The following is a 128,475-nucleotide window of genomic DNA, read 5'->3' on the forward strand; positions in this document are numbered from 1 at the left end:
ACTTATGAGAACTTAGGAAAGGGATGTGATGGAGACTTTCTATTTAGGGCTGAGTATTCCAAGGTATCTCGCTCTCTGCGTAATGTCTGTTTTGAATCTGTGTATTTGTTCCCGTCTGCTTCAGGAGGAAGTCTCTCTGATGAGGCTGAGCAAAAAGATGGATCTATGAGCACATCAGAATGTCAATACGAGTCATCTTATTGCTCTGCTCCTTAAGCAGAACAGCAGTATTTGGGTTTTCGCCTAGGTCCATGGGCTACTTAGTCTCAGGTGCATGGAATGGGCCTTAACTCAAACCAGATATGAATTAGTTACACCCGCAAGCTTTGTGCCACTATTGTATCAGCCTATCTTGCAGGCAGGTCAATTTTGTAGATCAAAGAGTTTGTAGCTGAGCTGGTGTCTACATTTCTCCTTTGGTAGCATGCAGAATACTTTCCAGAAACTCTATTCCACAGAGGTAAAGACTCTAGCTAGACATGAGCTCAGCTTCTCCGTTCTCAGTGAGTTGTGTAGAGGAGAGACAGCTAAAACTAAGGACTATTTAAGGGGTCTTGTGGAAACCTAACACAGTAGAATCTTCCTATAATATATACATATATAAAGTCCATCTAAATGAAATCACCAAGTACAGGGGACACAGAGCCCCAACTGGACATCTCTTGTCACCAAATGAAGCCATCAGTAATGAGAATGGGTTACGTCTAATGAAGTCCTTGGTCAATGGGGTCCCTTGGAAAACCCCAAACAGCCCAGGCTACTGCCAAGGGTAGTGAAAGCTCTCTGCAAACTGATGGTAAAGCCCTATTGCTAAATTTCATTTTAAGATCACAAACATGAAAAGGAAAAAATAAATGTCAGGCAGATGACATAGTTGTTTGTACAGAATATTCTGTATAAATAAATCCACAAGTACCTCACCAAAACTACAGAGTGACGGGAGATGCAAGGTAAATATTTTTTTTTAGTCGGTTGTGATTTGTGCAACAAGAAATAGCAAACAAAATTTAAAAGATAGTTACACTTAAACTATCACCCAAACATCTTGGCAATATATTTAAATAAACACAGGAAAGACTCTCATATAAGAACCAATAAAGATGGCAAACTGCATGGGGGAAAGCTGAGGCCTCAAGCCTAAGCAAAGAACTGTAGTTTACAACTCTATCCTCCAGTTAAGCTGACAGACCATTTTCTGAACATTTGTCCTGTAGAGAGCCGTAAACAGTTACACATTATAACCACTGAGGACCCTAACCCAGTCACCTTTCCTCATACCTGAGGTCACCCTGACTAGCCCACCGTTAGCCCTAACCCTATTATTAAGGAGGTAGAGCTGCAGCTGGCAATCTGCCTCCGTGCCTGGCTGCTCATTAACACATTCTTTCTTTCCCTTTAACTACTCTCTTGTTTTAGGAGTTCCGTGCTGCACAGTGGGCCTCATGAAGGAACAGCCATGAGCCTTCATAGGTTTCTGTTAAAAGATAAACATACAAAGATCAAGAAATGGAACTAGGATGGATTTTATCACCAAAAGCCCAGTAGGTGGAATACTGTATCATCCCATTTAAATCAGTCTTCTTTCATGAATTATATTAGGGTGTACACACACACACACACACACACACACACGTAATAAATCATTGAATTATATAATGTCTCAGGTTATTATCCCAAAGTGAGCTTGCACAGTTTAGGCTGGAGAAGGTTCCTTTTGTAGAGAGCTTGGCCAGCACACGTAGAGCCCAGGGTTCAGTCTTAGTGACAAATAAGTTGACCCGAACACTTGAGAAGTGGAGGCTGGAACATCCAAAGTTCAAAGGTGTCCGTGGATAATGAGCAAGTTCTGTGACAGCCTGCTCTATACCAGACCTTGTCGGAAAACAAAGAAAATAAAAAACTAAGTTGATTATTTTTTACTATTCTGTGATGAAAAAAGGTGCTGGGATTATATAGCTAATTATTAGGAAAGCCAGAATTTAGAACTACATAGTTACCAGTGGAGATACTGTTCTTTTCCTAGGTCGAGATAAAATTTGTTTTGTACAAATATATTATTTTTGTGAAGCCACATTTTATTGGACAACTTTCATTATTTTGTCTAATTAGGTATGGAATAAATTTGTTGATTGTTTTAAAACTTGTATTTGAGTGCAAAATACACATACAGAGATTAGGTATGGAATAAATTTGTTGATTGTTTTAAAACTTGTATTTGAGTGCAAAATACACATACAGAGATGCTCCATCAGCCTGAAGGAAAACATATTCACATGAGCCATAAAATAGCTGTTTCTTATTCCTGCTCATTATTTTGAGCCTTCCAGCACTTTCTGGAGCATTTTTGTGTATCTTGGGGCATGTCCCATATGTACTCGCAGATAGGACATTTGTCCCTTTTCATGTTAGGGATCTCCTGGACTGTGTGTGGCAGTAGAGTCCGCTGCTGGGTATGGTGTGAGTCATTTCACCATGGCCACAGTTCTCTCTGTTGGCTGGTGTCAGCAGCCCAGAAAACCACGCCCACCGAACTGTCCTCCAACATCACTAGTGTTAGTGTGCTGTGTCTCAGATTCCGGGAACTGCCTACCTCTGCTCTGCAGCCAGGAAAACTGTGGTCCTTCAGCATCTGGTATAAGCCTCTGTCTGAGCTAAGGTAAGTAGAGCCATCTTACCCTAAATCCAGAGTGTGCTTTGCCTAAATACTCTCTTTCCATGCACACTAACCACTGCCCAGTTCCTCGACTTCCCTGACACTAGAATTCCCTGGAGCACATGGGAAAATATATATTGCATCCTTTTTCTATCTCCAAAGAGGATGTGCAGACCTGAAATTTCATAAGCTGAAACTCTGTCCTCATGTAGTGATTTTATATATTATCAACTCAATATACTAGGAACACAGGATGACAGCTTTAGGGGCTGTAAATGCTTAAGGTAAGTCACTGGCTTCCCTCTCTCTCTCTCTCTCTCTCTCTCTCTCTCTCTCTCTCTCTCTCTCTCTCTCTCTCTCTCTGGCTTTAGGAACAAAGTGTCAGGTGTCACACAAAAGCACATTTTTCATAGAAAGAAAAAGATCCTTTCACATATCTGATGTGACCTTATAGGCAAGACTATTAGGGCAGCTTTTAAATGCCCTGTTTCCAAACTTTGCTATACTCCAGTTTCATCAAGTTCAGCTCCACTTACATAAATTGGTGTCAAGTTGGCATCTTCCATTATTCTCATTAAGAACAAAACCAACACAATGTCCAATTAGTGGAAATAGTAACTTGAACCATATTCCCCACTCCATTTTAACCACACTGACATATTGAACTGAAGAAAACAGTTTCTGTGTCAGAATTCCCTTCAATTATCTTTCCAGATGCCAGTGGTTATGAGTGGCTATAAAGCTTATACAGAACATTAGTTAAAAGTACATTTGAGTTCAACTGAACACCTCCGTGCTCATTTCTTTTTAAAACATAACCCCTCCACAACTGTATATTGCCCAGTAAAAATTAAGAATTAGGACAGTAACCTAGGTCTCCATGGTTGTACCAAATCACATGAGGATAGGCACTGTAAGGCCACCTCAACACCTGATGCCCACACAACTTTGAACCTTTATAAGACAGTAGAACATCATGTGCTGAGATCTGTCACATGTTAGGGATTGTTTCCTGAGTCAGAGCTTAACTCAAACAAAAGTAAAATTCATTTTCCTAAAGTTTGAATCTCACCTAGATTTGAAGCAGATACGTCCACAGCACCAACAAAGATCCAAAAAGTGATCTGAATTAACCTATTGCATATCTGGTTCAATCTAGTACACTTGGCCAGAAAGAAAATTCTCTTTCCATCAGCTTGTTGGAGAACATCAAAGGCAGCTTTCTGTTCATCCCAATGTACCAAGTCTTCCCATCCGTGCACTGCATAAGCATATGAGAGAATGACTCTGGTTGTGTGGCTGTGCACTTCGTGCAGTTGTGTGGCTGTGCAGTTGTGTGGCTGTGCACTTCATGCAGTTGTGTGGCTGTGCAGTTGTACTCGAGAAGGAAGATAAACTCCCATGCAGAGTCTCAAGACACAAACCATCCGGTTTCATTCAGGTGGGAAGAATTCTAACAGATCAGACTGGATAGAAAAGGATTTGGATAGGACAGGTCTTCCACTAGATGGCCATTCTAAAAGCAGTTTTATTTATACAGATGTCCCCAACCTGGGAAGAGCAAGGAACGGTTTCATGAATGGTGAAAATATCATAGCCTTGAAGATTTACCCCTTGATAAGAGAAATGTTGCCATGGTGATGGTCCATCCCCATCGGCTCCCTCTCTCTATCAACAAGGCCCTTGATTGCAGATAATATGGACAAGGAAAATTAAGTGTACCTAACGTGACCCATTTTTTTTTTTAGAATTTAAAGTGACTCTCATGTTTTATCTATCTGTGATAATGTCTAAAGACTTTCAAATTTTGAAGACTGCTAAAGATACCATATTTAGAGTTGCTACGTTATTTTTCAAACCCATTGCTAACCTTTAGTGTTTCAGAGCTTTGCATTTAAAAAAAAAAGAAAGCAGTGGCTTATAGTTTTTTTCTTTCATAAGTAATATACACATATGTCCCATATGCAATGATACACTTATGGGGATATGAGGAATAGGACCTAAGTATTTCATTAATTATATCATTGGTGGCTTATGTTTTAAAATAATCCCTATTTTGAGGTCTGTGCTACTCTGCTGCAGGGGTGTCAAATCTCAATCTCCCTGGCCTTGGATTTGAGGCCCATCTAGGCATAGAGTAGGAACTCCATATTGGTCTGAGAGGGGCCTCTCGTAGGCTTACATCCTTGGCACTGATACATTCTAGAGGTCATACACAGAAACACCTAGAAAGACCAATAGTAAATATGGCTGCAGATATTTGGGAAATTTTTTCATATTGTTTTTTAAAAATCATCTGTATGAGTCGTCACCATCCAGCTCAGCATTTAGAAACAGTCCTTATTTACATTTTCATTTATGTCCCACATTGTATTTTTTTCATTTATACTTATTTTGGCCAAATAAAATATTTTCACTCTCAGTGTTAAATTTAATATGACATATCTAGTTTAATAAGTACTGGCCAGATTATATGATAGAAATAATCCCCAACCCTGGTGACATGTGACCACAAATCATCATTTCTCCATCCCACTAGGCGTACCGTGTAGGCCAGCAGAGGGGAAAGGGATCTTTTCTCCAAGTGTCTCCAGAGACGGAGGCTGAAGGAAGCCTCATCCGCCTAAACCCTGACACCTGGGGTAAAAGGCCACAGCAGCTGTCACTACAGGGATGGTAAAAATAGGCTTGTTAGTACAGGCTTAGGACAAAACCCATTCGGCTTTATGCAGAAGGACTTCAGGAAAGTCCAGACTGACCAGACTACGCATGCTCAGGTGATGGAAAGTGTCGTGAATACGCTGGTCACTGGCTCGGTCTGCAGAAGGGTCTATCCTTTCTGCTTCTGTGTGCACAGCCTGGAATTCTCCCGGCCCCAGGAGAGGGTTGGGTGCTTGGTGGACAGCAGTGCTTTTTTTAAATTTGTTTTTTGGGGTTTTGTTTGTTTGTTTGTTTGTTTGTCTGTTACCCATAGGCATTTTCTCACATTAGTAGACAGTTTTTAAGAACATAGTGCTCAGTCCTAGAGAGCGTTCTGTCTCTTCTAGTTGATTTATTAAGTTAAAGTGCACAATGAAGCATCTATCATTCCTAACTGCAAGCAAAATCAGAGCAACAGAAGACACAAATCATCCTATATCTCATTTAAAAAAAAAAGAAATCAGTGTTTAAGAAAAATCGCATCTTTTACGGTAATACAAGGACTGGGGCAAAATGAAGAAGGCACATTTTTCCTCCACACATACCATATTAATAAATTTTTATTGGCTTGAAATTACACACATTTTCTTGATTTTCCCCCCTTTTGGTCAAAAGCCTGGACTCAGAGCTTAGTAAGTGGAATCAAGGTATCGGTGCAGGATGTATTTTCCTCCAGACTCCACACAGATCCACTCTCCGGCTCCCTGGATTATGAGTGGAACCTATTTCTTTACAGCTGGAGGACTGAGGTTTCACCATAATTGCACCAGAAACTCTCTCAGCCCCAAGCAGCCTCTAGTGGTCCGTTGCTACACAGAAGCCCTCAGACCACGACAGCTTAATTTCTTCAAAAGCAGCAAAAGATACCTCTCCTCTCCTGAGAGAAAGTATTGCATAACGTGAGCTATTCCAAGTAGCAAAGGCCGAATGCTTCTCCAAACTGTATTGTGTATAAGCAAGGCTAAGTATGCCCTGCTCACTGGCGAGCAGAGGGAGCCGCACAGGGCTGTGACCCACTGGGTGTCTCCTGACCAAAGGACATACTGATCCTGGAGGAAGTCAACAGAATCCCAGCCTGGAGGGACAGAGATCAGGCAACCCTTTGCTTTCATAGCACACACTCCAGACATGATTCCTCAGATGCAAAACCTCTCTAAACGTCCACGTGCACAGTCTCCTGATTGCTCTAAAGAGCATCCATCAACTCAAAGCTTAGCTGTAGACTAATTGTACCGGACGGCAGGTGTTGTCTGCTACCCATTGCTGTGGCAATCCCAAACACCCAGCTGCAGTGTGAGAAAACATTTAATTACACGCTAAATGTGGCTCGTTTGGAGCTTCAGGAAATTCCTGCACCCAGCACTATACTCACTCTCAACAAGATTTTTATTTTTAAAGAATTGAGGACTTCCAAATACGTATAGGAGACCAAAAGCCACAATTTTAAGAAAAAAAAATATTTCTTTATCTTGCACGCTTGTTATACAGCATTGATATTCTAACCAAATGTGTTATTGATCCCTGGAAAGGGATGTAAACTTTCTTTGTAGCGCAGCCTGAAAAGACTACTTTATATCATTTGGTTTTGTCAGACATTTTCTGCTCTGTTTGCCACCATTGTAGCCTCATTGCCTACAAAGTCAATAACCATCTCTGTGACCCTATCAATCCAATATAGTAAAGTCCTTTGGTGGATTCTGAGAGGTAATTTTAATTTTCCTGGATTTAAATGCAATTTCTGACTATCAAGAGAGTACATTTGTATCTTTGAGGTGCTTAAAATAATTTAAAAGTTGAAAAAAAATTGGAGAATCTTACCCTGCAGCTCTAGGAGAGTGATGCTTGTAAGTTTGGCTTGAGCCTTTCAACGTGGGTGTTCCCCCAATATGCTGAAGTTTACATCCATCATTAGTTATAATGTATGGAAACAATTCAATTATGGAGTTTAGAGGTCGGGACTTTAGGAGATGACTGCGATTAGATAGTCAATAGCATGGGGCCTCTATGGGTGACTACTGTTAGCGTCACGAAAGGGAAAAAGCAGAAAATACGTAAGAGTGTTCCCTGACTCTCATCCTGTGGCACCCTCAAAAGCCCACCAAGTCAGACTGTGCCAGCAGAAGGACCATCACTAGCTAAGGTGCTTGACTTTGGACCAAGACAGTGTGTCAAAATACACAGCTCTTATTTGTAACTTAGTATATGGTACTGTGTTATTAGTATGAAAAAAACAAATATATTATGAGTATACTAGAAGAACCCATAGGACAATTTGAACTTATTATTCCATGTAAATTTCCAAAGACCCAATTAATAAAGATACAAATAAGTATAATTGGTGAAAGTCATACATTCATTCCTCCATATTCACAAAACTATGATTACACTAAACCAGTCCTGTGCCAAGCTGTGGAGTGGGCTACATGGTAACATCTGCCGGCTTTATAAAAATGAGTTTTAAAGTTTGACATCAGTCTAGGCCATGTGATCCAACAACTACATCCACATGAAAGTTTTCACTAGATTGACTAAAAAGAAATTTATGGCTGGATGTAGTGGTGCACACCTGTTATCCCAGCACCTAGGAGGCAGAGACAAGCAGATTTCTGTGAGTTCAAGGTCAGCCTAGTCTACAAAACAAGTTGAAGACATCAAAGGTATACAGAGAAATTCTGATTGAAAAACCACAAAAAAAGAAAATAAAAAGGAAAAAAAAGAAAAAAAAGGAAGGAAGAAAGAAAGAAAGAAAGAAAGAAAGAAAGAAAGAAAGAAAAAGAAAGAAGGTGGTTGAATCCAGGCAGTGGTGCATGCCTTTAACCCCAATGCTCCTGAGGGCAGAGACAGGAGGATCTCTGAGTTCCTGGACAGCCTGGTCTACAGAGTGAGTTCCAGGACAGCCAGGACTATAAAGAGAAATCCTGTCTCAACGCATGTGCATGCACGCGTATACGCGCGCGCGCACACGCACGCGCACACACACACACACGCACACACACACACACACACACACACGGCTTATGAGTTTATGTTTACTGATTTTTCTATACTTGCTCTCTTATTTTTCACTTTTATCGTCTTGATTATTGCTTTCAATGCACACATATACTATATTGTTAGAGTTCAGGAATAGCCACACACTGACCACTTGGACACCAGACTCAGGTTGAAAGATATTTATTGAATGCTTAACTAAGAACTAACCGGCCAAGGGCACAATCTGAACTTGGGAGTTAGACCATGCAATTAGTAACAAGATCTGACTGGTCAGAGCCACAGTCTGAATTTGTTTCTAAGTCAGGCTGTTTATAACCAGGTAACCAGGTGGGAAGCAAGGGAGGAGGGCAATATTTTATCACTTTGATTAACTAAACATAAAAAGAATTGATCTTGTTCTGATAATAATGTACCCAGTGGCTAGGCAAAGCATTTTGAGCTGATTGACTAGGGCATCACTGGCTTGGGGACTTTTCAGTTCCCCATCATTCCAGAAGAAAGGATCATTGCAGGGTACTGCAGTTTTGTCTAAGTAGAACATAAATCATTAACTCAAGCAGAATGTCCAACAAATATTGTAAGTAAAGGGATAGTCAAGCTTCCAGGCAGGCAGAGCCGGAGAAGCTGAACTCAACCTCACCTTATGATCAAAATGGAGACCTGGAGGCAAAATGGCCTCTAATGTGCCGAAAGCAATAGCTGGTGTTAGCAGAGGAACCACAGCCATGCTTGGAACTGAGGCAGGTCTCAACGGAGGAGCCACCGAGCACGAGCAGGCCAAGCAGGTTACAACAGAATGCCTCTTAGCTTAAAAAAAAAAATGAAACTTTTCCTTGCCAGCCATAGCCCCTCCCAACCAGACTCCTGCCCACTTCTCTGTTCCATTTGAAGCAACAGCAAGAAAACCCTCCAGTGCTTTTTCTCTACTTGCTCTTTATCCTATTCCAGCCCGAGATTCTTCCAGGTTTTTCTTCCCTCCTTGTCAACAGCATCTTCATTTTTCCAGCAGCTCAAGCCAAAAGCCTTAGGTCATCTCTAACTATCCTCTTTCTTTACCCTAGAACCAATTTCTTGGCTCTATGTTCCAAGTACACTCAGAGTTCAACACTTTCCTCCACCTGCTCTGCTGCCTCCTGGATCTCAGCCATCACCTCTTACAGGTTAACTCTGGCAGAACCCGTTAACCAAATCTGCCTGTTTCCACTCACTCTCCCACAGGCTGATGCTAGGACAGAAGACCACTCTCTGTAAACTGACAGTAAGGACCCATTGCTGAAGACAGCATCCACAGAGCCCATTGAGTGTTGAGAGGTGGTGCCTGTGTGGAGCCTTTACCCCTCTATTCTAGTCTCTTTGCTGTGGGAATGTACTCTGCAGGCTATGGACATCAACCCAACCACAAAGACTTTGATAGAAAAATCTGTCCTGCCTGCCAGATGTGCTGGGTCAGTGGTAAACCAATGTTTGGTTTAACTTGAAGCCCACACCACAAAGGAGATGCCATGCCCTACACTGCCTAGATGGCCAGGAATCACAGACTGGATAAACTAGAGGGTAGAACCAAACACGATGGGCTGTATATATATATATATCTGAAGTAGATGAGAGAACTGAGTGGGAGAAGGCGTGGTGGGAAGAACATAGCTGGAGAGAGCCTGGGGGGAAGACTAGGAGCAAGAACCAAAATCATTGGGGGGGGGGTATCTCTGGGATGGAGAAGGTTCCAAGGAGTCTATGGGGGGGTCCCTAGCTGAGACTCCTAGCATCAGGGGAGTCTCCTGTAAGAAGTCGCCACCTTCTGTAGTCAGGTAGAACCTCCAGTGGAGGGAGGGGGACACCAAGCCACCCATAAAACCTTCAACCCACAAGAAGTGTAGAGATAAAGGTGGAGCAGAAGAAATTTGAAGGAGTGGCCAACCAATGACTGGCTCAACGTGAGACCTACCTCATGGGGGAGAGGCAGCTTCTGGCACTCTTAATGAAAGTCTGCTGTGCTTGCAAACAGGAGCCCGACATCACTGTCCTCAGAGAGGCTTCATCCAGCAGCTGATGGGAACAGATACAGAGACCCACAGCCAAACAATAGGCAGGGCTGGGGGAGTCATGTGGAAGAGTGAAGTGAAAGATTAAGGGAGCCAGAGGAGTCAAGGACACCACCAGAAGACTTACAGAGTAAATTAACCTGAGCCCTTGGTGGCTCACTGAGACTGAACCACCAACCAAAGAGCTTACATGTACAGACCCTAGACCCCCTAACATATGTAGCAGACATGCCACTTGGTCGTCATGTGAGTCTTCTAACAATTGGAATGGGGGCTGTCTCTAACTCTGTTGCCTGCCTTTGGATCCTTGTCCTCTAGCTGGGCTGCCTTGTCTGGCCTCAGTGGGAGAGAATGTGCTTAGTCCTGCTGCAACTTGATGTGCCAGGGCAGTTTGTTGACCATGGAGGGGAGGGGCTGCCCTTCTCTGAGGAGATAGGGAAATGAAGAGAGGGGTGTGAGGGTGGAACTGGGAGGAGAGGAGACAGGGGCTGTGATTAGGCTGTAAAGTGAATAAACAAACAACTAAATAAATGGAGAAAAAAATATTTGCATAGAATAGAAAAGCTGCAATGAAGTGAACCTTGCTGTCTGCTGGGGGCAAAAAAAAAAAATCAATGAAATGATTCTTTTTTTTTTTTTTTTTTTTGTTGTTGTTGTTGACTGAAATCAGATCAATTGATTGATTTTAATAATAATTGAGTATATTGTATTGAAGCAGAGTACTAAAAAGAAAATAAATGAAAATAGGATTATCAAACTGAACTTTCAATTCCATTTAAACAGAAATTGGACTTTCATTTTGTTTTTATGTGAACATATAAGGCATCTCCCTTCTGTTTTATTATAGATCACTTCATCAAAGTGTTCAGATGATTAATAAATGACTGTCAACATTAAAAGCAAATTACTGATTCTTCAAAGTCAAGCTAAAAGACATATAAGCCCTACCAATGTCAATGCTTTTCTTTTTTTTTTTTTTTTTTTTTTTTTTTTTGATTTTTAACATTTTTTTTTTTTATTAATTTATTCTTGTTACATCTCAATGGTTATCCCGTCCCTTGTATCCTCCCATTCTTCCCTCCCTCCCATTTTCCCCTTATTCCCCTCCCCTATGACAGTTCCTGAGGGGGATTACCTCCCCCTCTATATGATCATAGGGTATCAAGTCTCTTCTTGGTAACCTGCTGTCCTTCCTCTGAGTGCCATCAGGTCTCCCCATCCAGGGGACATGGTCAGAGGTGTGGCACCAGAGTGTGTGAGAACGTGATATCCCACTCTCCACTTTACTGTGGAGAGTGTTCTGTCCATTGTCTAGATCTGGGTAGGGGTTTAAGGTTTACCGCCTGTATTGTCCTTGTCTGGTGCCTAGTTTGAGTGGGACCCCTGTGCCCAAATCTGCCTATCATAATGTTCTACTTGTAGGCTCCTAGGACCCTCTGGGTCCTTCTACTTTGCCTTTCTCTCATGAATCTCACATCTAGAGTCCCACTAGAATGTCCTCTCCTCTGTCTCTGTTTCCTGGTAAGTGAAGGCTTTCGTGGGACATGCCCGTTGGGCTAATATGCAGATATAAGTGAGTATATACCATTTGAGTCTTTCTGCTTCTGAGTTAACTCACTCATTATGATCATTTCTAGCTCAATCCATTTATCCACAAATTTTGGGAATTCCTTGTTTTTAATAGCTGAATAGTATTCCATAGTGTATATGTACCACAGTTTCTTTATCCATTCTTCTACTGAGGGACACTTAGGCTGTTTCCATGTTCTGGCTATTATGAATAGGGCTGCTATGAACATGGTTGAGCAAATTTTCTTGCTGTGTGCTGGAGCATCTTCTGGGTATATTCCAAGGAGTGGAATAGCTGGGTCCTGAGGAAGCCCTATTCCCATTTTTCTGAATGAAATGATTCTTAATGATACTCTTCTGTACTTGTAGATTTGTGCCCTGTCCCACTGTCGTCAGAGTGGCTTCTTCCAGCAGCTCATGGGAGCGGGTGCAGAGAGCAAGCGCGATGTATTGTATGAGCTAAGAACCTATTTTCAGTTTACAAAAAGAAAACACCCTAAGTTTCTAGTAACTTATTAGAAAGCAATCATAAATATAACCCATCAAATTTAAATCCTGACTTTGGGTGTGTGCTGCAGCTCAGTGGGGAAATTGAAAGCCTGAATGGGCTTTCCATAGCAGGCAACAGAACTAATGTGGAGAAAAGTAAATTTAACATTTAAGTCAGTCATTAATAAAGTCACATATATTTTCTGCCCATTGATTCGACAAAAATGAAAACACCAACATCTTTCCATTTTGAGTTTTAACTTTTCAAATTCTTACAGCCAATAACATACTTTAAAACTCAGAGACTAAGTCCCAGGGAATGCCTCTGGTAAGTCAGTATAGCAATAAGCTCATTTCTACGGATTCAAACCCATTACAGACTCTAAGGAAAACTGAATAACTACATAGAGTTCACACAACAGTTTTATGAAAGAGAACATCACGGGAGATGCATTGTTTCAGCTGACTTTAACTGATAGCCATTCTGTTTTCTTCGTGGAATTTATTTATATTCCACTTGACAGAAGGCCAACACAAACTGGCAGGCTTGCCAAATGAATGAATTGTAAGATTATAACTTTTGACTGTTCTTGCCGCTGGCACAGTCAGTTTTAGATCATGTGACTGTGCATACTATAAAGCAGGTGGCAGACATTCTGATATGAAGGCCTTTACCCTCTGAAGGGCTGGAGTTGATTAAAGCTCAACCAGGTAGCTAAATCTGACAGCCTGCCCAGATACCAGCTCATGACCTAATCATGGGTGTTATTTATTAACAGATCTCAGGCCTTTTCAAGTGGTTCTAAGGAATAACTCCTGCTGTTCTATTTAAGATAGGCTGGCTATTTAAAATGGCACAAAAACATCCTAGAAGAGACACTTGTTAATAAAAATAGAACTGACCCTCTAACTCCGATTTGGATTTTCTCTTCATACTTTGGCCAGTTTTCTGCCTGGCTGGTCACAGCTTCACAAGTGCAGTGGGTCTCTAGTTTTACGTCTAGGTGAGGCAGAGCTATGTAGTGTGATATAGTCTCAAATAAAACAAAATGAAATAAGATAAAATTTCAATGCCTTGGGCATGGAGATGTAGCTCAGTGGTAGAACAGGTTCCTGCACTTGCACTTTGCAGCATTTTCCATGGCGTGATTACATCATTAATCTTAAGGAAGCACTTGCTTATCTTCCATCTTCTCAAGGACATGGCTAAGCCTATATCCCTAAAACCTCTCATAATTTCTCTAGCGCCGAACACATAAGACACTACATAAAAACTTGTCTATAGACGGGTTTTAAAAGGCTTCTTTTCTATTATTTGGTGTCTGTCCTTTTCCCCATCTCACCTTTATTTAAAACAAACAAACAAAAAAAAACCTACCAAAAGAAAAGCAGCCCACTAGTCCACTTGTGTCTCAGAGTCTGTTTTCGGTCGCTAAAACACTCAAGCTGAATAACTTACATGGAGCCGAGGTTCATTCAGTTCAGTGGTCTAGTACCAGGGTAATCCAAGAGCACAGTCCTGGGATCTGCTGAGGACCTGCACGCTGCATCATCCACGGCAGATGACAGAAAAGAAAGACACTGAGCTAGCAACAGTATGTTCCTTATACGCAATCTATTCTCATAAGAAGCAATCTGCCACCACCCCACCCCTGCCCCACAAGGACATTTAATCCATTTCTAGGGCCTCTACATTCATGACCCAATCAACTCCCATTTGGTCCCCACCTCCCGGTACTGTTACCCTGGGCATTCTGTTCTCATACATATACTTTGGGAGACACATTCAAAGCACTACTATATAACAAGCCCTAAACTCTGTTCAAACTATCTGAGGAATTAGTGTTTAAGACTTGGTTTGTTGATGGTGTGTGGTGCTGAGTATCGATGCTAGGTACTTGTGAGTCCTACGCAAGTGTTCTGCCACTAAGCTACATATATATGCCCAAGACATTGAAATTTTATCTTATTTCGTTTTGTTTTATTTGAGACTATACCACACTACATAGCTCTGCCTCACCTAGAACTCACTATATAGACCAGGCTGTCCTTGAACTAACAGAAATCTGTCCGTCTCTTGCTTTGTAGATTTTAAGCCCCTGCTTGAGAATCACAGCTGTAAACTCATAGCTGTCATATTTCTTGTACTTAGAATAACACGGGTTAACTGTAGTAAAATCCTATTCTATAGCATGGGGCAGACTACTTAAATATTTCAACTCTTTTCAGCCTTTACACTTTTGTCACTAAGGATGGAGAATACCTTTCTGATTTCTGACATCTGCCGAGCCATGCCAGTTGCTTTGACCAACAGGATGACAGTGGGTGTCACAGAAGCAGAGACTCGCATGCAAAGCATTTGCAAGATCAGGCCTGCATGCTAACCCCTTGGCCTTCCTCTGCTGTGAGAACATAACTGACAAAACCCTCTAATCTCAGGAGGAGACTGCAAGATGCATGAAATAAAACCAACTTAACCCAGCCAAGTAGCTGAGTATCCAATGAGTAACCCCAGCCAAGCTCCTTAGAGCAGCCAGTAACTCTCCAGGAGATCAGAGGCTTCACCCCCCAGCCAACCTTTAGGCATGTGACTAAAACATTCACTGAAAGGCTATAGCCAATACACCAACAGTACCTGGTAAAGCCTTCAAAGAAGCTCACAGAGTGATTACATTGCTCAAGACTCTTGTTTAGAACTAATAAAAAGCTGTTCCAAGGTCTTTCAATTTTCTTCATGTTCTGGGTTACAAAATGATTAGTGCAGAAGTCAGCTAAGCTCCATGAATGGCACAGTGTAAGCATTTAATTAGTAAATACAATTGCAGGAGGGGGGGTCTCTGGCCCCCCCCACCCTGCATGCTGGCTTCCTTCCCTTGGCAGACTCTGCACCTCCACATGCACACTCTATCAGCAGCACCAGGTTAGCAGAAAGAAAAGGTCTGCTCGAGAGAAGTCTCAGTGATTTCATGGGTTCTTAATGATCTTCTCATCGGTTTCAAAACTCCTCTGACTCTGATGGATAGGGGTGTACTGTGCCAGTCTCGTGAGCTGGAGGTGGCATTATTCAAGACAATCTCCCAGTTGGGAGTAATACATAAGCCAGTTCTTTGTGGATTCCTGAAACCACATCAAACAAAGAAACAAACAAAAAGCCCCACCACCAACAACAAACATCATTTAGTTTTAGGAAGACATTGAATACCGTGAACAGTCTTTTATATACAAGGTGTGTGATGATTCCTGGCCAGTCATGATTATTCCAGTGAGATCTCTGGGATTTTGCATTATTACAATTAACTCTTCACTTCACAGGCTTTAGAGAATTTATGGGTTTGAGGCAGCGGCTGGTTGTTCAGTTTAGGTCGTTTTGTATTTGATTGGATGCTTGGGTTTTGTCTTTGTGTGTGGCGCTGATCAGCCCTCTCTTCTAATATAAAGTTTTGTTCTTTTGGGAAACTTATTATTACCCATCGCTTGACTCAGAAGTATTAACAAGTGAGCCGCAAGCATTGATGCCACTCAGAGCGGAATTCCTATCTCCGGACCCTGGGGAAGAAATCCTGGCCATGACAAGCGGACCTGATGCATGCACACATTAAGAACTTGTCTTCTCATTTCAATAAAAGAATGAAAGGAACAGGGAACTAGGAACATAAGCCACAGATCAGATTTAAACCATGGAATGAATGATATCTCTGAGGCAGGCTTATGTTTTCAGGAAGATGACTCACTTCCAAGTGTTTTCCGTTTCAACTCAGAGTCTAACAGTGTTTTAGCTGTTTGTTGTTGACCCAAGTGAAGCTCTTGAGTCATAACTTCTACATACTAACTCCCTTAGGACTCAGCAAGCTATGGAACTTTCAACTAACTTTTACAATGCTTTGGGAAACAAAAATAAGGAAGATGAATATAAAATTATTATTCCTTAAAGAACTGACAACACTTCTTCACACACAATGGAGTGCAGCTACTCAACAGCCCGTTCATTGTCACTGATTATCAGGTGGACCGTAAAGGAGGAGACACACTACACCTCGTCACACTGCTGCCTACTTGTGGTCAACAGGGAATCACAGGTCAACCTTGAAGAAAGGGGATTGCATAATAACACAGATGTGTCCCTGTATGTGAAATCCAAAATGTAGATAAGATGAGACATTCCAGTAGTGAAAGTAGCCATACCAGACCTGACAGGGAAATCTGAGGAACCCTCTCACCAACATAGTAAAAGATAATTACGAAGAAAACAACCAGGTCCAAGCTTTTCTCTGAGAAAGGAGCTAGTCCATACATCAGACGCAGCAACTTTTCTGTGGGCTATTCAGAAGTCAGGCCCCCTGCCTTGGAGGACAGTGGGATGAAGCATATCCGAGCCACTGGAGGCCAATGACACCAGTTTCACTTGAAAGTAACCATAATCTATCTCCACAGGCAGTAGATCAAAAGCCACTGTTCCCAGATTTTTTCCTGGGGAGAGAAAAGATGCAATCACTCATCCACTGCCACAAATGTCCCAGCACCTGCACAAAGAGCTGACCTCTGTATTGTTAGCCTCTGTGGGGACAAGACCCAGGCTACCCTAGACACGTGAATTCCAATGAGATCAGAAACGGTAGATCAGGTGGTCAGTCACAAAAGTCCTTCTTGACAACACAGGCTGAGTAGATGAAAATTCTGAACTTCTAGAGTCTTCCTGAGGGGGGAAAAAAAGAGATAGGCCACGTACCTAAGACCTCAGCAGCTCTCCAAAGACTTACAGAAAGGCAGCTCCAACCCCACTTGGCCTGGTACACTGATAGGATCCAAATACTTTGGTTCAAAAGCAAGTTGGTACAGCATGGAAGTTGCGACAGGTCTTAGGCTGGCTTGACTGGCGTTGGTCTTCTACCTTACAAATCCAGGTGGAGGAAGACTTCCAGGGTCCACTGTCTTCTGTTGTGCACAAAGGGCACATGCATTGACATCAAGGAAAATGAACAAAGAAGCTGTCAAAACCACCTGACTGAGATACAAAGTTATCGTTATAAAGATGCTTAGGAGCCAGTCTCAGTGGTGACCACCTGTAAGCCCAGCCCTCAGGGAGGCAGAGGCAGGCAGACCTCTGTGAATTCAAGGCCAACCTGGTCTGTAAATTTAGTCCAGGACAGCCAAGGATACATCGAGAAACCCTGTATTGGGAGTAAGGGGAGGTGTTTAGGGAGATTGGTAGAAAACAGAATACATGAAATTAATTTCGAAAAAGAAATACAATAGCTCGTATTTGTTTGCTTTGTGATAAAACACTGACTAAAAGCAATTTGGACAGAAGGTTATAGTTGCAGTCAGCATTTTTGAGCAAAGTGGGGAAAGAAGCTCAAGGCAGGAGCCTGGAGTCAGTAACTGAAGCAGAGGCCACAGAGGAACACTGCACACTGGCTCGCTCACATGGCTTTCTCGTACTCCCCCAGGACAACTGCCCAGTGATGGTACAACAATCAATCAAACACCCACAGACATATGAGTACGGGCCAATCTGATAGAGGGATTTTTCTCCCCTGAGGTTCCCATTTCCCACATGACTCGGGTTAGGTCACGTTACAAACTCAAACCAGCACGCAGCTTATGAAAAAACTCACTAGTGGGTTTCAACAAAAGGCCACATTAAATGGAAGACAAAGTAAGTGAACCTGAAGATACAACATTAAAAATCACAACCATAAGAAAAAAAAGAGAAGAACAAAATTTCAAGGAACAATTAAAGTACAGTGAATTGACAGTACACAGTTAAATGGGTTCGTATTCGAGACGCACAGAAAGAAAAGAGAGGTGAGGGGATCAGAAATCTAATGAAAGAAATATTGTTAAGAGCTCAAACTCTAAGGAAGGAAGTAGATACCCAGGTCTTGGGAGCCAAATTAAACCTCCCCCCCCCCAAAAAAAGAGCCCAGAGAAAGTATCAGTGAGACACACTGTTTCAGGTTGTCAAAAAACAAAAGGATAGCTGGGCATGGTGGCGCATGCCTTTAATCCCAGCCTTGGGAGGCAGAGGTAGGTGGATCTCCGTGAGTTCGAGGCCAGCCTGGTCTACAAAGTGAGTTCAGGACAGCCAAGGCTACACAGAGAAACCCTGTCTTGAAAAACAAAACAAAACAAAAAAGGATATTTGAAAACAGCAAGAGAAAATGGCTCTCAGTGTACAAAGAAATCTCCATGAGCTCATAGTGGATTTCTCAGCAGACACCTTTGTAAGTGTGAGTGAAGCATTTTTAAAATGGTGAAAGACAAGACTATCTCCCATGAAAATGACATCTGCGAAAAAAAGCTACACACATACACAGAGCGGGGGGAAGAGAGAGAGAGAGAGAAGAGAGAGAGAGAGAGAGAGAGAGAGAGAGAGAGAGAGAGAGAGAGAGAGGAGAGAGAGAATTAAATAAACAAATGTTATAAAAACTTTCTTTTAAAAAAAAAAGCACTCTACATTTTTTGTCTATTTGAACACTTCCTCAGAATGTACCTGAGGACTGTGTTGAGGTACTTGAAGATGTGTCCAGTATGTCCTCATATGGGCATGACTGCCTGTGTGAAGCATTGTGTTCACACTCACCTCCTTTCAATGTCTTCTAGAGATCCTTGTACAGGCCTTTTATTTTCTACTGTTGCTTTTGAGGCAACTGCTGTAACCTGATTCTTGCTTCCTTGTTTAGGTAAGTGTCTTATTCTGTAAGTTTTTAAAAATTATCATTTTATAGTTTCATATCTATCTATATAAAATACTTTGCATTCATTTAACATCACTTCTCCTGCCTTCCGCTCTTGCTGGGCACCTTCTTCCCAAGAACTTCCTTTCCTGAGTTAATGCCTTTTCTCTCTTTTAAATTATTTTCTTAAATTTTCAGAGAAGCCCTTTGGAATGGGAAAATAAGGCAAAAGGTAAGTGACCTGTCCTTTGGGTGTCACACTGAGACCCTGAAAAAACCGAACAGTATTTGACTTCCATAATTCTTATCAATTAGCATTCAGACATTTTAATGTATAAACCATGGGGGCTGGAGAGACACATCAGGGGTTAAGAGTGCATATTGGTTTTCCAAAGGACCCAGTTTCATTCCCAGCACCCACATAGGGTGCTTATACTGTAAGTCAAGGTCCAAGGGATCTAATATCCTTTTCTGAATTCTACAGACACCTACATATGTATGTGCCCATACACACATGGAGGCACACACATATATTAGTAATCTTTAGAAGATAAAATAAATCTTTAAGAAATAAGGAGTGTTATACTACAAAGAAATCTATAGCTAACATGTTATTAAATGGGAAAAACAACAACAACAAAAAAGCAAAACACAAAAATGCTTTCTCTTATGCCAGAAATAAGACAAGAGTTTCCACTCTCTCCAATATCTTGCTTGAATTCCTAGACAAGGCAATAAAACAAAATAAAAGGGGATACAAATAAGAAAGGAAGAAGTTAACCTATCCCTATATAGAGGTGGTATGGTCCTATACCTAAGGGATTCGAAATATTCTAACAGAAGACTCTCAGCTCTGACAAACACTTTTAGCAAGACAGCAGGATGCAAAATCAAAATGGCAAATGAGACAGGGGGCTCATGCCTCTGTTCTCAACATGGCAAGGCTGAGGGAGGAGGATTATCAATAGTTTCATCAATAGTTTCAGGCCAACTTGTGATACGTTGTAAGTCCCACATCAGCCTAGGCTACAAAGTAAGACCCTCTCTATACATTTTTTTCTAAATACCAATAATGAGTTTGATGTTTTTTTTTAACTGGGAAAATGGTCCCAGTTACAATCATCTCAGAGAACAGTCTCGTAATAAACCTAACGGTAAAGATCTGTACAATGAAAACTTTAAAACACTAAAGAAAGATATTGAAGAAGACACTAAATGATAGAACACTCCTGCTTTTGGATCATCACAATTAAGCTTGTGGGGAAATCTGTAGGACAAAAATCAAGCCATACAATCAACATGATCCACACCAAAATTCCAGAAAAAAAAAAAAACACTGAACGTCATATAGAAGCCAAAGTGCCCTTGAGTTGCCCAAGTAAACCTAAGTAGGAGCAGTGCGGGAGTTACCATCGTTCCTGATCTCACGGTGTACAACAAAGCCGTAGTAACAAAGTTAGCACGATGGTGGTAGAAAACAAGTCAATGGAGTGGAATGGTAGGCCCATAAATAAACTACAGCCACATGATTGTTTGCTAAGATGCCAAAATGATACACTGGAGGAAAGATAACGTCTTTGATGAAGGGCTCTGGGGAGACTGATCGTCTACGTGTAGAATAAAACAAGATCCCTGCACAAAAATATCAGTTCAGAATAGATCAAAGAACCAAATAGGAGATGGAAACATTAAAACTACTAGAGGAAAATGTATGCAGAACACTTCAAGACATCAGCATATTAAGGACATTCTAACCACAGCCATAATAACTCAGGAAATAACAGCAAACATTAACAACGGGCTCTACAGATATTAAAAAGCCTCTCCACAGCTAAGAAAGTGATCAGCAAAGTAAAGAGCCAGCTTATAGAATGGGGCAAAATCTTTGCTAACTATGTACCTGACAGAGTGCAATCACTAGGAGGACAAATGAGGGCCTGTGTCGTGGCTCAGTGATTAAAGGTTGCCAAGCCTGGTTATCTTAGTTTGAATAAACCCACAAGGCGAAAGGAAAGAGCCTCTGAGCTCCACACACATGCTGTGGCACACGTGCATGTACATGCACTCATGTGTGCATACACACATGAATAAATGGAGCATAAAATATAATAATTTTTAAAAAACACTTTGCCTTTCCAATTTTATATAATTTTGATTACACATAAGCTGAAAATAATTACAGAGGAAAAACAGCAAAACAAGTAGACAGGAATATTCCATAACATCACATTTTGAAGTGGTCTGACAAAAAAAATGTGTTTGATCAACATAAAGTAAACTAAATAACAGGGTTTATTAATTATCCTAGCTGCAAAGTATATAATTAATGGCAATGTATGGTTGCCATTTATCGGCTGCCAACAGCAGCTGTAACATGGAAGCTCTTTATTAGTGACTGATGTCGAGGGTAGCAGTGGCACAGAGAAGGATTTTGATTTAAAGAAGCCCAGAAAGATCAAAGGCCGGGAAAACTTCTAATAACTTTAAATTCCAAGAAGATAACACTTTTTGATACTTCAGTTGCTGGTAGGAACTTTTAAAGTGTTTGTTTAGTAATTTGGAGTGGGGGATGGAGGTAGGGGATGGGGGTGGGGGATGGGGGTGGGGGATGGGGGTGGGGTGGGGGATGGGAGTGGGGGATGGGGGTGGGGGATGGGAGTGGGGGATGGGGGTGGGGGATGGGGGTGGGGGATGGGGGTGGGGGATGGGGGTGGGGGATGGGGGTGGGGGATGAGGGTGGGGGATGGGGGTGGGGGATGGGAGTGGGGGATGGGAGTGGGGGATGGGGGTGGGGGTGGGGGATGGGAGTGGGGGATGGTCAGAGGACCCCAGTCAGGAATCAATTACCTCCTCCCAGATTGGTTCTTTCTTCAGCCATGGTCCTAGAGATTGAAACTGAGTCAGCAGGTATGTGCAGCAAGCATTTTACCTGGTGAAGTCTCTTGTCATGCCTGGTTTAAAAAACAGAAAAAGAAAAAAAAACACTTAAAAAAAAAAAAGAAAACAATAATACCCGGACCCTCTAAACCCTCTCTAGCCCTGCAATAAGACTGAGTTCAAATTCCCACAACCCATAGATCACTCATCAACAGACCTGGGTGGGCATTTTCCTCCTGGCTTAGATACGTGCAAGATGTATGTTCTTGGGTTATTAAATTAAGTTCCTCTGGTATCAAACCCCGAGGAAAAATATTTGAAATGAGGAGTACCAAGGTAACCCTGACATGTGGAGAAATGTGAATAAAAGGGTAAGAAAGCCACCAAAGGGATGTCAGTGAGTAGGCTGCTGCTTTGAGCAACTAAAACCATCCCGGGAAGCACTCCAGGACACTGGGGGGCAGGGGGGAGGGCTCATTCTACCAGAGAGACGAAGGTGCAGAGTGGATATCCACTAGTGCCTGGCCATCTTGTATAAGTGCGGCTCCCTGGAGGACTTTACTCCCACGCACTTCCAGCTTGCGGGAAGTCTGTAGCAAGCCATTGAATGTGCTTCCACATAGACGCCGCTCCACGGGAGTCCAGGGAGGAGTAATCTCAGCTTACTCATCTATAAAATTATGATGCCATTGCAGTGTATAAGGGAGAAATATCTGTGAAACTTTCTCTTATGTAACATAAAAAAAAATCAGGGCAAATAACTCCTATCTCTTTCACATTTCTATTGCATCAGTTGTTACATTCCTATAAACTCTGTTCATCTAGGATGGTTCAGCACTCAGGATAACACAAGGTAAATTGAAAAGATGGGTGTGTGATTCTTTCCCCCACGGTCTTGCAACTTTTATTGATTATTTGAGAATTTCATATAGTATATAGGATGTGTAATTTTTACTGATGAGACTTTTAAGTTTTAAATTAGTTGTCACATCTTTACATATAGCTGAAATAGCTAACTAATGTGCCAGTCAGATCAAGCAGATAAATGTTTTGTGATTTACTACTTATCATTTTACAGTCAAAGAGCAAAATAAAATGATTTACAAATGAGGCAGCTGTCTTGAGTTGTTTCCATTGCTTGTGTGACTGATACATTTGCCTTTACTTTGAAGTATGTTATTTATTATCAGAGAACCCCAGTCTTGGTCAAACTTTTGCTGTCTCCCCCATATCTTGTGACAGTTTCTACTATGTACTCTGTTTTGTAGTGTGCTTGTAATGCCAGTAGTTGGTGAAGATCCTAATTCAGAAGCTTAAGGCAAGCCCCCTGAAAATTAGCATTTAATTAAGGCAAAAATGGGGCTAGAGAGATGGCTCAGTGGTTAAGAGCACTCACTCCTCTTCCAAAGGTCCTAAGTTCAATTCCCAGCACCCACACGGCAGCTCACAACTGTCAGATGCCATTTTCAAGTGTGTAGACATAATGGAGACAAAGTATCCATATACATTAAATAAATCTTTTTAAAAAACATTATGGCAACAATAGTTTCTTCTCCATTAAAATAGACCATTTTTCTTTAACAACTAGAGAATTAGGTTATACGTTGTTTTATACTTGTCTTTCCTTTTTGACTCCAAGCACAAGCCACTGAGGCAGTCAGTGAGGTTGACAGTCCTACTGCACTCAAGTATCAAACTGGCCCCACAATGGCACATTGTTTCTGTGTAATTGCAGCTGATGCAGTGAGGGCTCCAGGTGAGGTCTTTTGGAAACAGTGACTTCTCTATTAGAAGTAAAAGTAACATCTCCTCCCATTTCAAGCTGCATCTTTATCATTAGCTTACCTATCTATTGAAGCATCCTTTTGTCTTCCAATATTACGGAAAATACAAAACTAACTATAGATATTAGTTGTTTTAATATCAGTTACAAATATCCATTTTTCTACTTTTTCATGAATTCTGTAGTACAGACTTTTTAAAAATCAAATCATCTTATTTTTGAGGCATTCTGGCTTTGTGGTTAGAGAGTTAGAATGTCCCGTTTATGCTCAAGTAATACAGGAATTTTCTCATGTATTTCTACTACTTTTATATTTTAGGTTTTTTTCTATACCTATGTAACTTATTCTGAATTTATTCTGTGACACATGAGACAGGAGCCCAAGTTCTGTGTGCTACAGAGGGGTCAGTGATGGTTGAAAGAATTTCGGGGTTCTGTTTTCTTGTACTTACAGTCAATTTCCAGTAATTTATTATCTCTTTTACACTGCTACAAAGTCGTGTCATGTTATAAATAACATTATTTTACATAATGTTTTTACATGTGCTTGTGCTTATGTTTGGATAAGTATAACTTGAAATATCATACAATGTTTTTTCTTTGCTGTAGAGACAATTTTATTGCATGTTCTTGAATATACATTTCATACTATATACTTCATAGTATGTTTACCAAAGAATAATTCAACATGGTAGAACCACAGTACTGTTACGGCAATGGGTGTGATTGACTTAATCCATTTTACTGTTAGCACTTAGTGAAAACGACTGACTAAAAATGCTAGGAGATGACTGTATAAATAATAGCGATTAACTATATCGACCTCACAACAGGATTAAGACAAAGTGAGAAATCTTGATGCTTGTTGTAGTCCCATGAAGAAAATAAACAAATTAGAAAACTATGAGTTTAGAAAATAATAAAAGCCTATGATCTCTTCCACCTGATGGACTGAGCAAAGAACCTCATGTCTTCACAGAGCAGAAAGAAGACAGGGGAATTCTGACATTTAACTGGATTTATTTTCTCTCTCTCCTTTAACCCTTTCTAGGTCCATGAGATGGTGACACCCACATGCAAGATGGCTCTTCACCCCTCATTGAATCGTGTCTAGAAATGTCATTATGGACACAACCACAGGTGTGTGCCACTAATCTCCTAGCTGACTCTAAGTCCAGCCAATGTGGCAGTGAAGATGAACCTCCCAGGTGGCTTCGCCTTTCCTTCACCCAGAGATCCCCGTCCCCTGGGTCTTATGTCCGGGTACAGGTTCTGGTTGGTTCTTCTCAATGATGCTTCTGGGCTAACAGTCCTCCTATCTAGCTTCGGGTTAGAAACTCATATTACTTCATTTCCACAGAGATATAATTTGCCATTCCTCCTCTAACTCTGCAAAAGTGGTTAATGTGGACTTTAACCCTTTTTAGCTTAGGTGACAAGGGGCCAAGTTGCTAAATCCTTGTCAGGTCGAAAAGAGAGAAGATCTAGTCTGTCACCTTCTAACTAGTGGGGCTCCCGTGCTGGTTGAACTTTTTCTACAAAACTTAGCTTTTCTAAAACTGACCTCTCCGGCTTCCACCCCCCCCTCCTGCCCCCCCCCCTGCCCTCTCTCTCTTTATCTCGCTCTCTTTTTCCTTCCTTTTTTAAATAGGCCCATGAAAAGAAAAATAAGAAGCGTAAGTTATTTAATTAGTAACAGACGTTTCGCATTTCTAAGTCTTTAAAAGAGAGCGTTGAACCTATTTAAGAGCTGTGAATGAGTAAGTGAGAGCTATGCTCACCTGCCAGTATAAGAGTAAATACTTAGACTACAGTGAGGGATGGTGCTGCTTTAGTGACGTAGAGGTATGCCGGGAGCAGGTAATGGGGGGTGGGGGAAAGGGTATCACTTTATTCAGTGGTGTAATTACTACTTAGTTTTAGTCTTCATTAACCAACTTCTTCTCCCCATATCTATGCACCAGCCCTGTCTACCCTCAGGGAGTCTCTCACACATGACGTGAAAGTAGGAAAAAGAACTGGGAACACCAAACAACTTTTTTTTTTCAATTTTTCCAGTTATAACCATCAATATTTCCATTAGAAATTAATACTGTAACACTTATAAGTACTAAGTATTTATAAATTTCTGAAAAATATCAATAGTATACTTCTTGTGAATAATACATAGGACATTAGACTTCTGTAAAAAAAAATTGTATTTTTTTTAAGCATAAATGTATAGTGAGACATCATTGTCTTCCAGTTTTGAAAAAGCTATATAATGTCTTCCCAGAAGACAGCTGGGTTTTTCAAACTGATTATGTGATCAATTTATTGTAGTGTGCTATTCTGATCAAAGTATCTGAAGGAATCCTGGCCTCACCCAGAATTATAGTCTTGGGATGCCCCGGCATCCTAGGAACTCTATGGGGACATCTGCTCTTCAGTAGAGCAGCTGTGATGAAGGACCTGCTCCTTACTGTCTGATGTCTCCTGCCCCTCTACTTCTACCTAACCATTTAAATGGACTATGTTAGCTACAGCAAAAAATAGGTGGTACCAATTTTTTATATTCTTATTAGTAAAAATGCCCACTAACGGAGAACTTGAATGCACTTTCATATTTCACCAAGTTTCATAGGGACAAAAGGCAATGTTGCCATGCATATACAAAGATAAATTGAATAAATGTGCACAGAAACAAAAAAAAAATCCATGGAGCAAGAAAATGCAACCTATAAGTTGAGTTATCTTGTTAGTGAACGTGTACTTTGGAGCATGGTGAAAGGCTGCAGTGGGCTTGTGCTATGGTACAAGCAGCCCTATTATCACCATGACCTCTCAATGAAGTGACTTAGGCTGACAGCGATGTGATGAATTACACCAGTCCTAAGAGGTCTGCGACTGACTCAGAGTAAGAAAAGTCAAAACACTGGCACACACTTAGACAAATGAGCGCTAAAAGCCTCTGCCCTCACATCTTATTTCCAAGGCACTTTGCATTTGTCTTCTCGTTTTGAAATCACTTCTGTCTTTAACTTACCCAAGAAAATGGATCTGCTTCATTTAGAGTAGCAAGAATACATGTGGGCTTCCTTTGCTTTTTATAATAAAACATTACTTAGGAAAGCAACATCAAAATACAGACTTATTTACAGTATATATGGTTCTGTGACATGTAACAATTCTTTGGGCACCAGTGGGCCATAGATCCAATAGGGCTCCCCTAAGACTATCATCAAGCTGAAATTTTCCTACTGTCTAGTGACTTTGTAGCAATCATGCTGTCAAAGCACAGTGAATTAGTCATGGTTCTGTGGAGTGATACTTCCGGTCACAGAAAACTATGTAGTTATGTATGGTACAAAATCAATGATAATTCTTAGTGGCCTATAGATGCGTATAGTGTGCTTCTTACTGTGTATGACGTATCATTCAATTTATCAAAAGAAGGCCTTTATTATTTGGGGATTGGAATACAATGGTCCCCAGAGGATCAAAGATTTGAATTCTTGGTCACCAGGGAATGGCACTACTTGAGGATTAGGAGGTATGGCCATGTGGGAGTAGGTGTGGCCTTTCTAGAGCCCATGCCAGGCCCAGTCTTTCTCTGCCTCTCTGTCTACAGGTGAGGATGTAGCTCTTGGCTACTGCTATAACACCTATCTGCATGCTGCCATCGCCATGCCATGGCAGTAATGGACTAAGCCTCTGAAACTATTTAGCAAATCCCCAAATACATGCTTCCTTTCATAAAAGTTTCCTCGGTCATGGTGTCTCTTCACAGCAATAAAACCGTGACTGAGACAATTGTGAGGCTGTGGCTGTGTCCCATCGACAATAGTCTTCTCTGTCTCAGATTCACCAACTACGAAATTCTGAGCTCTTGTTGAGAAGCCAGTTAAATGGTGACTGGGATCTCATTCAAACTGATCAACAACCAAAAGAAACCAAAACTCTGTCCACTCCTTTGTTTCAAAATGGTACTCGGATGGCCCTATAGACTATGACTTGGTGTCAGAGGGATTAAAGGTTTTTCAAAGAAAAATCAGTTTTCTACTTATGGGTAATAAAATAGATTCACTATTTTTCAGAAATTTTGTTAGCTGTATATATAATGATGTTATGCCCAAATTGCAAGAGACTCCCCGAACAGACCACCCAAGAGCTGAGTCCCAAGTGCAATCCTAAGGAAGTCTTTAATGCAGGTTAGAGGCCAGGCCACACCTTCTATGTACTGACACATAGGAGTGGCCCCAAGTCTCAATTGAGAGGAGTTTTTATGGGTTTTAAACAAAGAAATGGGTTTTACAGTATATGATTGGATGATATTTGGGCAGAAAAGCTGCAAGCAAGGAGTTACATGCCTTGGTGTTTCATGGTTGGGTAATAGATGTAGGGGCAAGTTGACCTATAGAAAAGATTGGTTGAAGCAGTCATGGGGGCGTTAGGAACTTTGGTCTGGCTTCTCCTAATTGGTTGTTGCTATGTGCCAGACCACCTGCTAGTCAGCTTGACCAGCAGAGAGTATATTTGGACTTTTCCAAGCTGAGCTAATTGTGTTGCTAGGAAAATTTTTTCTGTTTAGACAAGTTTGTGATTTTCCTTGGTTCAGCCCTTAGCCAGGTTTAACACAAAATGGAATTTCTATTTCAAAATGGAGTTTGTCTGGTCCTTACAATGACATCACATTTGTAGCCCAAAAACATTACGGCTTTTTTTCCTATTTCAAATGTCCTAGTTAAATGTATAGGTTATAACTTTTTGATCTAAGGAAACCAAGTATTTTGACAACGTGTTCAATTGTTACCTATCAATGTTTTAACATAAGCCAATTACTACTTGATGAAATTCAGTTGTCAGTCCTCCAGTGCTGTTGTGTGAGGACTAACCAAGGCAGAATGCTCCGGGTTGATCACTAGGAGTGTAGACAGCTACAATGCCTAGATGTGCAGCGGAAGTTGCTGGGGAGCTTTTATTCTATTCAGTATCCCCTCACTGTGGTAAATGTTAGAGAAAATAAAGACAAGAGGTAAGATAGTGATCCACCTGAGAGAGCATGACTATTAGCAGCTTCACGAGGCTGTCCTCAGGCTGCCTAGCAACCTATGATGTCATCACAAGCCACCTACCACCAGGTGTGTGCCCCTGCCCAGGATATAAAACGGCAAACCCACCTCGTCTCTCTCTTTTACTCTATTACCTTCTCTCTTGTTCTCTCTCTCTCTCTCTCTCTCTCTCTCTCTCTCTCTCTCTCTCTCTCTCTCTCTCTCCCCCTAAGGGGCCCCTCCCCATTCCCTCTCTCCCTTCTCCCTTCCTACAATTTTATATCATACATGTTGGGTGGCATCTTATTTAACATTGTTGGCCCATAGGGAGAGACCAGGCTGAGACAGACAGAGACAGCAAGAGAGGGAGAGAACAAAAGAGCAGGAGAACAATAGAGAAAGAGAGACAACGTGTGTTTGCCCTTTTATATCCTGGGAACCCAGCACAGCTAGTGACAGGCAGGTGATGACACCATGGGTTGCTAGGCATCATGGATGCAGGTATGCTTACACTGACAACAAAAAAGACTTAGAATATCCATTGCTAAATTTTTATATCTTCTCAACTTTTTCCACATGGAAAGTGTAAATACAGCCCAACATGTTTTAGACATGAAGGCACATAGAAAACTGGTGCAAGGATTCTCTTATCTTATAAAGGAATGCTTTGGAAGCTTATTGAAGCTTGCCTTAAAGCTAGGAGCAAAACAAGGCCTCTGGCTCCCTGCCCTATCCAGATTCCACATTTCATGTGGATAGTTGCTTCAATTTCTAGTTTGACTTTTACAAAACAGGTGACAGGAAACTACAGCAACTTGAAAATTGTTCCAATTAGAGTTAATATTGCTGTGATAAAATACCATAGCCAACCATTACCAAAAGCAACTTGGGGAGGAAGGGGTTTATTTGATTTATCCTTCCATATTACTGTTTTTCATCAAAGTCAGGACAGGAAACTCAAACAGGGCAGGAAGCTGGAGGCAGGAGCTGATGCAGAAACCATGGAGGGATGCTGCTTACTGGCTTGCTCCTCACGACTTGTTCATTCTGCTTTCTTACAGAACCTAGGACCACCAGCCCATGTCTGACATCATGAGGCCCTCCACCATCAATCACTAATTAAGAAAATGCTCTACAGGCTTGCCTACAGTGTGATCTCGTGCAGGCATTTTCTTATTGATATTCCCTTCCCTCAAATGGTTTCAGATTGTGTCAGGTTGACCTAAAACTATCTAGCACAATTGACTCCTTGTCAGTCTGGCACACAAATTCGTCATTGGTAAGCCACAGCCTTTCCTTCCTTTTTCATCCTCAAAATCACATATTAATATCAACACAACAGTATAAAACATTTTAGAAACTTCAAAAGCCCCACAGTCTTTACGAATCCAAACATTCAATCTCCATAAAATCCAAAGTCTCTTAAAATATAAAATCTTGCTGGGCGCTGTGGTGCACAGCTGTAATCCCAGCATTTGGGGAAACAGAGGCAAGCAGATCTTTATGACTTTGAGGCCAGCCTGGTCTACAAAGTAAGTCCAGGACAGCCAAACAACCAAGGCTACACAGAGAAAAAAAATTAAAATCTCTAAAGTTTTAGCCTCTCAGCTCTGGGTTCTTATAAAATCAAAAGTTAAATAGTTCTGTTGCTCTAGAACAACTTCTGGTACCAAAATCTGTATTAGTCAGGGTTCTCTACAGTACCACAACTTATATAATGAATATATGGCTATTCTATCTTTCTTTCTTTCTTTCTTTCTTTCTTTCTCTTTCTCCTCTTTTTCTGTTATAGGCTGTGGTCCAGCTAATACAAAAATGGCTAGAACAGAAGGTCTGTGAATCCAATAGTTGTTCCGTTCAAGGCTGGATGTCTCAGCTGGTCTTCGGTTTACAGCCAGAATCCTGAAGAAGTGTGCTCTAATGCTAGCAAGGGTGAGAGAAATCAGGCAAAAGGAGAGAGCTTCCTTCATCTGTGTCCTCTATATAGGCTGACAGCAAAAGGTATGGTCCAGGTAAAGCTGGACCTTCCCTTCTCAAAAGATCTGGATTAGGGTAGCTCTCCTCCCCTTCCTCTGTGTGCCCTCAAGGCAGCTTCTCCAAGGTATGTTGCAAATGAGCAGTCCGTGGAGGGAGAGGAACCCCCCACCACCACCCACCACGCACTTCTGTCAGAGATCTAGGGGAGGGGAATAGGGTGGAGGAGGGAGGGGTCATAGGAATCGGAACATAAGAGCAAGGGGACCACAATTGGGGTGTAATAATGTGAATAAATTACAATAAGTAAGTTAATTTTAAAATAGAATTTTTTTATTTTTAATAAAACTTTAAAAAATGATCTGGATTAAAAGTTTGTCTTTCTACTGCAAAGATGGGGATTAGAAGTTGGTCTTTCCACTTCAAATGATTTAATTAAGGGAAAAAATCCCTCACAAATGTGCTCAATCATTTAGGTTATAGTTAATTTGAGGTGTAGTCAAGCTGATAACTAAAAATAGCTATGTTAATAATCAATATGAATTATCAATACAAACATTAGACATTAACTCTAACAGACAATGAGCTTCCAATAGTGCTATTTCATCGCAGGCAGAAATCCATTGTGGTAAAGTAGGGGAGATGGCCACAATGCATGTTAAGGCTTGAGTAGTTTGCTCCTACACAGTTTCCAATAAGTAATTCTATAGTTCATAAAACATATATATTTCATCCAATGGCATTTATTAGAAACAGTAATGATGCAATATTTTCTGTATCTGATGCGAATCCTTTAAGCTTCCATGTTTATGCATAATATAGATCTGAACTGTGAACTCACAGAGAACTCACTAGAATTGGTTAAGTTCCCCAAGATGAAAATGGCATTTTGCCTTTCCACGGGACACCTGATTTAGGCATACATCTGGTACGTATTCACTGCTTACATAGTTTTCCTTAATTTATTTTTTATTAACTTGCTGAGAATTTGTTTCTATTATGGCACCTCTCAAGTATATTTCCTATTTTACTCCCATCTGGCTTACACCTGCTCATCACACCAAGGCCTGATCATGTTCTTGAGTGAGGGATCAAAACAAGGAATGGTTACCTACAGCTCTCCTCATGTCTTCATTCTTCTGAAATGCTAAGCTAAATACCCCATCTCTGACTCAGGGACAATAGCTATCTTTTATTTGATTCTTAACACCACTATATGTGAACATGAATACATATTAGAACATTTTGTTTCTATACTTAAACAGTGTCTTTCAAAAGATATTAATTTAAACTTATGCACATCTATCTGATAAGGACATATTATTTTACAATGAATGTTGTTATTATTATATGCCATCTGCTTCAAATATTTAAATCTATGAAGAATTTTCTATTCTTATCATTATACCATTTTTATTCTTATAACTACACCATTTCCTTCTTCCCTTTCCTCCATACACACCCACCTATCTACCCCTACTTGCTCTTTTTCAAACTCATAGCCTCTTTTTTATTAATTTTTATTGCACAAGCACCACATATTTCTATAAGCATAAGTACACCTTCCCAGTCTATATAATGTTGCTTATCTATCTGTTTTCAGGGCAATTTGCTATTGGATAACCAGTTAATGTGCTATTCCCTAGAAAAAGCTATTTCTCCTGCTTTCAGCATTCCTTGGTTTCCTGTAGTTCTTTATGTAGGGTTGAGGTCTTTTGGGCTTTCCCTAATCCATGTCAGCAAGTCTATTGTTCGTGTTCAGCTCATGTGTAGGCACCTTGTGCTGGTGAGACTTTATGGGTGTAGCTTCTGACATTCTGAAGAGACACTGTCTCACAGCAACCATTCTGTTCCTCTGACATTTATAATCTTTCTGCCTCTTCTTCCACAATATTTTCTAGGCCTTGGGTACAAAAGTTGCATTGTGGACGGGGCCACTGGAACTGTAAATACTTTAAAAACTAATCAAAGTCACAATGGAAGTTCAGACTGGAGAAATGACAGCTGTTTGTTTGTTTGTTTGTTCGAGGGTATTGAGACAGGGTTTCTCTGTGTAACCTTGGCTGTCCTAGACTTGCTTTATAGACCAGCCTGGCCTGCAACTCACAGAGATTTCTGCCTGTCTCTGCCTCCCTTAAAGCTGGGATTACAGGTGTGCACCACCAGGCCCAGCAACGACAGCTCTTTAATGAGACTATATTCCTACATTAATTCAACTTCTTGGTTCAACTATCAACTAATGTACTATATTATAATCTTTTTTCTCATTAGCATTGAAAATATGTGCAGTTATATCATCTCTTTCCACAATATCTTAGAGTCCTTGGCCATCCTTCCAGACAAAGCTGCATCATCTCTATCCATGACTCCTACCAACTTCATTTATAAACAAATAAAATACATATACACACACTCCTAAGACCTACACATGTGCATGCATACACTTTACACAAACAGTGTGAAATTGGAAAGAAGGAAAGGATTGTGCTTTTTTCCTTTGTATCTGCCTTAAGTTCTCACGGGTTTAGGGTCCATTACTACAATGCTTACAGGCTCCTAAGCAGTTACATGGGCTTTAAGTGAGAGAAGCACTTTGTCATGTGGGACAACACTTCTCTACCTCCTGTGCTGACTTTTGCTATCAGTCACCATGCTGAGAAGCTGCTGGCAGAATAAGGACTCACAAGGAGCTTAGACTGGGCATGTAGGTGTCATAGCTTGCTATGCTTTTTTCCTTTTATTTATTCTTGAGATTGTAATTTAATTACATTTCTTCCTTTTCCTCTCTTTCTCTAAGCCCTCCCATATATTGTTCCCTACTCTCTTTTAAATTCATTGAATTCATGGTCTTTTTGTTGTTATTATTATTGTTGTTATCATATGCATATATGTATTTGTATATACATCTCTATTTCTAAACATAACCTGTTGAGTCCAAATAATGTTACTTGGTTTTACGGTTGACCATTTGGCCTGGACAGTAAATCAGTGTGCCCTTCCGTGGGGAGGACTACCTCTCCTGCTCCCATCTGTCCTTGGTTCCCTGTAGTTCTTTGTGTAGGATCGAGACTTTGTAGACTTTTCCTTGATCAGTTTGGCATGTTCATGGTGTCATCCTTGTTGAATTTAGCATTTTATCAGACATGTCGGTAAGGTTTTACAGGTGTAGCTTCTGATTTTACTAGGAGTCACAATCTCTCACAGCAAACTCCCTGCTCTTCTGCCTTTTACAGCCTTTCTGGCCTCTCTTCCACAATGTTCCCTGAGCCTTAGGTACTGGGGGCGGGGGGAGGAGGTTTGTAAATGTATCCATTAAGACTGGGCTTCACCACTCTGCATTTTGATTGGAGGTGGTTTTTTGTAATGGTCTCTGTTGTAAAGAGAAGTTTTCTTGTCTGTGGGGTTAGAAGGATAAATGTTACAAGTGTTTATAGATTGATGTTAAGGATTGTGCTGGTTTCGTAAATTAGTGTTTATTAATTAATTTATTCTCCTCTGTGATTTCACTAGCACTGAGTGTCTTAGGTATCCCTGTTGTTGAGAGGGTTTTTAGTGCAACTAGAGATCTATTGGTTATTGACAAGACATGTGTGCCACTACTATACCCATAGGGTCATGGTGCCATGCTGTTTGTTGGTGTGATTCATACACATAATAGCCAGGTAGGACTTTTGGTCATCTCCCTCCTTTGGAAACTTGCATGGTGCTTTCTGGCACCAAGAAAGCTACTCCCCAGGAAGAGGGCATTCAGGCCATTTCCAGCTCAGGAGTCCCTGGACGCTGTTTCTGGTTTATATGAGGTCTTCAGCAATAGAGACTTAGCTCCTGCCTCTTGGGAGTAACCATAGGCAACAGCCACATGCTGTCTGTCTTGAAAGTCTCTTAGATAGCTCTAGACAAGACCCCAAAAGAGGACTTCACATCTCTGGCACTTGGGGGAGGGGGTTGTTAGATAGTCTCTTGCTCTTGGAGCTATGCTTTTGGGCAGTTGGTGACAATACAGCAGCACTCGGGGTTTCAAGTGTCTAATTACAGCATAAAGTGATGGTGTTTGACATTTCCCACAACCTGTCACCCACAATTGTGCCTGACACTGCAATTACCTTTCAGGTTTTAGCACAGGACATACCTGTTCCAAAAGTAACTGCATAGGACATACCTACTCCAAAGTTAATTACACATTTGACCTGGTTTCTGCTCATACTAGCATTCTAAATGCATTGATACAAATTCAGCCCATCATTTTACAGTAGCTTAGACTGTCTTCTGACTTACATATCACTGTAAGTGACAGTGTCTTTTCAGAAACAGAAGAAACACACCCTATCCTGTCTGTTATCCCTACATGAAAGTTGTGGGACAAAATATAGCAGGACACGTAGTTAGATCTTCCTTGGGTTGTGATAACATGCCTTGAAAAATTCAATTCCTCTCTTCAAATAACCTTCATTTGGGTGTTAAAAGTATTTTTGGTTATGTAGTCAGTTTTGCTATTTTTCTCTTCAAGAGAATGAATTCTTTTGAAGATTACCATAACCACACATGTGTCAATATCCCTTATTTAACTTGCTAAGCACCAAATAATGATTTGGACAAAATTTCCAAATTTTCCAAGATCCTTACATCCTGGAAGTTTTAGGTCAGTGCACATTTCTCTACAGAGTGAGTGTCGCTGTATGCTGGTTATTTAGCCCTAGCAGAAGTTTCTACTTCTTTCTCCGGTGCCAGAACTGAAACCAGTGTCTTGACACATTAGGCAGCCACTCTACAAGTGAGCTACACCTGAGCCCCTGGAGTCTTTACTCAACGGTGCTTATCCTGAGTCTTTAGTCTTTGAGAAAGTCTTTCCCGATGGTCAGAACCCTAACATGCCTGGTGTGACTCTTTTGGCTCATTATTTCTTAAGAGCGGATATTAACTAAAGGGTCCTCATAGGAAGCACCTGGAAATGGATGTGGCATAAGCAAGTTCCTAAGCTTTAACCCAGACCTGACTTATCAGTGGATAGTCTTTTGGTCAATAAGAATCTGCTGAATACCCTGACAGAACCAGAATGCTGAAGTCCATGCTGCCCATCACCACAGACACAAATGAGTAGAAACAAGAAGTGGACCTTTTGTTTGTTTTTGATTTATTTAAAGAGCTTGCAGTATAACAACAACAACAAAAGCCAGTTTAACCCCTAAGGGAAAACAAAGACACGCCTGAGATCTCACCTCTAGGCAGCAGGCCATACAGGGAGGTAGGACAATGGCAGCCAAGCATTCTGGTGCCGAGTCCCTCCAGTCAGGCAGCCAGTCACGTGTCTGGACTTGTGCTGCCTATGACTTTTTGTTATCATGCTTTGAACTCTTCCCCCCATTCTTACCATGTTGGGACTCAGGCATTCCTTGAAATCCCTAATCTAGATCGTGCCTGCCAAAAATCCACTTTTATACCCCACCAGGGCCAACTGGGCTGGAGAATTAACTCAGAACCAGATGAGCCATTAACAGTATTTCCATGCTAAGCTATTACTAACATGTCCATGCAGGCCCCATAGTGCAATATAGAGCACAAAGTGCTCCCAGCACTTAGATATAAAGGTGCCTCTGTCTATCCCCCTTCCTCTGTCAGTAAAGATGTGAGGAAATGTAATAAGAACTCACATCCTCCAATACTCCATCTGTTTTCCTTCTTTCCTATTTAAATCATTAATCGAATGATCCACATACGCTCTCAAAGTCAGATGTGGGTTTGAAGGAGATTAGGCCTAAGAAGAGCTGGGCTTAAATGTTAATGTTAAATTAAGAGTCGGTGAAGGGTGCGACGCTTACCCACTGCGCCTAGCTTCTGCCACTTACAGATAGCCACCCACATCGAGTAGCTTTTATAACAGTGAATGAGTAGAAGCCAATGTAAACATTATCTTTCCATGTCACAGGGGTGAGTAATCAAAAGATAAAATGGTTCAAAGCCATTTTACAACAATACAATGGGCAAATTTTTGGGGCTTTCATGTGGTAGTCTATGAACAAGATGTATATGTTTATATCTAATTACATATTCTGGGTGGGATTCAAGAGAACTTAAATTCAAAAGTTATTTTTTTTTTAATCCTCACAGTCATGAGATACTGTGACATTTTTAAAAAAGCTTTTATATAAAACTATAGTCCCATTATTACTGATTTTTCCAAAGTCTTAAAATGATTAGTATTTCTACCATCAGAATGGCTTGATTCTCACTTATTTTTATTCACTATTGATTTGGGTTACTATTAAAGTCTGCTAAAGTAAGTTCTAAAAGACCTTAATAGTGAAAGAACAATCAAGGAGGTGAATTACAACTGATTCTTCCCGTTGATCTGCAGCAAAGTATAAAGTGTCTATAACTGCTTCTGAGTCCTTGAAGTGGGGATAATAACGCCATAGTGTGTAACAATGAGCACAAATGGTCCCCAACTTGATGGATAGGATTTTGCCAACCTTCTGACTATAGTTTGGCATTTCTGTGGAGCCATTCTAGGGTTGTTGCTGTTTTGTTTTGTTTCTCATTTTCAGTATGATATTTTAAGGAAATGCATGATATATTCAATACTCTCTTGTAAAGTAGGTTTGCTGTTAGATGTAATCTGGATAGTTTTAGGTCAAATTGACACAAGGTAGAGTCATTTGGGAAGAGCGAGCCTCCAGTGAGAACGTATTTCTACAAGATTGGTCTGTGGTGCATTTTCTTGATTGATGATTGATGTGAGAGGGCCAAGCTCACAGTTGGTGGTGCCACTCCCAGGCCAGTGGTTCTGGGTACTGGAAGGAAGTGGGCTGAGCAAGCCATGTGAAGCAGACCAGTAAGTAACATTCCTCTATGGTCTCTGTATCAATTCCTGGCCCCAGATTCCTGTCTTGAGTTCCTGCCTTGACTTACTTCAATTATGAACCACAAGCTATAAGCTGAAGTAAGCCCTCTCTTCCTAAGTTCCTTTTGATCATGCTGTTTTACCACAGCAATAGAAAACCTAGGACTGATGGTTCCACCCAAATAATGGGCTAAGGTTACGTGTTCTAAATACTTTTGTTATCTGTTAAGTGTCTCAAAAGCATTTTTGAATCGTGATGATTTATCAGTGTAGAGAAGCCGTCCTTTTGACTAAGACCCTCTCTGGATGCATAGATAAGACTGAGCACTGGAGTTCACAGTTCTTAGAGAAGCTAGCTGTCAGAGCAAATCTAATAAGAAAAAAAGATGGATATTTATATATCTTATAAAATCAGATGCTTACAATTATTTTTTAACTTTCAATTAATGTACAAAATAGTGAGTTTTATTGTGACATCATTGAATTCTTATGTACCTTCCATTGCCTTCTCCATCCTAATGCACAGTTTCCCCACCCACATAGCCTTCTGCTTTCTTGTCACAACATATGTATTTGTATTTGTGTGTGTGTTTTTAAATCTAGATTCTGTGTGTGGAAGAAAATAGGATATTTTTAGTCTTTCTCACCCTATCCTCTTTTATTCTCCCTACCTCTCACTTTAAAATCTCTCCTCCCATAAAGTCCCTCTCCATCTTTCAAATCATATATGTGACAATGAAAGGATAGCTGGATAGATAGATAGATAGATAGATAGACAGATAGATAGACAGACAGACAGACATAAGAGAAATTTTCTGTGTATGAGCAAAAACACACAATGTCTTTCTGATCTGTATTATCTGTCATGTTGTCTAGTTCCACTTATTGTCATGAAAATGACATAATTTCATTCTTTTTTATGTCTAAATAAGGTTCCGTTATGTGTGTGTGTGTGTGTGTGTGTGTGTGTGTGTGTGTGTGTGTGTGTGTGTACACTGTCATCCATGGACAGACACCAGGGCTGGCTCCACATCTTGCCTGTTGTAAATAGTGCAACAACAAACACAGCTGTGCAGGTGTCTCTGTAGTATGCTAACTTAGATCCCATTAGACATAAACCCAGGAGTGGTATCGCTGAGTCAAATGGTAATTCTACTTTCAGATTTCTGAGGAACCGTCATAGTGATCTCTGCAGTTTACATTCCCACCAGCCAGACAAATATTTCTTATCATTTGTTTTCTTGATAACAGCCTTTCTGACTGGAGTGAGAGGAACTCAAAAAGCAGCTTAAAGCTGAATTTCCCAGGTGGCTGAGGATGGTGAACAGCTTTTTAAGTAATTGTTGCTAGTGTGTTTCTTCTGCTAGCCTCTTATCAGGTACGTAATGTGGAGAGATTTTCTCCCATCCCCTCGTTCATCTCTTCCCTGTGCTGCTTCCATCAGTCCACAGAAGATTTTAACTTCATACGATCCTGCTTGTCAGTTCTTGGCACAATTTCCTGTGCTGCTTTTCAGAAAGCCCTGGCCTCTGTTTCTGTCCTGAAATGCCTCCCTTATGTTTTTGTTTTACCAGGGTTGGGTTTTAGACCTTACAGTGAAGCGTTTGACCCATTTTGAGCTGGCTGGTATTACAGGGTAAGAAATAGAGATAAAACTTTATTCTTCTACATGTGGATATGCAGTTTCCCCAGCATTATTGTCTGAAGAAAATGGTTTTTTCTTCCATTTTCTTTTGAAACTCTTCAAAACTCAGTCGGCTGTACGTACCTGTGTGGTCTTTGTCCTGAACCGCTATCCTCATCTGGTCTACACTGCATTTAGCACCATGCTGGTTTTGTAACTGTGACTCAGGGCTATTATTTGAGATCAATATTATGACACCCTCAGCATTGTCCTTTCTGTTTAGGACTACGCTGGCTGTTCAGGGTCTTTTATGGCTCCGTATGAGTTTCAGGATTGTTTTTCTAGTTCTGTGCAGAACGACATTGGAATTGCCCTGAATCTATAGATCATTTCCAGTAATACAGCCACATTTACTATCTCAATTCTAATAATCCCTGAGTATTGGGGATCTTTTTGTCACGTAATATACTCACTTCTTTCTTTAATGTTTTCAAACATTCCTTGCAGAGCTCCGTGATCTCCTTGGTTAGATTTTTTTCTTATGTTTTTGTGGGTTTTGGTTGGTTTGTTTGCTGGCTTCAGGACACTGTAAGTAGGGTTTTGTTTTGGTTTGTCTTTGGGGTTTTTTGTTTGTTTTTGTTTTTGTTTGTTTGTTTGTTTTTTGTCAGTCTGATTTCTTTCTCAGCAAGTTTGGTTTTAGTGTATAGAAAAGCTGCTGACTTTTCTGTGTTGATTTTGTATTCTGCCATTTTAATGAAAGTCTATCAAAATGCTGAGTTTGTGGTGCAGTCTTTTTGGTCTTTAAGTACATGAATGGGTTACCTAGATATAGTATAAACATCTTGTTCAACAACATTATCATTGAATTTCCAGGATAAAACAATTGCTGAAACATGTATGCTACAGTAAGATGGAAAATAAGAAAAATGTCTTCGTTGTAAGTGTAACATATGAAATACAGTTTTTAAAAACTGGCACGAAAATTGATTCCCAAGACACAATATAAGTGATTTCAATTCTTATTAGAAATCTACATAAATATCTGTAATATTTTTCTATGGTCACCATTATAAGTTACCGCAAAGCCAACATACGAAAACAACCCATTTTCTTCTACACTTCTATAGGTGGGAAGCCAGCAGAGGTCTGGCTGGCATCATTGGAGCTGCCTTCCCTCTTGGAAGCTCTGCAGGGGAAGCTGGCACTCAGCCATTTCCAGACACTCTAAGCTCTGAGCATCTCCTGGCTCAGAGCTCCTCCCCTCACAGCCAAAGCTGGGAAGGAGAGGTCAGGTCCTCACATCACATCGCTCTGCCTCTCTCCTCAGCCTTCACGTTCATTCCACTTTTAAGGACCACTGTGATTAAGTAGATTCTGCCAAGATGGTCTAAGAGAACTCCTCCAGGCTTGACATCAGCTGATCAGCAAATCTTAATTATGCTTGTAACCATTGTTTGATTTCACCATGGAACCAACATAATCATCAGTTGTGTGAATTGTGGTGTGAACATCTTTAGTGTCATTTGTATGCCCGCATAATGCAAGATTCATTCTAAACCATTTAATATTAATCTGTGGGTGCAAGCAATATACAAACACTCACACATATTACTAATCTTCCTAAGATTCAAAATCAAGGTTGTTGGGTACTTAGACATGTTTACAACATTTCCTGCCGTAAAACAAATGTATTTTTTAATGTTACTTAACAAGTGTAATAAACACTGATGTGGTCCAAACCATCCATGTTTACTTTGGGCCATAAGTATTATTTCCAATGTCAGACTCTTATTTGACTACAAGAAAAATATAGTATTAATGTTCATTTCAGTAAGTCATATCCCACCATTTAAACCTCTTGCATCTGGAGCTTCTTGTATTTCCAGATTGACAAGCGTCTGGAGCATAAGCATGCGTCGCCTTCTGGTGATGAATTTAGAAAGTGAAGCATGGCAGCAGGTGCTGGGGACCGGAAGTGTAAAGACGGGCTTTCCTATTCTCATACCTGATATATAAAGAAGCTGTGGTCCAGCCTTAGGATTTGGAGCAGGCTGGAAAGTCATTATTTTCCATGTTCCTTTAAATATATATATATATATATATATATATATATATATATATATATATATATATATATATATATATTCTAAAAATCCCTAATGGTATCACAGTGACCACTAAAGGCCATTTATAAGAAGGCAAATTTTTTTTTAAAAAATGCTACTTAAAGTAATGATAAGAATGACACAAACCAAGCATTTCTGTAGAATATTTATGTCACAAAATACTTTTAATGTGTGCCTTTTCTTATCTATCATAGCGTCTCTTTTAAGTAGACTAATGGTTCCTACATTTTTAGTGGCCTAAATGAATTATAAAAGTGCCTTCATTTTTAACATGGATCAATTGAATTATCAAAGAAGCTAAGACATAAAAGTCTAGATAAAGTTAGCCATAGAACTGAACCTCATCTCTGAGTCAACCTATGATGGTTCTCTCACAGGCAGGCAGCTCAGGGAGGCAACAATATAGGATTGGGTGGGTTGAATAAGCACAGTGGCATCTTCATAAGCTGAATGGAAAGGAAATGACTCCACTATATGACCCAGAAAAGGAAAAAAGGACAGGTGAGCCATAAGTATCAGATTACCTAAGTCAGGATAACACTGTTGAAACCATTCAGGAGATGGTTTTGCTTTAGCTCAGAATGCACTGTTCTGATGCCTCCTGCATAGATCTGTCTTTTACATGAGTGGAAACTTCATAAGAGTCTTTATAACTTTATAACACTAAGATACATTATAGTACAAGGTCTTGAAGCATTCTCTACCCAGAAGGAATTCATTAAATTATCTCATTGGTTAATGGTGTGTGTGTGTGTGTGTGTGTGTGTGTGTGTGTGTGTGTGTCAGAAAGAGAGAGAGAGAGAATGCTTATGAGTGCATGAGACTGCAAGTCAATAGATTACATCTGAAACCATACTCATTCAATGACTTTGGGTAAGTTGATCCACCTTGTGAGTCATTGTAAAAAAACAGTGAAAATGGAAAAAGTACTTACTCCAGATTTCACAGTGAGTCAGTACTTGTAAAGCCCCAGCGGAATGCCTGCTCAGTAGTATATGTACTCAATAAATGTTTTCCTGACTGAAACATCAGATTTGGCAAAGCATGGAAGCCATGTGCCCAGAGCTGCTGCAGACTTGCGGGGAGAACAGTTGGTTGCTTCACAAGAATAATGTGCGATGACGAAAGGGCATTTTTGTAATGACCAAACATGAGTCTTTAAAACACAGTTTTAATTTAACCCACACACCATCTGTAGCATAGCAAACATCAGAACAAAGGAAAAGACGAAGATGGAGCGTGGGTTTGCATCAGTGTAAACGAGGCCACACAGGATCAGCTCTCAAACAGGAGGTCACTGACTGAGAAAATTCTAGACTTGTCGTGGTTTACAAAGAAAAGCAACGTGCACATCTTGGCTCATCACACAAGGGACACTCAATGGAAGAATAGAGTGGTTTTCCTTGTTCCTAGAATCAATCATGGCTGTCAGAAATGCATCACTTTATTAACGTCCAGTCAACTGATTTCCCAGTGTAGTTGGTCTTAGACTTTTAGTCTTCCAATGTACATTCATCGATTGCTCCAGAACATAGACAAAATGAATGTGACAGCAGAAAATCAACAAAATAAGAAAGATAAAGATTAGTGATTTCCTAAAAGAAAAATGATGCAAACTAAACGATCTTTATCATATTTAGGGCGATATTTATGAGAGAAAGGTAGAACCAAGCGTTTGAAACCTTTTCTATCCAAAAGAACCAAAATAATAATAACCACTGAGAAAGTATTAATTTGGGGGAAAGTGCCGACACATTAATAAACTACCCCAATCATACCCTTTTTGCATTACTATTTATAGGAGCCAACTGGTAGAAACTGAAAACATTTAAACAACGCCTTATTCCAGAACTCCAGCCTTCCATCTTAGGTCCTCCCGTACTGCCAGATCCGCCAATCCACAGGTGCTGCAAATGGTGATTTAGATACACTCAGTTTCTCTCTTGCGTCCTTCGGTGTCTAGGGTCAACGCCACTGGCCTGGAACATTCCCCGACTGGAATATCATCTTGCTGCCTCCCGTGATCTTCTTTAGTCTCCTCGGGGGTGGAGTGTGGCTGGCAGTCCTGCTCCGAACTACTCCAGACATAGCCAGGCAGAGTCACATGGCTGTCGATCTGTCTGCTGGCATTCTTGGTGGGTTTGCCAGAGATGAGCACCAGGCGCGTGCTTGCCCCCATCTGTGACTGACTGCTGATGCTATGCGTGACGGTGGTGAGCACCGAGCCGTACCTGTGGCCGCCACAAGGTGGCGTTCGTTCCCAGTCGATGGACAGATTCCATCTTGTCCACATCTTCTTCACCTCAGCCTGCACCTACAGCGCAAGAAACAAACATCGTATCAGAAAACCATAAAGGAGCCCTGAACTCGTGTTATGAAAAGCTTAGATTTCATTGATAATAATAATAGCCATTTGTTGAGGTCTCTCTCTATCTTCTGTACACCTCAAAAAGACTTTCCCGATCAGTGTTACTTTTAGTATTTCGGTGAGAACTAAAGTGCCACTGATACAAACAACAGTCCTATCCAAAGGAAGAAAGAGAATTCCAGGTTGGAGGAGAAATAAGAGATGGACAGATGGACGGTGGCACTGGGGAACCCAGGACTCTGCATAGGACATGTCTATCTGAACCTTGTACTGAAGAGGCCAACGCTTCAGAGCTGTCTGCAACACAAAGTCTCACTGCACCGCCTGGGACAACCTCAATCATCCTGCATGTACACCCCGGAAATAACCTCAGTCCTCCTGAACATCCCAGGGATAACCTCAGGCCTCCTGAACATCCCAGGGATAACCTCAGGCTTCCTGAACATCCCAGGGATAACCTCAGTCCTCCTGAACATTCCAGGGATAACCTCAGGCCTCCTGCACATCCCGAGGATAGCCTCAACCCTTCTAAAGAGCATTTGTCTGAGAAAACTTAAAGCTGCGGGGAAATTCCACTGGTCGGTCTAGCCATCATACCTCATAAAAAAATCTCCTGCCTCCTTTCTTCAAACATTTACCGCAAAGGACCCTCAAGTTGTCCTAACATTCAGAATTCCCTCCTTGCCTCCCTCCATCTCGGGCTCCTGGGCCCTATATCTTTTTTGGTTTTGTTTTCTTTTGTTTTGTTTACCTTTTGAGACACGGTTTCTGTCCTGGACTCACTTTTATAGACCAGGCTGGCCTTGAACTCACTGAGATCTGCCTGCCTCTGCCTCCCGAATGGTGGGATTAAAGGAGTGCACCACCACCATGCTCCTTTGTGTTGAAGCCTTAAAGAGGCTGAGGCTTTTGCTTCCCTGTCACTGTTGGAGGATGGAGGCTTAATGAGCTGGCACAGCTGCAGCTGCCACCCCTGCAGCCAGACTAGCTCTTATCTATGCTTTTCTGCCTTGGTCTCTGAGCCTCCAAACTTCCAAGTTCCCCTTCTAAAACTCCCTCTGCCCAGATGAGAACAGAGCTCAGCTCCCTACTCTTAAGCTGCTACAGAACAAACTCTGTTCTCAGCACTTGGTGTCTGATGTCTGACAGCACCCCCAGGCAGAGCAATGGCAAGGAAGGTACTTGGCTTGCCAGGAAACTGCCACGCTGTAAAGCTGCACCAGCAAACAGGAGGGAGGGATGGAAGACAGATAGAAAAACAGGCACTGCGGCTGCACCCAACTAGCTGGGGCTCTGTCCTCCATGCCTGCTACCAAAGTATGCTTTCTCCTGATTCTTTCCCGAGAGCGCCAGGGGAAGAAAAAGCTGTAAGTTAATGTCACCTGAAACAACATACTCTCATCTGTTCATCTGGGAAGAAAGATGGAAGGAGAGAGAGAGAGAGAGAGAGAGAGAGAGAGAGAGAGAGAGAGAGCGCCGATGCACTTAGCCCAGCAAATTAAGGCCAAAACAATACAGCAGTAAATCAGAGAGTTCACAAGTTGCCACTCAAGCTCCTTATGTAGAGGCCAACATCCCACAGACACCAATTTGCTCAGAAGCATCTGGTGATCTACTGCTGTGACAAGTGTCCTTGTCCTCCTGGGACTTGGAGCAAGTTGGAAATCTGAGAGAGAGAAAGAAGACCATACACACACAACAGCAGGGCAGGGCATGCTGACAGCCCCAGGATTGCATGCATCATCCGCTTGCTGATGTACGGTGTAGTTACTTCTCTCTGAGGACCTCCAAATGGACTGAGATGGCCCCATCCTCAGCCTGTCTTAATTGTCTGTCTTAATTAAATTTAACTTAGTTTCATTTAGATTCTTCCTTGGGAGAGTTGTTGACTATTTACAGAACTTGGTGTGGACCAAAAGTTGTAGTATTAAACCAGAATTGATTTAGAAATAACTAGAATAAGAACCACCCTGCCTGTTAGGAAAGAGTTGACGGTTGGAGGTTTGGTCTCTTGCTCTTAGAGATGTGAGTTCACTTGCTTCTGCCCTCCGTCATGAGATGATGTAACAAGAAGACCCTGGTCAGATATGGCCTCCTTGACATTGGGCAGCTCCACTTTTAAAACTGTAAAGAGCACACCTCTACTCTTTATAAATTACAAGTTTCTTGTGCTCTGCCATAAAGGCACAAAAATGGGTTAAAAACAAAATTTAATTTGGAGCTTCTCTTCAGAGGCCCCTGGCGTCTTCGGACTTACCTCCCCATTGCAGTAGCAGTACACAATCGACACGAAGAACCCCTGTGGAGAAAAAGAGGATTATGAGGCCGCCCCAGCAAGTCACGAAGCCGAAAGCAAGGAAGTGCCCTGTGTCAAAATTCACCAACCGAAAAGCTGGCTTTTAATGGTTTCTTCAGAAATTTACACAAACTTATTTTCTCCTAATATTTCCAAATGTGTGCGTTTCTATTACATTTGTTTGCGGCCTCCCCCATGGTCTCAGCGAAGCAAACAAATAACTGAGTAAAATAATCGGTAGTGCAGGGAGAACTGATTCCTACTGTGTGGTTTTGTTTATCTTGCTGCTCAAGGATCACATAAAGCTCCTCCCCTGCTTGGTAAAATATGCCTTAAATGCCAGGAGCCACCAACATAGAATATTATATGGTAAGAACGCAGAGAACCTTTTCTTTCACTCCGAAGTATCTGTTAGGCTCAAACTCTGTGCTAAGAGCGACTCGGCGTGACAGGGGGTGAGAGTGTTTGTTAAACAAGACAGTTCTGGAAGAGACGAGACCAGGATAAAATGTAAGCCAATGAATGACCACAAGAGAAAGGCAAGGTGATAGGGGGTCTTATGGGTAAAATCGATGTTACGGGGAACAACAGGATGGGTGCATTAGATTAGCAACTCAGCTAAGACTTCTATGTGGGGACATATAAGCTGGTCAGAGTGGCAAAAGCAAGATGTCAAATGGATGAAGGGGAGGGGTGATGCAGGGAAAAGAGAGCATAGTGTAACACCCTTGCCTCTCACCCTAGACAGGTCCCACGGGCTCCGTGGAAGATTTGATGAATGTTGACAGGCTTCAGCCCATGCAGGGCCATATGTGGCAGAAAATGACACTTACTCGAGACTGAATGCAACAGGAAACCTTTGGCTATTTTGACAAGTAAGTAATCCCATCAAGTGGAAAATGCCCAGTTATTCGGGCTGTTGTGAACTGAAGGCCCCTGTGTTACAGATTCTGTAGCCTTATTAGAACTTTGTGGCTGTGGGAGTTAGAATGTTGCCGATTAGGAGCCCAGATCATCTCAGGCTGTCCTCAACTCCCTGAAGAGCCATTCATCAGCCACCTTGTAGCACACCTGCATCATTTCAACCATCATCAGGTAAAACCTCTAGAATGTACTGATTTAGCAAACCATTTGCTCCCGGTAGCCAAGAGCTAAGAACACCATCAGGTTTCATCTGAAGTCCAGAGTGGAGAGCTTTCGTCTTTGTCATAACTCACCTAAGTGATGTCCCCACCAACATGTTTGATGAGCACATTGATTTGTGACTTCCTTCCATTGTGTGATTACAAAACATTCGTGGGATCACTTCCATCTCAGGCCATGGTGACTAATATTTGTCTCAAACTCTGTTACTCCCTCTGAAGTGAATATGTCACCAGGGTCAAGGTGGGAGGGGGGGCAGAGGGGGCGGGATGGTGAAGACTGGTCCATCTGAGAGGTTACAGCCGTCTTCTTTACAAGGAGACAAAGCGAGTGACTGCAACCTTGTCTCTTTACCTTCCTTTCCTAGTCTCCCTGTCCTGTCTTTGTCTTCTTTTAATTTCCTTCACCTCGCGCACACACCGAAATGCCTGACTCTGCGCTGCAGCAGTGGTGTGCTCTCCAACAATGTACCCTCTCAATCTTGCTGCCCAGGCTTGTCCCTGTGCCAAACAGTTCCACGCTGGCTCTTTCTGAGGTCCTAGAATTTACCTGAACCCCTAGGAGGGAACACAGTAAAAACCAGAAAATGGGTGTCCTCTCCTGGCTCTCGGAAGACAGGTGCGCCAAGCCAAAGAGAAGGGCGGAGAAAGGGGTCAAGGGAACGGAGGAAGCGAGACCACAAGCACCACCCCGGAGGCACTGCTGGTCACCTGGAAGGAGTTGAAGAAGAGCTCACAGTGCATGCGGATCTCCCACCAGCGCCCTGAGAAGGAGTGCGGCTGGCAGATGAACACGATGTAATGCACGCCAAACACCAGCACCAGGACCAGCGTTGACTTAGCCAGTTTCCTGGAAGAAAACACAAGGTTTCCTATTAACCGACCTCAGATGCCTTCAGGAAAAGCCGCTTACTCGAGAACTGAGCATTAGCGATGCTCAGAGGAGCAGAGTCCTCGGCGGCTGTTGTCTGTTCTCCTTCTCCTTCCTCCACTTCTGGGGGTGTTTTCTATGGATTGGGGCGTGTGCGTGCGTGCGTGCGTGCGTGTGTGCGTGTGTGAGTGCGTGCGTGCGTGTGTATTGGCAGACGCCATACAGAAAGAACTGTGGTGGGCAAGCAAGCTTCCCGGAGATGGGTCCAGCTGCAACAGACGTACCTCGGAGAGGCACAGCCCCCACGGGGTTCGTCCCTGGATTGCGTCATGCTGCTGCTGCTGTGCCTTCTCATATCTGCCATTGTTATATTCCTCCTATATGTGGCATGGTGCGAGTAGACGCGGGGGGGGGGGGGGCGGGGGGAGACCCTCACTGCCTATAGTCTGGTGTGATTGCTTCATGGGCAATTTTCCTGCAGACCAACATGAAGGGAAACTGTTCATAGAATAATGCTGTTTAGATGAATGATGGTTGGATGTTTTGCAGAATTTCTGGTTTGATTTACATAGTTTTAGGAAGTTAGGATAGTTGATAAGAAAGATTTAAAAAGATGGTTTGGTGTTTTGTTTTGTTTTTTTAACCAGGAAGATACAGCAAAGATAGAGCAGAGAGGGCTGTAGAGGCTAGAAAAGGAACACAGTGAGATCTCACGCATTACAGCAGCACAGTTGCACTTGTGGGAAGGAAAAGAGGCTGGAGACAAGTTAATGAGCAAAGAAAACATTCACTCTAGCGTGGGTCTGAGTTCCTGGATCTTGTGGTCTAGGGCTGTGGTCATGGGTTTCGCTGTGCACCATGAAACGGCAGGGTTATGAACAAAGAGTAAATGACCCTGTTATGATTATGAGAGTAGAGAATAGATGATTGGCTGGGTTAGCAAAATAAGGCTTCAAAAAAAAAATAAGACATAAGATAAAGTGTTGCTTGGTAAATACAAACTGTCCCCAGCTAGCATAGAGAAAGACTTGCTACTATAGGCTTGGCTTGCTTAAACTGTTAGTCCACGGCAAAAAAATTATTGCTTTTCAGGTTAGGGTGAGTTTGTGAAAAGAAAGATAGATGGGAAATGTTCAGTTAGGCATGGGTTTCAAAAGAAGAATATATAATTATTAATCTTGCAGTTTCCCTTTGTGTAATGACTTTAATCTGTTTTTGAATAATATATTTTTGTGGGGATTGTTTTTGGAGAATGTGTAAGTTGTGGCTATGGGGTGGTCTTTTTTCTTACATAGAGAATTTTTTTGTCTTAAGTGCTACAAAAAGAATAAGAGAAAAATAAAGTATGAAGATTTCAAGCATACAATAAGACGTGTGTGTGTGTGTGTGTGTGTGTGTGTGTGTACACAATCTATGAAATGCATGCACATGAGTGTGCAGGTGCACAGGCCCTGACACTAGCATACAGAAACCCAAATAGAACGTTTAGTGTCTTCCTCTCATTCTCTCACATTATTTTTGTTCTGTTTTATTTTGTTTTCTTTGTTTATTTGTTTGCTTTGAGACAGAGTCTCTCACGGAATGTAAAACTCACCATTAAAGCAAAGCTGGCTAGCTAGTGAGTTCTCAAGCATCTGTCTGTGTCTACTTCCTAATGCTGTGGTTACAGGTTTGTACAGCCATGCCCAGCTTCACACGAGTGCTGGGGATTCACACCCGGGTCCTCATGCTTGCAAATGTCCCCAGTGAGCCATCTCCTCAGCAACACTTTTTATCACTGCCTACAGAAAGTCAGGTTGTCGCTTCTCACTTCCTGTCACCAGTGCCCGCCTTAAGTTCTCTAGTCTCCTGTCTCTTCTTCATGATGACAGGATGCTGTGTTTATAAGGTTGTTAAATGGCCTTTGTCACTGTCCTAAGTCATATTTAACTTTGTGTCTGAGACTTAACAAGCATTTACCTGAGGCTCAGGGAACATCAGGGAAGAGGGGACAGAAGATTGTAAGGACTGGAAGACCAGGAAGTCGGCTGCAAGGCTGTGCCTGCCCTATATGACAGGGAAGCTTGCCCATGAAATCTCAACAACATGCCTGCCCAAACAAGGCCTGAATAAGTCCAACACCAGTTAACATCCCAATGTGGATGGGGAGAAAACCCATGGGGCCCTACCCCTGGATGAAGAGCTACAGGCAATTAATGGCTGCTAAGAGAGAGAGAAAAATCATTCTGCCCAGGGATGAGCCCTCTGATTGGTTCTCCAATACCAAGGGGTCAATCCTAAAAACATATGCACATGAGCAACAATAAAACGATTTAGCAGGTTATATTTATATATTTATTGCTCATATGCAATAATAATTAAGAAATATTAATGATAATTATCAACAATAATTAAGGAAAAGGCTATGATTTGAGATAGAGTGAGAGGAACATAAGAAGGAGAGGAAGGGAAGAATGATGTAAATGCAGTACATATATATAATTTAAAATTTTAGCTTAATTTTTTTAATCAACTACTCTTTGAGATATTTCACAATTCCTTATGAGCTACATGTGGTCAGTCCTTCCTCTTGTTCTGAGTATTTACTGTCAAATACTTTTTTTCAAACTATCTGTAGTACTATTTAACTATCTATCTCTCTCCCTTTTGAGAAAGGATCTCACCGTTTATCACTGGCTGGCCTGGAACTCATTATGTAGAGCATGCTGGCCTCAAACTCACAGGGATCTCACTTCCTGCCTCTGCCTCTGCCTCTGCCTCTGCCTCTGCCTCTGCCTCTGCCTCTGCCTCAATGCTGTCTCAATGCTGTCTCAATGCTGCCTCAATGCTGCCTCTGCCCCTGTCTCAATGCTGCCTCAATGCTGCCTCTGCCCCTGTCTCAATGCTGCCTCAATGCTACAATAAAAGGCATGAGCCATCCTTGCCCTTCCCTGGCCTCATCCTAATGATTTTGTATATTTGAAGCAATCTTGGGTTTTCCAATGTGATGGCACGATGTTCATTTCTAGGTATCAGCTTGCCTAAGGATGGCATTACTTTGATGTGTAATGTGCGAAGGTGCTTCCAAAGGAGATGGGCACATGAGTGACTGTACTCAATGTGGAAGGTCTACCCTCGGTGGGTCAGTCACTACCAACCACCAGAGGCCCACCACTTAGTACTGAGAAGCTGAACACGCACCGGCAGGCTCCGAGAGTGTAGAGCACCAGTCAGGTCCAGCAGGCCCACTGTTTATCAGTGGTGCTGTCTTGAGTGCACTGTACTAATGTGGAATTCTAAGACTGAAGGAACTGTAGGCAAAGCATGTGATGAGAACTCAGACCAATGGCCAAAAAGCACCAACCCCCCCCCCCCCAGCTGTAGTGTGGGTGAAAGGCAGGTAGCTGCACCAAAGGAACAGACAGCTCTGACAGGTCTGTGTCATTTTTCTCTTCTGCAGCTGGAATAGTGCTCTGCTTTCAGCTTTCCAGGCTCTGCAGCCTTTGCATCTGGGACTTACACCAACAGGCTGCTGAGCTGTCGAGTATCCTTCCGGGGCGGGGGGTTGCACCGTTTGCTTCCTCGGTTGTAAGAATTTGGACTTAAATAGAGTCCTAGGACTGTGGCTTGTTGATGGCTTGCCACAGGCTTTCTCAGACTCCAGACTCATGTGGACCAGTTTCCCAAGTGCTGTCTCGTATACACACTTCTCGGTAGCCACCTACCCACCCAAGAGTCTGTCTGTACACCTGTGAACCTTTGGACAGCCCTATTGATTCTGTCCCAAGAGAACCCTGTCCAGTACAGACAGGTTTGGTCTAAAATGGCCCCCACTGACGCTATCTCTTGCTACTTGCGCCTTTGTCAGTCCTCACCCAGAACATGGTCAGGCTGAGGAGTTTCCTCTAGCAGGTTATGTTAATGATGTTAGAATGCTGTTCTGTGACTGCATTGCCTAAAATTCTAACTGCCATCTTCCTGGCTTTCTATAGAGAGGCTCGCTGCCATGAGCCGTGAGCCGTTCCACTGAACGGCTCATGTGGCAAGAAGCAGTTGATCTTGACATCAGCCAATGAGCACCCAAACCTACCAGTATCTCATGCATTTAGATATTTTCCCCAGTAAAACTTTCCCATGGCGTCACTGCCCTGACTGATGTTTCAATTGCAGCCAGGTGTCAGCCAGAAACAGAGGAGCGGCACCCAGATAGATTCCTGACTTACAGAAGATGAAGTGCAAAGTGTGCTGTTTAAAGCCACTAAGTTTGTAGAACTTCACCTGTCACCAGGACACCAAGTGCACCATTTTCCAGTTTTGTGGTTACTTTTGCTTTGTTTGTATTTTCAATCCAAGAAATTGCCAAACATGATCTACTTCTCATTTCTCAAATTCCCACCCTTTGTGAGTAATTCACACCCAAGAATCTTGAAAAAGTTAGCCTTCTGTCCTGACCAGTCTCTCCTCTAGTTGCATTATTTATTTATTTATTCTCTTTCTTCTTGGAAACAAGCTGTGTGTGTGAGCCAAGATCTCACTAGCTGAGACTGAAGAGAACTAGATTCAGAATCTAGGCTTGATGTTCACCACCTATGGACTTCTGATCCATTTGCCTGGTCTTAGAAATAAGTAAGGTGGGGGTCCATCAGCCTGGAAAGGCTCTTATTCCAGGGCTTTCTTGGGAATCATCATTCCTTACCAATACACTTTCCATCGTGGCCTGGAGTGGCCACAGGTTCTCATGGAAGTGTCTGCCTAGCTCATGTGTCTGGAGTTTGTCTAGCTCCCTCGTTGCCTGTGGTGTCCCAGTCAGTAGTGCTCAGCTACCTGGCTCTCAGTTTCCCCTGTATCCGTGATCTTGTCATCCACTGATCTGAGTCCTCACTGTCTTTGCCTGCAATTCCTTCCTTCAGTATTAGAATTCTGCCTTAGGCCATTTTGTTCAAGACATCACTGTGATATGCAGTGGGTCTCTTGGACCTGACTAACACTCTCAGCTCTCAGAAGCTGCCTGAACTTGTCCTCCTTCTGCAGGCTGAGCAGTGAGCCCCAAGTTCCTGTGACTATTATAAGACTAGGAGTGATGCTGTGAACACCTAAGGCATTTTAATACGGTCTGGTTAGATTCAGGAATCGCATTAACTGCACTTGTACAGCCTTAAAACTCTTGTCTAACATCTCCCTGAAAAGAAAATTGCATTCTCTCCTTAAGATGCAGTGTAAATCCCCCTGGAGAGTGCTTTCAAAATCAAGCTAACTTGATTGCTCCTACCTTTGTAGCTGGGAACCAAAAACTAGGTTCAAACATAAAATTAAATCAGAGCAATATATCATAAAATGCAAAAGTCTTGTCACCATTCAGTTTAATACAGACCCGAGAAAAACTGCTAGGCAGTGAAATCCATTTGGTACCCCGTTAGCTCTGTCCGAGTTCTCTCCTTCTGACTATGACTAAGCTATTTTATAGCTCTGTAGGGATAAAGGATTGTCTGTAAAAAAAAAAAACAGTAATTGGATTCATCTTCAGTTTATTAAAGTACAACAAAGTTACTGCCATAAGTGATATCCATTCAGTCTATTGCTATGCAGTCGTAAAAGTACAGATCAACATAACCGGGTCTTACATTCCAGGCTCTAGAAACTGAACTCAAGGTTACAGCAACAGCTGGACAAGGTTCTTTTGTAAACACCTACAAATTTCTAAAGACCTCCACTGAATTTGTAGATTTCTTCTCTGGCTCTTGGCCAAAGATCGCTTGACTCCCACAGGCTGCCTGTAGGTTCAAAGCCCAGGCCCTCTCAGGCTTCCAGGATGGAGTCTGTGGAAAATATCATCGGAGTGACTGCCCACTTTCTTTGGCATATAGCATAGCCTAATCAAGCAGAGATCAACAAAGTCATCATTCATCTTGCCCACACTCAAGGTCCAGGTAACAGGTGTTGCACATAACTCATCTAAGGATACCCAAAACTAGGGATCCCAGGACCCATCCTAGGAATCTCCCACAGTCCAACCACTGAGATGCAAGTTGTATCCAGCGTAGTGTAGATGCCACTGACTGGAGCCCTGTAGGCATTGACAAGTTTTGCAGTTTGGATCCATTTGTAACGTCAGAATGCATATTTTCTCTTTTGAACTGGGTGAAATGTTTTATCACCTCCTTCATTAATTGTAGGATTAAATAAAATGTTAGGACAGTGTTTCCTTTTACATATGAGCTATGATCGCATCCTCTTTTAGAATTTATCCTGCAGAGCATATGATGAGCAAATGCACACCTGGGTCGTTATCTGTCTATTCATAGCAGATTGGGCACTAGCAGCTCTGGGCACTGATGTTTATTAGTGTCTTTACAGTCAAACACACACACACACACACACACACACACACACACACACAAACTGATCACTTGGCTTTCTACAAAGACACTGCCGGGTAATGAGATGATCCAAGCATGTAGCAACTGATACGGGTTTTCTGGCTTGCTGGCAGTGTGGTGATGGTTCTGTGTACAGGAGAAATGCAAACAGGTCAAGTGATTTGAAGACACAGTGCCCTATTTCGAAAATAGATGCCCAGTCCTCACAATGTCTGGCCCTCATCACTCTCCAGGTAAATGAGTATGGAAAAAAATCTCTAGTTTTCTTCAGTGAATCATGTTTAGCTTAAACAAAAGAGGACAGGCTGAGGGACCCAGTGTAGCCTACGCCTTTATTGATGCCCCCTGGCCTGAAATGAAGCTTTTTCTCCCATCTCTGTGAATAGAGTTTTCTATATGCATTTCTGCATGTACTTTCCTTACTTCAAAAAAAAAAAAGATTCTACAAGATCTCAGTCATTTTCTCCCGTTTCCTTACTTTCCCACTCTTGTCTTCTAAGAGTGAAATGTAGCAAACGGAACTGTTAGAAATGTCGCACCATGACACTGGAGCATCCTGTAGCTGCCTCACTCCTTGAAGCACGTGATTCACTTCCAGCTGTGGATGGAAGAAGCTCAAAGAAGTAAAAGAACCATCCAAAATCATCCCATAGGTGATTATCCACCTTTAAATCTGCTGGCTTCGTTGTCGTTCTGTATTGGCTTTATCCTAAATGTTAATTATTATATTTGTTTAGCACTGAATGACAAGGCCAGTTAGAGGAAACATCCAAGTGTTCTCTTCAGTGAACTCTTTCACACTTTGTGTTCCCCAGCTTCTGACAACTCCTCTTACTTTTCAAAGTAAATCAGAATAAGGTATAAAAGACCAATCATTGGAAATTGATTTATTTAGTGACTTACTTAAAGCACTTGCATGCATTGCCTATTTGCCAAGCAGGCCTTCACTTACTACCTGGAACAGAAGGACCTGAAAGAATTAGCTGAGACACCAGGATAGTAGCCCACACCTGTAAACTCAGCATTCAGGAGGCAGAGCAGGTGGATCTCTGTGGGTTCAAGGCCAGCATGGTCTACAAAGCAATTCCAGGATAGCCAAGGCTACACAGAGAAAACTTGTCTCAAAAAACCAAAAGAAGAAGAAGAAAAAGAAGAAGAAGAAGAAGAAGAAGAAGAAGAAGAAGAAGAAGAAGAAGAAGAAGAAGAAAGACAAGAGGCCATAGCCCTTAACAACCTGCTGACTGCCACATACACTACTGTAAAATCTTGCATACTTGCCTGCCCTGCCTTGTGGTTTTAGAGTAGAAAATGAGACTATAAATTAGGCTTAAGCTCAAAGCCTTTCAGGAGTTGTCCTGCCTTTGGTCCACTGCTGACATTTTCCCTCCACCACTCTCATTGGCATCAGAGTGCCTTTTCAAGATAGATTCAGTCAACATCTCTGGAGGCCCAATGAGAGCTCCTTCACCAAAACCACAGTTATCCCAGAGATGCTGCCTCCCCTAGGCCTCTCAACCCACTAAAATTAGGAACTAGGAAGCATGCAGCCCTGGGAGGATTCTGGGGATTTTGAAAGACTTGGCTAACACTACACAGAAAACTGCTTGAAGTTGCAGATAGGTGTCAAGCTGTGAGTAAGCTCCACACCCACACCAAGGCTTATGTGACCTGGGAGAGCGGACCCAGACCAGCTTCTGAAATTAACTATCTTAAAACAACCTCAGAATGAAGACAACAGCTCAGCTCCTATCTGGCCTCCCGATGTCCTTCCTGAGCCTGGGGATGCACATCCACTGATCACCCTTTGGATCTCATACTGTGATGAAACTGGCCACACTGGTGAAATAGGCTGTGTTTTCTTTTGGAGATGGCCCTTGCTAGTGACAGACTATGGATGAGTGGCCAGAGGACAAAAGAATGATTATGGATTTGGGGGAACATATTGGTCTTATCTTGACACTGGTAATACATGGACATTGTCATGAAAAGTTCCTGGAAGGGACTCTCACAGTGACAAGGAGTTAAAGCTATAACGTGCCTTTAGAGGTGGGAAAACAAGGATAAATATTATGAGAACTGGCCCTATAAAGCCCTTCATCTGAAAAGATATGTCTTAAAATGTTGGCTTTAGTAAATGCCAGCCGTATGCTCCTTTATGTATATTGGAATTGATGCACATGCTTAATGCAAGCCAGGTTACTTACACCGAAGTAGGAACAAATAACCAAAACCTGACTAACAACAGGAAAGGGTCATGTATGCTAAGTAGAGTAAAGGGAGTGATGACCTCAAAGCAAGACCCTACTCAAGTAAGTTTCCAACTTATAAAAAGGAATTAAAGAAACACTTAGTGCTAGGCACAGTAGTGCACACCTTTAATCCCAGCACTGGGGAAGCAGAGGCAGGCAGATTTCAGAGTTCAAGGCCAACCTGGTCTACAGAGCAAGTTCCAGGGCAGCCAAGCTTAGACGGTGAAGAAAACCATCGAAAGGGGTTTATGGAATCTCCCTTCTCTACAGAGGAAAGCCACTGAGACCAGACATTTGTCAGGGTACCCGCCCTTGCATGGAGACCTAGAGAGGCCATTGCATGAAGCTCTAACTGTGAAGCCTGGATTGCCTGGGAGACCCCAAGATATTGGAGATGCCAGACTCATGGGATACCTGCCAAGGAGAGCTGCTAACAGGGAGTGGAACTAGCCCAAGAGAAAGAAGTGTGTCGCAGTCAACACAGATGAAAGGAGTTAGAGAGCAGAAGAGCACTTTGACATCAGACATAGAGATGCAGAGTTTGGAGTTTGTCTAGCAGATTTTTGGTCTTACTTTGGTCCAGTATTTCCTTACTATGCTCCTCTTCTGCCCTTCTGGAATGATAATGTATATTCTGTGCCATTATATGTTGGAAGTGTGTGTTCTGTTTTTTTCCATTTTTATTTTATAGGGGTACAGTTGAGAGATTGTCAGGATTCTCTGAAGAGACTTTAAACTTTGGACTTTTATACATAGTTGAGACTGTTAAAGACTACAGGGACTTTGAAGTTGGACTAAATGCAGTTTGCACTATGATATGGTTACAAGCTTATGGGGACCCATGGAGCAGTGGTTTGACTGATATGGTGCCAACAGGCTCCCAGGGAGTGGCGTTATTGGAGGTGTGGCCTTGTTAGAGTGGATGTGGCATTATCAGAGAAAGTATGTCACTGGGGAGGGTGGTTGTGAGATTTTGGAAGCTTAAGCCAGGACCAGTGGCTCACTGTCTCTTCCTGCTGCCTGTGAGTGGAGATGTAGAACTCTCATATACTTTCCAGCATCGTGTCTGCCTGTGTGCCGCCATGCTTCCCACCATGATAACAGGCTAAACCTCTGAGCTGTAAACGAGCCCCAATTAAATACTTTTGTTCATAAGAGTTGCAGTGGTCATGGTGTCTTTTTACAGTGACAGAAGCCCTGTATAAGACATAGACAATTAAGTAGTCTACTCTCAAGTTAGGACTAACACTGAGAGAAGAACACAAATTTCACCTTTCCAAATCTGCTTTGGAAGTAAGGCTTAGTAATCTAAGCTCTCAGAAACAAGAGTACCGGCCTGAACTTCCAACTTGCTGCTGAGGAGTTCTCAATTCTGCATTGCATATTTATATGTGGCTTAACTCTGGGCCCTATTAGGAATGCCAAACACGTTTCAGCTATGGAAAAATAGCCAGTTAGCCGAAAAACCACTTTCCCTGAGTCCTATGGGTCAAGACCTGCTCTAATTAACAACTTTAAAGTTTAAAATATTTCTGGACACCGGACTATTTAAAAGTTATTCTGCATTCTGGATAGCAGCTTATTTAAATTCTTAACAAATTTGTCTCTTCAATTATCCTGAGAAACAATCCCTAAGGAGTTTTTTTTAGATGTTATTCATCATCGCTGCCCCCCCCACCCCCGCTCACCCAAGTTTCTCAAAACTCTGGGGCAACTTTTTCAAAGGACTCCAACCTCGTGTCATTCACAATTACATAAGTAAGCACCCTGTATGCAGAACTGGAAAACTACACCATTTACAAACACAATCACACCTTTTCACTTAATGGGGAAGAATGAAAGGCCATTTATATCCCGCCCTCCACCCGCCCACTGTGCCATCATTCTTGGCCTATGTCTTCCTTGGTGGACTATAACAGGAGACAAGCTATACTAGTACAGCATAGGCCTCTGTCCGCAGATGCTTAGGCAGAATGCATATCCCAGTGCTACCACTGTAACTCACTGAGCATAGCTGGAGTTGGAAGCTGCAGGTTTGCTTGCACAGCATCCTATAGAGTCCCAGCCAACGCTATAGACTTTGCTGCTGGACAGCGCAGAAGGAATCAGAAAAGAACTTGGAGAATGTTTGTGAAAAAAAAAATCAAAATGCTGAACATGATTTGTTCCTTCCTGTGTTTGGCACAGCACTCCACAGCAAACTGAGGGAGAAGCTGTTGCCCGTCTGAGGTTTTTGAAATCTAGTCCGCATCTACCTGGTTACTAGACAGGTCACATCAGTTGGATAGAGGCCATTATTACTCAGAATTATCAATGATCACAAAAAGAAACGGGCACCCCCCCTTAAAACAGATTGATAGATTATATGATAATTTATATTTATGAGCACTCAATTTGTCCTTTTCTTCATGAAAGACAAAGTAATGAAACTCCTCCAACCAGTGAGTTTGAAAAGTTCTTAAAATTTGTATTTGGTAAGTATCAATTTACCAAAAGATCGAATGCAGCACAAGAAATACACCTGCCTAAATTATTTTCAGGAAGGACATATATTTAAATATAGATAACCATTTAAGATACTCACCCAGACATTTTTCTGTAAATTCATATAATGTATAAAAAATTAACAACCTGCTGAGAACAGACAAAATATTCCGAGAATTCAGGCACAGTAAAGGGCTTGGGAATATTTACATCTTGATTAGAGATATTACAACAAATGTACATGAACAAAACAAAAACACATCCCCTAATGAAAATTTCAGAATAACTGGTGTTTCCTCTGATGGACATTTCTCTGGATTACCTGTACTGCTTTCTCATGTCATGTCCAACTGCATTGGTCTCCCATATTTTGGTAGCAAGAACTCTAACTGTATTCAGGAACAGGATAAAATTCAGCTGAAAGACAAAAAAAAAAATGTAATGTCACAAAAAATTAAACTACTCTTTAAGACATTTATAGAAATTTAAATAATTTGAACTATTTTGTATTCAGACAAAAACTGTCCATACCATAAATTTGAATGTGGAGTCTGATATAAGACAGTAAAAGCTACTGACTCATGGTTTGGCTTCATAAAAATTTTTAAACTGCATTTTTTAATAGCATTAGAAACCAGAAATATCAGAGAACAATCTAACAAGATCCAATTTCTTAAGTTCAGATGAAACTCCATGGCAGGTTGGCAGGACAAAAATAGGTATTGTATAAATGGAACTAGCTTTTAAAAACTGAATTAATCCCCAGCTTCTGCCTCTGTGTTCATGACGAGGAATAATAGAATTCTTCAGAGAGTAACATTCTTTCCTATGATGTGTAAAATGTACTGGAAGATGCACATTTAGAATATTTTATAGGCGAGATGCTGTATAAGAAAGGGGCCCTGGTGCAGAAGGTTATAGGTGAGGGAACAACTAGAGAGGACCAAGTTCTGCCTTCAAACAAGTGAGATGGCAGAGAGTGCCGAGATGTGGCCTGAGTACAAGAGGAAGGTGCCTCTAAACTAAGCATGCATGGCTGCCATCTCTTAAACACATGAATATGAGATTTTTTTGTTGTGTCCGGTTATTAAGGACCTAAATTTTTCAAAGAGATTTGACCCAGGGTACCCCACTATTAGCTGGGATTTGAAGCTGTCTGCATGGTTCCATGATGTTTTTAATAATCACACTCTCCCACTATCTCTTCAGATGGATTAAAACAATACAATACATGAGAGTTGAGGCTCTCCATGGAGGGTCGCTTTCTAAACAGCTGTATTTATTGCACACCCCAGAATTTCCTCTCCACCTAAGACAACAATTCCTGCTAATGCAGTATGTCTGGGGTGGAGATCAGGGGAAAGGCAGAGTCATGGCAACTGTGCAAGAGACTGAGTGTTGGGAATTGAACCAACAAGTGCTACGGGAGCACGGACAGCTGTGGACTGTCACTTATGACTGCTTCTTCGTTGTAATGGGAGTGCACCCTTAGCTATACCATATTAAAATGCCCAGAACTAAATTCTGACACTGCCGCCAAATTTGATTGGAAGTGATACACATCAGTTAAACCAACAGTTTAGTAAAGAAAAAAGATATATTTAAGAATGGCCAAATTGATTGTTTAAAAAATTAAGAATTATGGAGAAAGGGGAATACTCCTTCATTACTGGTGGGAATGCAAACTTATACAACCACTTTGGAAATCGATCTGGCGCTATCTCAGAAAACTGGGAATAGGGCTTCCTCAAGACCCAGCTATTCCACTCCTTGGAATATACCCAGAAGATGCGCCACCACACAAGGACATATGCTCAATCATGTTCATAGTGGCCTTATTTATAATAGCCAGAACCTGGAAACAACCTAAATGTCTCTCAGTCAAAGAATGGATAAAGAAACTGTGGTACATTTACACTATGGAATACTACTCAGCTATAAAAAAACAAAAAAAAAAACAAACAAACAAACAAAAAAAACAAAAAAACAACAACAACAAAAAAAACCCAAGGAAATCCTGAAATTTGTGGACAAATGGATGGAACTAGAAATGATCATATTGAGTGAGTTAACCCAGAAGCAGAAAGACTCACATGGTATATACTCACTTATCATTGGACATTAGCCCAAGAGACATGTTACATGATAGTCTTCACTTACGAGGAGGTTGGGACTCTAAGTGAGAGAAATATGGCAGAATGGGGTAACAGAAGGATCCAGAGGGTCCTAGAAACCTACAAGAAGAACATCATGATGGGCAGAAATGGGCCCTGGGGTTCTGCTCAAACTGCTGCACCAAGGACAACACTTGCAGTAAACATAGAACCCCTCTCAGATCTAGCCAATGGACAAGACGTTCTCCACGGTTGAGTGGAGAGCGGAGACTGACTTAGATGTGAACTCTGGTGCCCCATATTTGACCACTTCCCATCATGGGGAGGCCTGTTGCACTCAGAGAAAGAATAAGCAGGCTACCAAGATGAGACTTGATAACCTATAACCATTTAGTGGGGGAGGAGGTCCCCCTCGGGACCTAGGGCAGGGATATAGGGTGAAAGCAGGAGGGAGGGAGGAATGGGAGGATACAAGGGATGGGATAACAATTTAGATGTAATTTGAATAAATTAATTAAATTTTTAAAAACAAAATTAAGAATTAGGAAAAACTAAGACTGAGCACAATTTGTTAATTTCAAAAAAAAATAGTAAATACATGTATATTCACATAATGATACATGTAAAAATAGTGGAATGAGATCCTACACATTGCCCTAAATAATTTAGGAAAATATAGACTATAGGGTAACTAGAAATGTTATTGACTATTTAGTATTTTGAACTGTTCTACATAAAAGAGCTCTTTAGTTTTCACAATGATTCTAGAAGATGGTATCCTCTTCCTCACCATTAGCATCACTTCACAGATGCAGAACAGGTGACATTCCATGTGGCCACCCAGCCAGTGAGTGACAGAGTGCTAACGTAGACCACGCAGTTGGATCTGCTGTGTACCCTTGGCCATTCTGTTGCTGCCCATCAAATAGAATTGATGCCATAAAAGTTTTAATTGATTCAAAATTAACCCTGAGATTCTACTTTTAGATTAAAATAACATTCTTCGAAACAATATTTTCAGCAAGAACTTTCTGGACAGAATTTTAATAGCAATAGAACAGCCCCTAGACTTGAATGGGGAGGGGGGGGCACAGCTAACTAAACAATGTCTGTGTTGCAAAAGAAATAGGCAGCATAGCAGGCAGGCCACAGAGGGGACCCAAAGAACCGCCAAAATTAAACACACAGGAAATAAACAGCCAACCAACAAGCAGGCTAACTGTAAATGTTGGAGAGGGTGTTGGGAAAGAGGAACCCTTTTCACTGCTCATGGGAAGCAGCAAGAAAATTAACATAGCCAGTAAGGGAAATGGATTTGGAGGCTTCTCAAAAGATTAAAAATAGAACTAGAAAATGCCTCAGCTGTTCCACTCCTGTGCATGAACCCAGAGAATCAAAAAAAAAAAAAGCTCTCCCTCAGAATCCCAGCCCATAATGCATACATGTATATATGTAAGGAAGTGCATGTGTAGGTATCACGTAACATTTTTAAAGAACAAGAAAAGGTAATGAAAAAAAGCCATAATGCATACTAATGAGGTCACAAATATAATATACTTTGTGCATGTCCTTTGAGTACACTCTCAAAGTTTAACACATTTTAAGTGAAGATTAGGTCCTTAATGGGCAGTGTTCACATGTGATTCCATGACAGAGGGACCGTCACTTTCCTGGAAGACATGAGTTTTAAGTTACCTTTTTTCACTGTTTGAAAAAAACAAAAAAACCCAAGAATGTTAGCTTCAAAGTCATAACGTGAAAAAAAGAACAATAATGCCTAATTTTTTAAAAAGTGATAATGTGAGGATTGTTGGAATTATGTTCAAAATAATCCCAATCTTGAAATTTCTGAGAGTTCTCCACATTTGTTGTCTCTGGATATCCAAGAGTAACATGTCTGGAATTCAAAATGCCTGAGAAGCCTGTTTTTTTTCCCAACTGTATACTATATGTTACAATTCTAAAAAAAAAAAAATGTATCATTGTTGCTGAATAAATGTACTTTGGCGAGCGCGCACGCGCGCGCGCGCGCGTGTGTGTGTGTGTGTGTGTGTGTGTGTGTGCAAATGGAGATGGAGACAGAAACTGAGAACAGGATGGCGTAGTAAATGATTGTAAAGGACCTAAACTATAACCAAGTTTTTAAATCAGTATTAGAAACAGCAAGGAGTAAGTCTACAGCAGGCGAACAGATTCAGCAGCCGAGGCCACACGGGGAGAGCACTTCCAGATGGTGGGTCCAGTTGGGGGAGGCTAAGGTGCTTATATGGAGAGCCTGGAGCTGAGAACTAGCAAGCAAATTATCCTTTCTGAATGCAAAGTCTATAAACAAAGATACAAAGAAAATATCCCTATATGAAAGGGAGATATGAATGTGCAGTTAGAAAAGCTCCATCATGTGCCAATCAATGGGGAATGAAAGAAAATAAATGGGCAGTAGCACATGTCATGTTATTATAACTATAATATTATTATAATTTTATCTGTAGTAATGAATGATAGTCTTGCTGTCACTGCTGTAAGGGAGAATCATGTAGAGTCCTTTCTCATCTCATGCAATGTTCATGGGGGAAATGTTTGCTTGAAGCTTTATTTCGTGCAAGCATAGTTTTTTGGCTTTCTGTTTTGTTTTGTGTTCTTAAACAGAGAGGGTATGGAATCAAATGACTACTAATAAGCATTAAAGCCAATAACACAGAGATGTGGGTATGCCTCCGTGGGTAAAAGGACTAGTGCTTTCTATGAAAGCAAAAAGACCTGAGTTCAACTCCCCAGTGTCCACATATAAGCTGGTCAGGGCTATATGTGCCTGTAACCCCAGGATTGGGAGACAGACGCAGACAGGCAGATCCTGGGAGTATGCCTGCCATGCAGCCTGGCTAAAACAGCTTCATGTTCAGTGAGAAACTCTATATAAAATAATAATAACAATAATAATAACAATAATAACCATCATAATAATACTTTGGGAGACTGAGGGTGGTTTTTTTTTTTTTTGAGACAGGGTTTCTCTTTGTAGCCTTGGCTGTCCTGGACTCACTTTATACACCAGGCTGGCCTTGAATTCACAGAGATCCACCTGATTCTGGCCCCCCAAGTACTGGGATTATAGGTATGCACCACCATGCCAAGAATTGTAGTAATACAACAACAATATTAATAATAATGTATAACCTCTGCATAAGCAATCACAGGTGCACAACACACCTGATTACAAACACATACACCACATGCAACACAAAAAAAATAACAAATAAATGCATTAAACCAATAATTTAGAGAATTAATTATGTAAATCTGGTTTTAAAATAATGTAAATATAACATTCCCCCACTCACCCAGTCTCTCACCATCTGTGGCAGACAGGAAAACTAGTCCCGCCCCCCACCTCACACACCCCCCCACCAGCTGCAGCACTTGGGAAAATGGACCCTGCACCTCACCTGAGCAGCATGGTCTAGCTGGCCCTGCTGGCATGGATGAGGTGAGTCATCCCCAACAGCAAGAGAGCAGGAGAGCTGTCCCTGCCCCTCACCAGCTGCAGCATTGGGTGAGCTAGGCAGGGCAGTGCTTGAGAGCTCACCCTGGTGGTGTGGGTGCAGGACAGCTGGTGGGCTGACCAGCTCAGCTCCACCCAAGCCTGAATACAGGGCTTCGATTTGACCCACCCTAAACATCTACTCCATCTGTGAACTGCTGAGGCTTGTGAAGGAACTGCGCCTACAGAACCGAAGCTGCAAGACCTCCGTGACACAGGGCAACAGCAAGATATCTGAAAGGAATCTCTGTGAGGATCCAGTATTGATAATGTAGCAGAAACGAGAGACCTCTAACCAGATCAATGACTCATTGCAATGAACATTTGCAAGTAAAGAAGTGTAAGCCAGGTACGGTGCCATATGCCCGTAATCCCAGCACTCAGGGAAGCAAAGGCAAGGAGATCTCTTGTGAGTTCGAGGCCAGCCTGGTCTACACAGTGAGTCCAGGATAACCAAGGCTGCACAAAGAAACCCTGTCTCAAAAAAGCAAACAAAAAAAATAGTAAATAAATGTGGACAAAAGATTATACTAAAGGACACATGCCACACACTACAGCTTCCACAATATTTTTTTTTCTTTCGGGGATCAGGTTGCAAGGGGTGGAGGGTGGGTACAAAGGAATGGGGAGATGAGTGGGGTTGGGGTGTATTACATGAAATTCACAATCAATAAAAAGTTTAAAATAATAATAAGGCAAATATAGAAACTGAATTTCTTTTTGAAAATGTAAGCAAATTTAAATAATTATTCTTAACGAACTAGAAATTAATTTTTAAAATACTCAAAGTTTCAACCATGAAATCTTTGGCTCCTCTGGCCCTGCGTTCTCAGGACTTTCTCAAAAGCTATCCCTAAGTCCCCGACACTCAGCTTTTGGCCCATCGGAATGTTGGGCCAAAGCAATGGGGGAAAACACCACATCACTGTGCCTAAAACACTCTTGGTGTTTAGTCAACATTTGCTAAGAGAGACTGAACACCTGAGTAGGTGAGATATGCCTGCCCTGTGCCTTTAGTGAGGTAAACCGGCACATCCCCTTTGATAGAGATTTCTTGCTTCTTTTCTTCTTTTTTATATAGTATTTTTTTTTACTACTTTTTGAGAATTTAACGCCACATATTGTGATCACATTTTCCTCTCCTCCTTCCCCTTGCTCTTCCTAGATACATCCCCCATCCCCTCCCAACTTTCTGACTTTGTGTACTTTTTTTCACTAGCACGCTCATTCCAGTGTGTGCTTCCCACACAGTCCTCTCACGCTGCTATCCACGGGAGCATGCTCAACCTGCCTCAGTCTCCCAAGAACTGGGACTACAGATGTGGCATGTCTCCCGGCTACTTTTCCATACAGGAGGTACAGCTAAGTGATGCTGTAGAGCAGCAATAAGGCAATAAACCATCTAAAACTCAGTCTTTGAGCAACCCACAGCTGGCATTTTTAAAAAAAACCACCAAAGAACTAAAATAAAAAATCAAAGCTGGCCACTCACTGACACATTCGAATTTGTAGGCTTGTTTTTCTACAGCCTGTCATTCATTTTCTGAGAACTCTTCAAAAATAAGCCCAGGGTCAAAAAAAAAAAAATGCTCAAGGTGGGAACCGTTTAGAAGATGTTTTCCTGATGGTAATTTGGCAATGTTAAGTGTAAAGATCTTCACTTTTAAATATCCCTGCATAAAGCCGAGCAACTGTGAGAGCGGCAGAGGTTATAGCTCACATTGTACACGGTGCTAAGAGTTGGAAGAATGTGTGACAGAACATTCTCCACAGTAGAGTGGAGAGTGGGATATTACTTTCTCACATACTCTGGTGCCTCACCTTTGACCATGTCCCCTCGATGAGGAGACCTGGTGGCACTCAGAGGAAGGACAGCAGGTTACCAAGAAGAGACTTGATACCCTATGAACATATACAGGGGGAGGTAATCTCCCTCAGGAACAGTCATAGGGGAGGGGAATAAGGGGAAAATGGGAGGGAGGGAAGAATGGGAGGATACAAGGGATGGGATAACCATTGAGATGTAACAAGAATAAATTAATAAAGGAGAAAAAAGAAAAAAAAAAGAATGTGTGGATTGGGAGTGATTACTGCTTAAGTGTCACTGTCATTGCTCTGTATTCACAATCTCCTAGACATTTACAGCATCATTGTGCCATGGACCAGTCTCTGCATCTGACATGGGCCAGATGACTAATGGTCTACATTTAATACAGAGTTCAGATTTTCAGGGCTTTTTTCTTTCTTTCTTTCTTTCTTTCTTTCTTTCTTTCTTTCTTTCTGCGATTTTTTGAGACAGGGCTTCTCTGTGTAGTCTTGGCTGTCCTGGACTCACTTTTAGACCAGGCTGGCCTCAAACTCAGAGTGCTCTGCCTGCCTCTGCTGCCCAAGGCTTCTCTTTCTTAATCTCATGAATACTTTGTTCTACACACCTGTAAAAAGATATCTCAAAAATAAATAAATAAATAAATATAAATAAATTTAAAAAAGGTATCTCAGAGAATTCTAACAGAAGAACAAAATGGTACCTTTCATTTAAAAAAAAAACTTTTAGAAAACTCTTAAATGATGAATTTTTAAAATATCATATCCATTGCTTTCAAAATATAAAAAGATGATGAACAGGTACCATCTACTCCCCATTCCTTAAGTCAATGATTCCTTTCCCCAGCTGTTATCACAGGAGGGTCATCCTCCAAAATCAAGAGATGTGAAGAAAATGGTAAAAGAGGGGTTTCTATAAATAAAGTTTAGTATGTAATTTTCACAAAATTGCAAGTACCAAATTGATTTTTTTCCCTAAAGAAAAATGTTCCTTCCAGAAATCTTTTTAAAGTTTTTCAAAAACAGCACTACAAATGAAATCCAAGCTCTAATATAGTCCATAGAAGCTGCCCATGAGTTAGAGACTAACAAGAAATGAACTATACATTCTGTGTTTATATTTATTGTAGAATCAAATGGTAGTATTAGAATGGGGAGCGGTTTTTTTTTTACTTATTGTTTAAAAGCTCATTAATTCATAACAATATACACATCAGTGAAGTAAAAATATTTCTCAGGGTCAACATGTTGAGAAGCCAATCTGTAGTGTGAGTAGATGGGCTGCATTTAGGCAACCCCTGAGGAGAATGAATGCATAGCATTTGACTTTGAGACAGACAAGTTTGGCAACAAAGGTTAAGGTCTGGACTAACCAAACAAAGCTGGGCAAGAGGATGTAGCTTGGGCTTATTTGCTAAGTGGACCTGTTGAAGGACCTGTAAATAGTGCAGTTCTCCCCTCTGAGGCACAGGATGCTGAGGGGCAGTGCTGTCGCTGGAGATATAGAAGACACTGCACAATTTGCTCAGTGCAAGCTCCTAGAACAAAGGATGGGCTGCCTGAAGCCAATTCCATGCCTGACATTCACCCAACCAGGCCTTCAGCCCATTTCTCCAGGGATGAGAAAAAACGAAGGAGGGAACAAAAGATCACATCAGCTGAGCCCTCTCTCCAGGACTGAGAGGAGAGAGAAAAGCAACCACTCCAGAGTGTGCCCAAAGGTACAGACTGAGGCATGCCACGAGACTCTATCCAGAAAGAGAGAAAGAGACAGAAGAGAAAGGGAAAGGCTGGAAAAAATGGATAGATTCTGGAAGAAGTTTCTATCCATCTGGGAGACCCCATCAATAAATTAGTTATATGTTCACATTTATATGACTGGTTACGTTTACTTTTCTTGGTTCCTTTAAAAAAAAAACTATTCACTTGGCTGGTAACATATACTTTTAATCCCAGGCAGAGGCAGGCAGATCTCTGTGAGTTGAAGGCCAGATTAGTCTACACAGTGAGCAGCAGGAACTACAAAAAGAGACCCTATCTATCTGTCTTTCTCTCAAAAAAAAGTTCACTATATGGGACAGACACACTAATTCAGCTAAGGAGGTGAGGCAACACACTGGACAGAGAAATATATGTGGGCTTCGTGTGATCTCCAAAGAAATCATTTAATGAGTGGACTGTGTGAGATTGATTCCCAGAAAGCTACAAAAAGCATCGACTGCCAAGCCACAGGTTGCCACACTTTGAGCTCCCTTTGCTGCAACATAGCCTGGTTTGTGATTTTTCTCCCTTAGGTCCTTAGGTCTCCGGAACAAACTTCAAGAGTAGCCAGTCTCATTTAGAAAGCAAGAGGCCTTCAAAATAGCATAACTGACATCACGGTCAAAGAGGGCTGTGTGTTTAAGGTCAGCAGTCAGCCCCTCTCTAAGACAGGCATCATCAGCTCTTCCAAGTAAGTTCACCTAAGATGGCCCACGTGATGCATCCAGAATTTTCTCTTCAAAATTCATCTATCTCTGGCTGGGGATATAGCTCAGTTGGAAGAGTGCTCACATAACATACATAAAGCCTTGGGTTGGGTTCCCAGTATCACAATAAAATAAATAAAATACAATAAAATAAAGGGTGGGGTATCAATATGAATTCGTGAGTAAAAAGGTGTTTTCTGCCTAGCCTGGTTATCTGGGTTCAGTTTCCAGCATTCACAGGGTAGGCAGACCCAGCCCCACTTGTCTTCTGACAGACATACAAGGATAGCGTATGTGCATCCCTGCCTGCCTTCCACACAAATATATGAATAAAACGTGGGCTTTTAGAAAAGACACAAATAGGTGTAGTGATGCTTATCTGTAGTCTCAGCACTGGAGTGGTAGAATTGGGTCTATCAGGAATTCAAGGCTATGCTCAGCTACAGTGAGTCCAAAGCCAGCTTGGGAAGAAAACAAAACACAGCACAACTCCAATCTCTTAACTTCCTTTAAATCTCTCCATGTGTTGCCATACTTTTATGGAAAACTGAAAAGTACATCAGGTAGAAAAGATGCTCAGTCCTGACTCCACTCCCATCTGACTCCCAACTGACCTCTAACATGGCTCGCAGCTGTGCCTTTGTTCCTGGCACAGAAAGCACAGCCCATTTGCTTGCCGCTTGTATGAACAGATGCTTAAATAAAAGCAAATACTATCTATTTCTTTTACTTTCCGCTAACCTGTGAATTCAAGGTCTCAGCTTTCTAGTGATACCCACGCCTCTCTGCCCCATAAAGAACATCCTCTGAGCCTATCTCGAAGGGTCCCAAAGCAAGTCTGTTCGGTCTCTTCAATTGATCTGTATTTCTCCATGGTTTTAATTCTTTTCCACAGATACAGCCCTCAGATGCCGGTGTTAGTGTCTCAGAGGAGCCTGACCTAAAAATCCCCCAAAGAATCCGGACTCCCAGGAGAAAATTGCATTTCCTAGGTGCCACTAAAGTGATTTTACATTCAAACTAACAGGAGCACTTTTTGGAGTTGGCATAAGAATAAATAAAAGTCAGAAACTTCATTCTCCCTGGCAAAATGGAGGAAGAGATAATTCCTCCCCTCCTTTTTTTCATACCACTTACCTAAGAAAACTATGATATATTTTCTCACCTCTTTGAAATGTGTGTGTGTGTGTGTGTGTGTGTGTGTGTGTGTGTGTGTGTATCTGTAATTTTGTTGATAAGATAGGACTTTTTATCATATTGAAGATTTTTGGAACCAGTTCTTTAAAATACAATCTTCAAAGGAGATGCTTCTGTCTCCCTTTTTCTGAGGTGGGGATAGGAGAAAGAGGAAGGGGGAGGAGGAGGAGCCTAAGTTCTGTAGGCAAGTATTTTCAAGGTTCAAAGCCACCTTCTGCCACAAAGCATTGAAAAGTTTAATTTTTCCTCTGCATAAAGGTAGCTAGCAAATGCAGGCAGTCTCCCTAAGATCAGGATGATTCATCTGCACCAAAGAGCTTTGGGGAGCCCTCTTATATGAGACTCAGCTAACACTTTGCAATGGCTTGGTTTTGATTAGGTATAAAAATAATAATAATAAGATTTCTTTGTCATTGCAATCTCTTGACAGGTACAAAGCACATTGCACCCTAGTTCAATAATTCAACATTAAAAGTGTTTGGGGTTTTTTTTCCTGACATCAATTTATAGACATGATTTCTGAAATAGATGGTTCTGGTTTTTCATTATGTCTCCTTAACCAGGTGTAGTGGTGCACATCCCAGCACTTGGGAGACAGAGGCAGAAGAATTGGGGGTTCAAAATTGGCAAGCTAGTCAATTCAAGACCAGCTATGGGACACACATACACACACACACACACACACACACACACACACACACACACGGAGAGAGAGGGGAAGAGGGAGAGATTGAGAGAGAGAGAGAGAGAGAGAGAGAGAGAGAGAGAGAGAGAGATTTCCTCCATTATAAAACCTCATTCCTATCATCACAAGCAAAAAGTGCTGGGTAATCAAAAAATAAAAATAAATTAAAAAAATAGAAAATTTAAAACAACAAAAGTGATCAGAGAGCAAAGCTACAGGACAACCAACTACTGTGAAACTGTAGGGACATTAACTGAAAACACTAAAGTAGTAAGATATACATGGTCACCCTAAAAAGGACAGTAGTCAGACCTGAAGGAGCAAACAATCACAGGAGGAATACAGAAGACAAAGGCTGTCAGGGCAAACATGCAGAGAGGTGAACGGGAGAGGAGAAATCAGAGCAGAGAACAGCAGGCCCTTTCTGCACTCAACTGTCCCCTGCAGGTTCACGGATGCTGTCCCAGAGACAGCTACAGCTCTGAGTCGTCACTAGGTTGGCAGGGTAGCGTTTTGCTTGCTTTTAAAAGGCAAGGATTCATTAAAGTCACAGGCTCCTTTATCCCTGACACAGTGTTTGAACTTCCGAGACACGGGTCTAATTTGACAACACAATGCCAAGGTGCCAAACTGCCTTCCTGAGTCTATCCCCACACCATTTCATTTCCCACTTGAAACACTGATACCCACAGGCCTCCGCGAAAGGTCTTTTTGACCTGCGCTATTGTCCTTTCCACCAGCTTTCCTATAAGCAAAATAAAATAAAATAAAATAAAATAAAAACCTCCTGTTGGTTGTCTAGAAGAGCTCAGAGATACTAACAGCTGCCCATCTGAATACAGTCTGGTCACAAGCAGGGAGAGTGAGTAACACTTGTTGGCAAAGAGGAGGGGAGAGGGGGCCAAGAAGGGTGGAAATGAGAGGTGGGGGACAGAGAGAGAGAACTAGGATGAAAGGAAGTCAAAAGTAGTAATTGGGTTTCTGACTATACTTTCTTTCTTTCTTTTTTTTTTTTTTTTTTTTTTTTTTTTTTGGTTTTTCGAGACAGGGTCTCTCTGTAGCCCTGGGCTGTCCTGGACTCACTTTGTAGACCAGGCTGGCCTCGAACTCACAGTGATCCGCCCGCCTCTGCCTCCCGAGTGCTGGGATTAAAGGCATGCGCCACTGACTATACTTTCTAATACGTTAATATCTATCTAGCATTCGCGTTTTTAGGATATATGTATCACCCCGTGTCGCATGCAAGAACACCAAGTAAATACAAGCTAGCATAATTTCTTCATCAAAACACAGAGAAGCTGAGGCCGTGAAGTCTTCGGGGAAAGTGAAAAGTGAGCATTTTGTTGAGTCTTCTTGGCTTAGCTGCATAAATTTGTTCTCCTCGGCATCCCAGGGGCAATGCACAGTAGAAACATTAAAACACATAGGTCTCAGCCGGGCGTGGTGGCACACACCTTTAATCCCAGCGCTCGGGAGGCAGAGGCAGGAGGATCACTGTGAGTTCGAGGCCAGCCTGGTCTACAAAGCAAGTCTGGGACAGCCAAGGCAGTATGCACCAGCTCTGGCCTTTTGCTCAGTTCACCTAGTAGGCGGGGTCTTGAAGGACTGATTCTTCTTGCTGGGGAACCAGCTGTCTCCATGGAACAAGTGCGACAGACAGAAGCTTCTAGCAATGCTCTTCTTCCTCTGCCCTGCCATTCCACCCTTTCCTTCTCACCACCTTGATTTACTGATTGATCTTGAGAGCATTAACGCCAGACGCAGTTGGTGAAAGGGCGGGGAGGCGGGGCTTTAATTTAAGGCCTTTTAATTCCCCGCACCTATAACTAGTCATTATGTGTAATGAAGCCTCAGAACTGTCCCATGGGGGCAAGGGAAGAATGGCAAGCACTTTCTGCACCAGTCCTGGCATCAGGCACAAGCAGGGGGTCTGACCCGCAGCCCTGACTCTCCCAGCTGTAGTTCCTAACACCTACTGTACAGTACAGCAACAGGCAAACTCGCCCAGGGTCTCAGGAGCGATTTCATTTGTTCATTTATTGTTCGTTGAAGCTACACAAACTTTTAAACTTACCCCAATAGCGGCTAAGATTGGAGCCTGGTAAATCCACCTGTCTCCAGCACTAAGTTCCCAACACCTAAGATTAAAAAAAAAAAAGAAGAAGAAGAAGAACCTTAATGAATAAATCTGGTGAAATAAATAAATGAGAATTGATTCTTGTCCCAGCTTCTTTTGGAGAAACAAGTACAGTTTTTGTTTTGTTTTGTTCTGTTTTTTAAAGATTTATTTATTTATTATGTATACAAATCTCGTTATAGATAGTTGTGAGCCAACATGTGGTTGCGGGGATTGAACTCATGACCTTTGGAAGAGCAGTCAGTGGTCTTAATCTCAGAGCCATCTCTCCAGCCCCACAAACACGGTTTTTAAAAAGTCTTATCCTGAAGTATCCAGACCAGTGAAAACACTTCAGATCCCGATGCCCTCTCTGTGAGGAAACATGCATATGAGTGTTACAACACTGGAGAGTTTCTTCTGTAATGCTTGGGTAAATGCCTTGTTCTTAAAGCCTCAAAACAACTAGTGGCCTAAGTGTAGCACAACAGTGCTGTGCTTTAATTAGCATCAAGATGAGAGATGATAATTAAAAAGTTGTTAGTCCCCCAAAATAATCCACCTCATAACTAAGAGCAATTTTATTCTGTAGCTTATTACCTATAGAAATACAACCAAAAATTGAGAACAAATAGTTTTCACCATAAAAATAAAAACTCAGCTGTCTTTGATGGACTGTAACTCATTAGTGTCCTATTGAATGCTGACTGATTTCTGCATTTATTTGTAAGTCTTCAGTACTAAATTTCATGAGTGTAAGTGGTTCATTGATTTCTCATTTGAACCAATTTAACATCTTCCTACTTCCTCATTGAATAAGGTGTTAGAATTTTTGGCAGGTGTTCATTTCATGTTTGTGTATGACCCATGATTTTATATTCAACTTTTATAGTTTATTTTAAGCATGCCTTTAATCCCAGCACTCGGGAGGCAGAGGCAGGTGGATCACTGTGAGTTTGAGGCCAGCCTGGTCTACAAAGTGAGTCCAAGATGGCCAAGGCTACACAGAGAAACCCTCTCTCTCAAAATAAATAAATTAATTAATTAATTAAATTAAATTAAATAAAAATGCCCCACGATTTAGCTATTACAATTAGTTTCTAATTTCTAACTAAAATGTAAGTAATACATAAGCAGAGATCAGTGTGGGGAGAAGGTAAGGGGTATTGGGAGGTACCCTAAGTGCCTAGAATACTATATAGAATACAGATGGAAATTAAATATTTGTTTTATTTGAATTACATAAATTGAATCCAAAGCATGTTTAACCCAACCTCAGCTAATCTTGTTTGTACTGGTGAAAGTCATATACTAGACTACATAGTACAGAGGGTTTTTTTTTTTTATTACTTATACTTGAAAGTTTGGTGTAACACTTGAACAACTATTTTAAACTTACAGACATGTAAATGAAAGGCTTCCATTTCTTCTTGTCTGACAAAACTCAGTATTGATTATACCATTAGTAAGTGATATAAAAAATTGGGGGAACATAACATTAATTTTTCAAATTCTAGATGATGAACTTATCAAGAAATAATACTTTATAATTTATAGACGATGAAATCCTATTCTAACATCTTTTATGAGGTAAAATATCTTCAGTCCATATCTAACAACTATGCATTTTTAAAGCAAAGTTTTAATGTACGAGTAATGCATTCTCACCTCAGATTTGAAAACTAGAAGACAGGTACTGAGACACCTCCACCTTCCCCACGTTCTTTCATTATTTTGTTAAATATGTTGACAGTGCCTATGCATTTCCAAATGAATACAAACATTATATTCTTACTTTCCCTTATTGCTATATTTTGGATCTTATATTACCCTCCAAAACCCTGCGTGTTAAAGGCCTTGCCCCAGTGTACGGCATTACTGGGAGGTGATAGGATCTCTACAAGGTGGGGCTTAGTGAAAGAAGTTGAATTGTTAACAGAATGCCTTTGAGGGAGAAAATGGGAGCCTCTGCCCCCTTTCTTTTTGATTCCCAGATACCATAAAGTGAGTGGCTCCTCTCACTTTGATGGACAATATAGGCCCAACAAGGCCAAACAACCATTGATTAAAACCTCTGAGAGTCAAATATAAACTTTCTCCTGTTTTTGATTGTCATGAGTATTTTGTCACAGAAACAGAAAGCTGTAATGACTAATAGTGATTATCAGCTTCGTATGATCTAGGATCACCTGCGAGACAAATCGCTGGTCATGTCTGTGCATTTCTCAGTTGGGTGACTGAATTCTGAAGACCCATTCAACGGGCTGGAGTCGTGAGCTAAGTAGAAAGGAGAGAGCAAGCAGAGGACCCACATCCATCCTTCTCTGCATCCTGAGCACAGAAGCGATGATGAGCCTCTTCAAACCCTGCCTCCATGGATCCTGGACCATGGTGGACCGTATGCTCGAGACTATAAACCAAAATAAACCTTAATTTTGTCTGGCATTTTGTCACGGAAGCAATAAATGGGACAAAAACACTAACACATTCATCTCACAAAATAATGTAATTTATATGCTGCTGTGCAATTTTATCCTCCTTTTGAATAGACATATGAAAGTGCATATATAGCTTTCTACGCTGGTACCAAAATCTATCAGTTGCACGTATTCTGTTCCAAGACTGTAACACAGAGGCCAACCAGACCCCTACATCAAATTAATTTTGGTCCCACTCAGCTGAAATCTGCATAGCCGATGACCTTGGAATCCTACTAGCATAGAAATCAAGACACAGAATTGTCACACTTGCACACTGAACACCGAATTGAACATTTCCAGCATTAGGCACAAGCCTCTGTCTTTCGCGTTATTCAATAGACAGGAAATATAAGAGATTGCTACTGAGCTGCACAGATCACAGAGCACACCGCCCTCCAATCTTTCGCCTATAACAAAAGTCTTGATGCACCAGCTGCAAGGCTTCTGGACTCCATTCCTTCTCATTTCGGCTTTGAGCATTTAATAATATCCTCCCAATCTTTCTTCTCTGCCTCGATGACATTTTACCATCGCGCCTCCTAACACATGAGATTCAGTCATGCGACTCTAGTTCTACAAAATCACTATATTTGGAGGTAGGTAAAAAATCGGCTGTCTCTAAATGTATCAAAAACTTCAGTCAGAGTGTCAGAGATCCAAATTTTCTTTTTGATATAATAACAGAGGCAAACGAGATTTCAGACAGTTTCAAGGAAATGCTATAACTCCTTATTTTAGATTAATTTCTCAATGCCCCACAACATACACAGCTGAGGAACTAGACTCTGTTCAGATGTTTTTAAATAGATTTTTAACACTCTAAGAAATGAAGTTGTATCAGACCCAGAGGTTTGACGAGAAAGTAGGAATTAATTTCTCCAACACTGGAAACCTGTACCATCCCCCACCTCTCTCTTCTTTCCTCTCTGCCATATTCAGTAAAATAGAGGAGGCAAGACAACCTGGAAATTGTGCAAATCCTAAAGTGTGTCAGTGCATTTGTTGTTGCCTTCTCACCTGCACATCCCATCTTTCCTTCTGAAGGACGAAGCTAAAGTAGGATAAAGAAGTAGCATGCCCCCCTTCACTGGCACCCTCACTCACTGGCACCCCTGCTCACTGGCACCCCCCCTCACTGGTACTTCCTCTCACTGGCACCACCACTCACTGGTACCCCCGCTCACTGGCACCCCCCCCTCACTGGTACTTCCTCTCACTGGCACCACCACTCACTGGTACCCCCGCTCACTGGCACCCCCACTCACTGGCACCCCCGCTCACTGGCACCCCCCCGCTCACTGGCACCCCCGCTCACTGGCACCACTGCTCACTGGCACTCCCCGCTCACTGGCAGCCCCCCCCGCTCACTGGCACCCCCACTCACTGGCACCCCTACTCACTGGCAACCCCTGCTCACTGGTACTTCCACTCACTGGCACCACCGCTCACTGGTACCCCCGCTCACTGGCACCCCCGCTCACTGGCACCCCCACTCATTGGCACCCCCGCTCACTGGCAGCCCCCCCACTCACTGGCACCCCTGCTCACTGGCAACCCCCGCTCACTGGTACCCCCGCTCACTGGCACCCCCACTCACTGGCACCACCACCCCCGCTCACTGGCACTCCCCGCTCACTGGCACCCCCACTCACTGGCACTCCCCGCTCACTGGCACCCCCACTCACTGGCACCCCCCGCTCACTGCCAACCCCCCACTCACTGCCATCCCCCCTCACTGGCACCCCCGCTCACTGCCACCCCTGCCCACTGGCACCCCTTATCTCCTCTAAATGGGGCTAGAATAAAGTAATCAGGGATTATTCTGGTTTTGTTACTGTTGCTGTGATGAAAATGCCCCGACAAGAAACAATTAGAGAGAAAGGAGTTATTTGGCTTACATTTTGAGGTTAAACTCCATGAGTAAGGGCAAAACCAAGGCAGGAACCCAAGTTGTAGCACATCCATGGTCAGAGGGACACAAATGCGCCTGTGTTGCCTGCTTTCTTGCTAGGTCCTCAACTAGCTTTCTTCTAATCTTACATAGTTCAGGACCCCTGCCTAAGGAATATTCCTGCCCACAGTCAGCAGAGTCTTCCGGTATCAGTTCAGGGACTCCTGCACAGGAGTGCTCACAGGCCAACCTAATTTAGACAACTCCTCAGTGAGAGCTCTCCCCTCCAGTGAGTTTAAGTTAGGGCAAGTCGGTATTGAAACTAATCATCATGGGGCTAGAGAGATGGCTCAGAGGTTAGGAGCGTTGACTGCTCTTCCAGAGGTCATGAATTCAATTCCCAGCAACCACATGGTGGCTCACAACCATCTAAATGTGATCTAATGCCCTCTTCTGCCCTGTAGGTATAGATGCAGGCATAGCACTGTATACATAATAAATAAATAAATCTTTAAAAACAAAAACAAAAAACTAACCATCATGGATATTCTATAAAGTGTTCCTGGTTTTTTAAGTAACTGAAGCATATGATATTGGTTTTGTGATTTTATCAACTAGTTTAGCTTCTCCCTGGACTAATAACACTTGATAGAATCTAAGGCTGGAAGAGGGTTTTTTTTTGTGTGTGTGTGTGAATAGTATTTCCAAGTACCTTTTGAAAGTCAGTCTGGTATGCTTATTTCTAAATAGCCAAGGTGCAGAAAAAAACCAAGAGCTCTAGCTTTTCTTTTAAAAAGACCGTTTTAGGGCTGAGGGTATATTTTAGTGCTACACTGTGTGGCTAGAAAGTACGAGCCCTGGGCCGATGCCTCAGCACCTCACACAGAGAAACATACAGAAGGCAAACTGAGAAGCTGAGTGTGGGGCATTTCGAAGGATGGGCATAGGTATGTTTTGATCGTGGTAGATCTCAAATTCATTACGTAAACCAGGAAGTTCAATGTTGGAACATATTCTGTAGGCCCTTCTGTCCTCCAACCTAGGAGCTAAAGAGCTTCCAGGTACTGCACTGAAGTCTACGATTGCACGCGGACAACTGCACCAGAATCACCCCACCACCCCCCACACCCCACCCACCACACCCCACACCCCCCCACCCCCAACTCCCCCCCGCCCCCGCAAAAGGGCCACATCATCCAGAAAAAGAACCCAAGTGAAAGCCTGAGTCCGCAGAAACCCCCAGCCTGGTTTTGGTTTCCACTAACCTGGTATCTGCCAGAGTGGCTCGTGCCACCGCCCAGGCCACAACAAATGCTGCCGGAAACCCTGTAACCAGAAAAAAAAGAGTAGGAACCCATATTTACTTTCAGGTCGAGGATTGCTTGGTTTGTTTGCTTGTTTGTTTGTTTGTTTGTTTCTCCTCATGTGACTATAATATTAGAGGTTAAGAGAAGGAAAAAAATAGATACACACAAAAAAAATAATAATATTGTCAATAAGAAACGTGCCCCTAATGCCATCTCACCGGTTAGAGTAATGAATGGCGAGACGCACAAAGGGCAAACTGCCCCTGGGAGCCTGAAGATGCTGATGTTTGATCATGTTCATGACAGGGATAGAGGAGGAAACTACAATCTGAGGGGACTGAAGTGCCCCAGAGCCACAGGCATTCAGAGGGTGGCACACTCTGACCTTTTTACCACACAGGTGCCTGTTTTCAAGGAGAGAGGCAACAAGGAACCAGAAAAGCTGGAGAACTGTGGCCTTGAAAGCATTACACGCCACGTTCTATAGGCAGACGGTAAGGAGAAGCAGCCCGCAGGTTCTAACACCAAAAAGGCTGTGACTTCATCCTTCCTTGGCTCCGATTCTGACTCCAAACAGAGGCATCTGCCCACACTCAAGGGACGTCAGGAGAACAAAACATAACGCTGTAGTCACTTTGAAATGATGTTCGTGGGTGGAGTTTTGTTCCTGAAGCCAGCTTGCATGTTTACTTTTTCAATTTCTCCACTGATCATGTTTATTATAGGTTCTTTTCCTCTAATTTCTTTTTTTAAAGATTTGTTTATTTATTATGCATACAATGTTCTATCTGCATGTACAGAGGGCACCAGATCTCATTACAGATGGTTATGAGCCACCATGTGGTTGCCGGGAATTGAACTCAGGACCTTTGGAAGAGCAGCCAGTGCTCTTACCCTCTAAGCCATCTCTCCAGCCCCTTCCACTAATTTCTTATGGCTTGATAAGAAACAGGTTCTGGCCTCCTCACTGGTTCTTTGTTTGAGCTGTGAGCCCTCAGGGCAGTCTGCCTTTGCTCAGTTAAAGGCGAGGTTCATCACAGAGAAACCTTGGAGACTTGATTTCAGATTTCCCTAAGGAGGATGGAAAAAAGGATAAAAGTTTCCTGTTTCTAAGCAAGTGTGGGTTTCTAACTTTCTTTTGCAACTTTTGTTAATTTGCTCACATGATTTGTCATTGGGATGGTACAACAGTAAATAAGCAAGGTCCTTTGAGATCTCTGTTTCATGAGGGCATAGTTATTAACAGTCTGCCAACCAAAGAAAAGCTCAAGGCAAGATGGTTTTAGTGAAGAATTCTAACAGACCTTCAAAGAAGAGCTAATACCAATGCTCCTCAAACTATTCCACAAAATAGAAACAGAAGGAACTTTGCTAAACTCATTCTACAGGGCACAGTCACCCTGATACCTAAATCACACGAAGACTCAACAAAGAAAAAGAATTTCAAACCAATTTCCCTTATGAACATTGATGCAAAAATACCTAATAAAATACTCACAAACATAATCCAAGAACAACATATCAAAAGCATCATCCACCAAGATCAAGTAGGCTTCATCCCAGGGATACAGGGATGGTTCAATAAATGAAAACCCATCAATGTAATCCTCTATACAAACAAACTGAAAGAAAAAAAACTATATGATCATCTCAGTAGGTGCAGAAAAAGCCTTTGACAAAACCCAACACCTTTCCATGTTAAAAGTACTGGAGAGGAATCAAATCAAAGACCCAGAAATGCTCAACATCGTTAGACATCATGAAAATGTAAATCAAAATAACTCTGAGATTTTATCTTACACCTGTTAGAATGGCTAAGATCAAAAACTCAAGTGAAAGCACATGCTGTCACATGCGAGAATGTGGAGAAGTGGGAACACTCTTCTGTTGCTTGTGGGAGTGCAAACTTGTACATCACCTTTGGAAATCAATCTGGTGCTTTCTCATAAAACTGGGAATAGTTCTACCTCAAGACCCAACTATACCACTCCTGAACATGTACCCAAAAGATGCCCAACCATACCACAAGGACATTTTCTCAACTATATCCATAGTAGTTTTATTTATAATAGCCAAAAACTGGAAACAACCTAGATGCCCCTTAACCAAAGTATGGATAAAGAAACTGTGGTACAGTTACACAAATGAATACTACTCAGCTATTAAAAACAAAGACATCATGCAATTTTGTAGGCAAATAGATGGTATTAGTAAAGATCACCCTGAGTGAGGTAACCCAGACACAGAAAGACATGTATGGTATGTACTCGCTTATAAGTGGATATTAGTCATAAGGCATGGGATAATAACATACAATCCACAGACCCTAAGTAACAAGGAGGGCCCAAGAATGAATGCTTTAATCTCACCGGGAAGGGGAGATTAAACAGACATCTGCAATATATGGAGGGAGAAAACTGGGTGGAAGAGGAGGTGGGGAGGGGAGTGGGGGTAAGGATCAGGTTTGAGGAAGGAGGAGGTCTGGAAGAGAAAATAGAAATTGATGGAGGGAAATCTCTGGAATGGGGGAGGCTCCCAGAAATCTACGGGAGTGACCTTGGCTGAGACTTCTAGGAGCAAGGGATATGGAGCCTGAAGTCGCTACCTCCTGTAGCCAGGCAGGACTTCCAGTGGAGGGAGGGGGACACCAACCCACCCATGAAACCTTCCACCCAAAATTTGTCCTGCCTACAAGAAATGTGAGGATAAATATGGAGCAGAGATTGAGGGTATGGCAAACCAACAACTGACCCAACTTGAGACCCACTCCATGGGCGAGACCCAACACTATTAATGATATTCTGCTATGCTTGTAGACAGAAACCTAACATAACTGTCTTCTGAGAGGCTTCATCCTACAGCTGATGGAAACAGACCCACAGACAATCATTAGGTGGAGCTCGGAGAATCTTGTGGAAGAGTGGGAGGAAGAATTGAGGGAGCCAGAGAGGTCAAGGACACAAGATACTACAGAATAAACTAGCCTGGGCCCACGGGGGCTCACAGAAACTGAACCACCAACCAAGAAGCATGCATGGGCTAGACCTAAGCCCCCTACACAGATGTAGCAGATGTGCAACTTATTCTTCACATGGGCCCCTAATAATTAGAGCAGGTGTTGCCTGCCTTTGGATCCCTTTCATATAGCTGGGCTGCCTTGTCTGGCCTCAATAGGAAAGGATGAGCCTAGTTCTACTGTGATTTGACGTGCCAGGGTGGGTGAGTAACCATGGGTGTCCTCTCCTTCCCTGGGGATAAGGAGATTGGGAAATGAGGGAGGAGTGTGAGGGTGATACTGGAAGAGGAGGAGGAAGGGGGCTGTAATCATGCTGCAAAGTGAACTAAAAAAAAAAAAAACTAGAGTCGCAAAGAGAAAGTCCAATGATAGACTAGCTACAAATTTTATTATTGTGTATGATTGTGCTAATGAAATCAATCTAATTTTGGGTAAAAGGCACCTATGTGTCAACATCTGTGAGGATCCTATATTCTTTAGTGTATGTCCAGAAGCCTCCCCCATGAAACAGAGATCTCAAAGGACCTTGCTTATTTACTGTTGTACCATCCCCATGACAAAAATCATTGTGAGCAAATTACAAAAGTAGTTAGAAACTTATACTGGCATAGAAAGAGGAAACTTTCATCCTTTTCTTTTCTGTCCTCTGTAGGAAGATCTGAAACCAAGTCTCCAAGGTTTCTCTGTGATGAACCCCAACTTTAATTGAGCAAAGGTAGACTGCCCTGAGGGCTCACAGCTCAAATAAAGAGCCAGTGAGGAGGCCAGAACCTGTTTCTTATCAAGCCATAAGAAATTAGAGGGAGCTGGGCGTGGTGGCGCATGCCTTTAATCCCAGCAGTTGGGAGGCAGAGGCAGGTGGATCACTGTGAGTTCGAGACCAGGCTGGTCTACAAAGTGAGTCCAGGACAGCCAAGGCTACACAGAGAGACCCTGTCTCAAAAAACTAAAAACAAAACAAGAAGTTAGAGGAAAACGAACTTATAATAAACATGATCAATGGAGAAATTCAAAAAGTAAACAAGCAAGCTGGCTTCAGGAACAAAACTCAGTCCACAAACATCATTTCAAAATGACTACAGCGTTATGTTTTGTAATCCTAACGACCTTCAAGTGAATTAGCAAGAAGTTTCACATTTCAGATGCTGTGTCAATTTTAAGTCAAAATGGACAAAGGAATATCCCTGCTTCATTGGGGGAAAAAAGTCTTCCAATTTAGTCCTGAGACTAAATTGTGCCTTTCTCTTATACTGAGCTCCTCATAATTCAAATAGTAAAGCAGCAACTTAGGTCACTCTGCAGTTGTTAAATCTTCAGGTGTTGCTCTCTTAGCCACTGCTGGGTTTTCCTTTCCCTGAAACCTTAACAAGTACACAGTATCCTTTTCTCTGTCTCATGTTGGGATCCTGCAGGATTTAGTAATTGCTCCAGTCCTGGTAAATCATTTGTGTGAGCTAAATATCACGTTTTAAAATTTACTCCACTGAAAGCAATTTGAATAATCACTTTCCAAGAATGGTAAGGCTCCATAATTAGTTTGTAATTTTATGTGTTCAATGCAGTCAAAATAGTGCTATAGATGCTTTTATGGCATGCTTCTTATTTGACCTAGAAATACAAATCAGAGATACACTGCTGTAGCCTATAAATTCAAGCTTGCAAACTGTTAGGAGGAAATCATTGACAGAGCAGACAAGGCACAAGGCACAGGCCTGGAAGGTTTGAACAAGTACAGCTAAAAATGTTCTAGAGATAATCTGGCCTAGAAATACTAACCAAAATTCAAGCTTGAAAAGTTTGTTACTCCTAGAAGAATGATAGAATCAGTTTTGATAAACGTATTTCGCTAACAGAATAATGAAACAAAGAAAAGGAATAAGGTAAGATGGGCGGGATTCATTTGGGGAAATGGCTGAGGGAATGTTGGTGGTGACAGACAAGGCACAATGTCCTCAATCCCAGAATGAGTCAAAGATCTTCTGAGTTCTTACCCCAGCCGATCAAGATGAAGCCCCATAGGTATTTGGTGTCCGAAAAGAAGGACACAAAGATTAAATTATGCAGGTAGAGCCCTTCCACCAAGATCCAATAGTAGTTTGTAGCCAAGAAATAAATAAACATCACAACAGCAATCTTGCATCCGACCTGTCACAAATGAACCAGAATTGATTGAATTAGGACATTTCGTTGTGCTGGGGTACCACCCTGAGACCACTAAAAAGTAATTCTTCCAATTACCTTCTGATAATCAAAAAATGTCTTAATTCATGAGAGCCCTAAAAATCTTGAAAGGATCAGAATCAAGTTGTCTTAACATAGGGCTTTCCAGACTGCAGACTTGATTCTGCTTTCTAAATAACATTTTTTTTTCTTTTCAGCAGTTACCCAATTTCATAACTCTTTCTTTTTATAAAAATAAGATAATCATCAGCGAAAAGGATAAAAATGAGGGAAAATATTAGTATTAGTCACGTTTCTATAATGAATTTGTTCCATTCTGGTCCCTTCATGTGACCACAGCAAAATAAACTGCACCAAACATTAATGACTAAAAACAATAAACATCACACTTCTGAGGGATCTGTGGACAGGCTGATCAGCCTGCTGATCTGAGCTCATCTATCTAAACCCAACTAATTTAAAGATGAGGCAAAACGAGTTAATAAATGTTTAGTGGAATATGACGTGAAACTTGTTTATAAAAACTCTGCAGTCAGAAGAAATGAGAACACGTACATACTGAGATTTGTCCACAGACTGTCCTCCGATGAAGTTCTGAAGGTCACCCTGCGTCACGAGAGCCTGCAGCGTCTCTACCCCCAGGTGAGCCTGGGCCACTCTGTCCTTGACAAAGATGCTCACAGCTCTCAGCATGAAGGACACAAACAAATGCAGGTGGATATAGTTCCTAGTGCAATGCAATCGTCTGTGCAGAGAAAACATTCATTATTTAGATTGGATAAAATTAGAACAGAGGAAGAAAACACCCCAACAAACCCAAATGCCCAAATGCCTCCCCACTGAAGGAAAACATGGTAAACTCAAAAGTGAAAAGTCATTATTAGATTTCTAACAGAATGACTTGGATTAAGAGTGCCATGGTGGCGCACGCCTTTAACCCCAGCAGTAGGAAGGCAGAGGCAAGTGGATCTCTGTGAATTCAAGGCCAGCCTGGACTACAGAGTGAATTGAAGAACATCAAGAGCTACACAGAGAAACCCTGTCTTTAAAAACCAAGAGAAAAAGAAAGGAAGGAAGGAAGGAAGGAAGGAAGGAAGGAAGGAAGGAAGGAAGGAAGGAAAGAAGGACGGACTTGGATCTAAAATGAAAATGTAACTTTCTGAGTATTCATTTCAAATATATTCTGACCTACTATCACTGGGATCCAGTGTTTGCTGTGTTAAACTATCATGCATATGTTATAGTACAGTGCCAATAGAGTATTCAAGTGCGCTCTCTCCCTCTCTCCCTCTCTCCCCCCCCCTCTCTCTCCCTCCCTCTCTCTCTCTCTCTCTCTCTCTCTCTCTCTCTCTCTCTCTTCTCTTCTCTTCATTTGAATTCCATCAATAGGAGTCTGTGACATGCTCACTAAATGAAAAGAAATTCTGAGTTCTCAGATAACCCAAGATTTCTTGATTCAAACATGCACTGATTACTCCTACCTGCTCTGTTCTTTGCTTACATCATATACTTGGGTGTCACTGAGGTCTCAGTAAGAGACGTTCCTTTTCCCTTTTCTACCCTCCAAAACCAGTTCACATTGTGTACAACCTCGAGGCACTTATCACACCACCTACTGCTTTCATCAATTCCTAGACTCTCAGCTAACTCGTGTGTGTGTGTGTGTGTGTGTGTGTGAGAGAGAGAGAGAGAGAGAGAGAGAGAGAGAGAGAGAGAGAGAGAGAGAGAGATGTTAGTATAACCACCCTGTATATGTTTTTCTCTGGCATTGTTCAATTTTGTTGGTCACAATTTTGTGCCAATTTAAGTTATATAGAATTTTATTGGTCACAAATGTAATACCGTTTTATGTGCTGATATCAAATAATTTAGATACATACATTTGTATGTATATAATAGTACCCAAAGGATTTGGGGAAAATGAGTAACTTCACCATGAGTGGATATTTTTTGTTAAATCATATGCAGTACCAGAACCTTTTACAAACACATATACTGAGATAAAGATTTATTAGCCTACAGGAGTCACACATGTGATGCTTTCAGTTTTTAGAAGACATGGAAATGAACTGTCAAAGACAAATAACAGCAGTCTTGTACTAGCTGAAAATTGGGGTGTGGGTGGTTGCTCAGTGTGCAGCATGCTTACCTAGCACTCACAAAGCCCTACCTTCGGTCCCTAGGACCATATAACCCAGGTATGCCATTTAGCCTGTAATCCCAGCACTGTGTAAGTGCAGGCAGGAGGATGGAGATCAGATCATCATTAGCCACTGTGACTCTGCCGCCAGCCTGGCCTATATGAGACCCTATCTCACTCCACAAATAAACGCCTATAGGAAAAATCTAGAGAACACAGGCTGTGTGCATTGGGTGTGCCCTACAGATGGGCATTAGAGCCCCTCTGGGAGAAAGCCCTTGGGAACCACTCACCTGAAGTAGCCAATGATGAGAATGGCCACAGCCAAGGAACCAAAAGAGACAGAGTAGCCGACAGTGTACAGGACATAGAGGCTTTCAAAGAACTCTTGCTGTAGGGGAAGAGATAGTCAGCACATGTAAGAGAAAATAGTTCAAAACAATTTCCTCCATTTGGGAATATTGTGTCTGGTTCTCTCTAGCTTTTATGGGCTGTAACTTACACGAGATGAGACAGACAGATCTAAGACAAGCTGCTTGACAGGCGTTGACACACCAAGTTCATTTGTACCCTTCGCTAGTGGGGAAAAAAAGCCACCCACTGTCCACCCACGCACAAATGTGATTTCAATTTCTGTCACCACAAATTAGCTTTCTCTGTTCACACGCTTCATATTCTTCCAGTCTGTTCTTAGACTTAAAAAAAAAATTATAAAATGTATGCTCTTTTGTCAACATACTGTGGTCGATAATCTTCAGTACTGTTACGTGTTCTTATATTTCATTTTTTGTTAAATTTTTTTTATTTCAAATGGTAGAATCACAGAAAATGGAAAGATATAGTAAGTAGGAGGGGGTTTCACATACCCTCTATTCATTATCCTTTAATGGTTATATCTACCATAATTACAGTAAGATGCACAAACCAGGAGCGCAACACTATTGCAATGTACTGACTGATTTACCTGTGTTACATCTTTATGACACCACTGAAATCGAGAGCAGAAGCCATCCACCAGTGCAAAGATGCTGCCCATACATGGCAATGCCTCCCCTCCTCTTCCCTGACATCCAAGGCCCTGGCAAATTCAAAATGTTTTCCACTACATGAATTTGTCTTCTCATGGTGTTGGCATAAGCTGACTGAGACTTTTGAAAAATTAACCAAGAGCCCTTGAGATGGATCCAAGTTGTCCCATCCATTGCTCATTTGATATTTTTATTGCTGAGTAACGTCCAGGGTACATTCATAGCATATGTATATTGTCATATTTGAGTGAGTTTCCTATCAATAGTATACAGTTGGGTCATATTTTAGCAGATGACATCGGTTGCTTTGTGTATATAGAGCATATTTTATACATACTGTCATAATGCGGCTAAGCACATCATTATTTTATATTGCATGGTATTTTTTTTAATTTAAAAACATTCTTGCTTCTCTTGTGTGTTATTTGAGTGTCTTTGGAATTCTATTTTATTATTTTGTATATTTTGTTCAATGTTTGATTTAGGTATCACGTTATCTTGCTGAATGTGGAAACTGTACCCTGCATGGAAAAACTCGGACTGTTCAATGATCTTGTTTCCTAATTAAGACATTAACATTATAACTTTCTTTAAAAATTCACATTTGGCATTTCACATACTTCAGACTTTTATTTCTTCAATGTGAACTTTGCCACGAGTCATGTAATTTTCAACTGTTTGTGAGCTGTTCGTGTGCTTATAATTATAATTTTTCATTAATAATTTTAGAATCAGAGAACATACCGAGGATTTCAGTTAAGGAAGTTATGGAGAGTTCATTTTAGACCAATATAAATTCTATCCTGTTAAAATTTCAATGTGTGCTCCTAAAGATATGACTTTTGAGTTATTGAGTACTCTGTAAATGTCAATTTAATCCAATTGTTTGAAAGATAGACTATAAAAAAACCTATTATCTGTTGCATGAGAAATTTTAAAATATTTTTTAATTTAAAGTTAAATTTAGGAGATCCAAGATGGTGGCGAGCAGTGTGGACCGTGTTTGAAAGCTCCAGTGAACAATTCAGGGAATTGCACAGATTTCTGAGCCAGGAACACCAAGGTCCCCACACCACGGCAGCAGAAGTGCTCCATGGTTCGCAGGGACCAGGGTGCGGAGGACCTGGTTGCCTCTGCACACTCGAGGAGCGAGGGCTTTCTCGGATCAGAGCAGCAGCTGCAGAGACAGCAGTGTCACCAGCGGCACCAGCGGCTCCAGCGGCTCCAGCAGCACCAGCGGCGGTGGCTGAGGTTTGCAGCTCCGAGCCTTTCAGTGGAGGTGATTGGTGTGGTGGACAGTGGGAGTTGCTGCAGAAGAGGGGAGTCTGGACAGGATTTGGGTCGCGTGGTGCCTTGTAACCCAAACTGGACTCAGCAGACAGTTCAGCCCCAGAGTCCTGGGTTTGCTCAGTGAGCTGTGCCGTGGAGAAGCTGGCTCAGCTCAGCAAGCAATTCTGCCCGAGGCACAGCTCCCCTGCTGTGATACAGGCTGGGCTGAGTGCTCACTTCCACCCTAGGTTCCAGCTCAGCACAGCCGCAGTTTTCCTGCTGTGACGCAAGCTGGGCGGAGCGCTCACTTCCACCCTAGTCGTTGGCTCAGCGCAGTCGCAGTTCGGCTGTGACTCTGGCTGGGTGGAACGCTCACTTCCACCCTAGGCGCCTGCTCAGTGCAGTCGCAGTTCTCCTGCCGTGCCAGACGGTTCAGGCCCTGAGAAACTAGCTGAGCTCGACGCGTGGTTCGGGCCCATAATCCCTGGCTGGACTTGGCAGGGGACCCAAAAGGTTGTGGATACCTTGGCCTGATCCAACGCTCATTCAGAGACCCAGAACGATTGTAGGACCCACAGCAAAGGGGAGCTGAGAATCACTGGCTGTGAGAGCCCAAAAAGACAGGGCTAACCTCCTGCCATCCACACCAGTGAAGTATCAGGATCCAGCCTACGGAAATCATGAGAAAACAAGTGAATCTATCATCAGACTCCCTCTACCCAACTCTGGAAGTTACCCAACAAAAACAGAGATGGCAAGATGTCTAAAGGACAGCGTAAAAGCATACACAAAAAAACCCCAAAACAACATGGCGTCTCCAGTTTCCAGCTATCCCAAAGAAAACAACCCAGAGAACTCAAATACAATGGAAACACAAGAAAATGACCTCAAATCCTTGGTAATGAGGATGATAATGGAGGAAACAAATAAAATTCGAAATCAGATGCAGGATGATGCAGCCAAGCAGGTGCGAGACATAAAAGAAGCACATAGAATGGAACTGGAAAATTTTCAGGAAAATGTAAACAACCAGATGAAAGAAATAAAAAAATCTGTTCAAGATATGAAGATGAAAATGGATTCAATGATAAACACACAGACAGAAGAAAAACGAGATCGTGAGGCCTCAGAGAAGAAGGCAAATGACACAGTGCTGAGCTTTTCTAACAGAATCCAAGAGATGGAAGAACGAATCTCAAGTCTAGAAGATACAATCATAGATCTTGAAGCAACCATTAAAGAAAATGCCAAATCTGGAAAACTCCTGACACAAAACAACCAAGAAATTAAGGGCACCATAAAAAGAAGAAATCTGAGGAAAATAGGCATTGAAGAAAGAGAAGATATCAGACTCCAAGGCCCAGAAACTATTCTCAACAAAATCATAGAAGAAAATTTCCCCAATCTAAAGAAAGAGATGCCTATAAACATACAAGAGGCATACAGAACACCAAATAGAATTGACCAGAAAAGAAAAACTGCCCGTCACATAATAATCAAAACACAAAACATACAGAACAAAGAAAAAATATTAAAAGCTGCAAGGGAAAAGGGCCAAATAACATTTAATGGCAAACCTATCAGAATTACACCCGACTTCTCAGCAGAGACCATCAAAGCCAGAAGGGCCTGGACAGAGATCCTGCATACCCTAAGAGACCACAGATGCCAGGCCAGACTACTTTACCCAGCAAAACTATCAATAACCATTGATGGAGAAAACAAAATATTCCATGACAAAACCAAATTCAAACAGTACCTATCCACAAATCCAGCTTTACAGAAGTTACTAGAAGGAAAACTCCATCCCAAAGGGTCAAGCTACAACCAAAACTACTCAGGAAATAGATAACTATACCATGGCAAAAACACAACTACACAAACGCTCGACTGGAACCAACATCAAAATTAAGACTCTTAACAGTAACTGGTCATTAATATCTCTCAACATCAATGGTCTCAATTCTCCAATAAAAAGACACAGACTAACTGAATGGGTGCATAAACAGGATCCAACATTCTTCTGCATTCAAGAAACACATCTCACCCATAATGATAGGCATTACCTCAGGATAAAAGGTTGGAAAAAAATATTCCCAGAAGACGCTCCAGCACACAACAAGAAAATTTGCTCAACCATGTTCATAGCAGCCTTATTCATAATAGCCAGAACATGGAAACAGCCTAAGTGTCCCTCAATAGAAGAATGGATAAAGAAACTGTGGTACATATACACTATGGAATACTATTCAGCTATTAAAAACAAGGAATTCCTGAAATTTGTGGATAAATGGATTGAGCTAGAAATGATCATAATGAGTGAGTTAACCCAGAAGCAGAAAGACTCAAATGGTATATACTCACTTATAACTGCATATTAGCCCAAGGGGCATGTCCCACGAAAGCCTTCACTTACCAGGAAACTGAGACAGAGGGGAGGACATTCTAGTGGGACTCTAGATGAGAGAAGCATGGGAGAATGGCAAAGTAGAAGGATCCAGAGGGTCCTAGAAGCCTACAAGTAGAACATTATGAAAGGCAGATTTGGGCACAGGGGTCCCGCTCAAACTAAGGCACCAGCCAAGGACAATACAGGCGGTAAACCTTAAACTCCTACCCAGATCTAGACAATGGACAGAACACTCTCCACAGTAGAGTGGAGAGTGGGATATTACTTTCTCACATACTCTGGTGCCTCACCTTTGACCATGTCCCCTGGAGGGGGAGACCTGGTGGCACTCAGAGGAAAGACAGCAGGTTACCAAGAAGAGACTTGATACCCTATGAACATATACAGGGGGAGGTAATCCCCCTCAGGAACAGTCATAGGGGAGGGGAATAAGGGGAAAATGGGAGGGAAGGAAGAATGGGAGGATACAAGGGATGGGATAACCATTGAGATGTAACAAGAATAAATTAATAAAGGAGAAAAAAACAAAAACAAAAACAAAACAAAAAAAATAAAGTTAAATTTAAAAATATAAATAAATAGATAAAAGTACTTTTTGAATCCAGCTTGATGAAATATGGATATTTCTCTTGTTAGCTTTGACAGTGTTTCCTTCCTGGCAGCTCTGAGGCTGCTCTGTAGTTTGACAATCAAATAATGCTACAAGGCACATGAGTGGGCATGTGCACCTCCAACATACGGGCTGCATCTCCTTTGGGTATATGCCCAGTAGTGGGACTTCTGGGATAACATGACATTCAATTTTTAATTTTATAAGAAACTGCCTACTTGTTTCCACAATGATTGTATTCACCTGTCTCCTACCAGCAAACAGTCTTCCAGGGTCCCCTTGATTAAGCTTTTACAATTTTTTTTTTGTCATTTTGGTAATAATTGTTCTAACAGATACAAGATATCTGTATTGTAGGGGTTGTTGTTGTTGTTGTTGTTGTTGTTGTTGTTGTTTAGATTTTTGAGACAGAGTGTCCTAGACTCACTTTGAACTCACAGAGATCCACCTGCCTCTGCCTCCCAAAGGCTGTGATTCAACGCGTGTGCCACCACCACGCCCAGCCTGTTACTGTAGTTTAATTTACATTTTCAGATGATGAACCGTTTACATTTTTCTGATTAGCAATGTTTAACATATTCTCATATCTGTTGGCAGTTTGCGTATTGTCCTTTGAGAAATATCTATTCACATCTGTAGCTTATGAAATAATTGCTTCATTTCTTACATTGAGTCGTCCTTATTGCTTACATATTTTAATATAGCCTTGGCAGAGAGGTGGGGCCTTCACTACATAGGCCAGGCTGGCTTTGAACTCCCAATCCTGCTATCCCTTTCTCCCAAATGCTGGCATTAGAGGTCTGCCGCGCCATGTCTGGGTGGATGCAGGCTCCTCTGTGCTCTCCCGCTCCATAGGTCGTCTCTTTGTTCTACCCATTATTCCCCTGGTTGCTCTTTTGTCTATACTGACGTTATTGTCTATGTTTTACTCTTTCCGGTGTTGCGCGTTTATTTGGCTTTCTCTTTGTACGCAGGATAACAGTCATTCGGTTCCTCAGCACAGTGGTAAGCAGCATCCCTACGCCGTTCATGAAAAAGACCACCTCTTCTCCGTGGTGTATTTTTGAGCATCCTTCTCAAAACTTCATTGGCCATGAACATGCAGATTTGCTTTTAATGTCTCCATTCTGCTCCATAGGTCTGCATGTCTGCTCTTATGCCGGTATCACGCAGCCCTGGTTACTACATTTTGTGATGTGTTTTAAAGTTGGATAGTGTAACTACTCTAGCTTTGTTATCACTCAAAAGAGTTTTGCCTATTCGTGGTCCTTTGTGAGTCTATACAAATTTTAGAAGTTTCATCTATTTCTATTTTTAAAAAAGACACTGAAAATTTTATAGGAACTGGAATGAATCTGTAAGTCAATTTGGTTATTTTGGACATTTAAAATATATTAATTCATATAATCCACAAACGTTGGCTGCCTTTCTACATGTTTGTAGCTTCAATTTCTTCAACCAATATTCTGTAGTTTCAGTGTACAGTTCTTTAGTCCCTTAGAGAAATTTATTTCTAATTATTTCATGTCATTTGGTGAATGGAAGTGAGATTATTTTCTTGTTGCTCTTTCTTGTTAATTTATTAATGTAGGGAAGCTGTCATTCAGTGTGAAGATTTTTTTTTTCTTAGCTCGAACATTACTGAACTCACTCATTAGTTCTAGTAATTTTTTTCTTCGGATTCTGGGGTTTTTCTATAAGATTATATCATCCACAATTACAAGCAATCTTGCTTATTTTCCAAAGTGTTTGCCTTTTTACTTCTTTTTCTTTTCTGCTAGAATGTCCACAGCTAAAATAAGTGAAAGGCACCACCCTCACATCCTTTCTGCATCTCAGGGGCTTTTTTCTCCTCCTGCTGCTGTGCGACACTTCTCAGGCAACCATTCTTGCTTCAAATGACAACCTTTTTCAGCTCCTATGTGAGGCCGCAGCCTTGTACTTTTGTGGCTGAAGGGTGGTTTTTGTTGTTTTTTTTTTTTTTTCCTCTGTGGCCAGCCTGCTACACAGTCATCATATACTTAATGAGAGTTTCATGTGCCTCAAGGGGTTTCTCTCATTTTCTATCCTCTGTCCCCATGACTTCAGATAATGTGAACTTTTTATCTGTGTCAGCCCTATGTGTATCTCAAGAGACTTGTCATCTTATCCTTCACGGCGCCCAGCCTTTGGCATGCTTCGATGCTATTCATGGTGAAGGGCCCAAGGGGCCTCACTGTCACTAGGGCTGAGCCCTCGGGATCCTAAGCTCTTATGCTAGCTCTTATCTGTTAAAAGTTGGTTGGAAAGCCCCTATCCTTTCCTACTTTCTTCTATCCACTTCTGTGACATCCTTGCTTCCTTCTGCTGCAGACCCACAGACAAATGGTCCCAGGGGCCGCTCCTTTCTTTAGAAAAAAACCAAAATGTATCCATTGCTTGTATTGCTGGATTTCTACAAACTATTTATTTGGAAGTACAACTTAAACTATTCATAATATACCTTACAACAACTAATCATTTGGTGAATATTATTTTTTCTATTCAACTTCCCTACTTCAAATCTTTATAATCAGTCTTTGAAGTAAGCTATGACATCTAAGGATATGACCTTTTAAGAATTTATTTCTCTCTATATTTTTAATTAAAATATAGTTATAACATTCACCCTTTCTTCCCTGCCTCATATCCCTCCCACTTTCCCCTCAAACTCATGGCCTACTCTTCTTTAACCACTGATGTAAATATATATATGTATATATATGTATCACATATATATGTATCATATATGTATATATGTATCATATATATATGTATGTGTATATCCTGCTGTGCCATCCAGTGCTGTTGCCTGCAGGTGTATGTTTCTAAGGCTGACCATGTGGTATCAGATTACCAACCATCCCTGAGGAAGGTGAATCCTCCCTCTCTCAGCAGGTGTTGATGGCTGTAGCTCTTCATCTAAGAGTGGGGCCCTAGGAGATTTCCCCCATCTACAGTAACAGATCAACTGGTGCTGGAATTGCTCAGGTTTTATTTAGGCAGCCACTTGTGTCCGTTCCCTGGGTAATGTATCTACAGCCCAACTCCTGCACCTAAAGCTCAGAAAACATGGAGGAAGAGTGGGCAGAAAGATTTTAAGAGCCAGGAGACCAGGAACTCTGCCATGAGACCCTACCCTGTAGTTGTAGCAGGGAAGACACACTGGTGACAGCCCTTTGAGATGTTTAATATAAGTTGCTAATTGTATTCTAAGCTGCATACAGCCGTTAGACAAGAGACGGCTGACAGGATGTTTTCTGTAAGATGTGCTCTGTAATATATCTAATGGGGTTACCTCACCCACGCATGTGAGCATCAATGTCAGAGGTCAGTGCTGGGGTCTTCTCCCATTCTCCATTTTTTTCAAGCAATTAGGTTTAATTATTCTTTTGTTGATTAAATTTTTTCTTTGGCAATGTTATTTGTCTAAATCTTTTTGAGACGGCCTCTCACCCAGATCTCACCTTGATTGGCTAGAGTGGTTTGACCAGCAAGCACTGAGAATCTGGCTTTTCTCCAGCCCACAGCACTCAGGTTATAGACGCATTCTGCTGCCCCCAGCTTTTCCATGGGTGCTGGGGAGTCGTGAGCCAAGCCCTTTAGCCTGGCCCTCTGCATTTTTATTAAGTAAATAAAACTGTTTACAACTCCCAAAAATTTTTACCTCTTAGTAAACTTTCAAATTATTTTTATATGAAATAGGATATATATCTAGAGACTAAGGGATGGTTTCATGTTTAAAGCACCTACTGGGCAAGCATAAGAATTCAACCTATGGACGAGCTCTAGGGTTGAGTGAGCGACTTAGTCTCAATGCACAAAGTGGATGAGTGATCCGGGATTACCTAACACCTATTTCCAGACTCCACATGCATGTTCACATAAGTATAGACATGCACAGCTGCACACACACATGCACACATACACATGAAAATGGGGGGAAAATAAATAGTATTTATCTTGGACTTATTAACCATCCTTTACTAGTATACTTCTTAGAATGTACTGTAATCAGAAGGCATGGTTGAAAGACTAGAGTTGTATTAATAAAAGTCATGTTGATGAATGGCCATGTAAAAACTGTGAAAGTTGTGCATTTGTCATTCTTTAATGCACAAGAAAAGATCACCACCAAGCACACAATTTGTCAGTGAATGTTAACCTCTTTATTTTTCATACTTATTCAAGTCATTTTATTGGTCTTTTAAATGTACTTTTAGCGTATTGGTGTTTTGTTGTTTGTTTTTGTTTCTCTGTCGAGGACTGAAAATGATTTTGTAGTCTCTCATATTAATTGCCTCTGTGTCGGCATGAGTTGCCTTGTAAAGTGTACAGCAATCTCACATCACCTATTTAAGAAGTTTCAATCTGGAAGTACAAAACTAAAGGTTGAAAATTACCATCATGCTCACTGGGGTGGTGACACTTTGTGATGGAAAAGAAGAAAGAAAGCTGTATTTCAACTGAGCTGACAAAGTTTCATATCAAAGACTTCCTCCTATAGCTCTTTCTCCAAACAGAGTTTCTGCATGATGGCCTGGTCTATGGACCTCATCAAGGCTCTTGTACATCAGCTTACTACCCTCCTCCCCAGCATCATAGGTGTGTGTCACCACATACTTTTGCTCACCAGGTCTAAGTGATCGGAACTTAACTGTGACTTTTAAACCATTGAATACAATGTTTGATCACTTACATATGGCTGCTACATCAAACCACTCAATACAGAACAAGGACACCAGAGTGTAGCCCTTGACGCTGCCATCAGCTGTCTCCTGGGCCCACACTGTTCCACTGCCTCACAGTTGACTCCCATCTGTGAAATTAAGGTATGAAACACCTATATGCTGACTCTTGCTCAGTATTTGTCTACATCTCTGATTTGTCACTTAAAATGAAATTATCAATGGCAATCGTCTGCAATGGACTATACATCACTAAAATGAAAAGATTCTTCACAGTGAGATGGGATTTGCCACTCACAGGTAATCAAGAATAAATTGTGTTTATCACTACCTATTTGTATACATACTATAACATAATATGGAATAATATAATATAACTAAGTAATATAATAAACTGTGTGTGGTGTGTGTACATGTGTGTATGATGTGTGTGTGTCTGTGTGTGTGTGTACCAGATAATGCTAACCTAAGGAAAACAGCAGAGAGGTTCAAATGCATCTAAAAAGATTCTACCAGCAGTTTTAATCTTTCATGATCTTTGTGTCATTAAATAAAAAAGATTTTTGTATATAATGGCTAATAAGCAAAAATTGTGTAAAAATGTCCTGTGCTTTCCTTGGGGATTCACAAACATAGAAATGTTATTACCTTTCCTATGTTGATATCAGGCTGTAGAAAGCAGTCTGAATAATTAGCCCATGTTTTATTTGAACTATGAATAAAATCCCAGGTTCCATTGAGGGTACAGTGCCGGAAAGCAACTCCTGGAAAGACAAGAAAGATGCTGAGATTGCACAGTTCCCTGAAACTCTGTTATTAAACACCAAAAGAAAGAGTAAATGTCTGCCTGCAATCAATCATCTCAGAAAAGTTCACTACCTTTATGATTGAAGTCATAAATATAAGGAGGGCATGGCACAGACGACATTTTCCCCACTGTTCCTCTAGGCCAGCAAATGAGTCCATCCCATTCTGGGAAGCAATTGCCTTCTGGTGAGAAAAGGAAATAAAGACAAGAAAATAATATTGAACAAACGCCTTCAAAACAGTCCCTGGGGCAAAATGTAACAAATAAAATAAAATAAAAAATAAAAACAAAATAAAACCTGACAAGTTTGGAAACTAAACCGGAAGAGATGAGATGCAAATGTCCCTCAAAATCACCTGCTTGGTCTCTTCATGGGCACGTTACAGGAGTCTTTGATCTGCTAAATTAAAGTATCTAAATCATACCAGGATACCCACTATAAAAGCAGTGACAATATAGAAGAAACACTGGGAGTCACTGTGAACAGCTGTGGTATAATTCTTCCAACTGTCTCAGTAGTAGCTACAGTCCTACCTTAGATTTTTTTTTAACTGCTATTGAAGAACTTGATACACAAAAGTGGTTCAAGATTTAGGTTTCTTTTTTACCAGTGTGAGTCTTTGTGCTCACCTCAGACACAGCGATCACAGCAGCTCTATGCTTCTCAAGACGAATGCCATCTCATCATTCTTACAAGCTCCAAGTCCATCACACCTCCAGCTGGATGGATTGTCAGCAGGCCATTCTTATGCCATCTTCCCTCTCTCCTCCTCCTCCTCCTCCTCCTCCTCCTCCTCCTCCTCCTCCTCCTCCTCCTCCTCTTGCCCTACCCCTAACTCTCTCTCTCTAGGACAGTTTTCTACAGCTCTCCCCACCACTGCCCTGTGCTTCCGATGATTAACTGTGCAAAGTGTGGGAATGCGACATGTTCGGGTAGAACCAAAGACTGTAGTGAAGACCAGACTGTGTGCAGGTCCTGCTCAGACACAGGAAGTTCCTGCAACATATTATGTGTCCCCTGCATTGGCCATCCCAGAGTAGGGAGCTTTTCAGGGTGATTCTGTAGGGGCAAAATTAATGCCATATCCTACACGTAATTTATATTCTGCAACTAATACCATGTTCTGTATGGGAAATTGTCTCCAGGTGACTTCACTTCTTCCTGGATTCCAGGAATGACCACGCACTGCCATAAGCCAGACCTGCTAGCAGTTTCCAGAAACTCCACCGAGTGATTAGCTGAGATAAAACAACTTCCCTGGAGACTCAGTCTGCCTAAGGAACTGTGAAGTTTCCACAGCCTCACCTAGCCCTCCCCTCCAGGAACTGTGACCAAAATCTGCCCAGCCTAAGAATATAAAAACCCTACGATTCTCCTGTTCTGGGTCGCCTGACTCCTGTGTGCAGGTGGACCCCAGCACGCTGGAACAATAAAGCCTCTTGCTTTTGCATCGACCCGGTCTCCATCTCTCTGATTTGTTGCTTCCCAGTATAGACTCTCCTGATCAGAGTCTTACAATTCAGCACTTTGGGGAATGGTAGATCTAGATCCCTAAGTCTAAGCCACAAGCCAAAGGTTCATGATGAGCCCTTGGTGTCTCCTGTCCTTGCTGCCAGTAAAGCTACTTCCTGTTCTCTGTTGTGTGCCTGGGTGTTCCATCTTACCTGATTCCAACACTTGGTACCAATGATCCACCCGCATTTGCTCTTATCACTTTAGCCCCCAAAGTTCCCCACCACCCACCTCACCAAGCCACAGTCTACTTCTGAAGACTCAAGGATCTGCCTTCCCCAACGATATGTCAGCAACTTGTCCAGGTTCAGCCCATTTGCTCTTCCTGGGTTTCAACGCTGTTCCTCCTAGTTCCCTCAGTACTCCTTCCCTTCCATCCTTCAGACTCTTTCTCAAATGTCAGCTTCAGAGTAAGCTTTCCCAGTGTAAGACTGCATCCCCATTCGCCCCTCCCCCATCTCCCGCCATCTTTCCTTCACAGTTCTCAACACCTCCCAATATTATACAGGTCTTTTTTTTTTTTTTAATTTTTCCCTTTTTTTTTTAAACTCACAGATTGAAGAAACCTGAGAGTTGAGCTCTTTTGTCTGTTTTGTCCCATGCATTAGCCATGCTCCTGGCACAGCCCCTGACACTTAGTGGAGTTTAACAAATGCTCACTGACAGTGCTATGCTCTCCAGGGCTCATTTCCTTTGGTCATATAGTGACGTGCCAAGAAGAAAGCTTGTCAGCCACATCACACCCCCACGTCCCCAACAGAGACACTTGCTATGAGTGCTGCATTCATTTTCCATGACAAATTTCACAGTTTTAAACAAGGTCTGAACCCTGGCTCAGTAAAGCCTTTGCTTGTGAACTCGCAAAGGCAGAGCCAAGAGCTGACAGGGCTGTGTTCTCTTCCAGAGACCCTAAGGGGCACACCTTCTCTAGCTCATTTCAGTAGTTGGCAGAGTTCAGTTCCTCCATCATAAAGCTGGTTTCTTTCTGGCAGTTAGCAGTGCACTTGTCCAGCCTCTGAAGGCAATGCACGTAACTGGCTCCTGCCCTCCTTCCTCCACTGTCACGGTCAGCAGCAGCGTAGACAGGATGGATCCTTTTCACATTTGGAATCCTACTCTGTTCCTCTTTTCTTACAGCTCAAACTGATGCTGCCACCTTCCTCCTCCAGTTTTCAAGGCCCAGGTGATTATAGATAATAGATAATCCAGAATAACTTCCACATTCTAATGTGCGTAAGCTTAATTCCATTTTCAGCATCCCTTTTGGCTATGTAGCATAGCGCACGGAGGACGGAACTGTGGAAGGAATGTGACTTGGTCCAAGGTGAAAGCAATCTTGGCAGGCTTTGCCCGGAGAAGGAAAGTGACTTGACCCTTGGTGAAAGCAGTCTTGGTAGGCTATTTTTGAGACACCAGAACACGGATACCCCACTGAGATAAACATTGTGATGCACTGAGAGGAGCCATCCTGGGTCTGGAATTGAAAAAAAAAGGGCAGGGGACTCCAACAGGGCTATTGTATTGCAAATCGACCACCGATGGGAGGAGGGAACTGGAGAAGAGACCGGGAGTTGTGGACCTACTGGAAGAAGGAGATGGAGAGGAGAGAGAGAGAGAGAGAGAGAGAGAGAGAGAGAGAGAGGACCACAGGCTAGGACCATGAGGGGCAGATTGCTTAGGTCAAGGAGAAGATCTGCGTGCAAGCCCAGAGACACCTAGGGACTCATCTCATGGAACTGAGACCCAGAAAGTTTACTCTTGTTCTTTTTAACCTCCTTTCCTTCTTGCTTAGAGCAGTCGGGTTGTTTAATAAATGCATAATAAAGCCTAATTGTTCAGGAGCAGAGCCAACACATAACAACCACTATGTGCTAGCAGTGGTTATCGTAAGGGCCTATCACAAGTACTAGCTAACACCTGTCATATCCAATTGTTTGGTTTGAAGGTCTGCCCAATAGAACTTCATGCAAACACTGATATGCCTTATAATAATCCAACATCAACCTGGAAGTAACTTGTCAGTGTCCCCGTGTCACATAGAAACAAACATTTGATCTGTTTTATGTCTTGCTGAAGAGATTTTTAAGAAAGAAAGAAAGAAAGAAAGAAAGAAAGAAAGAAAGAAAGAAAGAAAGAGAGAGAGAAAGAAAGAAAAAAAAAAGAAAATGTCTTCTTTCACCCACACTGTTCTTCCAGAAGAGAACATTTTCCTGGAAACAGCCTCACTTCCCTCACACAATCACAGCCTGACTTCACACACCACAGGTGACCCAGGAATGCATTCCACAGCCTCTGGCTTCTAATGCACCATTGCATCTGCCCTGCTTCCTACAGCATCTGCTGTTGTTGTTATTGTTGTTGTTGTTGTTGCTGCTGCTGCTGCTGCTGCTGCTGCCACAACTGTTACTGCTGTTGCTGCTACTGCTGCTGTTACTGTTGCTGCTACTGTGTTGCTGGATGTAGTAACAGTCCTTTGCTTTTCTTGTTGCTCACAGTGATTAGTGACTCAGTCTCACCCATCAGTTACTGTTACAGGTGCTAGAATTCCATTCGACTCCCTGCCAATCTCCTTTGTTGTTAGTAAGTCATGTATCTTTTCATATCTGAACTATTGCTAAAGTCTGGATCTTAAATGCCCCACAAAGTCTCCCAGGCTTAGTCACTTTAATGTGTGAGGCTCAGTGGAGAATCTTCTGGGGATTGGGAGCATGCCCTGGAGGGGATAGAAGGACCAGGGTTCTCTCCTTCCTCTTTCCAAGAGTTGAATAGCTTTGCTCCGTAATGTGTTTCTGCCATGTTATCCCGCCATGAGTCCAAAGCAACAGAGACAACCAGTCATGGAGTAAAGCCAAAACTTTGATCCAAAACAAACCTTTCTTCTGTATAAGCTTATTTATCCTGGTTATTTGTTATTGCCTCAAAAAGCCAACACCACTGCCCCATCAATAAGTAGCCGATAATGCTACCTCACAACCAACACAAACTGGACCTGGAAGCACGGTCTTGTTTTCTATCTGGAAAATGCATGCTGCAATGTCTCGTGCTACATTTGAAAGTAGGCACATGATGAATTAAACACTGTACATAAACTGTAACATCCATGGGTCAGCATATTGTACAATTACTCAGTATTCAAACAGCCATGAAAAGGAATTTTCTTGGGTTCTGAGGATATGTTATGGTTTCTACAAGACGCTGCCCCATAGGGTGAATGAGCACAGCCATAGAGCTTTCCTCCAAATTCAGAAAACCAGCAGTCCTTAAAACAATATTCTTATAGAACGTGCTAATGTCTTGGGTGGCTCTTTGACAATAGGAGTAATAAATATGCACAAAAGATTGGAAAGATTAGAGAAGGCTAGACCTCAAACATACAGTGTGGAGCTCTCAATTAACGTCTTCTCCTTGATAATCAGGTGAGAAGCACTTCAATTATTTGGCACACAGCTAATTACCAATGACTCATCACACTAGTTATTTTTTTTTAAATTAACACCACTAATTATAACTCTGACTCTCTCCTATATCTCAAGCAAAGCTAATTATTAACTGAAGCTTGTTCAGTCATGATGTTTATACAGGATGGTCTAGATTTTTAAAAATCCATCTTGTATCCTTTAGCTCTTGAGTTACTCAAAACAAAATAAGATCATACTTGGAAGGAGAACAAAAAGGAATGATGAAACCTTTGGGGTTTTGTTTTTAAATTTTCAATAATTTTATGAGTAGGCATTTGTATTTACAGCTCCCTTTCCTTTCATAAACATTTGGAAAGTTTTATGTTCTTACTATAAAGTTTTTAAATAACCTGTGTGGTGTGTGTGTGTGTGTGTGTGTGTGTCTGTCTGTCTGTCTGTCTGTCTGTCTGTCTGTCTGTCTGTATTTCTGTCTTTCTGAGTGCTTGAATGGGAACCACATGTGTGCAGTGGTAAGAAAAAGCATCAGAGCCCTGGAGCTAGAGTTACAGATGGTTGTGAACCATCACGTGGGCACTGAGAATTGAACTCAAGTCCTCTGCAAGAGCGGCTCTTAACCGCTGGGCAATCTCATTAGTCCCACATGTTTCTCAGAAACAAAAAAGAATACTGTATGCTTATAACAAAGACTTGCTGGCTGTTGGTATTTTAGTACTTATTTCAGTTCATTTATTTTTGCTATAGTTTTATAAATATTATATTCAGCATTAACAGCCCCTTTCTAAATATTTTTATATCTGCCTTTCAACTTTAAGATCATTTAAAATGAAATTTTTCTTTAGTTATCTAACAATTTCAAAATGTCAGTCTAGTTTTTAACAACTTTACAGTGCAGTGAGTTTCAATTGTTTTACATATAATTAAGCATTTTCATTGAAAGGTAAGCCAAATTTGACACATTTAATTCTATAATATTTCTGTATGAAAAAGGCTTTAAGGCAAGAGCACTCTCTTTTACTATTTACTCATCCATATAATGGATATATTCACAAGTGCCAGGTGCTAGCTGTAGAACTTAATACATCCAAACAATTTATCCTTCTTCATGTGACATTTCTACAATCTGTGACTGATTTATACTTACTAACCTTTGCTGCTCTAATCCCTCTTCCTGGGTTGATTGGTTGGTTGCTTGCTTGGTTGACTGATTTCTTGCTGTATCCACTTAACTCCTACCCCTTTACTTTTAAGAAGTGATGATTATGCAGTCAGGTAACTGCCTGACCCCTCACTGGTTGAGATGTTTGCATGGTCACACAGTTCTGAATGTCTCTGCTGTTAAACTTATGTACCATCTGAAGGACAATTACCACTCTCATGCAGTCATCAAAGCCACAAGGGCAGGGAATACCATCATACCCATGGTTTTCAGTGGTAACTACTGAAGGACCACCCTGAAGGCACACAGTAATACTCACACAACTTCTAGAGAGACACAGAAGATTGGGATAGACTAGGTAATCTAAGATCTTACAAGTCAACATTCAGTGGGTCAGCCCAGGAAACAGCCTGTTTGTTCCTCATGAATTTTAATAATAATCTTTCCAGGTTCCTTCATGTGTTACTTCTTGAGATTTGTGTATCTAAGTGTTCTTTAAAGATAAATTGAATGTATCCCTTTGTGGTACTCTCAAAGTGGCATTTCAGAACACTTCTCTTGCAAAACACATATAAAAGTCAAATGAATATAAACTTACTGTCTCCTGTAACATGTACAATAAAATAAAAGGAATAAGCATGAGGCCAGAAATTATTCTGCAGAGTCATTGATCATCGTATTTAGGTTTTATCTCAGACGCTGCCACTAACCTGCTAGTTTTATTCATTGTTGTTGTTGTTGTTGTATTTGAGTAATGGAAGATAAGCATAGGATATGATAAGCCTATAAAATTATATGGGAGTGCCTGCTATAAAGTCAGTAAGAAGTCCCTAAACACTGGTGAGTAAATATAAAACAAAACTATCCTACCCAACAGAGATTGGCCCTTCTCGAACTCAGCTAGATTTACAGCTGAAATAAGAAACATTGAGAGACAAACTCTAATCCAAAAATATGTACCTATAAGTCCATACTCAGTAAGTTGTCTAAATTGAGTTTAAATTAAATTAAAGTTAAACTAAAGTCAAAGTACATGTACTCTGGTGCCTCATATTTGACAACGTCCCCTGAATGGGTAGACCTGGTGGCACTCAGAGAAAGGAGAGCAGGCTACCAAGAAGAAACTTGATATCCTATGAGCATATACAGGGGGAGGAGGTCCCACTCAGTCACAGTCATAGGGGAGGGGAGTAAGGGGAAAATGAGAGGGAGAGAGGAATGGGAGGATACAAGGGAGGGGATAACCATTGAGATGTAATATGAATAAATTAATAAAATAAAATTTTAAAAAAAGTCAAGGCAATGGTTCCTTACGTATCTTGTAAAAGGAAAATCAATCAAGACCTTGAGTTCATCACGATTTCTCATATGGCACATAAGGAAATAAGGTGCCATTGTAGTAGAACTGGCTCACCAGTAAAATCTGTAGGAACATGAATTCATAAACTCAGAATTTGAAACGCATGTCTAGGAAAATAAGAAGAAATTCAAAGAATATTAAAGTACAGAAAGCCAGGCGTGGTAGTACAGGCCTTTAATCCCAGCACTCAAGAAGGCAGATGCAGGCAGATCTCTGTAAGTTCAAAGCCAGCCTGGTCCAGAAATGAGTCTAGGACAGCCAAGGCTACACAAGGAAACCCTGTCTTGAAAACAAAACAAAAAACAAACAAAAAAAATTAAAACCTGGGTATCTGGACTAAATTATTTGTTTAATAGACAAAGATTACCAGAATAAATAAAGAAAAATGTGTGTGTGAACTGTTTACATAAAATGTTCCTGGCTGGGTGTGGGGGTGCAGCAAAACCTTTGGTGCCAACGTTTGAGAGGCAGAGGCAGGTGGGTCTCTGTGAATTTGAGGCCAGCCTGAGCTACATAGCAAGTCCCTGTCTATGTAGACAGAACAAAAAGATATTCCTAAAATATAAATGTATGGAGAATTTAATAAAATAATGAGAAATATAAGTGCTTGTTTAAAAAATATTATTTATTATAAATTTTCAAGATGAAAATTTCCTGGAGAGTGGGTACATAATAATGTGAACATACTTAGGACTTGAATAGTATGCATAGATATAAATAAAATGATAAGCTTAAACACTGTGTACATTGTATCACATCTAAAACATTTTTAAAGGATTGGAAGAGTTATACTAAACTAACAAAGTAAAAAATAAATAGGTGTTGAATAAATAATGTTAATATGATTGTTTAACTGTATATATAATTTTAATATTCCAATCAAAAGTATCTCTAGATTTATAAAAGCTTTTTTATGCTGATAAAATGTTTAATCACTGGGAAATAAATTTCTAAATATAGATATATTTAATAACATAGTTTCAAAGTATGTTAATTGAAAAAAACATCCAATAAACTTTTTAGTGAAAAAGTCATCATCATACTATTATAAAAGCATGTATCTTAAGAAATAATAGATCAGGTGGTCATTCTGGATACAGAATACATGAAGAGCATAACAGGTGAGCTTATGCTGTGGTTCTACAAAACAGTGTGGTGGAAACTGGAGAGCACACATTCTTTTGAAAATGACATAGATCACTCATCAAGACTGGCCACAGCAAAGGCCACTAAGTCTCGACACACTTTGATAAGTCTCGACACACTTTGATAAGTCACCATTATGCAACTACATTCTCTAATCATAAAAATTAAAAGATCAGTCGCAAAGTTGTGAACATTTTCAAACCTGTATGAGCAGATATTAACCTGTTATACAAAGCACGGTTTGAAAGACATTGCTTCACCCAGTTAATTGGGATTTAAGGGGGCTCAGTAAATCAAGCCCCACTTCTGACCCAAATTTAAAAATAATTGAAAAATGACTCAAAAGCTCAGGAAATGGTAATTTCCTGAAAATTAAACTATCGTTTTATTTTAAAAGTTTATGTAGAACATGCTTAGGGACTGGTCCAAGCTGAGATCACAACCTGAGAGACTATGGATGTTATCCCAGCTCACTGCATGGTCAAGGGCAAGCCAACAAACTTGTTTCCCACAATAGACAAATCCAAAGAGAGGCCAGACATGTACATGCCCAGTTCATACTCCCAAACTCACTAATCAAACAAGTCATTTCCTTCATAGGAAAGGCAGGGTACACATAAAGAGGTGGGAGAGCTTTGTTCTTTCTACATACCTTCCACATGGAAAACACACTAAAGAGGAACATTTGCAATTTCTATGATGATAAAAGTGAAGAACACAAAGAAAAGACAGGTTCCTTATCGTTGTTACCTCCTTCTTGGAGCTGAGCTGTGATGTTGAGCTCACATTGTACTTTAGCTTTCATAACAAGAACAATCTGCTCTTCTATAGTGATGGTGCCATCAGAATCCAGCTGTGGAAGCAAATGAAAATGCCGTCATTCCCCATCATCTTAAAGGCAGGGCAACACTCTTGTTATTCCATTTCCAAGCAAGCTATCGAAAACAGTCCCTTATCAGAATACACTGTTGTAGATTGAATATCCACTGTCTTCCGTAGGCTCACAAACAGAACACTTGCTCCCAGATGATGGTGCTACTTGGGAGCACTGCAATAAAATAAAATAAAATAAAATAAAATAAAATAAGCTAGAAGATGGGATAAGCTGAAAGAGTTAGGTGGTCACTTCAGAAGTGGGTTCTTAGTAAGATATTAACCAGAGCCACTTCCTATCCGATCCCTGCTTTCCAGTTAACCATGAAGTGAACATTTCTGTTCCACCACATGGCTGTGTCACACTGTTTTACCAGATTGCACAGGGATCAAGTAACCACATAGACTGAATCATTTGAGACTATGAGCCAAAATAAACTGGTGTCCCCTTAAGTTTGCTCTGTCAGGTGTTTGGTCACAGTAATAAAAGGGTAACTGTGTCAACATTATCTTTTTGGATAATTTTAAATGCACTACCAGAAAAATGTAAAGAAACCCTAAAATGTGATTAGATAATTATGTTAAAAATAATGTAACTACAGCTGGGTGTGGTGGTGGTGCATGCCTTTAATCCCAGAATTTGGGAGGCAGAGGCAGGTGGATCTCTGTAAATTCAAGGCCAGCCTGGACTACAAAGCAAGTCCAGGACAGCCAAGGCTATTACACAGAGAATCCCTGTCTTGAAAACCCAAAATAATAATAATGATGATGATGGTGGTGGTGATACAACTAGAAGAAATAATAAATGTTAAAAATGCATAGTGTGAAGGCACAATACATTACTAATTCTTTCACAACATAGGAGTTATGTTACATGGAAATAGAAGACTAAATTTACCTCTATTAGAAAAATTATTAGTGAAACCTAGATATAACACACATCATCTGACTTTGGGTTTATTCATCTATGAAAGGATATGTTATTCTAAATGATCTCCATCCATCTCCCTGCTTTAAAACTGGGGACTTTATAACAGTAAGATATGCATACACATATCTATTAACTATTTGATCCATACTTATAATTTTTACATAAAAATAATGTGCTTTATGAAGGAAGAAAAGAACACAATATCCAGGACATTGAGCGCGTTTGTACAAGCATTGTTCCTTACCTTAAAGTGAAATGAAAATGACAGTGTAGCTAGAACAGAGAAGCCGTTTTCATCCCCAAAGTCTATTACTTCAAAATCAACACTTGCTTCCACAACAAAGTGTTACATTTAATAAAACAATATTAGTCATTTGTTCTGGACAATTGGGATCATTTGTAACTTGAAGGAAAATTGAATTCCAATGTCAGAGACAGACCTAAGGTCTAAGAGAGGCCTTGATTTGACAGTGTCTGTTATGATGAAAGTTCATAAAAGTTCTCATTGTAAATATCAGTTCTTAATGTCATAATATTAATGTCCTCATTATTACAATAATTATAATTTCAAGTGTAGTCCATTTTCAAGTAGATATGATGTCATAAACTAGATATACTCAAAAGGAATCACTCTGGAACTTTAGGAACAATAGAAGAGACACACATTCAGATACAGAGAAAGAGAGGGTGGATAGATAGATGATAGATAGATAGATAGATAGATAGATAGATAGATAGACAGACAGACAGATAGGGTATATAGGTAGGTAGGTAGATAGATAGATAGATAGATAGATAGATAGATAGATAGATAGATAGATAGATAGACAGACAGACAGATAGGGTATATAGGTAGGTAGGTAGATAGATAGATAGATAGATAGATAGATAGATAGATAGATAGACAGACAGATAGGGTATATAGGTAGGTAGGTAAGTAAATAGATAGATAGATAGATAGATAGATAGATAGATAGATAGATAGATAGATAGACAGACAGACAGACAGACAGACAGACAACATTAAGAAGCTTCTGAGAGGCTCAGAGAAAAGAGTACACTAGGCCAGACGTCGGATCATGGAGAATGACACAGTGGAAAACTACTTGCGTTTTCTTTCTGACTCACACACCATCAGTGTGTAGTTAAAGTAGTTGGGAACTCTGAAACACCAGCAAGGATAAAGTGGCCTCAAGAAAAGCCTCTGCATCCAAGAAATGAAAAGAGCATCTGACAAGACGGAAAATTCACAGATGTTAGGAGTCTGACCCCAACCAATTAACAGTCATCTCTGGGAAGTCTCAACATGTGTCCTAGCAAAGATGTCAGGAAGCATCTCTACAATCTTCCACAGTGGTTTGAGAGAAAAGGAGAGAACAGTAGCCAAAACAGGCTTCTTCACCATCAATATCTGTATGTCAGTAAAGATTATGTTGGCAAGCTAGGAGCAGGAAGCATTAAACGGAATGAAAAAAGGGAGGACAGAGTACAGAAAGAAATGTAAGCTGGGCGTGGTGGTGTACGCCTTTAATCCCTGCACTGGGGAAGCAGAGGCAGGTGGATCAATGTGAGTTCAAGGCCAGCCTGGTCTACAAAGAAAGTCCAGGACAGCTAAGGCTACACAGAGAAATCCTGTCTCAAAAAACAAGAAGAAGGAGAAGAAGAAGAAGAAGAAGAAGAAGAAGAAGAAGAAGAAGAAGAAGAAGAAGAAGAAGAAGAAGAAGAAGAAGAAGAAGAAGAAGAAGAGGCAGCACTGTCCCTACTAGACACTATAGACAAACAAAAAGCCCAGTGCCAGGAATCGGTTACCCCTTTTGGAGCTGTTGGCCAATAAGGTCCTGTAGATTCCCACATATTACAGGCCATTGCCAATGCTCTTGGTTACCATCCAGAGCTTGACAGTAAAATCCTATTGCAGAAGGTAGTATGTGGCTGAACACAGAGAAATCCAACTGGAACTCACCTGGAACGTTCATCCCTTCTGTCTTGCTTTCACAGTCCTGGGAGGTTCTATGCACACTAAGAGAGGAGGAAAACAACCACCGATCTTACTCTGTACTCACCCAGTGAGCTACAGTAACATCAGGCCCGTCAAGACACGCCCACTGGTGCAATAGTGCCATCATGGGGGTAGCCAACCACCTACAATCGGATTTAAAGCACACTTCACAAGAGGAAACCTGTATCTGGCATAATCAATGGGACCTGTGGCAAGAGAAGCCAAAGCCTTAGGGGAAACACCTACTACTATCAATCTACTAAATGTACTTAGTATTAAACTGTCTCTTAATGACATATACCTATAGATTAGTTTATCTCTTGACTCCCACTGTAGGAGCTTCTGTTTGCAGTAGATGGTAACTAGCACAGAGATGCACAACTAGTCAAGGAGCAGAGGAGGAAAAACTACGAGATTCTCAGCCCTAAATGCGACACCTGGGACCATTGCAGAGGAGGAAGTGCAAAGACTGTAAGAGCCAGAGGCAGTGGATGACTACAAAGAAACTGTCTTCCAGACAGCTCAGTTGCATATATATAAACCAGCAGCAGCTGTGACAGCATGCACAAGACCTGTACAAGCTCAAGCCAGACAAAGTCCCAGAGAGGAGCAGGGGCGGGTCCAAAGTCCCACTCCTATCTGAGGGGCTACTACCAATCGATAAATGCTGGGAAAGGGAGAAACCGTTTTCTTCGGTGGTGTGACCCCTGGTATGCTGACTGTGTTCCTCACACATCCAGACCCGGTGGGACGTCAGAGATGAGGTGGAAAGGGGAGGCAGGAGCCTCTTTCTTTGGTTGGGGGCATCTTCTGTGTCTTGAATGTATCTCAGTTGTGATGTCTCATTGTAATTTTGTTGTTATCATTTGGATAAGGTGGATAAAGAATACATTGCTTTTCTTTAGTACTTTTTAAAAATGTGTGTAAATTTTTAATAACCACACAAGCTTATTTTTTAAAAAATAAGATAAAATTTCTTCCAAACAAAATAGGTAGAAGAGAGATTTTTAAATGTCTTTACCCAGATATCAGAGGTAATGGCATGCTAATTGCTTGGATTTAATTAAATATATATTGTATACAGGTATGAAAACATCACACTGGGGTTAGGAACATAGTTCAGTTGGTAGAGTACTTTCCTAGCATGCACAGAGTCCTGGGTATAATCCCAGCATGCCATCAGCCAGGAGTGGTGGTGCACACCTACAAACCCAGGTTGAGTCTGCAGGAGGATCAGAAGTTCAGAGTCATCATGACTTCATACAAAGATTTCATCTAGTCTAGGCTACATAAGACCCTGTCTCAAAAAACAAACAAACAATAACAACAACAACAACAAAACCCACATCCTATTATAACTAGTACAGTCATTATATGCCTACTACTATTGTGGTTTTCTTTTTAATTTATTTACTATATATATATATATATATATATATATATATATATATATATATATATATATATTAATGCAGACATGCTCTGTCTGCATGTACACTTGCACTCCAGAAGAGGGCATTAGACCCCAGTGTTGATGGTTGTGAGCCATCATATAATTGCTGGGAATTGAACTCAGGACCTCTGGAAGAGCAGACAGTGCTCTTAACCTCTGAGTCATCTCTCCAGCCCTACTATTGTATTTTTTAATACTTTTAAATAATGACTCATCCTCATAAGTTTGCTATATGACTATTATTAAAATTTGCCATAGGACTGTTGTTTTTAACGCAAGATTATAAAATGTTTGAAATATGAATATTCTATAATTTTTGCAAAAACATCTGCCTCATAAGGCTCAAGTTCTTGGATATAACAACCTAAGAAGGTTATAATACACTCCAAATTTGACTGATACTGGAAACGACTAAAAATATGAATTCCCTTGCTGACTGTTAAGATAATTAATTGCATCTGTCGAGTTAAGTGAGCCATGAGGTGTCCAAACTAAACACTGTTTCTGGTTTCTCTGTGAAGATGTGTTCAGGTGCATTTAAATTGGTGGACCCAGTAGCCTGTCCTCCCCCTGGGTAGGTGAGCATGGTCTGGTGCTTTGTATTTAATTGTTAATTATTTTGCTTCCCTGGTCTGTTTGCTGTCTTTTATGGCAGACTATCACATACCCCCAAATGCTGCTGTGCAACCTTGCCCCCCCAAATGATCCCTAATTGACCAATAAAATAAAATACCTACACCTGGAAAGGGCAAAGTAGAGAAAGGCGGAGCTAAGGTTATCGGACTTGGAGGAGTTGGAGGACCGAGAAGGAAGAGATAAATAGAGGAGAAGAAAAAGCAGGGCAGCCACAGATTAGCATGGGAAGACGCACGTGGCCGGGAGGAGCCTGCTCTGAGGATCCGCGTGGCTGGAGAGAAGCGACCCCGATGGAAAGCGTGCGCAGGTATCTGTATTATTTTGGATGGGAAGTAGCCCAGGTAGGACCGATGAGAGCAAAAGGCATCAATGTGGGCCTCGGAGATAACGAGGTAGTTTAGGGGGTTAATATCTGCCCAGCCCCAGGTGAAATTAGGCTTATTAAAAATCTAATAGGTGCCTGTGTTGTTTATTGGTATGATTGATAGCAGTTGAATAATAACTGCCAAAATAACAATAGGCTATTAATAGTAACCATTTATAGCCTTCTTATTTCCTACAGCACCATACAACCTGCTGAAGCCCTAAAGAATAAAAGACAGGAAAAGGGGGTTCCTACTTCCCCCACCTTGCTGTTAAGCTAGGACAACTCATCTCACGCCCGGCCCTCCTGGTTTTCAGGCTAGCAGGCCCTGCTGGGTCTCTGGCTCACAAGTATCAAATCCTAGTGCTTATTCTACAATGTCTGGTCTCTTAACGAAGGGCTTCGTGTAAAATACCTGATCAATGCTCCTCAAAACTGTGAATATAATTAAAATTGAGAATGTATGGGAAACCTAAGAAAATATCATGTGTTGTACTGTGTATTTTGATGAGATGCTGGAACATAAGACACTAAGAGCCAAAAAGTTGTGGTGAACGCCTTTAATCCCAGCACTCAGGAGGCAGAGGCAGGCTTCGAACACTGAGTTCAAGGCCAGCCTGGTCTACAGAGTGAGTTCCAGGCCACGTTGCTTCCTGAGCTTGCCTCCCAGTCCCTGTCCTGATATAGAATTTTTTTTTAATTTCTTGAGGTTTAGATTATCAGGAGGAAAAAAATGTGAATTACAAAAGCTGACGTGGGGTTCTTATCTAGTCCCATGCTGTTTCTCTTTTTGTATAGAATATATTTGTTGTTATAAATGATAAATTAATATTGACATATTGTTACTAGTTAACATTCATACATGTGCACACATGTTCTTCATACAGATTTTCTTACGTTTTTATGTAACATTATCATATTAACCTAACGTCTTCTTTTTTGTTGTTGCTCTATTGGTTTGGTTTGGCTTGGTTTGGCTTAGTTTGGGCTTGGTTTGTCTATGTAGCCTTGGCTGACCTGGAACTCACTCTGTAGTTCAGCCAAAGCCTACTGGCCTGAAAACCAAGAGAACTGATGTCAGTCTCTGGGGATGCTGACGCTGGGATGAGTTGTCCTAACTTAACAGCAAGATTCCATCTCGCTAACCCTGCCAGGCATAACTGTTTTACACAGTGCAGGAACAAGACATATGGTTTGAACTCACATGTCTCTCAAATGCTAATTTTGTTGACGTGTGTTGAAAGCATGGTTCTCCAGTTAGGGGAGAACCAAGGGAAGTGTTGGGAAGTGGTGGAGACATTAGGAGAAATACGTGTAAGCATGTGTAGTGTAGTGTGTGTGTGTGTGTGTGTGTGTTAGACTAACTTGTCAGTGAGCTCCTGGGGCCCATCTGTCTCTACTCCCTCAACATTATGGTTACAAATGTGCTACCACGGATGTCTTCGACCGGAACTCAGGAACTCATGCTTGTGCAGCAGGCGTTCACCACTACTTTCTGGTCATCAGTGTCTTATGTTCCAGCATCTCACCAAAATACACAGTACAACACATGACATTTTCTTAGGTTTTCCGTACTTTCTCATTTTTAATTACCTTCTCAGTTTTGAGGAGCATTGATCAGGTATTTTACACAAAATCCTTAGTTAAGAATTGAGATTAGCTTGAACTAACACATTTGAAAGTGGAAGGCCACGGAAATCAGGGGCCACTCATAAAGCACCATACAACAGCACCCAGAGTCACATGCTTCTCTGTTGATGTTAACCGAGGTCTTTCTTTCCATCTTTATTCAAACATTAAAAATGTAAAACTCTTTCCTAGCTCTCAGCCTATACAGAAGAATGTGGCAGATCATTTTGACTGTCAGACTACAGTTTGTCAATTTATGTTTAAGTGAATAAACTTTTTGAAATAAAGTTTGAGAATTTAAGTTCTAACAACTCAAAATTACATACTAGAGTGGAAATAATTGTAAGAAAAGATGCACTGCCTTCACTGTCTGATGAAAAATGCAAAACATATTTTAAAAATAAATAATATAATTGCTACTGCCTAGGGAATTGTTAAGGGAAATGCTATAAGGACACACAACTATATAAGATGTACTATAAACCTCCCCTTAGCTGTGGCGGTCACCATTTATATCAAGAATGTACTCTGTAAAGTGAGTGTTCCTTTGGTTTTAGTTGTAAAATTATCCAAGGTGGCTAATTAGATAAAATGGGTAAGTAAAATTTTTTCAGTACTAGAACACTTCAGAAATATGAAAGTGATACATGATCGAACTCATCAATATTCCCTGTGTGAGCCATTTTCAAAATTAGTACATCAATAAAGCTGCTATTTAAGAGCTGCTCTTCTGCTACTGAATTCCATGTTGACCTAATTTACTCCACCATTCCCAAGTGCTTGTTTCCTAGACACCCTTACTCCTGAAAGCCCAAGTTTTCTTTCTGCACATCAGTGATGTTTGCCTGTACCCAAGGCTGTCAGCTGATGGCTTTAGTTCTAAAAGTTCTATAACAGCTATTTCTTGGCAGCTGTATCTGGAAGTTATGATGGCATCACAAGGGAGCATGCCCAAGGCATCTCAAGATCTAAAATACTGTTCCTCAGCTCATTTGGAACACAATCTAACAATTTCAAATTATCAGCCTTTTATAACCCCCCTCTTTCTGTCTCGGTCTGTCAGTCTCTGTCTCTGTCTCTGTCTCTGTCTCTGTCTCTGTCTCTGTCTCTGTCTCTGTCTCTCTCTCTCTCTCTCTCTCTCTCTCTCTCTCTCTCTCTCTGTCTCTCGCTCTGTGTGTGTGTGTGTGTGTGTGTGTGTGTGTGCGCGCGCGCGCACATGCGCACAAGCACGCACACACATGTGATGGGCAATAATTAGTAACAAGCCAGAGCAAAATGTTTCTTGTTTTGTAGCCGGCTACATGCTTGTGGAAAGCCAGTTCCCATACGGGAAGACACGGACTCCCAGGACGACTTTGCAGTGCTCCCCCTGTTACTTGGGGTGATTTCTGATTTTCTGATATGCACCGTGGAGTTCATTGCATTTGGAAATGACAACCAAACAATAGTTACTACTATCCAAACAGTGTTGACCCAATTTGAGACATGATAAATTGTCAAGAAAATCATTTCCTTCAGGCCATTAGCAGCCAGAATTTCAGATCATAGAAAATCAGAGTGTGGGAAAAATTATAGATGGGCACATAAGAGCATCAGTGGCCAGTGGCCAAGACATTTGTAACTAATGCCACCCTGAAGCAATACATCTGCCACAGAGCACGTGGGAACGTAGAGACTAGAAAACCTGATGTTGCTGATATCAATAGGCAATGAGAAAGTCAGTTTTGAACAGAAACAATGATATAAAATTACTATTAATGATACAGTTACCAAACCATAAGCTTGTATATAACCATGGAAACTCCGCATACCCACTGTAGTAACAACTGAGACCATTAATTGAGAACGCAAAGAAAGCTTAACCTGAGACCTTGTAAACTGAGTAGTTTTCTACAGCCTTTCGAAAAGGTGAGCCAAGTAAAGCTAGAGTGGTCGACCAAAGTGTGTGCTAGGCAACTGGTATGGCTGGGGTTTGGACTCCAGCACCCAAACAACAAGGGAGGTCTCCTAGTCACACCCGTAACCGAAGCTCCGAGTAGGAAAAGAGGAGCTGTGGGGCTTGCTGGCTTTTGACCTAGAAGAGACAATGAAAGGCCTCCTAAGTCTAAGGAGACCCTGCTGCAAAGGAAAAGTCATAGAGACAGACATCTGACGTCTACAGGTGTAGCCAGGAGCAATGCATCTATACACACATGTGTGCATACACTCAACCTAGATAGACATACACACAGAGAGAAACACTCACAGAGAGAGAGAGAGAGAGAGAGAGAGAGAGAGAGAGAGAGAGAGAGAGAGAATAAATACTTGAAAATTCTTAAACTAGTGATCCCAGGAGTTAAGCCTTAGTTTCCCTATTTTCCAATATACGATATGACTGTCAGCCTTTGTGAGTGAAAGGGAAGGAGCCAAAGAGAAATTATTCTTAGAATAGATTATGTCTGAGCAATTTAGTCAGCAGTTGCAGGAACCGGCAAAGGCTTCTGAAAGACAAGATCTATGTGTTGTCAGCAAAGTCAGGTCCAAGTGAGGGTAAAATGTTACATTTGACAATATTATGAGGTATAAGTATGATTTGGGACCCAGACTTTTTACAGACAGAGGGACAATACACAGAGGTAGCAAATAGAAACTAAGGCATGGCTTAAATTTATTTTCCCTCCTGCTGAAGTATCATCACTCCCAGTTTGCTTTAAGCATTGAATCAAATTTAGAAGCATTTCTAAAGGCAAAGTAGAAGGATCCAGAGGGTCCTAGAAGCCTACAAGTAGAACATTATGATAGGCAGATTTGGGCCCAGGGGTCCCATTCAAACTAAGGCACCAGCCAAGGACAATACAGGCGGTAAACCTTAAACCCCTACCCAGATCTAGACAATGGACAGAACACTCTCCACAGTAAAATGGAGAGTGGGATATTACTTTCTCACATACTCTGGTGCATCACCTTTGACCATGTCCCCTGGAGGGGGAGACCTGGTGGCACTCAGAGGAAGGACAGCAGGTTACCAAGAAGAGACTTGATACCCTATGAGCATATACAGGGGGAGGAAATCCCCCTCAGGAACAGTCATAGGGGAGGGGAATAAGGGGAAAATGGGAGGGAGGGAAGAATGGGAGGATACAAGGGATGGGATAACCATTGAGATGTAACAAGAATAAATTAATAAAGGAGAAAAAAATGAAAAAAAAAAAAGAAAAATAGAAGCATTTCTAAAAATGTTAAACATGGTCTTTTGGGGAAACAGGGCCCAGTATTTGACTTTGTCCCTGAGGATTCTCACAAACTGGAGCATGAGAGGCACCTGCTGAGTTGGGTCGCCCTCCGTTGTCACTTGCATTTTAGTTAGGGGAGGTACTTTCAGTTTTCTAGAATCTATACAAAGAGCAAGTACGTTGGGTTTGACATAAAACTGTGCTGGTTGCACACTTAACTGGGTAACACGAAGAAAACCCTCAGCAAGTCTAGCGGAATTTGCAAAAAGAATGAGCTCTCCCTGAACGAAACGCTATGAACCTAGAGGTGGTGGGATTCAGCTTTGCCATCTTCACTGCATCCTCGCTATACCATGTGTTCTTTCTGCTAAACAAGACTCTTATAACGACCCTATGATTCTAATTTCTCTTTGGGATGAAAGAGGTAAGTCAATATTATGGTTGGGTTTAATAGGAGCTTGCCACAAATGACAGCCACCTTGGAAGGGAACCTTAAGTGGAGTGTTGTCCTGATTGCCTTAACTGCTGTGGGAAGACTCACCCTGACTGTGGGAGGGTGTGGCCAAGGGAAGGCTACTCTGGGGCTCCCCCTGATAGATAGCTCAGTTGATTTACCCTGTCAACGGTGATGATCCTTTTGCTGGTATCAGAGGCAGTGACGTGAGGAGCAAGGGGCACACCGTGAACCTTTCAGGTTTTCAACACCAGATTGGGACTAGTGAGGCACATGGCCTCAAGAAGTAAGCAAGAACTGGGCTCTCTGCCTCTCACAGTGTGACTCAGCTGTGGCTGCTATTTTAGCATACGCTGACTTTTAAAATTCTTAAATAGGAGCCAGGTAGTGGTAGTGGTCTTTAATCCCAGCACTCAGGAGGCAGAGACAGAGGGGGGTCTCTGTATGTTCAAGGCTAGCCTGGTCTACAGGGTGAGTTCCAGGGCACCCAGGGCTACACAGAGAAACCCTGTCTCGAAAAAAAAAAATAGGAACAAAGAAACAACAATTCTTTATTAAATATATGCATTCATTCATCCCATTGGTTCTGTTCCTCTAGAAAATTCTGACTCATATATTAATCAAATACTCTTAATAAGCTGGGTGTGGTGGTGCATGCCTTTAATCGCAGCACTCAGGAGGCAGAGGCAGCAGATCGATGTAAATTAACACTGGGCTGCTAGGGCTGGAGAGATAGCCTAGAGTTAGTGTTTCAGGCTTCCTTGTAACTAGAAGACAAATGAAAAGCATCCTGGCTATGGGTGGGAGGGAAAAAGACAACCCAGCTAGTCTCTGCTTGGCATCAGGGCGGGCAGCAATCTGCACAGTGGGAAGATAATCAACACATTGGTTTTGCTACAGGAAGAACATTCTAGCTGCCCATAGCCCTCATGGTCCCTCCTACCAGCGATGCCTGCTGGGTAGTTCTGTTTCTTACAGCTGCCTCCAGAGATTGAGGAGCACAGGGTATAGTGACCGCCTGTGTTGATTTGTCCGCTTTCTCCCTTATCTCTCACTCACGTTTCTCTATGCCCTGCATATGTTTATGTGAGACACACGCTTTTGTCTGAACATGTCTACACGGCATGCATTAGTGCTTTGCGTTATATCTGTTTTAACTTATGCAAATGGTATCTTCTCACTCTCTGGAGGCTTCTCTGTCCTTCTCTGTGGGCATACCATCCTGTCTGGTGAGCTCATCCTGCTGGTGAGCACATACTTAACCCATTGCTTTTTGCTGTGCACAGTACCCTATTATGAACATTCAGACTGTGCCCAATTCTATAGCAGCACCGACCTGCTTGGGTGCTCATTATAGATCAAGGTGAGAAATTCTGGAGCTACCGTTACTGGGACAGAGGGGGCGGGGCATGTGCATAAATGAATTGAGCTGCACCACCTGACCCCCACAATGAGGGCCAGCAGGGGGTGGCAGTGCTAAAAGCCAAAGTATAGATCATTGCGCTGTAATGGCAGCTGTCTGCATTTGTACATTCTCTGACATCTCGTAGCCTACTTTCCTCATCTATAAAAAAGCACGTATTGATGGTGCCTGTCTCATGGAGTTATTGTGGGAATGAAACAGAGTCATAGGTTATCTTGTTCTGACTTGCCAGGAAGACTGAATCTTCAGGGAAGATCAGCAGAGTTCACGGACCCCTGCCTGGCTGCACAGAAGGGGACAGTTCAACTGGAGAGATGTAAGTCTGAGCACAAGGATTTACAGCAGATGGGGTGATGGAAGACAGCATCCTGGGTTCCCGCTGGAGGGTGTCCACAGCATTGCCAGCACCCCATTCAGAGTGGCAGCGGGAAAGCGGAATCTGCCCAGTGGTCTGTCCTCACACCAGGTACTGTCCTGGTTTTTACATACTTCCTTCCATGGCAGGAGCTTCTGGGAGTTTTTTTCTAGATGCAGTGAACTTTTATATCCATGTCCCAGAACACACACTGCACCAGTCTGACCCCACCGCTGGCACGGCGTATTTGAACTCTCCTGTTCCTGGTCCCTTCATCTTTCACAAGCATAACCCCCCCACCCCCTCAGCAAACCTCCATACTCCTATCTCAACTCCAGCGTCTGTTTCCAGGGAGGCCTGTTGGCACAGTAGAGGAAACACAAAGTATTTTTATATGGCGGTCCTGCTAGCCTGTGGTCATCTAGCTTTAAGCTCTGCTGGGCTCCATAATGGCATCGAAGGCATGAATATGTGGGAGCTGAGCTGTGCCTTGCGGCAAGGCTACTCCTTTGTAAGAATTGATGAGCACTGCTCTGTGTTATCTGTTTTGTGATGTGATCCAATGTCAGTTGACAACGTAAACATTTATTCTGTACCAGCCTGTTCTTTTTAGGTGAGTCTTCTTTGCTGTTTTCTCAATATTTTATAATTTTAAAAATATATGCACAGCTAGAAGTATATTCGTCACTTACTAGGCACTCCAAAGATAAATCATGACAGGTTCATATATATATATATATATATATATATATATATATATATATATATATATGTTCTTTCATGCTTTAACTAATAAATAAAATGAGCAGGTAACACTTGGATAAATAATACCCACAATGCATTTCATCTCTATTATTCTTCCATTTAACTAATGAAATTTCAGAATATCTAATACTCATAAAGTAATAAGTCAAGAATTACCAAAATTTTTTAATAAAAATAATCCAATATAATTCTTTTCAAGATGAAAAACTGAAGGTCAAAAGGTATATAAATATGTAAAGGCAACTTGTTTAAAACTACAGTTTTTCTTTAAAAATTCAAAATTTAGCATATAATGTTATCATGCTGTAGGTTTATGAATTCCTACATACACAGAGAGAGAGAGAGAGAGAGAGAGAGAGAGAGAGAGAGAGAAGGAAACAGAGGAAGGAAAAGAGAGAGGGAAAAAAATCAATGTTAAAAAAATAATTCCCAAACACCAAACAGGAGGAATTTCAACACCCAAAGATATCCGGTAATATCTGCAAATATTTGCTGCTGTCATAGTTAGGACCAATAGGGTGGCCCTTGCCTCTAATAGACAGAGTACAGAGCCTCTTGTGAAAAGTCTACACTACAGAGGACAACCCAAAAAAATGGGTACCTAGACCAAAAAGACTGTAGTGTCCCGGCTGGGGGATACGGGAACTGCTAAAAAGGCAAATGAAGTATTCATGCTGGGATTACAGATGTACATCACTGCTTCCTGCTCTTTTGTTTTGTTTTTAAGAAACCTAGAAGAGTGAGTGAAAGAGCAGATCTTCCCCTTACACATGTATGTAGTGATTTTAACATAGTATCCAAATACCTTGTTAGACAGACATGCAGGGGACACCTTGGGAATTACCAAGGTTCTCTAACTAACGGAAATGTACCATCCAATCTAGAAGGGTTTCCCCAGCCATGCATATTCTTTCTTTTCATTTAGGAGCCTCTTTCAAACTTAAGAGAACCTACTTTTAAGTGCCCACTGTATGGTAAACCACTCATTTGGGTTTCGTAGCAGAATAAGTCTCAGCGAGCGTCCTGATCCTAGGTAAAGCCTAGTGTTTCTCAGGGCACGTATTTCCTAGAAATACCTTCTGATTCTATGTGGCTACGACTGGACTACGGAAGATTAGTTTCTTATACTTCATCTTCTGAATAATTAAAACTTAAGTTGATCATTTAAAAGTCAAAGACGTCGTTTTAAGTACCCACCGGAACATATTTACATGGGTGCTTTTAAATTTGTCGATTAAAAAAAAAAAATCAATTGAATCTTTATTTAACGCTCAACGTGCGCCCTCTACCGAATAGGAGAACTATCACCTCGGATATGTTTTAAATCGTAGGACTCAAACCTCAGAACACACACATCACTGTCATAGTTCATCTAAAAAAAAATTAACCAATATAACTATGAACCTTAAATAGTCTTTGACTTGAAAGATAAGTGATAGTGAACTGTGCCTTTTAGCGGTCTGTTACGAAAGATCTCCCAGAAAACCTCTAAGCGGCAATAGCTATAGGAAAAATTACACCCACTACTCAGAACCGAGCTGTATCTAACACTGTATTTATTCTGTCTAGCTCTTTTGTTAAACCCGCGCTTCTGTACCAGAGAGAGACAGTTACACTTTTACATTGTATCATCGATCCTAGAAGTTTTAAGCTCTCAAACATGATGATGAATTGACTACAGACAAAACCGACTCGGTGGTTGAAAGAGTATCCCAGGGATTACCGGGAAGACTTCCAGCCGTGCATTCCATGCATTCCGGATCCCTAATGCCAGGACGCTGGTCCACGCCCAGAGATGGGACCTCCCGCCCAAAGAGGCTGCGAGCGTGTGCAGTGCAGCGCGATGCTGGAGAGAGCCAGCGCGCCCAGGCTTGCATCCTGGGCTGGGGAAGCAGGCGCCAGTGCCCCAGCTCTTACCTGCGCTCCGACCAGGAGACAGTTACCGAGAATCAGCCACCCGCAGAGGAAGGGTAAAGCCTCCAGCCAGGCCATGTCCAGAACTGCCCAAGGCACAAGTGGCGTCTGTATCCCAGACTCGACTACTTGGCCAGTAAGGGGCAAACTTGTGATGGGGAGCGAGGCAGAGCTGGGTAGATGGAGCGCGGGAGCCACTAGCCAGGATGCTCAGGGGTCGGGCTGCCTGAGCCCCAGAGTCTGGGAACCCGGGTCCTGAATGCCTCGGCTCCTGGTGGTCCCGCCTTCCACCGAGAACAGCTGCTGGGAGGGGGGCGGAGGATGCAGGCGCGTCCTCCTCTAGTCACTGAGTCCGCAACCCAGAAGCCCTGAGACCAGGCAGCGATCCCGAGGTAGGGCTGCAGCCAGGCTAGACTCTCACTGTGTCTGCTTCCCTGAACTGGGTTCTGAGTCCCCAAACCATCTCTGGGAACGCCTTGAGTCCTCGGAGGAGTAGCTCAAAACTTTCCTTCTGCCCAGATGCGTGCTGACCATCTGCCACCCTGAAGCCAGGATGAGAAAGGCTGCTGAGGCCTGTGGGGTCAGTCTCTGCAGCTAGCCCCACACAACCTACAATCCTCTCAAGTTCTCTCATTCATTTTCCCCTCACTACAATGATATGCCTGGAGTAAAGAGGACTGGAGGCTGGCAGGTATGAGATGGGTAGTGTGTGTGGTGTGTGTGTGTGTGTGTGTGTGTGTGTGTGTGTGTGTGTGTGTGTGTGTGTATGTGTGTGTGTGTGTGTGTGTGTTCCACACAAATTACTAATGAAAAATAACATTATGACGATAATAGGACTCAGTCCTGAAAAAGCTCACAGTCCTAAAAGAAATGTTTCCGTTACTTCTGACAGCGATACATTGTGTGTGGTTTTTTTAGCTTCTGATTTTGAGGGGTTTTGTTTGTTTTTGTTTGTTTTGTTTTGCTTTGTGTGTGTGGGTGGGTGGGTGGGTGGGTTTGAGTTTGGTCTTTTGCTAGTTTCTGAAGACACATTGTGATCAGGACCAGCTGGCACATTAAAATGCAGTTCTTTTTCTTGAGACTCACTGAAACATTGTCGTGATTGCCCTCAAACATCGAGTTTTGTGTCCGTTGTCGAGAACTGCCTTCAATCGTTTTAATGCCGCCCTAAGAAATGTGCGCTCAAAACGAAGACTTAGCAAATACTCCAAAACCGTTATCTCTTTTGCTAACCCTCTCCCAATGCTCTCACCTCACAGCTCTGACTTCCGGTGGCAGGAGCTGTGAGGGCATCTCTCTGGGATCCCTCATCTGGACGCTGCTCCTCTTTGCGAGATCCTTTCAGTACTGAACCACCTCACAAAGCTCTGCTTCCCACTTCCTTAGTTGGTCCCTTACTAGGGAAGTTGAATTTAAAATGCAGCGTCCTTCAAGTGAAAAATTCAGTAAGTGTATGTATTATGCTTAGGGATGGTGGTAGGGTGGTGGTGGTGGAGGTGGTGGTGGCGGCGGTGGGGGGGGGGGCGGGGGCGGGGGCGGTGGAGGTGGTGGCGGCGGGGGCAACTGCGGCAACGGCTGTGACGCCTCAATCTGTGGATGTGCAAAGAACTGCAGTGAACAGAATATACTGTCTGTATTTACAATACTCTGTCTTTATATGACATAACGGCTGTGATGCTTGTACAACTTTATTCTCGCCTTAACTTTTAGTATTTTAATAGATGTCAAGGTTTTTCCTTTTTAATGTATCTTAATCTATCAGTGTTTTGCAATGCTATTGATCAAATCAGGGCCTCCGGGTGAAAGGTACGATTCCACCACTGAGCTAATGTGTCATTTTAGTTTCTTCTTTTGATTTTTTTTTTGCTAAGATATTGCATATTTGGTTTTTGCATAAACTGAAAAATGTAGAATCTGTTTACCAAATGTAATTTCTCATTCTTTTATACTGTCCATAATTTTTAATTAGCGTGTTTAAGGTATTAATTTAATAGAAATTTAACAGGTTCGCTAGGAACCTAATGTCCATGAAAGACCCCTGCTGCCCTACACTGGACACCAAAAAACTGTCAACATAAGAAAGTAACACTTCTGAAATGACAAAATAATTTCTCATTAACCAAAATATGAGTGGCACCCTCGATACTAAACTCAAGGACCTGGAACTACATTCCCCCTCAAAGGATTAGGGCCTCTGAGAAAAGACTTTTAAGTCATAAAGTTATGTCTCCAGGTAGACAGACCACAAAGGGATGGGAAGTCCTCCAGAAGATTCTGATGCTGTCTTCAGTGACATGGGAAGATTTTCTGTGGGACTGAGGTGCCAACATCTTTCAAGCTCTTAAGGGCAATGGGAGCCAGAGGTCCGTCATGCCTACTATACACTTAATATTTTATCTCGTGGTGTGCAGACGCATAGGCTGATACACACAACTTCGGTTTCTTGATCTACAACAGCTCCTCTCTTCACAAGTCATGATTTTCCAAGCAGCAAAATTCAAATAATCCGGAGGCTCTTAAGTATAAAAATGGCATTTAAAAAATATTAGACTAGCCAGGAGGTAGTGGCACACACCTTTAATTCCAGCCCTTGGGAGGCAGAGGCAGTGTACATCTATGTGTAGGGAAAGTCTGTCTGGGGTCCACACTGATGTGTGTAGCTCACAGGCTTTCTCTCTATTTAACCTGGAAAGGCTGCCATCAAAAATGATGGCCTGCTTCACGGTGCCCCTGTGAGGAGTGAGATAATGACCATGACAATAAACTTCTGTCATAGACTCGGCAGAATTACACAAATGACAGCATGCTTGGTGTCTGTGAACACCTTCGTTTAAGCTATCAAATTCAATTTGTAATTAGGGATCTGCAAAGCCTGTTACGAAATACTCGGTAATTAATTTGTAGCTCTAGAAAACATAATGAAAAGGAAGCCATAGCAAAGCATAAGTTTTCTCTCTTGGGGATTGGAGGACATAACCAGTGAACATGGGCCCCACCTCAGTTAAGATTAAAGCCTGAGGAAAATTAAAAAGTTAGACAATAGTGCATTTGGCACCCCTCCCTTCAATCCATATTTGCTGTAACCTTTGCATGCGTGTCTTGCTCTTGTTCCTGGCTAACAACCCACCCAGCAACTCAAGCTTGCTCTCCTCAGACAGCCTTCCTCTAGCTGCTGTTTCCTCTGCGTCCTCCATGTGTAGTTTTCAAACATGTCCTCCAAACCTTTTGACAGACACTTCCCACTGAGACCTGGGGATCTGAGCCTCCTCACTATTTAGCCCTTTGATTCCTCATGCTCTAAAATGCAGTGGAATTCCGCCTGGCCTTAGAAAAGCATCAGCTTCCAACTTTAACCTCCAGGATTCCCTTTTATGACACGACATTCACGGCCATGCTGCAAGGAAATGGAAAATGTCCACAGAGGAAGCGAATGGAGACAAGTGACCTGATTCTCTCTCCATCCGCACATGGAGATGTGTGCATCTCCATCCACAGGCCACTGGCACCATTAGCCATGGACGGGCCCTGTTACAGTGGACCCTCTCTAGAGAGATGGCTCCACGGTTAAGAGCAGGATCTTCCGTAAGAGTGGAATTCAGTACCCGGCACCCACTTAGTGGTTCGCAAACATCCATCATTCCAGGAGCTGTAGAACCTTTCCTGGCCTCCAAGGGCACCAGACACATGCAGACAAAACACTCGTTTATATAACGTGTCTCAAAATGACAATAAACTGATCCCCTAAGTCAACCTCGACTGCCGCATCTAATGCCAAGGGAAGCATCAGTTCTGCCCTAATCACGGCCTTTTGAACCCGATGATGGCTGTGTTTTCTGCCAAGGAGTTTGGAGGCAGTGTGTTAGACCCCAGAGAGGACTGGATGCCAACAACCACCAAACTTTTGCCCTCATGGTGTAAAGAGCCTGTCGGTCTACTAGTGTAGACCATGAGAGTCATATGGGTTTAGTAATTGTTACACCACTGCAGCCAGGAGTGAGTCCTGTCCTGTGTTGACCAGATAGAAAATTCACTTTTTTCATCGTATCAATTCCGCATCCAAAAATCCTATGGCTTCCTCAGAGGTGGCTCATTCTTTGTCAAGAATTTCTGGGGGACATAGGTCCATCCCCTCACACACGATGGATCTTAGAATATCAGTGCTTGAAAAACCTCCCCCAGCTTCCAAGATTTCAAATGTTCCTGCATATCTCCCACCATGTTTCTGTTATAAAATACTTTTAATGATAAAGAATCATCCCCCAAGAAAGGAAGTTTATGTGGAAAATATGTTTGAATGAGCCTATACCAGAGATAAAACGGCTAACCAAAATAACATCTCACTTTCTAGATTTCCTATCTTACAAATTGCCTTGATAAGCATAAACTCTGAAAAACATTATATCAACAGAGTAACTTGATCCACAAACAACCATAAAATATAAGTAAACTAAGGTTCTACTTTAATGGTGGTACCCATTTAAATAGGAAAACTTCAGTGCAGAAAACCTGCAGACAGAGCACAGCAGGAAGGGGAGATCTCAGCCCTCACTACCATTTTGACTTCCTACCCTCTGATGCCTTTAACATTTGTCAGGAATTTCACAGCAGCAGTAGGTGCCTCCTCATTCCATTTTTCATTTCCCCCACAGAGATAATTTCCCAATCAAATCACCTCTCAGAAAGAGATTCTTGCTCAACTGAAGGATTAGTCACATTTCAGACAGTATGACATATCTTGGGTAATTTATTTTGAGTCTTTCAGCAACAGGCAGGCATATGCTCCCAATAACGTACCCAAAAACACAGTGATGAGAAGTTAACCTAGATTACAAAAGTAATAGTCCTTTAATGTGAAGACAGATAGAGAACGAACACTAAACAATCTACTTTACACTTTAAAAGAAAATATTCAGGAAGCCTTTAAGTAGATAATTTGATTATGATTTTTAAGACTTAAGGAGCCAAACAAGTTATATGAGGCACTTTGTGTAGACCCGAAAGATTACAATAAGATGTAAATAGGGATAAACAGTGAGCTATAATGGTTTTTATATAAAGAATAAATTGTCAACATGAACAAAATAATGTACCTTAAAAACCAGCTGTGTGGCACGGAGTGAAGGCAGGTTAGTTCGGGGCTTCTGTGATGGTTGGAGTAAGCATGGCCCCATAAGCTATTCCCTCATACCAGGGAATAGCACTGTCTGAAAGAGTTAATAGGTGTGGCCTTCAATCAATCACTGATCCCCAGAGCAGGCTCCTCCCAGCCACGTGCTATTTGTTCATGCTAACCCATGGCCACTCTGCTTTCTCTTTGCTCCTCTCCCATCTCTGTCTGGTCTCCTTCCCATGATCCTTCAGTCCTCCAAGCCCACAAACCTTAGCTCTGCCTATCTCTCTTTTGCCCTGCCCAGGTATAAGCATTTTATTGGTCAAACAGGGATTATTTGGAGGCAAGGCTACACAGCATCACTTTGGTATACGTAAGGGCTTGCTCTAGAATAGTAAGACTCTCACAGGGCAAGCAACTAATCAAATACAAAGCACGCAAGGGATCCCAGTGGAGAGGAAGCAGGGATCCGAAGGAAGGAAGTTTAACCATAAGCACGACACACCAGGCTCTCTGCTGAACACAAAGAAAATGTGTCTGCTCTTTCCTCAGTGTGCCTGCGAGAGGGGTTCCTGGAAACAGTGGGCATCCTCTTTCTCCTCTGTAGGTGAGGGAGGAATTCCTGAGGAAATACCAGAACCGAATGTAGAAACTGGCTGTGTGTGGAGCAATGGGTACCAAAGAGCCCTGCAAGCTGCAGGGAAGAACACCGGCCAACGGAAAACCTGGGGGAGTGTGATGGGTCCTGGGAAATCAGTCGGTGTGGAGGAGGACAGGCAGCTGTGGGCTCCGAGAAAGAAAATGGTAAGAGGGAAAAGACAGGACAGGGCAGAGTTGAGGGATGTGGAAGAAAATCCTAAAAGGACTTGTCTGGCTGGTTTGGGAGGTCAAAGAGATGACAGAATTTTTTTAAAAAAAAATATGTTTAAAATTCTTTGTTAATCTTGGATACTGTCTTAATTAGCTTTGTGTTGCATTGAAAAAAAAAAAAAAACACCTAGACCAAAAGAACTGTGGACAAGAAGGAGTTGATTTCATTCTCATCTCCACATCCCAGTCTATCATTAAAGGGAGCCAGGGAAGGAATGACCCGCCCCCCTCAGCCCACTGAGCTGGGCCCTTCCTCATTGATTATTAGTAAAGAAGACGACCCACAGGCTTGCTGGAAGGACAATCTGGTGAGGGCGTTTTTTCTCAATTAAAGTTCTCTCTTCCCAAATGACTCTGGCTTGTGTCAAACTGACATAAAGGTAGCTAGCACAGACACCAAAAAAATTAGAATGATGTTAGCTATGTTAAAACAGGTACCATTGGAGGAAATGGGGTGGTTTCTATAGGAAACAAGCTCTACTTAACTCACCTCAATCAAACATGCAGGTGCCAAGTTGAAGAGGACTTGAAGATGAAGGAGATTGCCAAATTGACGACTGAGGAGAAAATAGATGCTCAATACAGGTTTTGGAATTGATAATGAGACCTTGAAGAAACTTTGTGAACAAAAGAATATGAGTGATTTCCCCATAGAATATATACACATACATGTAGAAGATCATACCAGAACATGTGTTACGTTACAGCTCCCAAGTACTTGTTTGGAGCTCAATGAACCAAAGAGTATAGTGTTTATGGACCAGGTCTTCTGGCTGTATTGAATCCAGCTGGTTTCTAGCTTCAAACTATGAGGTTAACAATTGTCAACTATCTGTTGAGATCTGCTGTGAAAATTGCTTTTATTTTCTACACAAATAAATTTTTTTCTGTTTTTAGAGAAAAGTTTATAATGTATAAATTCATCTGAGTACATAGTTGCCTACACACCAAACCTCCTGACAA

At 41.7% G+C, this 128,475-nt stretch overlaps 1 protein-coding gene across 1 annotated transcript; it reads right to left on the bottom strand.

Annotated features, from left to right (window-relative positions):
- Positions 1–42,612: 42,612 nt before the first annotated feature.
- PTH2R (parathyroid hormone 2 receptor) lies at positions 42,613–121,693 on the bottom strand. Its single transcript, XM_084780798.1, has 13 exons — positions 121,536–121,693; positions 106,275–106,377; positions 97,002–97,112; positions 96,771–96,886; positions 86,393–86,490; positions 84,515–84,704; positions 83,770–83,923; positions 78,721–78,781; positions 73,043–73,106; positions 59,465–59,559; positions 47,894–48,032; positions 46,002–46,043; positions 42,613–43,690 (listed from the first exon to the last, which is right to left on the bottom strand). Exons 1-13 carry the CDS (start codon positions 121,608–121,610, stop codon positions 43,298–43,300), a joined length of 1,641 nt encoding a protein of 546 aa, XP_084636924.1. The 5' UTR covers positions 121,611–121,693; the 3' UTR covers positions 42,613–43,297.
- Positions 121,694–128,475: the final 6,782 nt, after the last annotated feature.

Source organism: Acomys minous (assembly GCF_964271855.1).
Source record: "Acomys minous genome assembly, chromosome: 4".
NCBI lineage: Eukaryota > Metazoa > Chordata > Mammalia > Rodentia > Muridae > Acomys > Acomys minous.

Excerpts from the sequence above, each read along its gene's own strand:
- PTH2R (XM_084780798.1), bottom strand. The coding sequence starts at position 121,610 with ATGGCCTGGCTGGAGGCTTTACCCTTCCTCTGCGGGTGGCTGATTCTC. Across the intron at positions 96,887-97,001 it reads TTATGACTTCAATCATAAAG|GAGTTGCTTTCCGGCACTGT; the intron begins GTAGTGAACTTT and ends TTGTCTTTCCAG. Across the intron at positions 73,107-78,720 it reads GCCACTCTGGCAGATACCAG|GTGTTGGGAACTTAGTGCTG; the intron begins GTTAGTGGAAAC and ends TTTTAATCTTAG.